The 144179-nt window shown below is 42.5% G+C and overlaps 1 protein-coding gene across 1 annotated transcript; it reads right to left on the reverse strand.

Annotated features, from left to right (window-relative positions):
• Window positions 1-1912: 1912 nt before the first annotated feature.
• On the reverse strand, window positions 1913-103985 carry LOC138351748 (golgin subfamily A member 6-like protein 22). Its single transcript, XM_069303776.1, has 4 exons — window positions 103889-103985; window positions 98128-98169; window positions 45224-46475; window positions 1913-1997 (listed from the first exon to the last, which is right to left on the reverse strand). Exons 1-4 carry the CDS (start codon window positions 103983-103985, stop codon window positions 1913-1915), a joined length of 1476 nt encoding a protein of 491 aa, XP_069159877.1.
• Window positions 103986-144179: the final 40194 nt, after the last annotated feature.

Consider the following 144179-nt stretch of genomic DNA (forward strand, 5'->3'; position numbering starts at 1 on the left):
CAATAATATGTAGTTCCAATATACAAGAAAGGGGATAGGCAGGCGGCACTGAACTACAGGCCAGTGTCCCTAACCTGCATACCATGCAAGCTGATGGAGAAGATTGTGCGAAGAAAGCTAGTGGAACATCTGGAGCGAAAGAAGTTTGTAACACAGCATCAACATAAGTTCAGGGATGGCAAGTCTGGCCTCATAGGGCTAATTGAATTCTACGACCAGGCAACGAAAATCAGGCAAGAAAGAGAGGGCTGGGCAGACTGCATATTTTTGGATTGTCAAAAAGCCTTTGATACAGTACCACATAAGAGGCTAGTGAGAAAGCTGGAGATGCAGGCTGGAGTGAAAGGGAACAACGAACGGCGTATGGCGTATGTAAGTAACAGAAGACAAAGAGTCACTGTGAGGGGTGAGGTCTCGGATTAACGTGACGTCACAAGTAGAGTCCCGTATGGGTCAGTCCTTGGACCAATACTGTTTCTGATATATGTAAATGATCTCCCAGAGGGTATAGAATCGTTTCTCTCAATGTTTGCTGATAATGCAAAAATTATCAGGAGGATTGAAACAGAGGATGATAGTAGGAGGCTACAGGACGACCTAGACAAACTGAATGAATGGTCCAACAAATGGCTGTTGAAGTTTAACCCGAATAAATGCAAAGTAATGAAACTAGGCGGTGGAAACAGGAGGCCAGACACAGGATACATAATAGTAGATGAAGTACTTAAAGAAACGGAAAGAGAAAAAGATCTAGGAATTGATATCACACCAAACCTGTCTCCTGAAGCCCACATCAAAAGAATTACGTCTGCGGCATATGCAAGGCTGGCTAACATTAGAACAGCCTACGTAAGACCAATCCTGGAGTATGCGGCCCCAGCATGGAGCCCGCACCTTGTCAAGCACAAGACGAAGCTGGAAAAATTTCAGAGGTATGCCACTCACTCACACACACACACATCAGGAGAGGGGCCTGATAGCTGAGTGGACAGCGCTCTGTACTCGTAATCCTAGGGTCCGTAATCCTTCGATCCCTGGTGATGGCAGAAATAAAATGGTAATTATCTTTCACCCTGATGCGCCTGTTATCCAGCAGTACATAGGTACCTGGGAGTTAGATAGCTGTTACAGGCTGCTTCCTGGGGGTATGTGTGTGTGTGCTGGGAAAAAAATAGTTGGTAGTTATTAACAGTTGATTGATTTAGAGTTGAGAGGCAGACCGAAAGAGCAGAGCACATCCCCCACAAACACAACTAGGTGAATACATTCACAAAAAACCCACACACATATTTGATGTTAAAAAGACGTCTTAATATAAATAGTTACAGAGTCACCTTTCTGAGACCAAATAAAAACGTCAAATAACGTTTTATGTTTGCTGGGATGATATTGATTGTTGGCCTAGCACGACCTTGACGGATGACCAGGTACGACCTCAATGATTGAACTGGCACAAACATGATGACTGACCTGGCATGACACTGATTGTTGGCCTAGCACGACCTTGATGGATGACCTGGATGGATGACTTGGCATGACCTGCATTGTATACCTGGCATGACCTGAACTGTCGACCTGGCTCGACCTTTACTGTCGACCTGGCACAACCTGTACTGTCGACCTGACACGGCCTGTACTGTCGACCTGACACGGCCTGTACTGTCGACCTGACACGGCCTGTACTGTCGACCTGGCACAACCTGTACTGTCAACCTGACACGGCCTGTACTGTCAACCTGACGCGGCCTGTACTGTCGACCTAACATGACCTGGATTGTCGACCAGCATGGTTGATCTCACTAAACTTGGATGGTTGACCTGGCCCGACCTGGATAGTTAACCTGGCACAACCTGGATAATTAACTTGGCACGACCTGGATGGTTAACCTGGTATTGTTTGGATGATATACTATTACCTGTCAGGTTTGATGAAGTAGACGCCATCCAGCCTCTCTCCCTGGCGGTACAGGTCAGCACAGTCCTTGGGCGTTGTCACCCTGCCAATATTAGACCATTGTAATGTTTCCTTCAATTGATGGTCATTGTTTCAACTGTAGAAAAAATTGGCTCTAGTTATTTCATATTCAAATTAGAACAAAAATGTATATATATATATATATATATATATATATATATATATATATATATATATATATATATATATATATATATATATATATATATATATATATATATATATATATATATATATATATAAATATGGAAGGGAGTACCACCTCTAGCTGGAAGAATGGGGACCCATAGCCTCGGAGGAAACCACGCATAACGCATTAGAGGGAATGTTTCGATCCCCTCCAATACAGTTTCTGTGTGCTTTTCTCCTACCACCCCCTTCCTTTTTTATTTTTTGTGCTTTATTATGCATTTGATGGATGACTGGATGTCATCTGGATATATATATATATATATATATATATATATATATATATATATATATATATATATATATATATATATATATATATATATATATATATATATATATATATATATATATATATATATATATATATATATATATATATATATATATATATATAATATATATATATATATATATATATATATATATATATATATATATATATATATATATATATATATATATATATATATATATATATATATATATATATATATATATATATATATATATATATATATATATATATATATATATATATATATATATATATATATATATATATATATATATATATATATATATATATATATATATATATATATATATATATATATATATATATATATATATATATATATATATATATATATATATATATATATATATATATATATATATATATATATATATATATATATATATATATATATATATATATATATATATATATATATATATATATATATATATATATATATATATATATATATATATATATATATATATATATATATATATATATATATATATATATATATATATATATATATATATATATATATATATATATATATATATATATATATATATATATATATATATATATATATATATATATATATATATATATATATATATATATATATATATATATATATATATATATATATATATATATATATGGTTCCAAGGGGTTGTCATAGCCAGGGGGTGGTAATGGGGGACGAGCTCCCATGACCTATAAAATGCTCCTATACGGCATGCGTCTCAAATAGCCTCTGACAACCAAGTCCAACTCCTGGTCCTGCACGGGTGGCTTAGTCTAAGTCCGGCGGAACTGCTTTTACCGACAGGAGAAGGGGCGAGGGCGTGCCTCTGGCGCCTTAAAACCAGCTGCTCCGTGTAGATGGGACTCGATAGCCTGGGAAGGCAGCCCATCTAGGGGAAAGGAAAACCCTGATTTTAAACCTCCGCTGCCTTGCGGCCATACCCTTGTTTTTGGGAAGGCTTCAGGAGTCAACCTCGAGGAAAAATCCGGAGTTGGAGCCCCTAAGGCAGTTCGTTGTTGACGTCGACCTCGTTCTGGCAGCTCCTGCGACGTTGCTGGAACCATGCGTATTGGCATTTGCCTCTCTATATGATAATTTCAGCAACGTGGAGAGGGGGGACCTGCTGCATGGGTAACAGCTTCTCCTCCATATCTACCTACCCAGGCTTTGCGCCCTGGAGAGGACACTCCAGCTTCGCCTCACAGCGTCGAACCAACACGGGAAGCGACAGTCTACCGGTTTTAAGTCTTCTGCTCGATTGGCGAAGAGTGTGACGCCAGGGGTTGCTTCCGACGGTGGGAGGGGTCATCGCGCCCCACTGGGCAGCTACCGCCCGCCTCAAGCTGGGCAAACCCCAGCCAATAAGGTGTTGCCTCGCCACGGTCCGTTAACCTCACTGGGTGCGTGGGGTTCAGGGTGAAAACTGACATGCGGCCCGACAACTTTGCACCAAGCAATACCAAACCAAAGAAGAAAATATCAACTGCCCTAAAGCTGGGCACATGGAACGTCAGGACACTGACACCAGGTTTCTCTGACGACCTGCAAGAAATCAATGACGCCCGAAAAACAGCAATCATCGATAGGGAGCTGAGCAAGCTGCAGATGGATATTGTTGCTCTCCAAGAGACCAGGCTCCCGGGATCAGGATCTGTGAGAGAGAGGATCTTCTCTTTCTTCTGGCAAGGAAAACCTCCAGATGAGACCAGAGAACATTGTGTGGGATTGCCGTCAGGAATGCACTGTTGGGACACATTATGCCACCGATGGGGGAAACCGAACGAATTCTGTCTCTGCAACTGTACTCCCAAACAGGACCAGTCAATGTAATTAGTGCATATGCACGAACCCTGACTTCTCCAGCAGAGGCAAAGGAAAAATTCTACGATGACCTCAACAGAGTCATAGCGAGAATCCCTGTAAAGGAGCCACTGTTCATTCTCGGCGACTTCAACGCCAGAGTGGGTGCCGAGCACAACATTTGGCCCACTTGCCTGGGTCAATTCGGCATAGAAAGGATGAATGAGAACGGTCAACGTCTGCTAGAACTCTGCTGCCTTCATGGTCTTTGTGTCACCAACACGTTCTTCGGCACAAAGCCTCAACACCGAGTATCTTGGAGACACCCCAGATCAAAGCACTGGCACCAGCTTGACCTGATTCTTACCAGGCGTGCAAGTCTACCCAGCGTCAAGATTACGCGTAGCTACCAGAGTGCTGTCTGTGACACCGACCACTCCCTGGTATGTAGCAGGGTCAAGATGCAACCAAAGAAGATTCATCACTCGAAAAAGGCGGGCAGACCTCGCATCGACACCACCAAGACCCGCAACCAGGACAAGGTGGAAGATTTTGCACACGTGCTCGAGGAAGCTCTCCCTGGCCCAGCTGGGGTCACTGCCTGTAAAAGATGGGAGCACTTCAGAGACGCTGTGTTCAACGCTGCCATTTCCACCTTTGGCAAGAAGACCAGCAGGTCGGCAGACTGGTTCGAGGCTCACTCGGAAGAGATGACACCTGTAATCGAAGAGAAGAGAAACGCCTTGGCAGCCTACAAAGCCTGCCCAAGTCAGCGCAACTTACAGATCCTTCGGGCCGTCCGCTGCAAAGTGCAGCAGAGCGCCAGGCGATGTGCCAACAACTATTGGCTCCAGCTCTGCTCCCAGATACAGACTGTAGCGGATACAGGCAATGTAAGGGGAATGTATGACGGCATCAAGCAGGCCCTCGGCCAAATCCAGAGGAAAGCGCCATTGAGTGTCTGCCTGTGTTAATGGAGCTCAACAGTGAACCGACCCTGGAAGAACTCAGCGATGCCCTAGACTCCCTTGCTTCTGGTAAAGCTCCTGGCAAAGATGGCATTCCTGCTGAGACCTTGAAGTGCTGCAGAGGTAGCCTGCTCATGGAGCTGCACGAAATTCTCTGCCTCTGCTGGGAAGAAGGAGAGGTGCCACAGGACATGAGGGATGCCATAATCGTCACACTGTATAAGAATAAAGGTGACAGGGGCGACTGCAACAACTACCGTGAAATCTCCCTCCTCAGTATTGTCGGAAAGCTGTTTGCTCGAGTCGCATTGAAGAGGCTCCAAGTACTTGCAGAGAGAGTTTATCCAGAATCACAATGTGGATTCAGAGCTGGCAGGTCCACCATCGACATGGTCTTTTCCCTCAGACAACTGCAGGAGAAATGCAGGGAACAGAAGCAGCCACTCTTTGTAGCCTTCATAGATCTGACGAAGGCCTTCGACCTCGTCAGCAGGGATGGCCTGTTCAAGATCCTCCCCAAGATCGGATGCCCACCCAGGCTCCTCAGCATCATCAGATCTTTCCATGAGAACATGAGGGGCACCGTGGTCTTTGATGGCCTAACATCAGGCGCCTTTGACATCCGAAGTGGAGTAAAGCAGGGCTGCGTACTGGCTCCAACCCTATTCGGGATTTTCTTCGCAGTTATGCTGCGGCACGCCTTCGGACCTGTCACGGAAGGCATTTACCTCCGGACCAGGTCGGATGGAAAGCTCTTTAACCTCGCCAGGCTGAGAGCCAAGACAAAGGTTCGGCTGAGGTGTCTGCGCGACTTCCTCTTTGCCGACGACGCAGCAGTCACTGCCCACTCAGCTGAAGACCTCTAACGGCTCATAACCCGCTTCAGTGAGGCCTCTCAGGCTTTCGGACTCACCATCAGTCTGAAGAAAACACAAGTCATGGGATAAGGAGTGGACTCCCCACCTGACATCGGGATCTCTGATTCCAAACTGGAAGTTGTTCACGACTTCGTGTACCTGGGCTCCACAATCTCTGACTCCCTCTCTCTTGATACGGAGCTAAACAAACGCATCGGTAAGGCATCTACTACCATGTCCAAACTGACAAAGAGAGTGTGGGCCAACAATAGGCTAACTGAGTATACTAAGATTCAGGTTTACAGATCCTGTGTCCTGAGCACTCTCCTTTATGGCAGTGAGTCTTGGACACTCCGCGCCCGTCAGGAAAGACAGCTGAATGCCTACCACATGTGCTGCCTTCGACACATCTTGGACATCACCTGGCAGGACAAGGTGACAAACAACAACGTCTTGGGGAGAGCAAGAATCACCAGCATGTACACAATGCTGAAACAGAGACGAATGCGCTGGCTCGTGCACGTTGTGCGAATGGGCGACGGCAGGATCCCCAAGGATCTCCTGTATGGAGAGCTGAGGCAGGGAAAGCGTCCAGTAGGCAAGCCCCAGCTACGGTACAAAGACGTATGCAAAAGGGACCTGAAAGCCATGGACGTCGATCTTGCTATATGGGAGACACTGGCTGCAGACCGTTCAGCCTGGAGGCAGTCTGTTCAACGAGGTCTCTCCAAGTTCGAGGAGTCACTTGCCAAGGAATCGGAGGCAAAGAGACAGAGAAGGAAAGCCGGTAACCAGGAAGACAGACCAGAATCGGACTTCGTTTGTGCTCGGTGTGGGATGGACTGCCACTCTCGGATTGGCCTCATCAGTCACACCAGACGCTGCACCAGGATTGACAACTAGGGCGCAACTCCATAGTCTCCCGAGACTGAAGGATGCCTACTACTATATATATATGATCATTTTATGATCAGATAAATATGAAAGGAGGTGAACGTTTCGGCTTGTTAAAGCGGGCTAAAGGCTTTAACATCGTCCCATCGTCCTCCTAACCATTCCCCACTCCACCGTCCCCTCCCCCTCCCCCACCATCTCCCACTCTCCCGTCCTCTTGTCCTCCCTACCATTCCCCCCTCCCCGTCCCCTTATCCTTTCCACCATCCCTCGCTCCCCTGTCCACTTGTCCTCCCCCACCATTCCCCACTCCCATCCAATCGTCCTCCCCTACCATTCCCCACTCCAATCCCCTCATCTTCCCTACCATTCCCCACTCCCTCGTCGAGGCACTCTCAAATGATCTGATGTTCCCATCAGAAAATTGGGAACATCAAATGATCTGATGTTCCCATCACTAAAATATAGCAAAAACACTTAAAAAACGAAAAGAAAAACAATGAAAAAATTCAAAACAAACTATTCTCAGGAAATTAACAGTACGGTAAACAACACAGCTCAATTCCAATTCAATGTCACTCACTATAATTAAATCAAAATGAAAATGATTCGAAATCTATACAAATTCCATTTATCAATGAAATGTGAAACAGTGAAATAGAATTGTAACATATTTATTATAGCAGTGTGTTGCTCCTACGTGCAACAGATGGCGCTGTTTTTAAAACAAAACATGCTTTTACCTGTCACAGGTGTGGCATCTATACGTATAGATGCCACATTTTGTACTCACAAAATGAACGGTATGGTAAACAACACAGCTCAATTCCAACACAATGTCACACAAAATAATTTAATCAAAATGAAAATAAATTGAAATCTATGAAAATTCAATTTGTCAATGGAATCAGAAACATTGAAATGGAATTGTAACATATTTAGTATAGCGGGTGTTGCTCTTACGTGCAACAGATGGCGCTGTGTCTTAAAATAAGAAAGTTTTTACCTGTCAAAGATGTGGCATCTCTACTTATACATACGAAATGAACGGTATGGTAAGCAACACAGCTTAATTCCAACAAAATGTCAAACAAAATAATTAAATCAAAATGAAAAAAAAATCGAAATCTATGAAAATTCAATTTGTTAAAGCAATCAGAAACCTTGAAATGGAATCGTAACATAGTTTGCATAGCAAGTGTTGCTATTACATGCAACAGATGGTGCTGTTTTTTTAAAGCATGTTTTACCTGTTACAGGTGTGACATCTAGATAGAATGTATATAAAATCATGCATGCATTCGAATAGAACGTTGTGTCAAAATTTCAAAGCAAACGGTGAAGAACTTTCGGAGATTACAGTGCGTGTTGCTCTTACGTCCAACAGATGGCGCAATTTAAAAAAAACAAAACATGTATATTCCTGTCACAGATGAGGCATGTATAGAGTAGGTATAGAAAAACATTGGCCTATTCGAATGCAACGTTGTGTCAAATTTTCAAAGTAATCGGTAAAGAGGTTTCGAAGATTTCCCACATATGAAAAATACACGAAAAAACTGTTTAAAAAAAAACATGTTTTTTCTCCGTCACAGACTTGACATCTATATAGTATGTATATAAAAACCTGGCCAGATGCAAATGGAACAATGTGTGAAAATTTCAAAGCAATCGGTGATGAACTTTCGAAGATTATCGATTTTGAACAAACGAACATTTCCATTTATATATATATATATATATATATATATATATATATATATATATATATATATATATATATATATATATATATATATATATATATATATATATATATATATATATATATATATATTTATATATATATATATATATATATATATATATATATATATATATATATATATGTCGTACCTAGTAGCCAGAACTCACTTCTCAGCCTACTATTCAAGGCCCGATTTGCCTAATAAGCCAAGTTTTCCTGAATTAATATATTTACTATAATTTTTCTCCTATGAAATGATAAAGCAACCCTTTTCTCTATGTATGAGGTCAATTTTTTTTTTTTGGAGTTAAAATTAACGTAGATATATGACCGAACCTAACCAACCCTACCTAACCTAACCTAACCTATATTTATAGGTAAGGTTAGGTTAGGTAGCCAAAAAAAGCTAGGTTAGGTTAGGTTAGGTAGGTTAGGTAGACGAAAAAACATTAATTCATGAAAACTTGGCTTATTAGGCAAATCGGGCCTTGAATAGTAGGCTGAGAAGTGCGTTCTGGCTATTAGGTACGACATATATATATATATATATATATATATATATATATATATATATATATATATATATTTATATATATATATATATATATATATATATATATATATATATATATATATATACATATATACATATATACATATATACATATATACATATATATATATATATATATATATATATATATATATATATATATATATATATATATATATATATATATATATATATATATATATATATATATATATGGCTGTGGTAAGGCTGTGGTAAGGACAACTGGCTGTGGTAAGGCTTCTCTTAATAATGTCATTGACCTCGCCGTGTTTTGCATGCCATCCTCCTGTCCTTTGGCAGAGAAGGCCATGCCGTTCGTATCTGTCGGCCTCTGCCTCGCCGCAAATACACCTGTATTCGGTGTGGATTGGGGCAGAGAGCCACGGCAATTCGGAGGGCCTGCGGTGAGAGACGGGTGCCGGTTGCTGACATTGGGGGTTGCTGAAAGGAAATCACCTGCATGGGGAGCTGCTACAGCTCTAAGTCGGGCAGTGTCATGTGGTGTTGTCGCAGCTTTTAGCAAAGTCGCAGCTTCTTGGTGGGCAATGGGGCGATCCCAGCTGGATTGCTTATGGGCTTCAGAAGGCGGTGGTTTGGGTGCTGGTCCTGCGAGAGAGAACCATTTGGTTGTGCAGTCTGTATAGCTGGGATCATGTACCCCTGCCTGTTGAACTAGGTGCTCAGGTAGGATTTCCTTCACCAAGTTGTCAGACCCCACTGAAGAGGACAAGAACGCTGGTACAGCAATTTGTGTTGCTGTGCGCACGCCAAGGCCCCCCGAGTCTGACAGGAAGGGAGGCCTGTTTCCACTGTAAGTCGCTGAGGGAAAGATTGAGGGCTTTTTCTAGTGTTGATTTCAGCAAGCTGTCGTACTCTTCTAATTTAATATTGTTGAAAGATAGCGAACATCTTAGAAAGTAGGTCAGCCTGGGGAGGGACAAGCATCTGGTGATGAGGTAAAGTGCATCATGAGCATCGATGTCTTCAATCCTCTCGTTCATCCTCTTCAGGTCAGTGATCTTCTTACCAAGGACCCCGTCGATGGCATTCCTTCCAAGAGGAGCACCTAGGAGTGTACTGTCCTCAGGGTTGGTTGTATGAATGTCAGGCAGAACAACCTTAATTTGCTCTATTATGTGCTGGTTGGTGGAGGTTATTTCGCAATTGGAAGGGTTCAGGGTGAGGCCAAGGTTTGCTCCTTGCCTCCTGAATTATTCTTATGTCGTCCAAGAGTGAGGCTGGGGAGCTGGCTAGAGTACCATCATCCAAAAACCAAATGTTGAGCTCACTGGACAGGTTATCGGTGACTTCCTTGATAACTAGAGAGAAAAGAAAAGGAACAAGGGGGTCACCCTGTTAGACACCTTCTTGTGATTCAATTTCATGTTCCCCAAAAAGCAGAGTTAGATTCTTGCTGTAGCAGGAGTTTACAAACGGGTAGAGGGAAGGAAAAAGGCGATGAACTGCACTGAGTACTGCATCCCTTCTAACCAGATTGAAAGCATTTTTGAAGTCCAGCTTTATCAGGGCTTTTTCATTCGTAATGTTGGCAATGTAGGCTCTAGCTGCATGAGCTGCTGCCTCACACCGTTGGGGAATGCCAAACCCAAGCTGTTTTGGCTTCAGCATGTCTGCTGCTGCCTGACTAATTGCTCTAGCAGCAGCCTTAGCCACGAGACGCCGGAGTGAATTACCCATAGCTATCGGTCAGATTCCTCCATCTTTTTTCCTCTGGTTGCTTTGATGGCTTCTAGTAGATTCTTAGTCGAAATGAAGGTGTTGGAGGTGTTTTCCCTGACTGCTGAATATATATATATATAATATGAATATATATATATATGTATATATATATATATATATATATATATATATATATACATATATATATATATATATATATATATATATATATATATATATATATATATATATATATATATATATATATATATATATATATATATATGTCGTACCTAATAGCCAGAACGCACTTCTCGGCCTACTATGCAAGGCCCGATTTGCCTAATAAGCCAAGTTTTTAAGCTAATAAGCACTTCGAATTCGTAGACCTGAGGTTCCGGGTTTGATCCCAGGTTTAGACAGTAACAAACGGGCAATTTCTTTCACCCTGATGCTTCTGTTCACCTAGCAGTAAATAGGTACCTGGGAGTTAGATAGCTCCTACGGGCTGCTTCCTGGGGGTGCGTAACAAAAAGGAGGCCTGGGTTGCAGGGACGCTGAACCCTGAAATCAACTCATGATAACAACACCATAATAATAACCACCTACACACACACTATACCCATCAACACAAACTCACACCATACTCATCATATTCATCACACCATATCAATCATCACCTACACACACACCATACCCATCACCACCTACACACACGATACCCATCACCCCTACTCAAATCCTTCCGGGTCTCCACCATACCTTCCCATACTATCCTGTAAATGTATGCATCTTTACATCATACACTTCACCACCTACACACACACACACCATCCCGGGTCTCTACCATACCCTCCTGTCAATATCAGCATCAACACCATACCCATAACTACTTACACACACACCATAGCTATCACCACCTACACACATCATATCCACCACCAACTACACACACCATATCCATCACCATACCTACCACCACCTACACACACCATACCAACCACCACCTACACACCATATCCATCACCACCTACACACACCACACTAATCACCACCTACATACAACATACCCATCACCACCTACACACACCATTCCACATCACCTACACACACAATACCGATCACAACCTACACACATCATACCCACCACCACCTACACACACCATATCCATCAGCACATACACACACCATATCCATCACCATACCCACCACCACCTACACACACCATATCCACCAACACCTACACACACCATACCCACCAACACCTACACACACCATATCCATCACCACCTACACACATTATACCAATCACCACCAACACACAACATACCCATCACCACCTACACACAACATACCCATCACCACCTACACACACCATACCACATCACCAACTACACACAACCTTGCGGGTCACCACCATACCCTCTTGTAAATTTATGAATCTTCACACCATACCCATCACCACCTAAACACAATACACACAGTTGTTCAATAAACCCCAAAACTATATGTTTAACACATTTCTAACCCCGTCCATGGAGGACAGAAGAACATGTATATATGCTGATTAGCATTATAAATGTATATCTACGTCTGTGGTAGAAAAAAAAACTAAATACACCCTAAATATATCCACCAACACTCACCATACCAATCACCACCTAAACTCACCATACCTAGCACTGCCTACACACGCACCATACTCATTACCACCTACACACACCATACCCTCCTGTCAATGTAAGCATCTTCACATCTTACTCATCACAACTTTCACTCACCATACCAATCGCCACCTACACACACAATACACATCACCACCTACACACAGCATAACCATCACCACTTACACACACCATACCCATCATCATCTAAACATTCCATAATCATCACAACTTACACACACAATACCCATCACCACCTTCTCACACTATAGCCCATCTCCATCTACACACACCGTACCCATCACTACTAACATACGCCATATCCATCAGCACCATCAATCACCATACTAATCACCACCTACACACACCATTCCTATCACCACCTATACCCACCATAACCATCACCACCTACACACACCATACCCATCACCTCCAACATACACCACAACCATCACCACCTATACACACCACACTTATCAGCACCAATACACACACTATACCCATCACCACCTACACACACACTATACCCATCACCACCTACACACACACACACCATACTTATCAGCACCTATACACTCCATACCCATCACCAACTACACACACCATACCCATGACCACCTACACACCATACCTACAACCACCTACACACAAAAAACATATCACGACCTACACACACCATACGCATCACACCAACACACATAATACCTCACTACCTACACACACTATACGAACACCAACTGCACACATAATACTCATCACCACCTACACACACCATACACATCACCACCTACACACACAATACCCATCAGAACCTACACACACTATACCCTTCACCACCTACACACACCATACCCATCACCACCTACACATACCATAGCTATAACCACATACACACACTACACCCATCACCACCTAAACACACCATCCCGGGTCTTCACCCACACCCCTCACATACCCTCCTGTCAATGTAAACATCTTCAGACAATATCCATCACCACCTACCCACTTCATACCCATCACCAACTACACACACACCATACCCATCACTACCAACATACACTATACCCATCATATCCATTACATCATATCTAACACCACGTACACACACACACCGTACCCATCAACACCAAATCACACCATACCAGTCATATCCATCACACGATATCCATCAGCACGTACACACACCATACTCATCACCACCTACACTCACAATACCCACCACCACCTACACACACCATATCCATCATCACTTACACACATTATACCTATCACCACCTATATTCACCATACCTATTACCACCTACACACACACAACACACATCATCACTTAAACACCATATCCATCACCACCTAAATACACCATACATATCTCCACCTACACACACTATACCACTAACAACCAACACACACCATACCCATCACCACCTACACACACCATACCCATCACCACCTACACACACCATACCCATCACCACCTACACACACCATACCCATCATATCCATAACACCATATCGATCACCACAATATCCATCACCACCTACACGTACCATACCAATTTCTACCTACGCACAATATACCTATCACCACCTACACACACCATACCCATTACCACCTACACACACCATACCAATCATATCCATCACACCATATCGATCACCACAATATCCATCACCACCTACACACCCCATACCCATCACCACCTACATACACTATACCAATCATATCCATCACACCATATCGATCTCCACAATATCCATCACCACCTACACACATAATATCCATCTCCACTTAAATGGAATGCACTAAGCAGTGATGTGGTTGAGTCTGACTCCATACACAGTTTCATATGTAGATATGACAGAGCCCAGTAGGCTCAGGAATCTGCACATCACTTGATTGACAGTTGAGAGGCTGTCAACTGTCAACCAAAGAGACAAAGCTTAACCCCCGCAAGCACAATTAGATGAGTACAATTAGGCGAGTACACCATACCCATCACTACGTACCCACATCATACTTATCATCACCTTCACACACCATACCCATAACAACCGTCATGCACCATACCCATCACCACCTACGCTCACCATACCCATCACCACCTAATCACGCACAATACCCATCACCACCAACACACACGATACCCATCACCACCTACACATACCCTCCCAGGGTCTACACTATATCCTCCCATACTCTCCTGAAAATGTATGAATCTTCAAATCATACCCATCACCACCTACACACACACACACGTTATCCATCACAACCTGCGCACACCATACCCATCACCATCTACACACATCATTCACATCACCACCTACATGCACCATATCCATCATCAAATAAACACACATACATATCAACACCTACACACACTATACCCAAAACAATCTACACACACCAAACACATCACCATCTACGCACACCATACCCATCACCATCTACACACCATTGTCATCACCACCCACATGCACCATATCCATCACCACCCAAACATACTATACATATCACCACCTACACACACACCAATCCCAAAACAATCGACACACACCATACCCATCACCACCTACGCACACCATACCCATCTCCACCTACACACACCATCCCCATCACCACCACCACACGCCATACCCATCACCACCTACACTCCCCAAATTCATCACCACCTACACACACACCATACTCATCACCACCTAGACACAATATACCTATCACTACCTACACACACTATATCTATCATCACCTACACACACCTTACCCATCACCACCTACACACACCATACCCATCACCACCTACATACACCCTCCCTGGTGTCCACCATACCCTCCCATACTCTCCTATAAATGTATGTATCTTTACACTATACCAATCAACACCAACACACCATACCCATCACCACCTACACACACCCTCCCGGATCTCCACCACACCCTCCCATACCCTCCTGTCAATGTCAGCATCTTCACACCATACCCATAACTACTTACACACACACACAATAGCTATCACCGCCTACACACACCGTACCCATCGCCACCTACACACACCATACGCGTCACCACCTACACACTTCATACCACATCGCCTACACACACGATACCCACCACCACCTACACACATCATAGCTATCACCACCTACCCACACTATACCCATCACCACCTACACACACACCATATCCATCACAACCTACACTCACCATACCCACCACCACCTACACACACCATATCCATCATCACCTACACACACCATATTCATCACCACCTACACACACCATACCTACCACCACCTACACACACCATACCCATCACCACCTTCACACACCATACCCATCACAACCTACACGCAACATACCCATCACCAACTACACACACCACACGAGCGACGGTAGGAGAGACACGCGATTAGCGAGGTCCGCGGAAATTCGTTAATTTCTCGGGACATTGAAGGATTATTGAGGCTAGATCATAGTATTTGGCCTCTCGCAGTGTGTAGCTTGCAGGGTGCTACATAGCATAGTCATATCGCTAGCGATAGTGCAAAAAAACCAAAGTGTAACTAGTGAAATCACCGGTGCATACAGTGTGGAGGACCGAGTAGTGACCTGACCTGACCTGACCTGACGGCCAGGTAGGACGGCCCGCCGTGGAACTGTGACTGTGTTTGTTGGGTGGTGACTGTGACTCCAGAGATTTGTGTAGAAAAGAATCGACATCGTCAATCTACTAGCACTTAGAGAATCACCAAGTGGAAAGGCGACGACGGAGCACCATCGTCAACCATACATCATCATTACTCATCTAGTTGTGTGAGCTGGAAACAGTCTGGTATATACCCCCTCTCTGGTCAAGTAATCAGGTGTACAGTGTGAGGTAAAATATTATCAAATTCTTGTTCAGGATAGTATATATATTTAAAATCTCAGCGTGGCTCATTCTGGGTAGAAGTTACCGCTTCCGTGAACTAGTGACACACGCACGCGCACGCACGCACGCACACACACGCACGCACGCACGCACGCACGCACTCAAGCCCACGTACGTATGCACGCACACACACACGCACACACAGGCTAGAAGGGATTAACACCTTTCAGGGAAAGGAGATAAAACCTCTCATAATCCACCCCCCTCTCTTACCTGCTGTAAGCTGAACACCTCACCTCCTAGTAACCCCATCCCAAGCGCACACACGTTCTCTCTCTCTCTCTCTCTCTCTCTCTCTCTCTCTCTCTCTCTCTCTCTCTCTCTCTCTCTCTCTCTCTCTCTCTCTCTCTCTCTCTCTCTCTCTCTCTCTCTCTCTCTCTCTCTCTCTCTCTCTTGCTCTCTCTCTCTCTTGCTCTCTCTCTCTCTTGCTCTCTTTCTCTCTTGCTCTCTCTCTCTCTCTTGCTCTCTCTCTCTCTCTTGCTCTCTCTCTCTCTCTTGCTCTCTCTCTCTCTCTTGACAAGGGACAAAATTGCAGGAGGCCGCAACAAGGACAAGGAAAGCAGCCAGGGAGATCAAACAAAGGAATTGCTAACCCAAGTTCTGGAGGAATTCAGGAGGGAGATGAATGAAATGACGATTACAATTAACAATCTGCAAAGTGAGCTAGCATCAGCAAGGGAGGAGATCAAATCTCTCACAGAGAAAAATAAAAAGACCGAGCATCAGATTATCATCCAAAGGGAAGGTGGGAATGTTACATTGGAAGGAAATGCCTCTGTACCTGATACATTTGCGGATATACTGAAAAAGAGCTCAGAAGCAATGGACACAGTGAGGGAGGTAGCGATGCAAGCAGCTACGTCACAGGAAGCAGCAAGGTGCACCACTCAACTGCTGGAGAGGAAAAGATCAGTGGTAGTTGTAGGCATCAAAGAACAGGAAGGATCCAACAGGCAAGAATGGAATGGCAAGGATAGAGAAGCAGTACATGGGCTACTGAAGGGGTTACAGATGGAAGGGGCTGTACATAACATATAGAAGGTTTTCAGGTTGGGCTGGTACAACAAGGACAGAAACCAACTTGTAAAGGTGGTGTTTACAAACGAAACCACAAAGGAGGACATTCTCGAAAGGAAGAGAATCACCCCCCTCTGCATAGAAACCCTTCCTTTCCCTCACCCTACCTGCCCCCACCCAACCCTCCCTCCCACCCCACCCCATTCTGACCCTGACACCCCTTCCCCATTCCCATCATGTCCCCCCTCCCACCTTTTTCCCCCAGTCCCCCCTTCCCCTTCATCCCAGACCCTCCCTATCCCTCCTCCCCACTCACTGCGTATCCTCCATGTCCCCCCTACCTCCTTAACCCACACCCTACCTGTCCCCCCTTCCCTTCAACCCCCACCCCCCACCCTAAAATCCTCTGAGACCCTGCAAACCACCTCACAGATCCTCTCACCCACGGAACAGCTTCCCACACCAGCAGAATGCTTGCCAAGAATGGGACATGAAAATGAACAGAAGAAAGTGAGCTTCAAGGCGATGTACACTAACATAGACGGGATTTCAAATAAAACAAGTGAACTTGGAGAATGGGCACTAGAAGAAAACCCAGACATAATAGCACTCACAGAAACAAAGTTAACGAAAATCATAACAAACGCAGTGTTTCCACAGGGCTACTATGTAGTGAGGAAAGAGAGAGAAGGGAGAGGAGGAGGTGGGGTAGCTCTGCTACTAAGAGAAGGTTGGAGTTTCGAAGAGATGGTAATTCAGAACTGTGAAGGTTTCAGTGACTACATTTCAGGCACCATAGCAACTGGAGGACAGAAAATTATAATAGTAGTCATATATAACCCCCCACCAAATGACAGAAGACCCAGACAGGAATATGATAGAAACAACTTGGCCACCATCAATATAATAGAGAGAGCAGCTTCTGTGGCTAGCAGGAACGGATCCAGACTTCTAATAATGGAAGACTTCAACCATGGGAAGATAGATTGGGGGAACAGAGACCCACATGGAGGCCCAGACACATGGAGAGCTAAGCTGCTGGATGTGGCAACAAGAAACCTTCTAAGTCAACACGTCAAGGGACCGACAAGAATGAGACGAGGGGATGAACCAGCCTTGCTTGATCTGATATTTACCCTAAATGAGTCGGATATAAGGGAAGTTAAGTTGGAAGCCCCCTTGGGAATGAGTGATCACAGTGTATTGAGCTTTGAGTACCTGGTTGAGCTAGGAATTATCACCCCCAAAAAAGAACTGGGAACCAAAGGGCTGGCATACCGAAAGGGAAACTATGAGGAAAGGAATATATTCCTATGGGATATGCATTGGGACACAGAACTCGGAACCAAGTCCGTACAAGACATGATGGACTATGTCACCCAAAAATGTCAGGAGGCTGTAAGCAGGTTTGTCCCAGCCCGACAGGAAAAAACAGAGAAGCAAAGGAAGAATCCGTGGTTTAATAAGGAATGTATGAAAGCAAAGGAGCAAAACAAAAGGGCATGGAGGAACTTCCGTAATAACAGAACACCAGAAAGTAGAGAGAGATACCAGAGAACCAGGAACGAGTATGTCAGTGTGAGAAGAGCAGCTGAGAAAAGGTATGAAAATGATATAGCTAATAAAGCCAAGACCGAACCCAAGCTACTACACAGTCACATAAGGAGGAAGACAACAGTGAAGGAACAGGTGATGAAACTTAGGGTGGGCGAGGACAGGTACACAGAGAATGACAAAGAGGTGTGTGAAGAACTCAACAAAAGGTTCCAGGAGGTCTTTACAATAGAACTGGGAAATGTCGCGGCGCTAGAAGAGGTGGCAGCAAACCAGGTGACCTTGGATAGGTTCGAAATTACAAGAGATGAGGTCAAGAAGCACCTATTGGAGCTGGATGTGAGAAAAGCTGTTGGGCCAGATGGAATCTCGCCATGGGTATTGAAAGAGTGTGCAGGAGCACTTTGCCTACCACTCTCCATAGTGTATAGTAGGTCACTGGAAACGGGGGACCTACCAGAAATATGGAAGACTGCCAATGTAGTACCAATATACAAAAAGGGTGACAGACAAGAGGCACTGAACTACAGGCCAGTGTCCTTAACTTGTATTCCATGCAAGGTGATGGAGAAGATTGTGAGAAAAAACCTAGTAACACATCTGGAGAGAAGAGACTTCGTGACAACTCATCAACATGGGTTCAGGGAGGGTAAATCTTGCCTTACAGGATTGATAGAATTCTATGATCAGGTGACAAACATTAAACAAGAAAGAGAAGGGTGGGCGGACTGCATTTTTTTGGACTGTCGGAAAGCCTTTGACACAGTACCCCATAAAAGGTTGATGCATAAGCTAGAGAAACAGGCAGGAGTAACTGGTAGGGCGCTCCAGTGGATAAGGGAGTACCTAAACAATAGGAAGCAGAGAGTTACAGTGAGGGATGAGACCTCAGACTGGCGTGAAGTCACCAGTGGAGTCCCACAGGGCTCTGTACTTGGACTCTGCAGCTTTCAAGCTGCAGGAATGGTCGAACAAATGGCTGTTAGAGTTTAATCCAAGCAAATGTAATGTAATGAAGATAGGGGTAGGAAGCAGGAGACCAGATACAAGGTATCACTTGGGAGATGAAATCTCCCAAGTTACACTACATTACAGTCTCCGTGGTGTAGTGGTAAGACACTCGCCTGGCGTTCCGCGAGCGCTATGTCATGGGTTCGTATCCTGGCCGGGGAGGATTTACTGGGCGCAATTCCTTAACTGTAGCCTCTGTTTAACGCAACGGTAAAATGTGTACTTGGATGAAAAAACGATTCTTCGCGGCCGGGGATCGTATTCCAGGGACCATAGGATTAAGGACTTGCCCGAAACGCTACGCGTACTAGTGGCTGTACAAGAATGTAACAACTCTTGTATATATCTCAAAAAAAAAAAAAAAAAAAAAAAAAAATACTTCAAGAGTCCGAGAGAGAGAAAGACCTGGGGGTTGATATCACGCCAGACCTGTCCCCTGATGCTCACATCAAGAGGATAACAGCAGCAGCATATGCCAGGTTGGCTAACATAAGAACGGCCTTTAGAAACTTGTGTAAGGAATCTTTCAGAACATTATATACCACATATGTCAGACCAATCCTGGAGTATGCGGCACCAGCATGGAGTCCATATCTAGTCAAGCATAAGACTAAAATGGAAAAGGTTCAAAGGTTTGCCACCAGACTAGTACCCGAGCTGAAAGGTATGAGCTACGAGGAGAGACAACGGGAATTAAACCTCACTTCGTTGGAAGACAGAAGAGTTAGGGGGGACATGATCACCACATGCAAGATCCTCAAGGGAATTGACAGGGTTGATAAAGACAGGCTGTTTAACACAAGGGGCACACGCACTAGGGGCCACAGGTGGAAACTGAGTGCCCAAATGAGCCACAGAGATATTAGAAAGAACTTTTTTAGTGTCAGAGTGGTTGACAAATGGAATGCATTAGGAAGTGATGTGGTGGAGGCTGACTCCATACACAGTTTCAAGTGTAGATATGATAGAGCCCAATAGGCTCAGGAACCTGTACATCTGTTGATTGACAGTTGAGAGGCGGGACCAAAGAGCCAGAGCTCAACCCCCGCAAGCACAACTAGGTGAGTACAACTAGGTGAGTACACCATACCCCATCACCAACTACACACACCCTCGCGGGTCACCATCAAACCCTCCCATACCCTCTTGTAAATTTATGAATCTTCACAACATACTCATCACCACCTACACACAATACACACAGTTGTTCAATAAACCCCTGAACTATATGTTTAACACGTTTCTAACCCTGTCCAAGTACGACAGAAGAAAATGTACATATGCTGATTAGCATTGTAAATGTATGGCCACGTATGTGGTAGAAAAAAAAAACTAAACTCACCATAAATATCTCCAACAACACTCACCAAACCCATCACCACCTAAACTCACCATACCTAGCACTGCCTACACACGCACCATACCTATTACCTGCCTGACTGATGATGATGACTGCCGAACATCAACACTCCAACACTTTACCGTCACATTTCATGGGGGCCTGTCCAAGGAGCTTCACTCAGGTACTAGTACCAGAACGTAAATTTGTGGTAAGCGTACTTGGCTTTGGTACAGTTGCTTTTCACTATTTGCAATATTCAATTTTATTTTCATATTATGGTGCTGTGTGTATTGTGCATTCCGAGAGTAGCATATGGTGAAGGTGAGACAACTTTGGATTACGTGGTGACTGTAGGCCTCAGTCATTCTCTTAATTGGTCATCTCTCCCTCCGTGTTATTTACTCGTGTTTACCATCTTTTGTCCCTAGGATATTTCTCATATTTTCGGCAGATCAGCATATTGGTACCCTGGTACTTTGGTCTGTCTCCGGGTCAAGAGCACCTAATCTTCTGCAATCCGACTGTAGGAGGATAAAGAGGGCCATAGTTCCTCTAGCACGAACTTTTTTTGCTGAATTGGGACCTCAGCAGCAGTTCTCGTCACCAGTTGACACCTCGCACCCCTACATGTCGGTCAGAGATGATGATATTTACTTAGGTAGGGAATTAGCTTTCTTTTTTCAGAGCACAAAAGTTCGCTAATTCTGTAAGTATCATATTTCATTCCAGTGGGAAAAACTTGCTTATGTCCTATAGAGACTCGGCAAGGTATGCCTACATTCTTGGACTACCTAATTCACTTTTGAGGCAATTAAATGTTTCATTTGTTTAAGAAACTCAGTTTCGCTTACTTAGTAGGATTTTCTTGCCCTTATCCTCTTACATTGAGTACCGGGTACAAGATTTCCTGCGATCTTGATTTATTAATCATTTACCATCTTGAAATTAACATTAATTGTTAACGATTCCACAGGATAGGTACCAGTTGCCACGTTGTCCTGTTTCTGACGTTCACCATATCACAACAGTATATTTGTTGTGCATTTATTTGCTAATTTCACCATGTTTCGTCTCCAAGCTTTCCGTGCAGATCCAGCAGGTGAAATAGGGAACTTAAGTCGTGCCAAGATGATTGAATTACAAACTCTTGTACATGAGTATCAACTAGATGTTCCGCATGGAGCCAACAAAAGTGAACTGCATAACCTGTTACTGGATTATCTCTTAGAGGAAGGTAAAATTGACTCTGAAACTCACGAAACTTACTCTATGGCAGATAAACCTGATTTGGCAACTATGAAACTCAAACTAGAACTTGCCAAGATCGAGCGAGAGCAACAAAGGGAAGCAGCTGCAATACGAAACGAAGAAAAGGAACGAGAAGCGACCCTGGCAAAAGAAGCCCTACAACTAAAAGAACGAGAAGCTGCCTTGAGGAAAGAAGAATAAGAACGTGAGATTGCAATACTCCGTGAGCGTGAGCGAGTACAGCTTGAAGCAAAACAACGCCACCTGGAGATGCAACGCGAGCATGACAAACAGCAACCTGCTATAGTTATAGCATGTCGTCAACAAGAACTCGCGTTGGAAACTACACACCTCACTCAATGCCAGCAAGCTACCGCCAGTCTTCCAGTAAGTTTCAATATCTCCCATGCAAGTAAGTTAATGCCACCATTCGTAGAGACAGAGGTCGACGTATTTTTCACCACCTTTGAGACCCTTGCTAATCAACTTAGCTGGCCTGCCGACCAATGGGCTACCCTTCTCAGAGTACATCTCACAGGTAGAGCTGCAGTTACTCTCAGTACTTTGGCGTCTGTGAATGACTACCAGACCCTGAAGCAAGCAGTGTTGGACGCCTACCTTCTCTCCACCGAAAGCTACCGACGAAAATTCCGTGACCACCTAAAGGCAAGTACCACCACCTTTCTAGAATTTGCTAATACCAAAGGGAGATATTTTATGAAATGGCTGGAAGCAGCACATGTCTCTACCTTTGCAGAACTCATCAACTTCATGCTAGTTGAAGAATTCTTGAGGCGTGTGCCTCCTCCTGTTCGTTTATATTTAGCAAATAAAGAGGAGACCGACTACCTAAAATGTGCTAAGTCGGCTGACACGTACAGCCTCATCCACCGGCTGACACCAGAACCATCTTCCAGTAAGAAGTCTTGGTACAGTTACGAGAAAGTGAGTACCGATCAAGCTAGCTAGCAATTGTACTGTAAGTATTGTAGACTCTATGGACATACCATAGATAAATGTGGTAAGTCTCAATTTCAAAGGTAATACTGAATCCACTAAACCCAAACAGACTTCTCCTATGTCCGGTAAGCCTGTGATGAATGTTGGTGTTCATGTTAATGATCTTTCTCTCTTCAGTAAACACCTGTATCCTGGAACTGTCTCTACCAACGGTTCAGATCCGGAGGGACGTTTCAAACTGAAGATCTTGAGGGACACAGCGGCTCTTCAATCAATCATTTTGAAATCAGCTGTGCCCAATATCACCTACACCGGGGAAACCGTCTTCATCACTGACCTCACTGCTACCACTCCTTATCCACTCGCCAGAGTTCACCTGGATTGTCCCTTCGTGACCGGTGAAGTCCAAGTCGCCATCAGGGAAAAGCCTTTTCCCATGCCTGGAGTGCAACTTCTCCTGGGCAACGACTTGGCAGAAGATCTGCAACCGACCAACCTGATCATCATGGACAAACCCCAGGTGTGTACCTCCGTAATGGGTAATCCCATCTTTGAGTATGTTCCAGCAAAGGTTCAAGAGAGTGATGAAGTTTCTCCTCCGGTTTTGGTGACCACCCATGCACAAGCTGCACGACCACAGCCAGCTGACTCTACTGCTACCACTGTCCCTCAAGACCCTCAGAAACTACCCCCGAATCTTACCACGTTGGAGTTCTGCAGCTATTGAAAGCCCAGGAGAGGATGAAGACTCATTACGACCAGAACAGCAAAGTAAGGAAATTTAAACCGGGAGAATTCGTGTTGGCCTATTTCCCTATCCCAGGTTTTCCCTTGCAAAACAGGTTTTTCAGGACCTTACCGCATCAAGGAGTGCAGAAACAACCACAACTACGTTCTAGAGACTCCAGATAGGCGGCGGAAGACCCAGTTGTGCCACGCCAACCTCCTGAAGCTATATAATGGTACTACTCCCACTGTGTTAGTAGCATATTCTACCTTTAAAAGTCCATACATCCACAGTGAGACCTTCCCTGCTTCTCCTCCCGAAAACACTGACACTGAGTCAGCGCTTTCCAATTAGGAAATCCTAACTGATCTTCATAACTATTTTCAGGACAATAATAGTGCACCTCTCATCAAAATCTTCAAGGAACATCAGGAGTTGTTCCGAGATGATCCACAAGAGTGTAATGTAACTCATCACGACATCCAACTGCTCCCTGACACCCGGCCGATTCGTCAACCATTCTACCGAATCAGCCCTAGCAAGAAGGAAGTCATGCGTGCTAAGGTACAGTACCTCCTGGATCATGGACTGGCCACCCCTTTTGAGTCCCCCTGGACCTCACCCTGTATCTTGGTGCCAAAACCCCAAGGTAAGGTTAGATTGTGTACCGACTATCGGAAATTGAATAATGTGACTGTCAAGGATGAATACCCCCTTACCTAGGATAGATGACATCCTTGACGCCAATGGTAATGCCCGGTACATGTCCCAAGTGGACTTGCTCAAGGGGTATTACCAAGTGTGTTTAACAGAGCGAGCCAAAGAAATATCTGCCTTTATCACTCCTTTTGGACTTTTCAGGTATGAACGCCTTCCCTTTGGATTATGTAATGCCCCGGCCACCTTTCAGAGAGCTGTCAACCGCGTCATCCAGGGCTTGGATAACACCTACGCCTATTTGGATGATATCGTTGAAGAATCCAACACCTGGAGCGAACATCTGCTCCAGCTGCAACGATTGTTCGCCAAGCTCCTGACAGCCGGCCTCACTAACAACCTGGGCAAGTCCACCTTTGCCAAAGGTAAAGTGCGTTATCTGGGTCATGTAATAGGGAGTGGCAGCCTAGCTCCGTTAAACATACACACTCAAGCCATGTTGGATATTTCCAACATCGAATACAGCATTGTTGTATTCTCATTACTTATTACTAACCATACTTAATATTGTAGTAAGTAAAATTAACAACTCGTAGAATTCTCCTGTACTAATAATTCATCTGTGCATTAGGCTAGAATTCTCACGTCACTTGACGCCAGTATTGCGTCAGATTTCTTTACAGTAAAACACATTATATTCAATTTGTGTGAGAATTAAATACGATTCTCCATAATTAAAGCATTCTGTATGACAACTGATTGCAGACGGATTGTTCTCTAACTAAAAGCCGAATAGAGCGTTAGAATCATAGCGTCTACCTCGCAGTAGTGTTAACGTCATCAATGAATGCCATGGGGAGACATTAATTCCTCTCCCTTATATATTTACTATTCTTAAATAGTTAAATAATAATATTTCGTTCCTCTAAATAATAAACCCGTCCAGTCTTTAGAGTTTCAAGCGCGAATGCGAGAAATATTAATGTTCATGCCAATAATTTGTGTCATGAACGTCGACTCGGCGTGGGTTGGGGGACGCCATCCTCAGTCGGTGCGTGGACACGTGCAGAGCTGAAAGGAAGCAAACTTGCGTTCACCGTACTCATAAGAATACGCCATTGTCCAGCAAATAGGACAAGTGTGTCCATCCACAGATGAAAGCCGCCACTGTGAGGCGTGAACGACCTTGCAAATAATAAATAAGGGACCCCTAGACTTGGTTCCTGACGACACGTGATCAGCCAGCTTGAAACGCATCAATCCAGGATAGGTTCACCGGAGCCTGGGATGCGAAATTACGGCAATCTTAATACTTATACAGTGCCCACAGCTAAGTACCTTTTATTTGATGCATCATTTACAAGTTTAATAATAGCGGGGTGATTGCGCGTCACGCGGCGAGATAACACCTAATAACAGGTGATTATAATTTCATCTGTAGATATCAATAATCTTGAATATGAATTGAGTAGTTAAATCAATTGCTACTGGTAGTTATTTATCTTGCAGCTCGAGAGACGAATTCCTCACGCTGTCTTCTCCATGTTAACCGTGCCATTCGTCAGTGTACCAGACTTGGAGATTAAGAGGACTTCCAGGGTTATCTAAAGGAACCTACTACCAGCTAAGGCTTATTTCTTTTTCCCATATTCTAGCAATTTGATACATTCAGAATGTTTCAACATAATGTGTGATTTACTGTAATTCATTGCTATGTTCATATTCATTTTCTTCTTTGTATGAATAATATTATATTCAGCATTATTTATAGGATTAGATTATTATTAATTGAATTAGTGAACGAACCACACTGATTCCTGGACGTACTTACCTCCAGTAATAACCCCCCAATGTAGGTGTTTGAGGTTTGTTTCTTTAATAATACAGCCCATTAATTATTCTTATGATCATACTTTCTAGTTATATCCATAGTCACTAGTTTTCTCTAGAATTTTATCTAATGATCTGAAATTCTCAGTTTCCCTCTTTCCTTTTAAAAGCGGGTGGTCCTTCGCAATTTAATTTACTATTTTAATTATTAATTAATCAGAATCAAACCCAAATATCCCACATTATGGTCCTTATCGAACCGGATAGGCATTAAATTTATAATTAAAATATTAACCATTAATAACTAATCCTTGTGTGAGAGAAGCTAGACTATTTAATTAATTGTGTCAACTAACAGTGTAACACAACAGTTAGCCTAGATCACACTAACAGCTACCTTATACGTAGCTTTAGTGGGCCATAGCCAATGTCCCACAACACTTAGACCTACACTTCATACAGAAGTAGAATCTTTAGGTCACCAAGATCAACAGCTCATAACCTTATATTAATCACTAACACCAATTAAGTGTTAACCATTTAGGCTATACCAATGTTTCAATATATGGCTGTCAGCAGACCGTCCATTATAGCCTGAATCCATGTTAAAGTTACTGATTCACTCAAGTCAGTGGATCATTAACATTTAGGGATCCAGTATACTAATATAAATTACTGATCTCATACTAGTTAATCATTACTAACCCTGATAATATTTTATTCCACCATTAGGAGTACATTCAGGAGTTAGATAATATTTACGGCAGTAGAATACTTGCCAAACACAATTAATTCCTTTGTGTTCATTTAATTTCTTATACACATAATTACACAAGTGTATATTATATAAAATACAAAAAAACCAAAAACACAGCACAATTATTTGCACATTACTGCACTATAATATAATCTTTGCCAACCTTAGGTAGGTAGCAATTTAGGCTGTGATTGTGTTTGTGGGGACCGACCTGTGAGATTTATATTTATTTAATTTATATGAATTTATATTTACGTTAATTTAAATACTTCGATAGCAATTTGTATAATGATAAGTGGACTGTATTTCTGCAATAATCTCTTAATCTCACAAATCGATCCTCTACACATTAGGGGGGGTTTATTAGTTTATATATATGCAGCCAATCAAACTACAGTAATAGCTACATACATTGATGAGGTTCCTTATCTTATAGTACAGCAGGTTAGTCCACCAGGTATAACTAGGGTGTAGACACCAAATTATCCTCTTTGAGGTAGCTTCCATATCACCCAGTAACTGGTGCACAAAATCTTGCATCCTCGTCTTGACCTGTCAAAAGTGCGCTAGCTGTGAAGCCAGATACCTATATATGACAAGTATATCAGAGAAAACAGTACATGGAACATGAAGACCTGGCTTAATTACCTTTAGTTTGAGGCGATTTCGCGATCTAACCGGGTCACCCTATATCCTGACATTAATGGCCATAAATGAATGATAAACGGGTTTCGGATAGACACTTAACTTGATTGTAGACATCGTGTTGGAGATGGTACCTTTGGTTTCCATAACACTACGTCCAAGTAAATTAACAGGAGCCGAATTTGCTCCCGTGTGAGCCTCTGGTCTCAATATAAATGGCTGCATCTAACACTCCATTCTATTGACGTCACTGGCCGACATTGTCCAGAATGATAGGAGCCGAACTCGCTCCACACGTCTCGGAGGTGACACAACAATGGCTGCCCTCCTTCCCCACTCACTGACGCCTGGCCTACTTTGTCCACATGTCAGAAAGTGATAGAAGGGTCACATTTACTCTACTTTAATATTGATAATTAAGTTAATTTATATAAGATGTTTTATGATGGTAAAGTCCAAAGACTTATGTATTTAAGAATAATTCCCAGCAGAATAGCTGGTGAATTATAATAGTATGTGGTGATGATATCCCGTTTTCTATAGACGGTAATTCCACTACAAGTTACGTTTTCTATGGGTAACTTGTTTATACAACACAGCTCTTATCTGTCTGTATGATATATTAAATGCTGTTGGATTTTCCGACATAATTCCCCAGGGGGCTGCTCACGGGTCGAAGTCCTAATTAGAACAGACGAACACCGATACTCCTCCCTCGAATTATTAGATTAATTTGATGTTAGTAGTTAGTAATCACACATTTGTGCGTCTGTTCGTACAGGACGGATGTCCCGTACTAGAGTTGCAGGGGTTAGAAGTCTAATGCGATTTCATTTCCCTGTCAACTCTTGAAAGGCTAATATTCAAGCCTTATTACATATTATTTTACCCAGAAGACTGGATGTGATCAAGTACTACAGTCAAGTATGATTCAGGGACTGCAGTGAGATCAGTGACATTAGATATAACTTGAAGTTTGTTCAGGTAACTGGTCACTGATATATAAACACTGAGGCCCATGGAATACATCTTGATTAAATAATAAATGTATCAAATCAGTCATCAGATTTATTGGGGTTTAATTTAGTTAATTGATTCAGAAGATTGAATAGCTCATCATTAAAGTAAAGTATGGTTCTGAGACTGCAGTGGGTTCAGTGACATTGGTCGCAGTGACTTGTAGCTGTTTTAGGCTACTGTTCACTGATTTGCCACTGAGGCCTCATGAACTCATCTCCAGCTTTAAATGATGATACTAACATCAACCTCTGTTACTATAGTCAGCTGTAATCTCCTTAGTATAATGCTACTGGAGAAATATAATCAGCTGACAAATTTAGATTTCTACTGGTATTGTTTATCTGCAGGCATAGGTCTCCTCAGGCTTGATACTGGGCCTGAGATTAATTTACCTCCTGCAGAGTTTAACATGGTTATGCCCTGATATTTAGTAGGGCTACCGATGAATTGATGGTAGTAGTCTGTCCCCACAAGGACAGCCATTTGGCATTTGATTTGCTCAAATTTACCTGCAGCTGCTTGATAATAGCTTTCCAGGTCAGCATAATCAACTTGAGATTGTTGTGACAAATCTTCACATTTCTTGATCTGTCTTGTTAAGTGGCCTTTAAGACCTGCAAGGGTTCTTTTCATTCTCCCTGCATTATCCATACTGGCTAGTTGGTGAAGCCTTGTGGGACTTGTACTTGGGCTGCTCATAATACTGAACAAACACTAATGGTAGCCTAGGGTAAATTCTGCACTCACTAGGCAATAATCCTACCTCTACTAGAGGTTAGCACTTAAAATTAATACACATTATATATATACAATCATACACACTAATGATTTGAGTGATAAACCAGTGTCACTGGAAGTACCTTTAGGTTAGCTCTTCTATATCACCCTAGGATGGTAGAGACACTAATTAATCACTCAAAGGTGTAATGATCATAAGTAAATTATTATATATACAACTCAACTCGAGTTGATAAAAATTACACCCAAAATAGGGTCTGGACCATTCATTAATGGTGCTAGGTTATTCAATATAGTACAACTGACTATGGTAATAATGGGACTAGGATGAACGATAATAGTTCAACTAGTCATATCCTACCCTGTTGTGGGTTGGCAATTAGTAAATATTATATTGAGAACACTAGTGCAATTTATATTAAATGATTCTCTATTTTGGAGAAATAATATACACAATTATTGATAATAGCCTCTTAATTAGCCTCTATGAAACTTCTAATATTATCTAGAAGTATTAAATATTATTAGTGACCTCGCGAAATAAAGTCCACAAAATTCGTAGATAATCTCTCGCGAAATGTAACACCACGAAATCCGTGAACAATCTCGCGAAGACACAGTCACTAATTTGGCTGGGTTCTATATTAGCGCTGTCATTTCACGAAATAACACGCCACCAAATATATGTGGGTGTGCATGAAACCGCTGACGAAGCTGAACTGGGCTGAGGGAGGCTCCTGAGCTCCCTCGAGGCTAGGCTGCCGTCTTTGACTGGCTGGCCTTTGTTTAAATCACACTGCACTAGTATATTTAATGAATAGACTGGTTAACTGGTTCATCCGGTACTAAGATGACCAAATGTGGGTTCAAAGGATCAAATAATCCGTCATCCGGTTCGAAGATGACCAAATAATGTGGGAACCGACCTGTGAGATTTATATTTATTTAATTTATATGAATTTATATTTACGTTAATTTATATACTTCGATAGCAATTTGTATAATGATAAGTGGACTGTATTTCTGCAATAATCTCTTAATCTCACAAATCGATCCTCTACACATTAGGGGGGGTTTATTAGTTTATATATATGCAGCCAATCAAACTACAGTAATAGCTACATACATTGATGAGGTTCCTTATCTTATAGTACAGCAGGTTAGTCCACCAGGTATAACTAGGGTGTAGACACCAAATTATCCTCTTTGAGGTAGCTTCCATATCACCCAGTAACTGGTGCACAAAATCTTGCATCCTCGTCTTGACCTGTCAAAAGTGCGCTAGCTGTGAAGCCAGATACCTATATATGACAAGTATATCAGAGAAAACAGTACATGGAACATGAAGACCTGGCTTAATTACCTTTAGTTTGAGGCGATTTCGCGATCTAACCGGGTCACCCTATATCCTGACATTAATGGCCATAAATGAATGATAAACGGGTTTCGGATAGACACTTAACTTGATTGTAGACATCGTGTTGGAGATGGTACCTTTGGTTTCCATAACACTACGTCCAAGTAAATTAACAGGAGCCGAATTTGCTCCCGTGTGAGCCTCTGGTCTCAATATAAATGGCTGCATCTAACACTCCATTCTATTGACGTCACTGGCCGACATTGTCCAGAATGATAGGAGCCGAACTCGCTCCACACGTCTCGGAGGTGACACAACAATGGCTGCCCTCCTTCCCCACTCACTGACGCCTGGCCTACTTTGTCCACATGTCAGAAAGTGATAGAAGGGTCACATTTACTCTACTTTAATATTGATAATTAAGTTAATTTATATAAGATGTTTTATGATGGTAAAGTCCAAAGACTTATGTATTTAAGAATAATTCCCAGCAGAATAGCTGGTGAATTATAATAGTATGTGGTGATGATATCCCGTTTTCTATAGACGGTAATTCCACTACAAGTTACGTTTTCTATGGGTAACTTGTTTATACAACACAGCTCTTATCTGTCTGTATGATATATTAAATGCTGTTGGATTTTCCGACAGTGTTGAATCTGGCACAAGCACAGACTAAATATAGTTGTAGTTTCTCAAGTAGAAATTCTCACGACTAGGCTTGAGCTAGTTAGTGACACATATATTATTCTTTTGTGATGACCCTATCAAGGGTGGGATTAACCATTTATTGTGTAATTATTTTATTGCATATTTTATGTATGTCTTTGAGTGTTACTGTAAGTCCACTACCCATCCGAGGCTGATTTAGAAGAGCTAAGCTGAGGAACACCTGTAGTGAGACCAAGGTACCACTCAAATCTTAGTTGCTTATTATTAGGTAGGTAGCTAACCTCTAAATGAGGTAAATTACAACCAGCCTCAAGAATATCAGGCTGTCAATACTTATACCTGCTCTACATCAAGGAGCAGACTATAGCTATACCACTAGCTACATAAGCCCTATCAGGCTGTCAATACTTATATCTGCTCTGCATCAAGGAGCAGACTATAGCTATACCACTAGCTACATAAGCCCTATCAGGCTCAATTTACCGCAAGAATGAATCCTTTAGAAAGGAACGCAAGATTCTTGACAGCTCTTCAATGTCCTTTAGGAAAACTGCTTATGAAATGTCATTTCTGTGTCGAAACTGACCCAGGTGACGTCTATAGACTAGCAAGTTCCATACGGATCGCCAGCCAAAAATATGACTATATCAAGACTGTAATCGAGACCCACAGGAATTTACTCCAAGCCGGTCATACTGTCTCAGACCACTCAAGTCTAACAGAATCTGATCTCGATAACTATGAACATTCTGTTCAAACCAGTTTAGACCGATATAAGGAGGTGCTTGCGAAGCAAGATATTCCCGAGTGGGTGGATCAGATCATTAATAGACCTGTATCCAAGTTAACACTCAGCTCAGATGAAATACTTGAGCTAAATCAAGACGAGGAGAATCCTCTAATCAATACTGATCACTATACAGGATCAACAACTGAAGATCAACCTTCATTTTCTAACCTCTCATCTAATACAGCTTCATGTGATGATTTGTTTACAGAGTCTGATCAAATTTCAGACCACACTTCTCAATGTTCCTTGGATTCTATAAGTTCGATACATAATGCTACTGAATTAACTAGCTTATCACCAGAACCCAGAGAAACAAGTGAAGCTGCAGATGAAACAAGTGAAGCTGCAATGATCAGTGAATCTGAACCAGAAAGTGATAAAGCTAATGCTGCAGTAGCAGTCGAAGCTGTAATCAAAGCTGAGGCTAAACAAGAAGCCTTAAGCAACACAAGTAATGGTCACAATTGCTCCCAACAGCCTTCTAAAGTAAGTGCTGACAATGAGAAGACTATTATAAACCTTGTGCACCAATTATTAAATTTATCTTCACCAGAGCAATCAGGTGACTCTTTACAAGCCTTTAGTTTTCAGCTTGAGTCACTGATAAATTCTTTCAGTAAAGAGGTGGATCACCCAACTACTGAGTGGATGACTAAAATTATCATCCAAAGAAAATTGTCTGGTGACACACTCAATAAACTATATGTATGCCAGAATGGTAATACCCTGTCAATGCAGGATATATTTACAGGTTTGCGTAATATGAGCAATCATACAGCAGACCAAGCAATTAATGCTAAATCTGAATGCACCAAAACTGTACCTACATCAGTTTCCTTGCCTGAAACTCCTAAAGTGACACTGTCACTAGGTAACAAAGGTGCTAATATTCAATGTAACAACAATCAGTCAAATACTGATTCATCAGTGAGGCCTAAGAGTCCCACAGATGCTCCTAAGAGACCTAATAGTCCAAAGAGCACTCCCAAGAGCCTGTTAATGGTTCCCCAGAGTACACCCAGTACTCACAAGAGAATAAATAACAAGCAAATGCAAGCAGCAAAACCATCTCAACCTGCAAATACTGTTTTACCTAAATCGGTAACCCCTAAACGATCTGTAGGATGGGGAATGTGCTTGTTTTGCAATCAAAAACATTCTCTGTACAAATGTACTAATTATCCTAATAGAGACACAAGAGTCAGACGACTCAAACAGTTACACAAATGTACTAGGTGTCTCAAACCACATAATGTTAACAGCTGTGACACCCCACTGAACACCTGCAACAGGTGTAGAAGGGGCAAGCATCATGCTGCACTGTGCAAATTAGTTAGTACTAATTATGTCAATCCTAGAATAGGACGTAGAGAATCTACACCAGTACAGTGCTGCAAGGTGCGAGATGTGTACAGCGTAACTTCACAAGCATCTCAAGTGGATGCTGCTTTGCCTACTGCCCAACTTCAAGTGAAGAACAGTGGAGCCAAGATCACCATACGTGGACTATTTGATCAAGGTTCCCAGAGAACTTTCATTACTCAAAGGGCAGCAGAGGCACTTAATTTACAACCAATCAGACAGGTAAAATTAAACTTGTCAGGGTTCATGATAAATCGAGGAACCCATGAATACTCCGTAGTTCAACCGCTTGTACGACTAGGTAGTCAAGCCAAGGCTGTCCAAGCCATTGTTGTAGATCAAATACCTTTAGACTTAAATATTAAGGGTCTGGGGTACACAGCCCACTTCCTGCAGGAACGTGAAATTAATTTGGCTGACAACAAATTAATGTCTGACCGCCTTAACAATGTAGATGTACTAGTAGGAGCCGACTACTATTACCAGTTCATAACTGGACATGTTAAACGATTGGGAATGAATATGCTCCAATCTGCAGGAGGCTACTTACTTACTGGTAAAGTTCTGAATGTGAACAAGCCTAAACCTGCCAATAATAATAAATTAGTCAGCAGTAAGTCAATTCTCCAACAACAAGCTAAAGGGAGAAACACAGCTGAATAATAAACTCAGATTGTATGTAGTACAATTGATACTCGCCGAGATGTTTCATAACTCTCAGTGAAAATCAATGGTCCGTACTCAAACAAGTACAAGTCACAGCGACCAACCCATTGAATTCACTGCAGACCTAGAATTATTCTCGACAAGTAGTAGTTGACCACACTCAGTCTTCCTAGTTAAATTGTAATGTTAGGCTAGAGAATCTAGTACTCCCTAGGAATTAATAATGTTAGGCTAGAGAATCTAGCACTTAATGCCACTGGCATTTCCTGAATTTAGTAATAACATTCACTAGGACCACTGGTCCACTATACTTGCGCTTAAAGGTTTGCCAAGAAAACCTTCTTAATACCATGTTTTCTGCACTAAGAGTTAGTGATAAATACTTGCATTAATTGTTTGAGTTGTTTTTTCTTTCGTTTCTGCTTATTTAGTGTAGGAGCGCAACACGAACAAACTTGCAAACTTACTAACATGTAAGTGAATTTCCAGAGAACTAATATGTTTAATGCATTATCGTTAAACATTAGCATTGTTAATTAACATGCTTCATGAGCTTAACATAGCTCACCTTAGAATTAACGTAATAATATGAGTGCTCGTTCACCATGCGCACGAGCTTAATATTGCTCGCCATGATAACTGAATGACAAAACTCCACCTCGTTAATTCGAGTTCACTGAACTCAACCTGTTAACGGTTAACGAGCTCCATGTAGCTCACCCTGTTAGCACCAGCTAACGAGCTCAATGCAGCTCACCCTGTCAACACTGTTGACGAGTTCCATGTAACTCACCCTGTTAACTGTTAACGAGCTCCATGCAGCTCACCCTGTTAGCACCAGCTAACGAGCTCCATGTAGCTCACCCTGTTAGCACCAGCTAACGAGCTCAATGTAGCTCACCCTGTCAACACTGTTGACGAGTTCCATGTAACTCACCCTGTTAACTGTTAACGAGCTCCATGCAGCTCACCCTGTTAGCACCAGCTAACGAGCTCACTATAGCTCACCCTGTCAACACTGTTGACGAGTTCACTGCAACTCACCCTGTTAGCACCAGCTAACGAGCTCAATGTAGCTCACCCTGTCAACACTGTTGACGAGTTCCATGTAACTCACCCTGTTAACGAGCTCCATGCAGCTCACCCTGTTAGCACCAGCTAACGAGCTCACTGTAGCTCACCCTGTCAACACTATTGACGAGTTCACTGCAACTCACCCTGTTAGCACCAGCTAACGAGCTCCATGCAGCTCACCCTGTTAGCACTAGCTAACGAGTTCACTGCAACTCACCCTGTTAGCACCAGCTAACGAGCTCCATGCAGCTCACCCTGTTAGCACTAGCTAACGAGTTCACTGTAGCTCACCCTGTCAGCACTGCTGACGAGCTCAATGTAGCTCACCATGTTCAAGAGTTTAATATAACTCGACCTGTTAATGAGCTCAATACTGCTCACCATGTTAATTCGAGTACATTTTTGCTTACAATTAGCTTAGTCACTTACTTAGGTAGGTTTAGGGACTTTAGTAGTGTCAACTGAGTACTAGCCTAATCAGTACTCACCATTAATTACAGTTGACTATACTTATAGAGACTGATCTAATAAACTCAAATTCATGTAAAGGTGATTTCATACTAACCAGTTTACAGTGTCAAGCCTATGAGCTACCATTTAATTAGCTCATAAGTCAGAATGACTAGGCTACTAATCTCACTGTCGACTCAGAATTTTCCTTGATTTTAATGAATAAACTTTTCAGTTCTCTACCTTTCTATTTTAGCTAGTTAGCAAATTAGTTGTACCATCAGTCAGCATGACTACTGCACGGCAGTGCACATTAAATTCAACTTCCTCATTTGAATTTGGGGTGATCATGATGCTGCGTGATGTTATTGTCTAGTAACCAAATAGTTACAAGTCACAGCGACCCTAGACAGTGACCTTACTGTAGTGTCATAGTTTCCTTGATCTTAAATGACTAATAATACTTTACTGTATAATTATACAATAGTGTTATCAGTTCTTAGGAACTTATTCTGAGTTTACCTATGATTCAGCAGCTACGTAATACACCATTACATGTCACTGCGACCCTAGTTGTTGAGTTTATTGTGAGCTTTAGAGTGTTCCTGATTACCGATAACTTAATCATTTAATGTTTCAATATTTCATGCATGTTTCCAATAAGGGAAACTACAAGCCTATTACAACTCTGAACAAGAGTAATTTCTTTTACATCCCACTGAGAAAACTGTGATGATGCTACGATGTGATATCACGTAACGAAACATTACACGTCACTATGACCCAAGATATCGCATCACCGTAGATTCTGTTAGTTAAATTGGGAGAGTTGAATTCTATAAATATTGTGTAGGCTACAAACAACATGTTTCAGTTGACATGTAAATAGCAAGACTCAAGTTCTTGTAAGTCCTTGATAAATCCGGGACGTTCGTTATGTGTGTACTAACATACTAACCTACTAACATACTAATGTATTAATCTTAATATCACTTCGGGATAGGTCAGTACAACACAGTACACTGCGACCCTGGGAATCCCCCCCCGGAGTTATGTTGGATATTTCCAACATCGAATACAGCATTGTTGTATTCTCATTACTTATTACTAACCATACTTAATATTGTAGTAAGTAAAATTAACAACTCGTAGAATTCTCCTGTACTAATAATTCATCTGTGCATTAGGCTAGAATTCTCACGTCACCTGACGCCAGTATTGCGTCAGATTTCTTTACAGTAAAACACATTATATTCAATTTGTGTGAGAATTAAATACGATTCTCCATAATTAAAGCATTCTGTATGACAACTGATTGCAGACGGATTGTTCTCTAACTAAAAGCCGAATAGAGCGTTAGAATCATAGCGTCTACCTCGCAGTAGTGTTAACGTCATCAATGAATGCCATGGGGAGACATTAATTCCTCTCCCTTATATATTTACTATTCTTAAATAGTTAAATAATAATATTTCGTTCCTCTAAATAATAAACCCGTCCAGTCTTTAGAGTTTCAAGCGCGAATGCGAGAAATATTAATGTTCATGCCAATAATTTGTGTCATGAACGTCGACTCGGCGTGGGTTGGGGGACGCCATCCTCAGTCGGTGCGTGGACACGTGCAGAGCTGAAAGGAAGCAAACTTGCGTTCACCGTACTCATAAGAATACGCCATTGTCCAGCAAATAGGACAAGTGTGTCCATCCACAGATGAAAGCCGCCACTGTGAGGCGTGAACGACCTTGCAAATAATATCTTCAACTAGTGCTGGTGTTAAATAAGGGACCCCTAGACTTGGTTCCTGACGACACGTGATCAGCCAGCTTGAAACGCATCAATCCAGGATAGGTTCACCGGAGCCTGGGATGCGAAATTACGGCAATCTTAATACTTATACAGTGCCCACAGCTAAGTACCTTTTATTTGATGCATCATTTACAGGTTTAATAATAGCGGGTGATTGCGCGTCACGCGGCGAGATAACACCTAATAACAGGTGATTATAATTTCATCTGTAGATATCAATAATCTTGAAGATGAATTGAGTAGTTAAATCAATTGCTACTGGTAGTTATTTATCTTGCAGCTCGAGAGACGAATTCCTCACGCTGTCTTCTCCATGTTAACCGTGCCATTCGTCAGTGTACCAGACTTGGAGATTAAGAGGACTTCCAGGGTTATCTAAAGGAACCTACTACCAGCTAAGGCTTATTTCTTTTTCCCATATTCTAGCAATTTGATACATTCAGAATGTTTCAACATAATGTGTGATTTACTGTAATTCATTGCTATGTTCATATTCATTTTCTTCTTTGTATGAATAATATTATATTCAGCATTATTTATAGGATTAGATTATTATTAATTGAATTAGTGAACGAACCACACTGATTCCTGGACGTACTTACCTCCAGTAATAACCCCCCAATGTAGGTGTTTGAGGTTTGTTTCTTTAATAATACAGCCCATTAATTATTCTTATGATCATACTTTCTAGTTATATCCATAGTCACTGGTTTTCTCTAGAATTTTATCTAATGATCTGAAATTCTCAGTTTCCCTCTTTCCTTTTAAAAGCGGGTGGTCCTTCGCAATTTAATTTACTATTTTAATTATTAATTAATCAGAATCAAACCCAAATATCCCACAAGCCATCAAGCATTACCCACAGCCTACCACCAGGAAGCAGCTCCTGCGCTTCCTTGGTCTTGCCTCCTACTACCGTAGGTTTGTGAAGAATTTTAGTACGGTAGCAACACCATTAATCACTTTACCCAGTCCCAAGCAACGATATAATTGGACCATTCAGCAAACCGTTGCTTTCGAACAACTCAAATTCCTGCTCTGTTCTAATCCTATTCTCGCCTCGCCAGATATCACCAAGCCTTTCATCCTCCATGTTAACGCCAGTGGTACCGGCATAGGGGGTGTCCTGATGCAGCAACGAGGCGAGGAGGTTCTACCTGTTAGCTACTACAGCTACAAGTTGAAACCCTACCAGAAGAATTACAGCACTATCGAGAAGGAGCTACTCTCCATCGTCCTGAATCTACAGCACTTTGCTCCATACCTACAAGGTGCTCGGTCTACCACCATCTACTCAGACCACAATCCTCTCCACTTCTTGCATCAAGCCCAATTCAATAATCAACGTCTTCTACGATGGGCTTTATATCTACAAGATTTCAACCTGGAGATCTTCTACATCAAAGGTTCTGACAACATCATAGCCGACGCCCTCTCCAGAGTCTACGAGGTAGAGGCAGCTCCACCTATCACTCTACCACATGAAGACGTAACTTCTTCTGGAACCGCAGGCTTCGGGGGAGAGTTGTGACGATAATCTCTTTCAAGAGAGATTGAGCCTGCTCTTCCCTATATCAGTCACGTCATTCTACAAGTACAAGATGCTACATTCAAGATACGTCCCCACAGTAGCACAAAACGTTTTGACCAGGAAGCAAAGCATACCTTGCACCACCCGTCACGCCGGCTCACCGCCCGTCGTCAACGAGCTAACTACCCATTCTCCGCCTGCCTGCTCCTGATTGGCTGGTGTATCGCCGACAGCACACCTGCACCTGCACTCACGCCCTCTACCTGAGTCGACGTCTGGGCCAGCTCAAGCCGTCCTCCTCAGAATATTCCTGTGCTCTTAGAAGTTGACATCTCTCTCTGGTATACTAAGCCCTGTCTGTCGTATACTAAGGGAGGTAGCAGCTATAGCCAATATTCTCAGCACCTGATTATTATTGCATTGCACATTATTTTATTGTAGAGTAATTTTTCATATCTAGTAATTATTCATGTTGTTTTGTTTGTTGACTTGTTTTGAATTTTACGTAAGCCAAGGGATTATCTTTGTTCATATCTTGTTTTCTAGAGTAATTAAAATTTCATTGTTTATATTTTGTGTTTTGCGTGTCTTCCCATTACCTTACCACAGACAAACAGGCAAGCAGTCTCTTTTTTTTTTGTAAGTGTGACCAGGCATTGACACCTGCCATTGGAGGACTGCCGAACATCAACGCTCCAACACTTTACCGTCACACCACCAACACACACCATACCCATCACCACCTACACATACCCTCCCCGGGTCTCCACTATACCCTCCCATACCCTCCTGTAAATGTATGAACCTTCACATCATACCAATCACCACCTCTACACACACACACGATATCCATCAGCATGTACACACACAATACACATCACCACCTACATTCACCATACCCACCACCACCTACACAAACCATATCCATCACCAATTACACACACCATACCTATCACTCCTACACACACACCATAACCACTACCACCTACACACACCATATCCATCACCACCTACACACATCATATCCATCTCCAACTACACACACACCATACCCACCACCACCTACACACACACCATACCCAACACCACCTACACACACACCATACCCACCACCACCTACACACACCATATCTATCACCACCTACACACACACCATACCCACCACCACCTACACACACCATACCCACCACCACCTACACACACCATACCCACCACCACCTACACACACCATACCCACCACCACCTACATACACCATATCCATCACCAACAACACACATCATATCGATCACCACCTACACACATACTATACCCACCACCACCTACACAAACTATATCCACCACCACTTACACACACCATATCCATCACCACCTACACACTACATACCCATCACCACGTACACACACCATAACCATCACCACCTAAACACACCCTCCCGGGTCTTCACCATACCTTCACATACCCTCCTGTCAATGTAAGCATCTTCACACCATATCCATCACCACCTACTCACTTCATACTCATCTGAAACTACACACACACCATAACCATCACCACCAACACACGCTATACCCATCATATCCATTACATCATATCAAACCCCCACCTACACACACACACACCATACCCATCAACACTAAATTAAACCACACCCCATCATGTCCTTCACACGATATCCATCAGCACGTACACACCATACACATCACCACCTACACTCACCATACCCACCACCACCTACACAAACCATATTAATCACCACTTACACACACCATACTTGTCACCACCTACACTCACCATACCCATCACCACCGACATACACTATCCCGGGTCTCCACCATACCCTCCCTTTCCTTCCTGTCAATGTAAGTATCGTCACACCATACCCATCACCACCCACACAAACCATACCCATCGCTACCCTAACACACCATCCCGAGACACCACCAAACCCTCCCATACCCTCTTGTAAATTTATGAATCTTCACATCATTGCCATTACCATTTACACGCGCCATACACATCACCACTTAAAAACCATATCCATCACCACCTAAATACACCATATGTATCTCCACCTACACACACTGTACCCTAAACAACCTACACAAACCATTCCCATCACAACTTACACCCACTATACCCATCACTAACAAAAACTCACCATACCCATCACCACCTAAACTCACCATACCCGTTACTGCTTATTCATGCACCATACCCATTACCACCTACACACACCATACCCATCACAACCTACATACACCCTACCCGGTCACCACCATACTCTCCCATACCCTGCAGTAAATTTATGAATCTTCACATCATATCCATTACCACCTACACATACCATACCCATCATATCCATCACACCATATCGATCACCATAATATCCATCACCACCTACACACATAATATCCATCTCCACAACCTAGGCATACTCCTACATGGAATGCACTAAGCAGTGATGTGGTAGAGTCTGACTCCATACACAGTTTCAAATGTTGATATGACAGAGCCCAGTAGGCTCAGGAATCTGCACATCACATGATTGACAGTTGAGAGGCGGGACCAAAGAGACAAAGCTCAACCCCCGAGAGCACAGTTAGGTAAGTACAATTAGGTGAGTACACCATACCCATTACTACTTCCCCACACCATACATATCATCACCTACACAAACCATACCCATAACAACCTTCACACACCATACCCATCCCCACCTACGCTCACCATTCCCATCACCACCAACATTCACATACCCATCACCACCTACACATGCACCATACCCATCACCACCAACACTCACCATACCCGTCACCACCTAATCACGTACCATACCCATTACCACCAACACACACCATACCCATCACCACCTACACATACATACCCTTCCAGGGTCTCCACTATACCCTCCCATACCCTCCTGTAAATTTATGAACCTTCACATCATACCCATCACCACCTACACACACACACGTTATCCATCACAACCTAGGCATACCATACCCATCACCATCTACACACACCATTCACATCACCTCCTACATGCACCATATCCTTCACCAAATAAACACACCATACATATACACACCTACACATACACAATACCCAAAACAATCTACACACACCATACATATCACCACCTAAGCACACCATACCTATCACCAACATCACACACATTTCTCATCACCACCTACACACACCATTCCCAAAACAATCTACACACGCCATACCCATTACCACCTACGCACACTATACCCCTCTCCACCTACGTACACTATATCTATCACCACCTACACACACCATACCCATCACCACCTACACACACCATACCCATCACCACCTACACACACCATACCCATCACCACCTACATACACCCTCCCGAGTCTCCCCATACCCTCCCATTCCCTCCTATCAAAGTAAGCATCTTCACACCATACTCATCACCTCCTTCACTCACCATACCAATCACTACCTACACACACTCAATACCCATCACCACCGACACACACCACACTCATCACCACCTACACACACGATACCCATCATCACCTACATACACTTTACCCATCACCGTCTACACACACCACACAAATCGCCACTTACGCACACCATATCTATCATCACATACATACACCATACCAGATCACCAAATACACACATAATACCCATCACCACCTACACACACCATACTATCACCATCTACACACATAATACCCATCACCACCTACACACACCATACTCATCACCACTTACAAACACCATACCCATCCCCACCTACACACACCATACCCATCATCACCTACACACACACACGTTACCCATTACCACCTACACACAATCATCATACCCATCAGAACCTACACACACCATACCCATCACCACCTACACACACCATACTCATCACCACCTACACACAGCCTCCCGGGTCACCATCATATCCTCCGGTCATTGAAAGCATCTTCACACTATACCTATCACCACCTACACACACCATACCCATCACCAGCTACACACAGTACCCATCACCACCAACACACACAATACATAGTGGCTGACCCTAACCTCCCTTTTCAAGGGTAACATAGGGGCTGACCCCAACCACCCCCTTCAAGGGTAACATAGTGGGAGACCCTAACCATCCCCATTAAAGGGTAGCATAGGGGCCGACCCCAAACAACCCCCCTTCAACGGTAACATAGTAGCTGACTCCCCCCCCCCTTCAACGGTAGCATAGGGGCCGACCCCAACTACCCCCCTTCAACGGTAATATAGTGGCTGACACCAACCACCCCCTTTAAACGGTAGCATAGGGGCCGACTCCAACCAACCAACCGCCTCCCCCTTGAAGGGAAGCATAGGGGCCGAAGCCCCCCCCCCCCCTTCAACGGTAACATAGTGGCCGACCCCAACTACCCCCCTTCGAGGGTAGCATAGGGGCCGACCCTAATCAGCCCCCTTCAAGTGTAACATAGGGGCCGACACCAACCACCCCCTTGAAGGGTAACATACGGGCCGAACCCAATCAACCCTCTTCAAGGGTAGCATAGGGGCCGACCCCAACCTCCCCCATGAAGGGTAGCATAAGGGCCGATCCCAACCACCCCCTTCAAGGGTATCAAAGGGGCCGACCCCAACCACCCCCTTCAAGGGTAGCATAGGGACCGACCCCAACCACCCCCCTTGAAGGGTAGCATAGGGGCCGACCCCAACCACCCCCCTTGAAGGGTAGCATAGGGGCCGACCCTAACCATCCCCCTTTAAGGGTAACAAAGGGGCCGACCCCAACCACCCCGTTCAAGGGTAACAAAGAGGCCGACCCCAACCACCCCCTTCAAGGGTAACATAGTCCTGTTCGACCCGTTCCACTGTGTCTCTGTACATCTCTATGTCTCTGTACGTCTCTCTGTCTCTGTACGTCTCTCTGTCTCTGTACATCTCTCTGTCTCTGTACGTCTCTCTGTCTCTGTACATCTCTGTCTCTGTACGTCTCTCTGTCTCTGTACATCTCTCTGTCTCTGTACGTCTCTCTGTCTCTGTACATCTCTCTGTCTCTGTACGTCTCTCGTTCTCTATACATCTCTCACTCTTTGTACGTCTCTCTGTCTCTGTACATCTCTCTGTCTCGATACATCTCTCTGTCTCTGTACATCTCTCTGTCTCTGTACATCTCTCTGTCTCTGTACGTCTCTGTCTCAATCAATTTCTCATTTTGCATTTATCATTCGGTGTGTCTATCATGGTCTGCTTTCCATACACACATTCATACACACATTCATTCACACATTCATAAACATTCATACATATTCATACACACCTCACTCCCTCTTACTCCCTCAGAAGTAAGGCAAAATAAGCAGGAAGGAGAGTGAAGGTCAGAAGTGAAGTAGCACTGTTTACCTTGTGTACAGCTCACTGACATTCCTCTTGCACTTCTCGTGTTCCTCTTCCATCAAGCGTTTCTCTTCTGTTAATTTATTCTTTTCCTCTTGAATACTTCTGAGTTGCTGTGCCTGTCTGTCTTTATCACTCTGTAGAGCCGTGTTTCCTTCCCGTAACTTACTGGCCTCTTCTTCACTGACGGAGAGTTGCTCTTCAACAAGTCGTTTCTCCTCTTCAGTCTTCCTGATTGTTTCTTCCTTTTCTTCATTTAGAGCAGCGTTTGCTGTTTGAAGGACCCTGACCTGTTCTTCCAGGAGTGAGAGTTGCTCTTGAATAAGTCCTTTCTCTCTTGCTGTGTTATTATTCATCTCTTGCAGCTGTTGTGTCTCTCGCTCTAGCTCAGCGATCCTCGTCAACGCCGTCTTGACCCTCTCCTGGGCTTGGGTCTCCGCAAGCTCCAGCTGTTGGTTCCTCGACTTGACCAGCCTCGAGTCCTCCTCCACTTGTCGGAACTCTTGCTTGACCAGCCTCGAGTCCTCCTCCACTTGTCGGATCTCCTGCTTGACCAGCCTCGAGTCCTCCTCCACTTGACGGATCTGGGACTTTAATTGAATGTTTTCTTCCTGAGCAAGGCGCACTTCGTTCTTAGTCTTCATGTTATCCTCCTTGGCCAGCCTCGAGTCCTCCTCCACTTTACGGATCTCCTCCTTGACCAGCCTCGAGTCCTCCTCTACTTGACGGATCTCCTCCTTGACCAGCTTCGAGTCCTCCTCTACTTGACGGATCTGGGACTTTAATTGAATGTTTTCTTCCTGAGCAAGGCGCACTTCGTTCTTAATCCTCATGTTATCCTCCTTGACCAGCCTCGAGTCCTCCTCCACTTTACGGATCTCCTCCTTGACCAGCCTCGAGTCCTCCTCCACTTTACGGATCTCCTCCTTGACCAGCCTCGAGTCCTCCTCCACTTTACGGATCTCCTCCTTGACCAGCCTCGAGTCTTCCTCCACTTTACGGATCTCCTCCTTGACCAGCCTCGAGTCCTCCTCCACTTGACGAATCTGGGACTTTAATATAACAATCTCCTCCTGAGCAAGCTGCCCTTCGTTCTTAGTCTTCATGTTGTCCTCCTCGAGCAAATGATTCGCAGTATTTAGGCGAATGTTTTCCTCCTTCAGCTTGAGGTTGTCAGCTTGGTGAGCCTTGTTGACACACTCCAGCTGGTCCAGAGTGTCCAGGAGGCGGCGGGTGGCGTTCTCCCTCTCCTTCACACCTGCCAACACATCAAATATTAAATATAGACTACTATATATATTACCACCACCCACAACTACTACTACTAGTATATATCAGATATATACTGCTGACCCTGAAATGCACTCCAGTCCCTGAAATACAGTCAAGGACCTGAAGTACACTCCAGGAGCAGAAGTACATGCCAGGCCCTGACGTTCACTTAAGATCCAGAAGTATAATCAATACCCTGAAGTACACTTCAGACCATGAAGTAGACTTCAGGCTCTGAAATACACTCCAGGACCAAAAGTACTCTCCTGTCTTTAAACTACACTCAAGACCCCTGAAATACATTAAAGTCCCTGAAGGACACTCCAGTATCTGAAGTGTACTACAGACCTTCAACTACATTTTAGACCCTGAAGTACACTGCAGACCCTGAAGCACATTTCAAACACTGAAGTTCAATTCAGGATTTGATGTACACTCCAAAACTGAATTCCACTCCAGATCTTGAAGAACACTCATGATCCTGAAAAAACCCTCCAGACCCTAAAGTTCACTACAGACCCTGAAGTTAACTCAAGGACCTGAGGTCCACTCTAGACATTGAAATACTCTCCAAGACATGAATTGCACTCATGACCACGAAGAACACTCCAGACACTGAAGTACACTCAAAGACGTGAAGTGTACCATGACCACATCAGACCCTAAAGTACACTCCAGACCTTGAAGTACATTCAAGAATGAAAAATACACTTCAGACCCTGATGTATGAAGAACCTGAGGTGCACTTCTGACTCTTATACACACTGCAGGGCCTGAGGTATACTTTAGACCTTGAAGTACTAATCAGGACTTGAAGCACACTTCATGCCCTGAAGTACACTATCTTGAGGTTATCTTGAGATGATTTCGGGGCTTTTAGTGTCCCCGCGGCCCGGTCCTCGACCCGGCCTCCACCCCCAGGACGCAGCCCGTGACAGCTGACTAACACCCAGGTACCTATTTTACTGCTAGGTAACAGGGGCATAGGGTGAAAGAAACTCTGTCCATTGTTTCTCGCCGGCGCCCGGGATCGAACCCGGGACCACAGGATCACAAGTCCAGCGTGCTGTCCGCTCGGCCGACCGGCTCCCTATAGGACATAAAGTAAACTATAGGCCATGAAGAAGGCTATAGGCACTGAAGTACAATCCAGAAAGTGAAGTACACTCCGGGCCCTGAGGTACAGTCCAGGTCCTACAGAACACCCCAATCCCAAAAGACATTACAGACCATGAAGTACTTTCCAGACCCTGAAAAACACTCGAGACCCTGAAATACACATAATGATGAGAAGTACACTTCAGACCCTGAAGTACATTTCAGGCCCTGATATATATTCAAGACTCTAAAGTAAACGACAAGCCCTGAAGTACACTCCAGGACGAAATGTACACTCCAGGCATTGCAATACACTCCAGATCCTGAGGTACACTACCCAGCAAATACTTTATGTTGCCAGAATGTGCCTGGGAATTTTTTGAGAGATGTGGCAAAGTTAGTTTTTAAGTAATCAATACATTTTTGTGTCCAGTCATAAATTGTTTGTCATAATTTACTACACAACGTTGGGTAAAAAAAAAATTGAGGCCTCGTGGCAACCTTAATTACTGCATAAAAGTAGTTTCTATTGTTTATGATATATAAATATTGGAACTATAAATATACAAAATATTAGTTGAAATAAAACAGGAGCATAATAAAGGCGAGTTCACCTTTGTATTTATTTCTTAGATTGCAATGTTGGTAGATGGTTGTGGTTGGTGGCAGTGTTGGTAGATGGTAGTGTTTGGTGGCAGTGTTGGTAGATGGTTGTGGTTGGTGGCAGTGTTGGTAGATGGTAGTGTTTGGTGGCAGTGTTGGTAGATGGTTGTGGTTGGCGGTAGTGTTGGTAGATGATACCTGGTTGATGGGGTTCTGGGAGTTCTTCTACTCCCCAAGCCCGGCCCATGGCCAGGCTTGACTTGTGAGAGTTTGGTCCACTAGGCTGTTGCTTGGAGCGGCCCGCAGGCCCACATACCCACCACAGCCCGGTTGGTCCGGCACTCCTTGGAGGAATAAATCTAGTTTCCTCTTGAAGATGTCCACGGTTGTTCCGGCAATATTTCTTATGCTTGCTGGAAGGACGTTGAACAACCGCGGACCTCTGATATTTATACAGTGTTCTCTGATTGTGCCTATAGCACCTCTGCTCTTCCCTGGTTCTATTCTGCTTTTTATTCCATATCGTTCACGCCAGTACGTGGTTATTTTACTGTGTAGATTTGGTACTTGGCCCTCCAGTATCTTCCAGGTGTATATTATTTGATATCTCTCTCGTCTTCTTTCTAGTGAGTACAACTGGAGGGCTTTGAGACGATCCCAATAATTTAGGTGCTTTATTGAGTCTATGCGTGTCGTATATGTTCTCTGTATTCCCTCTATTTCAGCAATCTCTCCTGCTCTGAAGGGGGAAGTGAGTACTGAGCAGTACTCATGACGGGACAACACAAGTGATTTGAAGAGTACAACCATTGTGATTGGATCCCTGGATTTGAAAGTTCTCGTAATCCATTCTTTCATTTTTCTGGCTGTCGCAATATTTGCTTGGTTATGCTCCTTAAACGTTAGGTCGTCAGACATTATTATTCCCAAATCCTTTACATGCTGTTTTCCTACTATGGGTACATTTGATTGTGTTTTGTACTCTGTATTATGTTTAAGGTTCTCATATTTACCGTACCTGAGTACTTGGAATTTATCACTGTTAAACATCATGTTATTTTCTGATGCCCAGTCGAAAACTTTATTAATATCAGCTTGAAGTTTTTCAATGTCTTCAGCCGAGATAATTTTCATACTGATTTTTGTGTCATCTGCAAAGGATGATACGAAGCTGTTACTTGTATTTTTGTCTATATCTGATATGAGAATAAGGAAAAGCAGCGGTGCAAGGACTGTACCCTGAGGTACAGAGCTTTTAACTGCACTTGGACTAGATTTTATATGGTTGACCGATACTCGCAGAGTCCTGTTTGACAGAAAACTGAGTATCCAGCGTCCTACTTTACCGCTTATTCCTATTAACTTCATTTTGTGTCCTATCACGCCATGGTCACATTTATCGAAAGCCTTTGCGAAGTCCGTGTATATCACATCAGCATTTTGTTTTTCTTCTAATGCCTCAGTGACTTTGTCGTAGTGCTCAAGTAGCTGTGAGAGGCACGATCTTCCCGCTCAAAATCCATGTTGGCCTGGGTTGTGAAGGTCATTGGTCTCCATGAAATTGGTGACCTGACTCCTAATCACTCTCTCAAATACTTTTATGATGTGCGATGTTAGTGCAACTGGTCTATAATTCTTTGCCAATGCTTTGCTCCTTCCCTTGTGTAGAGGGGCTATGTCTGATACTTTAAATGCATCTGGTATCTCCCCCGTGTCGAAGCTCGTCCTCCACACTATACTGAGTGCCTGTGCTACCGGCACTTTGCATTTCTTTATAAATATTGAATTCCATGAGTTTGGACCTGAGGCCGTGTGCATGGGCATGTTTTCCATTTCTCTTTCAAAATTTAGTGCGCTCGTTTTGATATCAGTTATATTTACAGGGGTTTGAATATCCCGCATAAAGAAATTGTCTGGATCTTCCACTTTCATGTTGTTTATTGGAGTGCTAAACGTGTCCTCATACTGCTTTTTTAGGATTTCACTAATTTCTTTGTCATCTTCCGTGAATGAACCTTCACTTGAACGAATAGGTCCAATACTGCCAGTGGTTTTTGCTTTTGCATATGTGAAGAAATATTTTGGATTTTTTATTATTTCCTGAATTGCTTTCTGTTCTAACTGCCTTTCTTCAGTTTCATATGAGTGTTTCAATTTCCGCTCGATTTCTTCAATCTCCCTATTTAAATTATTCCTTCTTTGACGGGAAATTCGTGTCTGCATAAGCAGTTCCGTTATTTTTTCCTGCGTTTATAGTGTCGTCTGCGTTCTCTTTCTACGATGGATCTCTTTCTCGCTTTCCTCAAAGGAACATGTTTCAGACAGACTTGATACGCTTCCGAAGTCAGTTTTTCTATTCCTTCTGTAGAAATTATATTACTTAGAACAGTTTCCCATGGAATGTTTGCAAGTTCCCTGTTTATTATCTCCCAGTCTATCCTTTTACTATTAAAATTGAATTTACTGAATAGCCCCTCTCGCTTTATCAACGTTTTAGGTCTATTCTGATTATTGATGGTCGTTTGCACTTCAATGAGCTTGTGATCTGAGTATGTGGTATCTGATACCGTAATGTCTCTGATAATGTCTTCATTGTTCGTAAAGACCAGATCTAGAATATTTTCATTTCTCGTTGGCTCCGATATCTGCTGATTGAGTGAAAATTTGTCACAGAATCTAAGTAGTTTTCTAATCTGTGGTTGGTTAGGTCCTGATAGATTTCCTGGTATAATATTATTGTTTGCTATTTTCCACCTGAGACTAGGCAAGTTGAAGTCACCTAGGAAAATAATATCAGGTATCGGGTTCTCCAAATTATCAAGGCTATTCTCTATTTTGTTTATCTGTTCTGTGAATTCCTCAGCCGTTGCATCTGGCGGTTTGTATATTAGAATAATCACTAAATTTATTTTCTCTATTTTTAATCCCAGTACCTCTACCACCTCATTTGTAACGTTTAGGAGCTCCGAGCATACAAGGTCTTCCCTAATATACAGACCCACTCCTCCATGTGACCTAATTTTCCTATCACACCTGTATAGGTTATATCCTGGAATCTAGATCTCACTGTCCAACAATTCCCCTGCATGGGTTTCTGTGAAAGCTCCAAATAATGCATTTGACTCCGTGAGGAGGCCATTTCTAAACTGTACTTTGTTGTTTGTTCGTGTTTTCAGTCCTTGTATGTTGGCAAAGATGAATGAAGTTACTCTATTTGTGATAGTTTGAATGGGAGACTTTCTCGGCAAGCCCATTATGCGTGGACATAATGAGTTTGTTCTGACCAGTACTGATTGTTGTAGGGCAGTTGCCTGTCGTAGTTGTAGTTCCCTTTCGGTGTGTAATTGTATCTGTAATTCTGGAATGCAAGTGGATCTGGCATCCAGTTCCATACACTCTCCATGCTCCTCCTTTTGAATTCTCTTTCGGTCTGGTATAACAAATTCATAGAGTTTCCTCCAAATTCATTACTCTGCTTGCCACTCTTTATGTAGCGTTCCGTGCCTTTCACGTGAAAGTGTGAAAGACGTGAAAGTGTGAAAGATGGTTGTGGTTGAGGCAGTGTTGGTAGATGGTTGTGGTTGGTGGCAGTGTTGGTAGATGGTAGTGTTTGGTGGCAGTGTTGGTAGATGGTTGTGGTTGGTGGTAGTGTTGGTAGATGGTTGTGGTTGGTGGCAGTGTTGGTAGATGGTTGTGGTTAGTGGTTGTGTTGGTAGACGGTTGTGGTCGAGGCAGTGTTGGTAGATGGTAGTGTATGGTTGCAGTGTTGGTAGATGGTTGTGGTTGGTGGCAGTGTTGGTAGATGGTGGTGGTTGGTGGCAGTATTGGAAGATTCCAGGAAACAATTTTAGGTTGCCACAACGTTCCAGGAAAGTGTTTGAAAGCAGCAGCAACATTTGTTTTCACATTTTAGATATGTTATTGTGTAGAATCGTAAATAGGTTTCCACAACGTACTGCACAACGTTGGTTAAACAAAATTTGAGACCTTGTTGCAACCTTAGATCAATTTAAATAAAAATGGAAATGTTCGATTGTTCCAAATCGCTAATCTCCGAAAGTTCTCCGCCGATTGCTTTGATATTTTGACACAATGTTCCATTCGCCTCCAAGCGGGTTTTTATATACATACTGTATACATGTAATGTCTGTTACGGGAAAAAAACATGATTTATTTGAAAAACTGTGTTTTTTCATGTAAGGGAAATCTTTGAAACCTCTTTACCAATTGCTTTGAAATTTTGACACATTGTTCCATTCGAATATGCGCGTGTTTTTTATACATCTACAATATAGATGCCACACCTGTGACAGGTAAAAACGTTTTATTTAAACAGTGCCATGTGTTGCACATAATAGCAACACACGCTATACTAAATATGTTACGATTCCATTTTAATGTTTCCGATTGCATTGATGAATTTATTTTCATAGATTTCGATTTATTTTCATTTTGAGTGACATTGCGTTGGAATTGAGCTGTGTTGTTTACCATACCGTTCATTTCATGAATATAAGTATAGATGCCACACCTGTGACAGGTAAAAACTTATTTTTTTGAAAAACAGTGCCATCTGTTGCACGTAAGAGCAACACACGCTATACTAAATATATTATGATTCCATTTCAATGTTTCAGATAACACTGATTAATTTAATTTTCATAGATTTCGATTTATTGTCATTTTGATTTAATTATTTTGGGTGACATTGCGTTGTAATTGAGCCATCCTGTTCATTTGGTGAGTATAGTTTATTTTGTTATTTTTTTAAATTTTCATTTCGTTTTTTAACTGTTTTTCTTACATTTCAGTGATAGGAACATCAGATCATTTGATGTTCTCAATTTTCTGATAGGAACATCAGATCATGTGGGAATGCACCGGACGAGGAAGTGGGGAATTGTGGGGAGGATGAGGGGACGGGAGTGGGGGATGGTGAGGAGGACGAGGGGGCGGGGGAGGGAATAATGGTGGGGAGGACAAGGGGGCGGGGGAAGTTGGGGATATTTTTTTTTTTTTTTTTTTTTTTTTTTTGAGATATATACAAGAGTTGTTACATTCTTGTACAGCCACTAGTACGCGTAGCGTTTCGGGCAAGTCCTTAATCCTATGGTCCCTGGAATACGATCCCCTGCCGCGAAGAATCGTTTTTTCATCCAAGTACACATTTTACTGTTGCGTTAAACAGAGGCTACAGTTAAGGAATTGCGCCCAGTAAATCCTCCCCGGCCAGGATACGAACCCATGACATAGCGCTCGCGGAACGCCAGGCAAGTGTCTTACCACTACACCACGGAGACTGCTGGGACAAGGGGATGGGTGAATGGAGAATGGTGTGTAGGACAAGGGGACAGGGAAGTGGGGGATAGTGGGGAGGTCGAGGGGACAGGGAGGGGGGAATGATAGGGAGGACGAGGGGCTCTGAAGAGTGGGAAATGGTTAAGAGGACGATGGGACGGTGGAGGGGGGAATGGTGGGGTGGACTGGGAGACAGGAGAAGGTTGCTGTGGCTCAGTAACGCACATGCGTTGCTGAGCCACAGCAACGCGTGGCGGGGTACAGATAGTATTGAAAAAAAATAGTTTTCTTGACTGATGTTATATATAAAAATAAAGAAATAACAAAAATATATATTCTACATTCAGTAAAAAAAAAACAGGAGCATAATAAAGGTGGTTTCAACAATTTGTATTCATTATTTTTAACTAATGGAGAATCCATTGTGGTGTTGTTGGTTGTTCTTGGTGGGTTGTGGTTGGAGGCAGTGGTGGTTGGTTGCTGTGGTTGGTGGTGATGGTCGTAGTTGGTGGTAGTGATTGATGGTGTTTGTGGTTGTGTTGTGCATGGTAGTGTGATGCAGTTGTTATGGTATACTGGTGGTGTGGTGGTGGTAGTATGATGGCATTGTGCAGTAATTTCACGGTGGTAGATGTGGTGGGGTACAAGTTGAGGCGGTGATGGAAGTGTGTTAAGGTAGTATTGTGTGGCGATGTGGTAATGGTGATGGAAGTGTGGTGGGGTTGTGTGGTAATTGTGGTGTGGTGGTGTGGCATGGTAATGATGGTATGGTAGTGGTAGTGTGGTAATATGGTGTGGTGGTGTAGTGAGGTAGTGAGGTGGGGTAGTGTGGTGTTGTGGTGTGGTGGCATGGTGTGGTAGTGTGGTGTGTTAGTGTCGTGTAGTAATGTGCTGTGGTAGTGTGGTAATATGGTGCGGTAGTGGGGTGTAGTAGTGTAGTGAGGTAGTGTTGTGAGGCAGTGTGATGTTGTAGTGTGGTGTGGTTGTGTGTTTGTGTGATAATATGGTGTTATGAAGTAGTGTGGTGGGGTGGTGTGGTAATCGTGGTGTGTGGTGTGGTGTAGTGTGGAGTGTGTGGTGTTGGTGTAATGTGGTAGTGGTGGTGTATACTCATCTAGTTGTATTCACCTAGTTGTGCTTGCGGGGGTTGAGTTCTCTTTCGGCCCGCCTCTCAACTGTCAATGAATAAATTTTTACTAACTACTATTTTTTCACGCAAACGTAAACACACACACACACACACACACACACACACACACACACACACACACACACACACACACACACACACACACACACACACACACACAAACACACACACACACACACACACATGACATCGCAAGCAAGGCAAAGACTCAGCCTAAATTGTTGCATAGCCACATTAGGAGAAAAACAACAGTAAAGGAACAGGTTATGAGATTAAGGATAGGGGCGGAAGGATTCACTACAAATGACAAGGAAGTGTGTGAGGAATTGAATAAGAAATTCCAGGAGGTCTTCACCTTAGAGCAAGGAGAAATTCCAGAGGTAAGTGAGGGAATAGCTAACCAGGAACCACTGGAAGAGTTTGAGATTACCAGTGGGGAAGTAAGGAAGTGTTTACTAGAGTTGGACGTGACGAAGGCTATAGGCCCAGATGGAATCTCCCCTTGGGTTCTAAAGGAAGGAGCAAGAGAACTGAGCCTACCACTCTCCATAGTGTATAACAAATCACTGGCAACAGGGGAACTGCCAGATATTTGGAAAGCAGCTAACGTAGTACCGATATACAAGAAAGGGGATAGACAGGAGGCACTGAACTACAGGCCAGTGTCCCTAACCTGCATACCATGCAAGCTGATGGAGAAGATTGTGCGAAAAAAACTAGTGGAGCATCTGGAGCGAAGGAACTTTGTAACACAGCATCAACATGGGTTCAGGGATGGCAGGTCCTGCCTCACAGGGTTACTTGAATTCTACGACCAGGCAACAAAAATAAGGCAAGAAAGAGAAGGGTGGGCAGACTGCATATTTTTGGATTGTCAGAAAGCCTTTGATACAGTGCCACACAAGAGGCTAGTGCGAAAGTTGGAGATGCAGGCTGGAGTGAGAGGGAAGGTACTCCGGTGGATAGAGGAGTACCTAAGCAACAGGAGACAACGAGTCTGTGTGAGGGGTGAGGTCTCAGATTGGCGAGACGTCACAAGTGGAGTCCCGCAGGGACTCCTTGGACCTATACTGTTTCTGGTATATGTAAATGATCTCCCAGAGGGTATAGATTCGTTCCTCTCAATGTTTGCCGACGATGCAAAAATTATGAGGAGGATTGAAACAGAGGATGATAGTAGGAGGCTACAAGATGACCTGGATAGACTGAGTGAATGGTCCAACAAATGGCTGTTGAAGTTCAACCCGAGTAAATGCAAAGTAATGAAACTAGGCAGTGGAAACAGGAGGCCAGGCACAGGATACAGAATAGGAGATGAAGTACTTAATGAAACAGACAGAGAGAAAGATCTAGGAGTTGATATCACACCAAACCTGTCTCCTGAAGCCCACATAAAGAGAATAACGTCTGCGGCATATGCGAGGCTGGCTAACATCAGAACGGCGTTCAGGAACCTGTGTAAGGAATCATTCAGAATCTTGTACACCACATATGTAAGACCAATCCTGGAGTATGCGGCCCCAGCATGGAGCCCGTACCTTGTCAAGCACAAGACGAAGCTGGAAAAAGTCCAAAGGTATGCTACTAGACTAGTCCCAGAACTAAGAGGCATGAGTTATGAGGAAAGGCTGCGGGAAATGCACCTTACGACACTGGAAGACAGAAGAGTAAGGGGAGACATGATCACAACCTACAAAATCCTCAGGGGAATCGACCGGGTAAACAAGGATGAACTATTCAACACTGGTGGGACGCGAACAAGGGGACACAGGTGGAAGTTGAGTACCCAAATGAGCCACAGAGACGTTAGAAAGAACTTTTTCAGTGTCAGAGTAGTTAGTAAATGGAATGCATTAGGAAGTGATGTGGTGGAGGCTGACTCCATACACAGTTTCAAATGTAGATATGATAGAGCCCAATAGGCTCAGGAATCTGTACACCAGTTGATTGACGGTTAAGAGGCGGGACCAAAGAGCCAGAGCTCAACCCCCGCAAGCACAATTAGGTGAGTACAATTAGGTGAGTACACACACACTGACACACACACACACACACACACATCCTATCTTGTTTCTGATATATGTAAATGATCTCCCAGAGGGTATCGATTCATTTCTCTCAATGTTTGCAGACGATGCTAAAATTATGAGAAGGATTAAAACAGAAGAGGACTGTTTGAGGCTTCAAGAAGACCTAGACAAACTGAAGGAATGGTCGAACAAATGGTTGTTAGAGTTTAACCCAACCAAATGTAATGTAATGAAGATAGGTGTAGGGAGCAGGAAGCCAGATACAAGGTATCATCTGGGAGAGGAAATTCTTCAGGAGTCAGAGAAGGAAAAAGACTTGGGGGTTGATATCACGCCAGACCTGTCTCCTGCAGCACATATCAAGCGGATAACATCAGCGGCATATGCCAGGCTGGCCAACATACGAACGGCATTCTGAAAGTTGTGTAAAGAATCATTCAGAACTTTGTATACCACATATGTCAGGCCAATCCTGGAGTATGCAGCCCCAGCATGGAGTCCATATCTAGTCAAGCATAAGACTAAACTGGAAAAGGTTCAAAGGTTTGCCACCAGACTAGTACCCGAGCTGAGAGGTATGAGCTACGAGGAGAGTCTACGGGAATTAAACTTCACTTCGCTGGAAGACAGAAGAGTTAGGGGGGACATGATCACCACATTCAAGATTCAGAAGGGAATTGATAGGGTAGATAAAGACAGTCTATTTAACACAAGGGGAACACGTACAAGGGGACACAGGTGGAAACTGAGTGCCCAAATGAGCCACAGAGATATTAGAAAGAACTTTTTTAGTGTCAGAGTGGTGGACAAATGGAATGCATTAGGAAGAGATGTGGTGGAGGCTGACTCCATACACAGTTTCAAGTGTAGATATGATAGAGCCCAATAGGCTCAGGAATCTGTACACCTGTTGATTGACGGTTGAGAGGCGGGACCAAAGAGCCAGAGCTCAACCCCCGCAAACACAACTGGTGAGTAACTAGGTGAACTAGGTGACTACACACACACACACACACACACAAGAAGACCTAGACAAGCTGAAGGAATGGTCGAACAAATGGTTGTTAGAGTTTAACCCAACCAAATGTAATGTAATGAAGATAGGTGTAGGGAGCAGGAGGCCAGATACAAGGTATCATCTGGGAGAGGAAATTCTTCAGGAGTCAGAGAAGGAAAAAGACTTGGGGGTTGATATCACGCCAGACCTGTCTCCTGCAGCACATATCAAGCGGATAACATCAGCGGCATATGCCAGGCTAGCCAACATACGAACGGCATTCAGAAACTTGTGTAAAGAATCATTCAGAACTTTGTATACCACATATGTCAGGCCAATCCTGGAGTATGCAGCCCCAGCATGGAGTCCACATCTAGTCAAGGATAAGACTAAACTGGAAAAGGTTCAAAGGTTTGCCACCAGACTAGTACCCGAGCTGAGAGGTATGAGCTACGAGGAGAGACTACGGGAATTAAACCTCACTTTGCTGGAAGACAGAAGAGTTAGGGGGGACATGATCACCACATTCAAGATTCTGAAGGGGATTGATAGGGTATATAAAGACAGTCTATTTAACACAAGGGGAACACGCACAAGGGGACACAGGTGGAAACTGAGTGCCCAAATGAGCCACAGAGATATTAGAAAGAACTTTTTTAGTGTCAGAGTGGTTGACAAATGGAATGCATTAGGAAGTGATGTGGTGGAGGTTAGGTTAGGTTAGGTTAGGTTACCACCTCCATACACAGTTTCAAGTGTAGATATGACAGAGCCCGATAGGCTCAGGAATCTGTACACCACCACATCACTTCCTATTGCATTCCATTTGTCAACCACTCTGACACTAAAAAAGTTCTTTCAAATATCTCTGTGGTTCACTTGGGCACTGAATTTCCACCTGTGTCCCCTAGTGTGTGTGCCCCTTGTGTTAAATAGCATGTCCTTATCTACCCTATCAATTCCTTTGAGAATATTGTATGTGGTGATCATGTCCCCCCCTAACTTTTCTGTTTTCCATCGACAAGAGGTTTAACTACCATAGTCTCTCCTCGTAGCTCATACCTCTCAGCTCGGGTACTAGTCTGGTGGCAAATCTTTGAACCTTTTCCAGTTTAGTCTTATGCTTGACTACATATGGACTCCATGCTGGACCTGCATACTCTAGAATTGGTCTGACATATGTGGAATACAAAGTTCTGACTGATTCATTACACAAGTTTCTAAATGCCGTTCTTATGTTGGCCAACCTGGCATGTGCCGCTGATGTTATACTCTTGATATGGGCTTCAGGGGACAGGTCTGGAGTGTTATCAATCCCCAAGTCTTTCTCTCTCTCTGACTCTTGAAGAATTTCATCTCCCAAGTGAGACCTTGTAACTGGTCTCCTGCTCCCTACACCTATCTTCATTACATTACATTTAGTTGGGTTAAACTCTAACAACCACTTGTTCACCCATGCCTTCAGTTTGTCTAGGTCTTCTTGAAGCCTCAAGCAGTCCTCCTCTGACTTAATCCTTCTCATAATTTTAATATCGTCAGCAAATATTGAGAGGAATAAGTCTATACCCTCTGGGAGATCATTTACGTATATCAGAAACAGGAAAGGACTGAGTACAGAGCCCTGTGGGACTCCACTGGTGAATTCACGCCAATCTGAGGTCTCACCCCTCACTGTAACTTTCTGCTTCCTATTGCTTAGGTACTCCCTTATGCACTGGATCACCTTACCAGTCATCCTACCTTTATCTCCAGCTTATACACCAGCCTCTTATGGGGTACTGTCTAAGGCTTTCCGATAGTCCAAGAAAATATAGTCCACCCAACCTTCTCTTTCTTGCTTAATCTTTGTCACCTGGTTGTAAAACTCTATTAAGCCTGTAAGGCAAGATTTATCCTCCTTGAACTCATGTGGGCAATTTGTCTCGAAGTCCCTTCTCTCCAGATGTTTTACTAGGTTTTTTCCCGCGATCTTCTCCATCACCTTGCATGGTATAGAAGTCAAGGACACTGGCCTGTAGTTCAGTGCCTCTTGTCTGTCACCCTTTTTGTATATTGGGATCACATTAGCCATCTTCCATATATCTGATAGGTCTCCCGTGACTTACTATACACTATGAAGAGTGGCAAGCAGAGTGCGTCTGCACACTCTTTCAATACCCATGGTGAAATACCGTTGGGACCAACGGCGTTTCTCACATCCAGATCCAACAGGTGTCTCTTGACCTCATCTCTCAAAATTTCGAACCCTTCCAAGGCCACCTGGTTTACTGCCACCTCTTCTAGCACAGTGACCTCACCTTGTTCTATTGTGAAGACCTCCTGGAACCTCTTGTTGAGTTCTTCACGCACCTCTTTGTCATTATCTGTATACCTGTCATCGCCTGTTCTAAGTTTCATTACCTGTTCTTTCACTCTTGTTTTCCTCCTGATGTGACTATGGAGTAGCTATGGTTCGGTCTTGGCTTTGCTTGCTATATCATTTTCGTAATTTTTCTATGCTTCTCTTCTCACACTAACATACTCATACCTGGTTCTCTGGTATCTCTCTCTGCTTTTTGGTGTTCTGTTATTTCGGAAGTTCCTCCACGCCCTTTTGTTCAGTTATTTGCTTGCTTCCATACATACCCTGTTAAACCATGGATTCTTCTTTTGCTTCTCGTATTTTTCTTTTTGGGCCCGGATGAACCTGTTTACTGCCTCCTGAAACTTTTGGGTGACATAGTCCATCATGTCTTGTACAGACATAGCTCTGAGGTCTGTGTCCCATGGTATATTCCTTAGGAAACGTCTCATCTCCACATAATTTCCCTTTCGGTATGCCAGCCTTTTGTTTCCTAGTCCTTTTCGGGGAGAGATAAATCCTAGCTCTACCAGGTACTCAAAGATCAATACTCAGTGATCACTCATTCCCAAGGGTGCTTCCAACCTAACTTTCCTTATATCTCACTCATTAAGGGAAAATATTAGATCAAGCATGACTGGTTCATCTTCCCCTCGCATTCTTATTGGTCCCTTCATGTGATGGCTTAGAAAGCTTCTTGTTGCCATCATCCAACAGCTTAGCTCCCTATGTATCTGGTCCGCCTTGTGGGTCTCTGTTCTCCCAATCTATGTTCTATGTATCATGGTTCAAGTCTCCCATGATAAGTAGTCCAGTTCCTTTCCTGCTAGCGACAGAAGCTGCTCTCTCTATTTATGTTAATGGTGGCCATGTTGTTTCTATCATATACCTGTCTGGGTCTTCTGTCATTTGGTGGTGGGTTATATATGACTACGAATATAATTTTTTTGTCCTACAGTTGCTATGGTGCCTGTTTTGTAGTCACTGAAACCTTCACAGCCCTGCATAACCATCTCTTCAAACCCCAGTCTTTTCTTACCATCAAAGCTACACCACCGCATCCTCTTCCTTCTCTCTCTTTCCTCACAACACAGTAGTCCTGTGGGAACACTGCATTTGTTATGGTTTTCGTTAGCTTTGCTTCTGTGAGTGCTATTACGTCTGGGTTCTCTTCAAGTACCCATTCTCCAAGTTCAGTTGCTTTATTTGAATTCCATCTATGTTAGTGTACATTGCCTTGAGGCTCACTTTCTTCTGTCTCTTCTGATATCGCCTCCTTGGTGAGCGTTCTGCTGATGGGGAAGCTGTTCCATGGGTGTGAGGACTTGTGAGGTGGATAACAGTGTCTCAGAGGATACTGGGGTGAGGGGTGGGGGGGGGGGGGTCATGTGAAGTGGGTCAGGGAGGGTATGGGATGAAGGGGGAGGTGGAGGGAGGACAGGAAGGAAAAGGAGGAGGGGGACATGGTGGGAGGAGGGTAGGTGTTGCAGGGTCAGAATGGGATGTGGGGGGTGGGAGATTTGGCTGAGCATTTGATTGGGGGCAGGGAGGGTTTGGGGTTGGGGGGGTTTCTATGCAGAGGAGGGTGGTGGAGTTGCCCTCCCTTCTGGGGTTACTAGGTTGCTGGTTGTGGGTTCTCCCCTCACCTCTGGGGATGTTGTGTTAGGAGCTGTGATTTACTGGTTTTCTCCTCTCGCCCTGTGTTTTCTACCTTGCTTCTGCTGCCTATGTGATTGTGGTGTAATGTGGTAGTGGTGGTGTGGAGTAGTGTGATAGTGGTGTGTGGTATAGTGTGGAAGTGTGTGTTGGTGGTGGTTTCGTGTGGAAATGGTGGTGGAGTATTGTTGTATTGTGTGGTGGTGTATTGTGATAGAGGTAGTGTGTGGTGTTAGTGTGGTAAGGTGTGGTGGTGGCGGTGTGGTGAAGTGTGTTAATGGTGTGTGGTAGTGTGTGTTGATGCTGTAGGTGGAGGTGATGGTGGTAGTGGTTCTGAAGATGCTGGTGGTGGTAGTGGAGGTGCTGTTGGTGGTAGTGGAAGTGCTGGTGGAGGTGGTAGTGGAGATGCTGCTGGTGGTTGTGGAAGTGCAGGTTGTGGTAGTGGAGGTGCTGATTGTGGTGGTCGAGAAGGTGCTTGTGGTGGTTGTGAAGGTGCTAGTGATTGTACTGGAGGTGCTGGTGGTGGTAATAATGAAGGTGCAGGCGGTGATGGTGGTAGTGGAGGTGCTGGTGGCAGTGGAGGTGCTGGTGGCAGTGGAGGTGCTGTTGTTGGTGGTGCTGGTAGTGAAGGTGGTGGTAGTGGAGTTGATTGCTGTAGTAGTGTAATGGTAGTGGAGGCGGTGGTAGTGGAGTTGATTGCGGTAGTAGTGTAATGGTAGTGGAGGTGGTGGTGTTAGTGGTAGTGGAGGTGCTGTTTGTGGTGGTGGTAGTGGAGGTGTTGGTGGTAGTGGAGGAAGGTGTCGTGACGGACGAAGGTTGTTGATAAATCTGCTGGTTGGTGGTACTGGTGGTTGATGATAATTGGGGGTTGATGGTTATTGTGATTGAAGATTGTGGTGGTTGATGGAAGTGGAGCTTGATGGAATTGTTGGTTGAGGGAAGTCGTTGTTGACGGAAGTGGTGGTTGACGAAAGCAGTTGATGATGGAAGTGGTGGTTCATTTTAAGTGGTTGAATATGGTAGTCGGGGCTGATAGTAGTGATGGTTGGTGGTGGTGGTAGTAGATGGTTTAGGTTGGTGGTAGTGGTTGTAGATGGTCATAGTGGTTGATGATTGTGGTAGTTAATGATTATAGTGGTTGATGATTGTGGTGGTTAATGATTATGGTGGTTGATGATTGTGGTGGTTAATGATTATGGTGGTTGATGACTGTGGTGGTTAATGATTATAGTGGTTGCTAAAAGTGCTGGTAAATAGTAATGGTAGTTGATGGATGTGGTAGTTGAAGGCTGTGGTGGTTGATGGCTGTGGTGGATGATGGCTGTGGTGGATGATGGTTGTGGTGGTTGATGGTTGTGGTGGTTGATGGTTTTGGTTGCTGATAGTGATGGATGGTGGTAGTGATGGTTGATAGTTATGGAGGTTGACCATAGTGGTGGTTGACGGTTATGGAGGTTGACCATAGTGGTGGTTGATGGTTATTGTGTTTGATAATTGGTGGTTGATGACTGTGATGGTTGGTGGAACTGGTGGTTGAAGGAAGTGGTTGGTGTCATTTGTGGTCAATGATTGTGGTTAGTGGTAGTGGTTGTAATGATTGTTGTTGGTGGTTGTGGTTAGTGTCATTTGTGGTTGATAGTTGTGATTGGAGGTAGTGGTAGTTATAGTTGGTGGTTATGTTTGATGGTAGTGGTAATTGATGTTGATGTGGTTGGTGGTAATGGTTGTTGATGCGAATGATAGCTGTGGTTTGTGGCAGTGATGTTGGTGGCAATAGTGGTTAATGGTAGTACTTGATGGTAGTGATTGTTGGTGTTGATAGTTGATGGTTGTGACGTGATAGTGACGGTATAGTGGTGGTCTGGTGATGTGGTGTGGTCTGGTGGTCTGGTGATGTGGTGAGGTCTGGTGGTCTGGTGATGTGGTGTGGTCTGGTGATCTGGTGATGTGGTGTGGTCTGGTAGTCTGGTGATGTGGTGTGGTCTGGTGATGTGGTGAGGTCTGGTGGTCTGGTGATGTGGTGTGGTCTGGTGATGTGGTGAGGTCTGGTGGTCTGGTGATGTGGTGTGGTCTGGTGGTCTGGTGATGTGGTGAGGTCTGGTGGTCTGGTGATGTGGTGTGGTCTGGTGGTCTGGTGATGTGGTGTGATCTGGTGGTCTGGTGATGTGATGTGGTGTGGTCTGGTAGTCTGGTGATATAATGTGGTCTGGTGATGTGGTGTGGTCTGGTGGTCTGGTGATGTGGTGAGGTCTGGTGGTCTGGTGATGTGGTGTGGTCTGGTGATGTGGTGTGGTCTGGTGATCTGGTGGTCTGGTGATGTGGTGTGGTCTGGTAGTCTGGTGATGTGGTGTGGTCTGGTGGTCTGGTGATGTGGTGTGGTCTGGTGGTCTGGTGATGTGGTGTGGTCTGGTAGTCTGGTGATATGGTCTGGTGATATAATGTGGTCTGGTGATGTGGTGTGGTCTGGTGATGTGGTGTGGTCTGATGGTCTGGTGATGTGGTGTGGTCTGGTGGTCTGGTGATGTGGTGTGGTCTGTTGGTCTGGTGATGTGGTCTGGTAGTCTGGTGATGTGGTGTGGTCTGGTGGCCTGGTGATTTGGTGTGGTCTGGTGATGTGGTCTGGTGATTTGGTGTGGTCTGGTGGTCTGGTGATGTGGCCTGGTGGTCTGGTGGTAATATGGTGCAGTGGTGTGGTAGTGTAGTGGGGTCGTTGCATTAATTACAGTGTGGTAATTGTGGTAGTAGCTGGGTAGTAGTTGTGGAAGTGTGTTGAGGTAGTATCGTGCGGTGATGTGGTAGTGGTGGTGCTGTTGGTGGTAGTTGAGATGCTGGTGGTGGTAGTGGAGGTGGTGTTAGTGGAGGTAGTGTTAGTGGAGGGGCTAGTGGTGGTAGTGGAGGTGCTAGTGGTGGTAGTGGAGGTGCTAGGGGTGGTAGTGGAGGTGCTAGTGGTGGTAGTGGAGGTGCTAGTGGTGGTAGTCTAGGTGCTAGTGGTGGTAGTGGAGGTGCTAGTGGTGGTAGTGGAGGTGCTAGTGGTGGTAGTGGAGGTGCTAGGGGTGGTAGTGGAGGTGGTGGTAGTGGACGTGCTGGTGGTAGTGGATGAAGGTATGGTGATAGAGGAAGGTGTCGTGATGGACGAAGTTTGTTGATGATTTTGGTGGTTAATTGTTATAGTGGTTGATGATTGTGGTGGTTGATGATTTTGGTGGTTCATGAAAGTGGTGGTTGACTGAATTGGTGGTTGATGGAAGTGCTGGCGGATCGAAGCAGTGGTTGATGGAAGTGGTGGTTGATGGAAGTGGTAGTTGATGGTAGTAGTGGTTGTTCGTTTTAGTGGTTGATGGTTGTGGTGTTTGAAGAAGGTGGTGGTTGATGGATGTGGTGGTTGACGGCTGTGGTCGTTGATGGCTGTGGTGGATGATGGTTGTGGTTGCTGGTAGTGGTAGTGGTGGTTGATGGTTATGATGGTTGATGATTGTGGTGGTTGATGATTGTGATGGTTGGTGGCAGCGGTAGTTGATAGTTGAGGTTAGTGGCAGTGGTATGGTGTGTTTGGTGGCAGTGGTGGTTAATGGTTGTGGTTGGTGGCAGTGGTGGTTGCTGGTAGTGGTTGGTGGCATTTGTGGTTGATAACTGTGTCTGGTGTTAGTGGTGGTTATGGTTTGTGGTTGATGGTTGTGGTTTGTGGTAGTGATGGTTATTGTTGGTGGTAGTGGTGATTGATGTCGATGCGCTTGCTGGTAGTGGTGATTTATGTTGTGGTGGTTGGTGGTAGTTGTTGTTGATGGCAATGGTTGTGGTTGGTGACAGTGGTGTTAGTGTCAGTAGTAGTTGATGGAGGTGATTGTTGGTGTAGATATTTGATGGTTGTGGTGTGGTAGTGATGGTATAGTAGTGGGCTGGTGGTGTTGTGTGGTAGTGTGGTGTGGTAATATGGTGAAGTGGTGTGGTAGTGTGGTGGGGTCGTGAAATAATTACAGTATGGTAGTTGTGTGATAGTAGTGGGGGGTACTAGTTGTGGTGGTGGTGGAAGTGTGTTGAGGTAGTATCGTGTGGTGATGTGGTATTGGTGGTGGGGTAGTGTGGTTGGTTAGTGTGGTGGGGTAGTGTTGTGGGGAGGCGTGGTGTGGTGGCATAGTGTGGTAGAGTTGTGTGGAAGTGTGGTGTGATATTTTGCCCCTATTGTGTGGTAATATGGTGTGGTGTGGTGTGGTGTAATAGTATCGTGTAGTAATGTTTTGTGGTAGTGTGGTATGGTGTGTGTGGTCGTGTTGTGTGGTAGTGTGGTGAACCGGTGGGGTGATGTAGTGTAGTGAGGTAGTGGTTGTTTGCGGTGGTGATGTGGTAGTATGAGGTAGTGGTAAGGTGTGGTGTGGCTTGGTAGTGTGTACTCACCTATTTGTACTCACCTATTTGTGCTTGAGGGGGTTGAGCTTTGGTTCTTTGGTCCCGACTCTCAACTGTCAATCAACTGGTGTACAGATTCCTGAGCCTACTGGGCTCTATCATATCTACATTTGAAACTGTGTATGGAGGTGGTAACCTAACCTAACCTAACCTAACCTCCACCACATCACAGCCTAATGCTTTCCACCTGTTAACTACTCTGACACTGAAAAAGTTCCTTTTAACATCCCTGTGGCTCATGTGGGTACTCAGTTTCCACCTGTGTCTCCTTGTTCGCATACCACCAGTGTTGAATAGTTTATCCTTGTTTATCCGGTCGATTCCTCTGAGGATTTTGTAGGTTGCGATCAAGTCTTCCCTTACTCTTCTGTCTTCCAGTGTCGTAAGGTGCATTTCCCGCAGTCTTTCCTCGTAACTCATGCGTCTTAGTTCTGGGACTAGTCTAGTGGCACACCTGTGTGGTTATGTGGTAGTGCATGTGGTGGTGTGGTGTAGTAGTGTGTGTGGTAGTGTATGGTAGTGTGTGTGGTGGTGTGGTGTGGTAGTGTGTGTCGTAGTGTGTGTGTGGTAGTGTGTGTGTGTGTGTCGTAGTGTGTGTGTGGTAGTGTGTGTGTGTGTGTCCCTCTACCATCACTAACTCTACCACAAACAACACTACCACCACCCCCTCTACTATCACTCCCTGTACCATCCTTTCGTCTATCACCACCCACACTACCACCACTCCCTCTACCACCACTCTCTATACCACCACCCACACTACCACTATTCCCTCTACCACCACTCCTTCTACCACCTCTTCCTCTATCACCACTGCTTCTACCACCAGTCCCTCTACCACCACCCCGCACTACCACCACCCCACACTACCACTAGTCCCTTTACCACCACCCACACTACCACCATTTCCTCTACCACCACTCCGTCTACCACCACCACTCCTCGTCCACCTCTCCCTCTATCACAATTCCCTCTACTGTAACAGTTCAGCTGTTTAGTTGAAGATAATATATCTTGTAGTGATTGTATGATAATGTATACTGGGGGACAATCTAGGGTGGGAGGCAGAGTGTATTTCTGACCTAATTCTTGCAAAAGTCCGGACTATGGGGATTAGAGCTTATTTGTGGAAGCAAGGGTGCCACATGTATTTTATATTGCCTGGGACTGTTCATTCACTGACTGCACTTGCATAATAAAGATTTGAGCCCTCCTTGTATGTTATGTAAAAGAGATAATAAAATGTTTTTTTTTTTAATTTAGATAGGGGCTCTACCATTTTGCTAAGGAACTACGGCAGAGCGGTTTGACTTTTGATCGAGCAACACTGATCTAAGCCAGGTCACCAGTGATAAAGCCTCCCACCCCATCCTCTCCTCTCCTCTCCCCCCCTTCTACTCCGAGACTCCATCTTAGTTAATATGCTATGTGAAAGAGTATTACTTAGTTTTGAGAGTATTGTATATCTGAGTCTTCCTCCAAGGTAATCATTAAGAAAGGAGTTTCACCTTAGAAGTTTCACCAGTCTCCGTGGTGTAGTGGTAAGACACTCGCCTGGCATTCCGCGAGCGCTTTGTCATGGGGTCGTATCCTGGCCGGGGAGGATTTACTGGGCTCAAATCCTTAACTGTAGCCTCTGTTTAACTCAACAGTAAAATTGGTACTTGGTTGTAAAAACGATTCTTCGCGGGAGTCGTATTCCAGGGACCTTAGGATTAAGGACTTGCCCAAAACGCTACGTGTACTAGTGGCTGTGCAAGAATGTAACGACTTTTGTATATATCCTAAAAAAAAATCTTTCTAAAGGGATGAGGATGCTGGGAAAAGGGCAGATGAGTCATTTAGGATATGGGAACTAGTTTCTCCTGGTACAGACGCTTGAGGCGTCCATGGTAGCAAATTGCTATCAACCTTCTTGTGTATTATTCATTTAAATTAGAGATATTTATGTTAATATTCAATACTGTATTTAATAATTGCTCTGGTTCTAGTACCTAAGTAATTACCATCATCTATATAAATAAAAATTTAAATGTTCGTTCGTTCAAAATCTCTAATCTCTGAAAATTCTTCCCCAATTTCTTTGAAATTTTGTTCCATTCGCATCCGAGAGAGATTTTATATACATACTATATAGACGTCACATCTGAGACGGGAAAAAACAAGTTTTTTTTGTTTTTAGAAACTGTTTTTCGTGAGAGGGAAATCTTCGAAACCTCTTCCCCGATTGGTTTTAAATTTTGACACAACGTTTGATTCGAATATGCGTGTGTTTTTATATATCTACAATATAAATGCCACACCTGTGACAGGTAAAAATATTTATTTTTTTGTTTAAAACAGCGCCATCTGTTGCACGGAATAGCAACACATGCTATAATAAATATGTTACGATTCTATTTCAGTGTTACAATTGCATTGATAAATTGAATTTTCATAGATTTCGATTTATTTTCATTTTGATTTAGTTACTTTGTGTGATTTTGCGTTGGAATTGTGCTGTGTTATTTACCATACTGTTCATTTCATGAGTATAGTTTATTTTTTATTTTTTTTTATTTTTTTTTTTATTTTTTCATTTCGTTATTCTACTTATTTTTCAGTGATAGGAACATCAGATTATTTGATGTTCGCATTTCTCTGATGGGAACATCAGATCATTTGGGAATGCACCAGATGAGTGAGTGGGGAATGATGGGAAAGACAAGGGGACAGGATTAGGGAATGGTGGGGAGGTGGAGGGGATGAGAGTGGGGAATAGTGGGAAGGATCAGGGGACGTTGGTGGGGGAAATCGTGGGGAGGAGGAAGGGATAGGGGAGTGGGGGATGTTTAGGACGAGGGGACGGGGGAGTGGAGAATGGTGGGAAGGACAAAGGGACAGTCGAGTGTGGGATGGTGGGGAGGACGAGGAGACAGGGGAGGGGGGGGGAATGGTGGGGAGGACAAGGGGACATGGACGTTAGGTATTGTGGGGAGGACGAGGGGTCAGGGGGAGTTTGGGAGGACGAGGGGATGGGGATGTGAAGGATGAAGGGACAGGGGAGATGGTGGGAAAGATGAGGGGATGGGGGAGTGGGGTATGGTTGGGAGAACGAGGGGATGGGAGAGAGGGAACGTTGGGGAGGACAGAAAGACAGGTGAAGGTTGCTGTGGCTCAGCAACATACATACATTGCTGAGCCAAAGCAACGCATGGCCGGTTACAGCTTGTCTATATAAATTAAAATGTAAATGCTCGTTTGTTCAAAATCGCTAATCTCCGAAAGTTCTTCGCCGATTGCTTTGAAATTTTCACACAACGTTCCATTCGCATCCGAGAGAGTTTTTATATAAATACTATATAGATGTTACGTCTGAGACGGGATAAAACATGTTTTTGTTAAACTTGCGTTTTTCATGTGTTTTTCGAGTGAGGGAAATCTTCGAAACCTCTTTACCAATTGCTTTGAAATTTGGATACAATGTTGCATTCGAATAGGCGAGTGTTTTATGTACCTATTATATACATGTCTCACCTGTGACAGGAAATGACATGGTTTCTTAATAAACAGCGCCATCTGTTGGACGTAAGAGCAACACGCGCTATAATCTCCGAAAGTTCTTCACCGATTACTTTCAAATTTTGCCACAAAATTTGAAAGTATGAATATGCCTGTGTTTTTATACACCTACTATATAGATGCCACACCTGTGACATGTAAAAACATGCTTTTTTGAAAAACATTTTGACATCTTTTGCACGTAAAAGCAATGCACGCTATACTATATACAATGTTTCCAGTTGCATTAGTAAATTGAATTTTCATAAATTTGAATTTATTTTCATTTTGATTTAATTATTTTGTTTGACATTGCGTTGGAATTGAGCGGTGTTGTTTACCATACCATTCATTTCGTATGTATAAGAATAGATGCCACACCTGTGACAGGTAAAAACTCTCATTTTTTAAGAAACAGTGCCATTTGTTGCACGTAAGAGCATCACACACCATACTAAAATGTTACAATTCCAGTTCAATGATTCCGATTGCATTGATAATTTGAATTTTCATAGTTTTCAATTTATTTTCATTTTGTTTTAATTATTTTGTGTGACATTGCATTTTAATTGAACTGTGTTGTTTACCGTACCATTCATTTCATGAGCATTAGTATAGATGCCACAACTGTGACAGGTAAAAACATGCTTTTTTGATATATGACCGAACCTAACCAACCCTACCTAACCTATCCTAACCTATCTTTATAGGTTAAGTTAGGTTAGATAGCCGAAAAAGTTAGGTTAGGTTAGGTTAGGTAGGTTAGGTAGACGAAAAACAATTAATTCATGAAAACTTGGCTTATTAGGAAAATCGGGCCTTGCATAGTAGGCTGACAAGTGCATTCTGGCTACTAGGTACGACATATATATATATATATATATATATATATATATATATATATATATATATATATATATATATATATATATATATATATGTCGTACCTAGTAGCCAGAACGCACTTCTCAGCCTACTATGCAAGGCCCAATTTGCCTAATAAGCCAAGTTTTCCTGAATTAATATATTTTCTCTAATTTTTTTCTTATGAAATGATAAAGCTACCCATTTCCATATGTATGAGGTCAATTTTATTTTATTGGAGTTAAAATTAACGTAGATATATGACCGAACCTAACCAACCCTACCTAACCTAACCTAACCTATCTCTATAGGTTAGGTTGGGTTAGGTAGCCGAAAAAGTTAGGTTAGGTTAGGTTAGGTAGGTTAGGTAGTCGAAAAATAATTAATTCATGAAAACTTGGCTTATTAGGCAAATCGGGCCGTGCATAGTAGGCTGAGAATTGCGTTCTGGCTACTAGGTACGATATATATATATATATATATATATATATATATATATATATATATATATATATATATATATATATATATATATATATATATGTATATATATATATATATATATATATATATATATATATATATATATATATATATATATATATATATATATATATGTCGTACTTAGTAGCCAGAACGCACTTCTCAGCCTACTATGCAAGGCCCGATTTGCCTATTAAGCAGAGTTTTCATGAATTAATGTTTTTTCGACTACCTAACCTACCTAACCTAACCTAACCTAACGTTTTCGGCTACCTAACCTAACCTAACCTATAAAGATAGGTTAGGTTAGGTTAGGTAGGGTTGGTTAGGTTCGGTCATATATCTACGTTAATTTTAACTCCAATAAAATAAAATTGACCTCATACATAATGAAATGGGTAGCTTTATCATTTCATAAGAAAAAAATTAGAGAAAATATATTAATTCATGAAAACTTGGCTTATTAGGCAAATCGGGCCATGCATAGTAGGCTGAGAAGTGCGTTCTGGCTACTAGGTACGACATATATATATATGTCGTACCTAATAGCCAGAACGCACTTCTCAGCCTACTATTCAAGGCCCGATTTGCCTAATAAGCCAAGTTTTCATGAATTAATGTTTTTTCGTCTACCTAACCTACCTAACCTAACCTAACCTAGCTTTTTTTGGCTACCTAACCTAACCTTACCTATAAATATAGGTTAGGTTAGGTTAGGTAGGGTTGGTTAGGTTCGGTCATATATCTACGTTAATTTTAACTCCAATAAAAAAAAATTGACCTCATACATAGAGAAAAGGGTTGCTTTATCATTTCATAAGAAAAAAATTATAGTAAATATATTAATTCAGGAAAACTTGGCTTATTAGGCAAATCGGGCCTTGAATAGTAGGCTGAGAAGTGAGTTCTGGCTACTAGGTACGACATATATATATATATATATATATATATATATATATATATATATATATATATATATATATATATATATATATATATATATATATATATGCAAACAAGCCTGAATGGTCCCCAGGACTATATACAACTGAAAACTCACACCCCAGAAGTGACTCGAACCCATACTCCCACAACTGGTATGTACAGGGACGCCTTAATCACGCAATCACGCCTTAATCATGAGTTTTCAGTTGTATATAGTCCTGGGGACCATTCAGGCTTGTTTGCATTTGTGTTCCTCACGTGTGCCCCAAAGAATGAGGTGATTTGATAAAATGCTATGCCCAAGATTACCATCCGAGTGCCGGCGGGGAAGTGGTTCATATAGCCTCGGCTATCACTTCCTTATGTCCGGTCGTGATGGTCAAGCGGATTAAGGCGTCCCTGTACATACCAGTTGTGGGAGTATGGGTTCGAGTCACTTCTGGGGTGTGAGTTTTCAGTTGTATATAGTCCTGGGGACCATTCAGGCTTGTTTGCATTTGTGTTCCTCACGTGTGCCCCAAAGAATGAGGTGATTTGATAAAATGCTATGCCCAAGATTACCATCCGAGTGCCGGCGGGGAAGTGGTTCATATAGCCTCGGCTATCACTTCCTTATGTCCGGTCGTGATGGTCAAGCGGATTAAGGCGTCCCTGTACATACCAGTTGTGGGAGTATGGGTTCGAGTCACTTCTGGGGTGTGAGTTTTCAGTTATATATATATATATATATATATATATATATATATATATATATATATATATATATATATATATGTCGTACCTAATAGCCAGAACGCACTTCTCAGCCTACTATGCAAAGCCCGATTTGCCTAATAAGCCAAGTTTTCATGAATTAATATATTTTCTCTAATTTTTTGCTTATGAAATGATAAAGCTACCCATTTCATTATGTATGAGGTCAATTTTTTTTTATTGGAGTTAAAATTGACGTAGATATATGACCGAACCTAACCAACCCTACCTAACCTAACCTAACCTATCTCTATAGGTTAGGTTAGGTTAGGTAGCCGAAAAAGTTAGGTTAGGTTAGGTTAGGTAGGTTAGGTAGTCGAAAAACAATTAATTCATGAAAACTTGGCTTATTAGGCAAATTGGGCCTTGCATAGTAGGCTCAGAAGTGCGTTCTGGCTATTAGGTACGACATATATATATATATATATATATATATATATATATATATATATATATATATATATATATATATATATATATATATATATATATATGTCGTACCTAGTAGCCAGAACTCACTTCTCAGCCTACTATGCAAGGCCCGATTTGCCTAATAAGCCAAGTTTTCATGAATTAATTGTTTTTCGGCTACCGAACCTACCTAACCTAACCTAACCTAACTTTTTCGGCTACATAACCCAACCTAACTTATAGAGATAGGTTAGGTTAGGTTAGGTAGGGTTGGTTAGGTTCGGTCATATATCTACGTTAATTTTAACTCCAATGAAAAAAAATTGAACTCATACATAAAGAAATGGGTAGCTTTATCATTTCATAAGAAAAAATTTAGAGAAAATATATTAATTCAGGAAAACTTGGCTTATTAGGCAAATCGGGCCATGCATAGTAGGCTGAGAAGTGAGTTCTGGCTACTAGGTACGACATATATATATATATATATATATATATATATATATATATATATATATATATATATATATATATATATATATATATATATATATATATATATATATATATATATATATATATGTCGTACCTAGTAGCCAGAACTCACTTCTGAGCCTACTATGCAAGGCCCGATTTGCCTAATAAGCCAAGTTTTCATGAATTAATTGCTTTTCGACTACCTAACCTACCTAACCTAACCTAACCTAACTTTTTCGGCTACCTAACCCAACCTAACCTATAAAGATAGGTTAGGTTAGGTTAGGTAGGGTTGGTTAGGTTCAGTCATATATCTACGTTAATTTTAACTCCAATAAAAAAAAATTGACCTCTTACATAAAGAAATGGGTTGCTTTATCATTTCATAAGAAAAAAATTAGAGAAAATATATTAATTCATGAAAACTTGGCTTATTAGGCAAATCGGGCCTTGCATTGTAGGCTGAAAAGTGAGTTCTGGCTACTAGGTACGACATATATATATATATATATATATATATATATATATATATTTACTCCATTAAAGTGCGTAGCCAGAACGCACTTCTCAGCCTACTATGCCAGGCCCAATTTGCCTAATAAGCCAAGTTTTCCGGAATTAATATATTTTCTCTAATTTTTTTCTTACGAAATGATAAAGCTACCCATTTCATTATGTATGAGGTCAATTTTTTTTTTATTGGAGTTAAAATTAACGTAGATTTATGACCGAACCTAACCAACCCTACCTAACCTAACCTAACCTATCTTTATAGGTTAGGTTAGGTTAGGTAGCCGAAAAAGTTAGGTTAGGTTAGGTTAGGTGGGTTAGGTAGTCGAAAAACAATTAATTCATGAAAACTTGGCTTATTAGGCAAATCGGGCCTTGCATAGTAGGCTGAGAAGCCGTTGTTGACTAGGATGAACTCTGGACTAGTTGAACTCTGTAGGGTAAGGCAGGTCCTAGTCAACAACGGCTTCTCCAATGGTTTCGTGGAATACATCATAAGAAGGAAAGTGAAACGCCATGCAAAATCTGAAGAGACAACTAACACAACACCTATACCCCCTATTAGACTATTTAATAAGGTATTAATTTTATCAACACAAGACAGAACACGAAACAATGGATATTGAATAGAAGTGATTTTAGAAAGCCTATTGGTCCATATTTCTTGATGCTTCTATTGGAGCGGAGTCTTGAGGTGGGTAGAATATAATTGTGCATTAATTGGCTGTTGATTGCTGGTGTTGACTTCTTGATGTGTAATGCCTCGCAAACGTCAAGCCGCCTGCTATCGCTGTATCTATCGATGATTTCTGTGTTGTTTACTAGGATTTCTCTGGCGATGGTTTGGTTGTGGGAAGAGATTATATGTTCCTTAATGGAGCCCTGTTGCTTATGCATCGTTAAACGCCTAGAAAGAGATGTTGTTGTCTTGCCTATATACTGGGTTTTTTGGAGCTTACAGTCCCCAAGTGGGCATTTGAAGGCATAGACGACGTTGGTCTCTTTTAAAGCGTTCTGTTTTGTGTCTGGAGAGTTTCTCATGAGTAGGCTGGCCGTTTTTCTGGTTTTATAGTAAATCGTCAGTTGTATCTTCTGATTTTTGTCTGTAGGGATAACGTTTCTACTGACAATATCTTTCAGGACCCTTTCCTCCATTTTATGGGCTGTGGAAAAGAAGTTCCTGTAAAATAGTCTAATAGGGGGTATAGGTGTTGTGTTAGTTGTCTCTTCAGATTTTGCATGGCGTTTCACTTTCCTTCTTATGATGTCTTCCACGAAACCATTGGAGAAGCCGTTGTTGACTAGAACCTGCCTTACCCTACAGAGTTCTTCGTCGACTTGCTTCCATTCTGAGCTGTGGCTGAGAGCACGGTCGACATATGCGTTAACAACACTCTTCTTGTACCTATAAGGCCCGATTTGCCTAATAAGCCAAGTTTTCATGAATTAATATATTTTCTCAAATTTGTTTCTTATGATATGATAAAGCTACCCATTTCATTATGTATGAGGTCAGTTTTTGTTTATTGGAGTTAAAATTAACGCAGATATATGACCGAACCTAACCAACCCTACCGAACCTAACCTAACCTATCTTTATAGGTTAAGTTAGGTTAGGTAGCCGAAAAAGTTAGGTTAGGTAGTCGAAAACAATTAATTCATGAAAACATGGCTTATTAGGCAAATCGGGCCTTGCATAGTAGGCTGAGAAGTGCGTTCTGGCTACTAGGTACGACATATATATATATATATATGTCGTATATATATATATATGTCGTACATAGTAGCCAGAACGCACTTCTCAGCCTACTATGCAAGGCCCGATTTGCCTAATAAGCCAAGTTTTCATGAATTAATTGTTTTTCGGCTACCGAACCTACCTAACCTAACCTAACCTAACTTTTTCGGCTACATAACCCAACCTAACTTATAGAGATAGGTTAGGTTAGGTTAGGTAGGGTTGGTTAGGTTCGGTCATATATCTACGTTAATTTTAACTCCAATGAAAAAAAATTGAACTCATACATAAAGAAATGGGTAGCTTTATCATTTCATAAGAAAAAATTTTGAGAAAATATATTAATTCAGGAAAACTTGGCTTATTAGGCAAATCGGGCCATGCATAGTAGGCTGAGAAGTGAGTTCTGGCTACTAGGTACGACATATATATATATATATATATATATATATATATATATATATATATATATATATATATATATATATTTACTCCATTAAAAAAAAATTGACCTCATACATAATGAAATGGGTAGCTTTATCATTTCGTAAGAAAAAATTAGAGAAAATATATTAATTCAGGAAAACTTGGCTTATTAGGCAAATTGGGCCTTGTATATTAGGGTGAAAAGTGCGCTATGGCTACTAGGTACGACATATATATATTAATATATATATATTTGTCGTACCTAGTAGCCAGAACGCACTTCTCAGCCTACTATGCCAGGCCCAACTTGCCTAATAAGCCAAGTTTTCACGAATTAATATATTTTCTCAATTTTTTTTCTTATGAAATGATAAAGCTACCCATTTCATTATGTATGAGGTAAATTTTTTTTATTGGAGTTAAAATTAACGTAGATATATGACCGAACCTAACCAACCCTACCTAACCTAACCTAACCTATCTTTATAGGTTAGGTTAGGTTAGGTAGCTGAAAAATATAGGTTCGGTTAGGTTAGGTAGGTTAGGTAGTCGAAAAACAATTAATTCATGAAAACTTGACTTATTAGGCAAATCGGGCCTTGCATAGTAGACTGAGAAGTGCGTTCTGGCTACTAGGTACGACATATATATATATATATATATATATATATATATTAATATATATATATATGTCGTACCTAGTAGCCAGAACTCACTTCTCAGCCTACTATTCAAGGCCCGATTTGCCTATTAAGCCAAGTTTTCCTGAATTAATATATTTAATATAATTTTTTTCTTATGAAATGATAAAGCAACCCTTTTCTCTATGTATGAGGTCAGTTTTTTTTTATTGGAGTTAAAATTAACGTAGATATATGACCGAACCTAACCAACCCTACCTAACCTAACCTAACCTATATTTATAGGTAAGGTTAGGTTAGGTAGCCAAAAAAAGCTAGGTTAGGTTAGGTTAGGTAGGTTAGGTAGACGAAAAAACATTAATTCATGAAAACTTGGCTTATTAGGCAAATCGGGCCTTGAATAGTAGGCTGAGAAGTGCGTTCTGGCTATTAGGTACGACATATGTATATATATATATATATATATATATATATATATATATATGTCGTACCTAGTAGCCAGAACGCACTTCTCAGCCTACTATGCAAGGCCCGATTTGCCTAATAAGCCAAATTTTCATGATTTAATTATTTTTCGACTACCTAACCTACCTAACCTAACCTAACCTAACTTTTTCGGCTACCAAACCTAATCTAATCTATAAAGATAGGTTAGGTTAGGTTAGGTAGGGTTGGTTAGGTTCGGTCATATATCTTTGTTAATTTTAACTCCAATAAAAAAACATTGATCTCATACATAATGAAATGGGTAGCTTTATCATTTCATAAGAAAAAAACTTGAGAAAATATATTAATTCAGGGAAACTTGGCTTATTAGGCAAATCGGGCCTTGCATAGTAGGCTGAGAAGTGCGTTCTGGCTACTAGGTACGACATATATATATATATATATATATTAATATATATATATATATATATATATATATATATATATATATATATATATATATATATATATATATATATATATATATATATATATATACATATGTCGTACCTAGTAGCCAGAACGCACTTCTCAGCCTACTATGCCAGGCCCAATTTGCCTAATAAGCCAAGTTTTCCGGAATTAATATATTTTCTCTAATTTTTTTCTTACGAAATGATAAAGCTACCCATTTCATTATGTATGAGGTCAATTTTTTTTTATTGGAGTTAAAATTAACGTAGATTTATGACCGAACCTAACCAACCCTGCCTAACCTAACCTAACCTATCTTTATAGGTTAGGTTAGGTTAGGTAGCCGAAAAAGTTAGGTTAGGTTAGGTTAGGTGGGTTAGGTAGTCGAAAAACAATTAATTCATGAAAACTTGGCTTATTAGGCAAATCGGGCCTTGCATAGTAGGCTGAGAAGCCGTTGTTGACTAGGATGAACTCTGGACTAGTTGAACTCTGTAGGGTAAGGCAGGTCCTAGTCAACAACGGCTTCTCCAATGGTTTCGTGGAATACATCATAAGAAGGAAAGTGAAACGCCATGCAAAATCTGAAGAGACAACTAACACAACACCTATACCCCCTATTAGACTATTTAATAAGGTATTAATTTTATCAACACAAGACAGAACACGAAACAATGGATATTGAATAGAAGTGATTGCAGAAAGCCTATTGGTCCATATTTCTTGATGCTTCTATATTGGAGCGGAGTCTTGAGGTGGGTAGAATATAGTTGTGCATTAATTGGCTGTTGATTGCTGGTGTTGACTTCTTGATGTGTAATGCCTCGCAAACGTCAAGCCGCCTGCTATCGCTGTATCTATCGATGATTTCTGTGTTGTTTACTAGGATTTCTCTGGCGATGGTTTGGTTGTGGGAAGAGATTATATGTTCCTTAATGGAGCCCTGTTGCTTATGCATCGTTAAACGCCTAGAAAGAGATGTTGTTGTCTTGCCTATATACTCGGTTTTTTGGAGCTTACAGTCCCCAAGTGGGCATTTGAAGGCATAGACGACGTTGGTCTCTTTTAAAGCGTTCTGTTTTGTGTCTGGAGAGTTTCTCATGAGTAGGCTGGCCGTTTTTCTGGTTTTATAATAAATCGTCAGTTGTATCTTCTGATTTTTGTCTGTAGGGATAACGTTTCTACTGACAATATCTTTCAGGACCCTTTCCTCCGTTTTATGGGCTGTGGAAAAGAAGTTCCTGTAAAATAGTCTAATAGGGGGTATAGGTGTTGTGTTAGTTGTCTCTTCAGATTTTGCATGGCGTTTCACTTTCCTTCTTATGATGTCTTCCACGAAACCATTGGAGAAGCCGTTGTTGACTAGGACCTGCCTTACCCTACAGAGTTCTTCGTCGACTTGCTTCCATTCTGAGCTGTAGCTGAGAGCACGGTCGACATATGCGTTAACAACACTCTTCTTGTACCTATAAGGCCCGATTTGCCTAATAAGCCAAGTTTTCATGAATTAATATATTTTCTCAAATTTGTTTCTTATGATATGATAAAGCTACCCATTTCATTATGTATGAGGTCAGTTTTTGTTTATTGGAGTTAAAATTAACGCAGATATATGACCGAACCTAACCAACCCTACCGAACCTAACCTAACCTATCTTTATAGGTTAAGTTAGGTTAGGTAGCCGAAAAAGTTAGGTTAGGTAGTCGAAAACAATTAATTCATGAAAACATGGCTTATTAGGCAAATCGGGCCTTGCATAGTAGGCTGAGAAGTGCGTTCTGGCTACTAGGTACGACATATATATATATATATGTCGTACATAGTAGCCAGAACGCACTTCTCAGCCTACTATGCAAGGCCCGATTTGCCTAATAAGCCTAGTTTTTATGAATTAATGTTTTTTTGACTACCTAACCTACCTAACCTAACCTAACCTAACGTTTTCGGTTACCTAACCTAACCTAACCTATAAAGATAGGTTAGGTTAGGTTAGGTAGGGTTGGTTAGGTTTGGTCATATATCTACGTTAATTTTAACTCCAATAAAAAAAATTAACCTCATACATAATGAAATGGGTAGTTTTATCATTACATAAGAAAACAATTAGAGAAAATATATTAATTCAGTAAAACTTGGCTTATTAGGCAAATCGGGCCATGCATAGTAGGCTGAGAAGTGCGTTCTGGCTACTAGGTACGACATATATATATATATATATATATATATATATATATATATATATATATATATATATATATATATATGTCATACCTAGAAGCCAGAACGCACTTCTCAGCCTACTATGCAAGGCCCGATTTGCCTAATAAGCCAAGTTTTCCTGAATTATTATATTTACTTTAATTTTTTTCTAATGAAATGATAAAGCTACCCATTTCATTATATATGAGGTCAATTTTTTTTTATTGGAGTTAAAATTAACGTAGATATATGACCGAACCTAACCAACCCTACCTAACCTAACCTAACCTATCTTTATAGGTTAGGTTAGGTTAGGTATCCGAAAAAGTCAGGTTAGGTTAGGTTAGGTAGGTTAGGTAGTCGAAAAACAATTATTTCATGAAAACTTGGCTTATTAGGCAAATCGGGCCATGAATAGTAGGCTGAGAAGTGCATTCTGGCTACTAGGTACGACATATATATATATATATATATATATATATATATATATATATATATATATATATATATATATATATATATATATATATATATATATATATGTCGTACCTAATAGCCAGAACGCACTTCTGAGCCTACTACGCAAGGCCCGATTTGCCTAATAAGCCAAGTTTTCATGAAATAATTGTTTTTCGACTGCCTAACCTACCTAACCTAACCTAACCTAGCTTTTTCGGCTACCTAACCTAACCTAACCTATAAAGAAAGGTTAGGTTAGGTTAGGTAGGGTTGGTTAGGTTCGGTCATATATCTACGTTAATTTTAACTCCAATAAAAAAAAATGACCTCATACATAATGAAATGGGTAGCTTTATCATTTCGTCAGAAAAAAATTAGAGAGAATATATTAATTCAGGAAAACTTGGCTTATTAGGCAAATTGGGCCTTGCATAGTAGGCTGAAAAGTGCGTTCTGGCTACTAGGTGCGACATATATATATATATATATATATATATATATATATATATATATATATATATATATATATATATATATATATATGTCGTACCTAGTAGCCAGAACTCACTTCTCAGCCTACTATTCAAGGCCCGATTTGCCTAATAAGCCAAGTTTTCCTGAATTAATATATTTACTATAATTTTTTTCTTATGAAATGATAAAGCAACCCTTTTCTCTATGTATGAGGTCAATTTTTTTTTATTGGAGTTAAAATTAACGTAGATATATGACCGAACCTAACCAACCCTACCTAACCTAACCTAACCTATATTTATAGGTAAGGTTAGGTTAGGTAGCCAAAAAAAGCTAGGTTAGGTTAGGTTAGGTAAGTTAGGTAGCCGAAAAAACATTAATTCATGAAAATTTGGCTTATTAGGCAAATCGGGCCTTGAATAGTAGGCTGAGAAGTGCGTTCTGGCTATTAGGTACGACATATATATATATATATATATATATATATATATATATGTCGTACCTAGTAGCCAGAACGCACTTCTCAGCCTACTATGCAAGGCCCGATTTGCCTAATAAGCCAAGTTTTCATGAACTAATTGTTTTTCGACTACCTAACCTACCTAACCTAACCTAACCTAACTTTTTCGGCTACCTAACCTAACCTAACCAATAAAGATAGGTTAGGTTAGGTTAGTACCTATCTCAACCTAACATAAACTAATATAACTAAGTCACTAACACATGTTTTTAACATATTATTATAATTATATTTTAAATAAACTAATCTGAAACAATTTATTGACAATCAGGAAAATCACTCGGCCTAATTGGCAAATCGAGCCTTGCATAGTAGGCCGAGAAGTGCGTTCTGGCTAATAGGTACGACATATATATATATATATATATATATATATATGTATATATATATATATATATATGTATATATATATATATATATATATATATATATATATATATATATATATATATATATATATATATATATATATATATATATATGTCGTACCTAGTAGCCAGAACGCACTTCTCAGCCTACTATGCAAGGCCCGATTTGCCTAAAAAGCCAAGTTTTCATGAATTAATTGTTTTTCATCAACCTAACCTACCTAACCTAACCTAACCTAACTTTTTTGGCTACCTAACCTAACCTAACCTATAAAGATAGGTTAGGTTAGGTTAGGTAGGGTTGGTTAGGTTCGGTCATATATCTACGTTAATTTTAACTCCAATAAAAAAATTGACCTCATACATAATGAAATGGGTAGCTTTATCATTTCATAAGAAAAAAATTAGAGAAAATATATTAATTCAGGAAAACTTGGCTTATTAGGCAAATCGGGCCTTGCATAGTAGGCCAAAAAGTGCGTTCTGGCTACTAGGTACGACATATATATATATATATATATATATATATATATATATATATATATATATATATATATATATATATATATATATGTCGTACCTAATAGCCAGAACGCACTTCTCAGCCTACTATTCAAGGCCCGATTTGCCTAATAAGCCAAGTTTTCATGAATTAATGTTTTTTCGTCTACCTAACCTACCTAACCTAACCTAACCTAGCTTTTTTTGGCTACCTAACCTAACCTTACCTATAAATATAGGTTAGGTTAGGTTAGGTAGGGTTGGTTAGGTTCGGTCATATATCTACGTTAATTTTAACTCCAATAAAAAAAAATTGACCTCATACATAGAGAAAAGGGTTGCTTTATCATTTCATAAGAAAAAAATTATAGTAAATATATTAATTCAGGAAAACTTGGCTTATTAGGCAAATCGGGCCTTGAATAGTAGGCTGAGAAGTGAGTTCTGGCTACTAGGTACGACATATATATATATATATATATATATATATATATATATATATATATATATATATATATATATATATATATATATATATATGTCGTACCTAATAGCCAGAACGCACTTCTAAGCCTACTATTCAAGGCCCGATTTGCCTAATAAGCCAAGTTTTCATGAATTAATGTTTTTTCGTCTACCTAACCTACCTAACCTAACCTAACCTAGCTTTTTTTGGCTACCTAACCTAACCTTACCTATAAATACAGGTTAGGTGTGGTTAGGTAGGGTTGGTTAGGTTCGGTCATATATCTAAGTTAATTTTAACTCCAATAAAAAAAAATTGACCTCATACATAGAGAAAAGGGTTGCTTTATCATTTCATAAGAAAAAAATTATAGTAAATATATTAATTCAGGAAAACTTGGCTTATTAGGCAAATCGGGCCTTGAATAGTAGGCTGAGAAGTGAGTTCTGGCTACTAGGTACGACATATATATATATATATATATATATATATATATATATATATATATATATATATATATATATATGTCGTACCTAGTAGCCAGAACTCACTTTTCAGCCTACTATGCAAGGCCCGATTTGCCTAATAAGCCTAGTTTTCATGAATTAATTGTTTTTCGACTACCTAACCTACCTAACCTAACCTAACCTAACTTTTTCGGCTACCTAACCTAACCTAACCTATAAAGATAGGTTAGGTTAGGTTAGGTAGGGTTGGTTAGGTTCGGTCATATATCTACGTTAATTTTAACTTAAATAAAAAAAAATGACCTCATACATAATGAAATGGGTAGCTTTATCATTTCATAAGAAAAAAATTAGAGAAAATCTATTAATTCAGGAAAACTTGGTTTATTAGGCAAATCAGGCCTTGCATAGTAGGCTGAGAAGTGAGTTCTGGCTACTAGGTACGACATATATATATATATATATATATATATATATATATGTCGTACCTAGTAGCCAGAACGCACCACTATGCCTACTATGCAAGGCCCAATTTGCCTAATAAGCCAAGTTTTCATGAATTAATTGTTTTTCGACTACCTAACCTACCTAACCTAACCTAACCTAACTTTTTTTGGCTACCTAACCTAACCTAACCTATAAAGATAGGTTAGGTTAGGTTAGGTAGGGTTGGTTAGGTTCGGTCATATATCTACATTAATTTTAACTCTAATAAAAAAAATTTTACCTCATACATAATGAAATGGGTAGCTTTATCATTTCATAGGAAAAAAATTAGAGAAAATATATTAATTCAGGAAAACTTGGCTTATTAGGCAAATCGGGCCTTGCGTAGTAGGCTGAAAAGTGCGTTCTGGCTACTAGGTACGACATATATATATATATATATATATATATATATATATATATATATATATATATATATATATATATATGTCGTACCTAGTAGCCAGAACTCACTTTTTGGCCTACTATTCAAGGCCCGATTTGCCTAATAAGCCAAGTTTTCCTGAATTAATATATTTTTTCTATTTTTTTTCTTATGAAATGATAAAGCTACCCATTTCATTATGTATGAGGTCAATTTTTTTTTATTGGAGTTAAAATTAACGTAGATATATGACCGAACCTAACCAACCCTACCTAACCTAACCTAACCTATCTTTATAGGTTAGGTTTGGTTAGGTAGCCGAAAAAGTTAGGTTAGGTTAGGTTAGGTAGGTTAGGTAGTCGAAAAACAATTAATTCATGAAAACTTGGCTTATTAGGCAAATCGGGCCTTGCATAGTAGGCTGAGAAGTGCGTTCTGGCTACTAGGTACGACATATATATATATATATATATATATATATATATATATATATATATATATATATATATATATATATATATATATATATATATATATATATATATATATATATATATATATATATATATATATATGTCGTACCTAGTAGCCAGAACCCACTTCTCAGCCTACTATTCAAGGCCCGATTTGCCTAATAAACCAAGTTTTCCTGAATTATTATATTTACTATAATTTTTTTCTTATGAAATGATAAAGCAACCCTTTTCTCTATGTATGAGGTCATTTTTTTTAATTGGAGTTAAAATTAACGTAGATATATGACCGAACCTAACCAACCCTACCTAACCTAACCTAACCTATATTTATAGGTAAGGTTAGGTTAGGTAGCCAAAAAAAGCTAGGTTAGGTTAGGTTAGGTAGGTTAGGTAGACGAAAAAACATTAATTCAGGAAAACTTGGCTTATTAGGCAAATCGGGCCTTGAATAGTAGGCTGAGAAGTGCGTTCTGGCTATTAGGTACGACATATATATATATATATATATATATATATATATATATATATATATATATATATATATATATATATATATATATATATATATATATATATATATATGTCGTACCTAGTAGCCAGAACTCACTTCTCAGCCTACTATGCAAGCCCCGATTTGCCTAATAAGCCAAGTTTTCTTGAATTATTCTATTTTCTAAATTTTTTTTCTTATGAAATGATAAAGCTACCCATTTCATTATGTATGAGGTCAAATTTTTTTTATTGGAGTTAAAAATAACGTAGATATATAACCGAACCTAACCATCCCTACCTAACCTACCCTAACCTATCTTTATAGGTTAGGTTAGGTTAGGGAGCTGAAAAAGGTAAGTTAGGTTAGGTTAGGTTGGTTAGATAGTCGAAAAACATTTAATTCATGAAAACTTGGCTTATTAGGCAAATCGGGCCTTGCATAGTAGGCGGAGAAGTGCGTTCTGGCTATTAGGTACGACATATATATATATATATATATATATATATATATATATATATATATATATATATATATATATATATATATATATATATATATATATATATATATATATATAACTGAAAACTCACACCCCAGAAGTGACTCGAACCCATACTCCCAGGAGCAACGCAACTGGTATGTACAAGACGCCTTAATCCACTTGACCATCACGACCGGACAAAATGAGGTGATAGCCGAGGCTATTTGAACCACCCCATCGCCGGCACTCGGATAGTAATCTTGGGCATAGCATTTTACCAAATCACCTCATTCTTTGGGGCACACGTGAGGAACACAAATGCAAACAAGCCTGAATTTACTAGGATTCATTTACTAGGATGTTGTTTACTAGGATTTCTCTGGCGAGACAACTAACACAACACCTATACCCCCTATTAGACTATTTTACAGGAACTTCTTTTCCACAGCTCATAAAACGGAGGAAAGGGTCCTGAAAGTTATTGTTAATAGAAACGTTATCCCTACAGACAAAAATCAGAGGATACAACTGACGATTTACTATAAAACCAGAAAAACGGCCAGCCTACTCATGAGAAACTCTCCAGACACAAAACAGAACGCTTTAAAAGAGACTAACGTCGTCTATGCCTTCAAATGCCCACTTGGGGACTGTAAGCTCCAAAAAACCCAGTATATAGGCAAGACAACAACATCTCTTTCTAGGCGTTTAACGATGCATAAGCAACAGGGCTCCATTAAGGAACATATAATCTCTTCCCATAACCAAACCATCGCCAGAGAAATCCTAGTAAACAACACAGAAATCATCGATAGATACAGCGATAGCAGGCGGCTTGACGTTTGCGAGGCACTACACATCAAGAAGTCAACACCAGCAATCAACAGCCAATTATTGCACAACTATATTCTACCCACCTCAAGACTCCGCTCCAATATAGAAGCATCAAGAAATATGGACCAATAGGCTTTCTACAAACACTTCTATTCAATACCCATTGTTTCTGTTCTGTCTTGTGTTGATACTTTTAATACCCTATTAATATCCCCTCTTGTTCTGTCTTGTGTTAATGCCACATCACCCCTCCCACCTCACTCAAATGTAGATATAAAATCAGAGATACGTAAGTTCTAATCAGTTGTGTATTTGTGAAGTCTTTGAAAATGTAATAAGTTTTACGAAACGCGCCCGTGTCGCATCAGACTAGAAATAAAAATGAATTTTGGAGAAGTGATTTTTTATTTACCTCCAACAGTGAAGCGTAATGTACGAAAGATTGAGAAAATTCGTGTTAGAATTATTAATCTTACTTTTTCGGTCATATTTAATAATATATGTCTACAGGAAAGACTGCTACCAAAATATACTAATATATATATATATATATATATATATATATATATATATATATATATATATATATATATATATATATATATATATATATATACATATATATATATACATACATATATATATATATATATATATATATATATATATATATATATATATATATATATATATATATATATATATATATATATGTGTGTGTATATATATATGTATATGTCGTACCTAGTAGCCAGAACGCACTTCTCTGCCTATTTTGCAAGGCCCGATTTGCTTAATAAGCCAAGTTTTCATGAATTAATTGTTTTTCGACTACCTAACCTACCTAACCTAACCTAACCTAACTTTTTCAGCTACCTAATCTAACCTAACCTATAAAGATAGGTTAGGTTAGGTTAGGTAGGGTTGGTTAGGTTCGGTCATATATCTAAGTTAATTTTAACTCCAATAAAATAAAATTGACCTCATACATTATGAAATGGGTAGCTTTATCATTTCATAAGAAAAGAATTAGAGAAAATATAATAATAAAGGAAAACTTGGCTTATTAGGCAAATCAGGCCTTGCATAGTAGGCAGAGAAGTGCGTTCTGGCTACTAGGTACGACATATATATATATATATATATATATATATATATATATATATATATATATATATATATATATATATATATATATATATATATATATATATACATATATATATATGTCGTACCTAGTAGCCAGAACGCACTTCTCAGTCTACTATGCAAGGCCCGATTTGCCTAATAAGCCAAGTTTTCCTGAATTAATATATTATCTCAATTTTTTTTCTTATGAAATGATAAAGCTACCCATTTCATTATGTATGAGGTCAATTTTTTGTTATTGTTGTTAAAATTAACGTAGATATATGACCGAACCTTACCAACCCTACCTAACCTAACCTAACCTATCTTTTTAGATTAGGTTAGGTTAGGTAGCTGAAAAAGTTAGGTTAGGTTAGGTTAGGTAGGTTAGGTAGTCGAAAAACAATTAATTCATGAAAACTTGGCTTATTAGGCAAATCGGGCCTTGCATAGTAGGCTGAGAAGTGCGTTCTGGCTACTAGGTACGACATATATATATATATATATATATATATATATATATATATATATATATATATATATATATATATATATATATATATATATATATATATATATATATATTATATATATATATTTTTATACTATAGCTGTACCCGCCACGCGTTGCTGTGGTTCAGTCTGGATATATGGGAATGAAAGAAAAGGGAAGGTGCACATTTATAATATGTCTCATTTCACAGTGCTTGTGGGTATACAATGTTTTTTGCAGTTCTATTGTCTGTAGAGATATAGAGATTGTCTGGTTTGCCGACTCTAGAACATGCAACATTTAATTGTCTATGTGTGAAGCAATCCGTGTCTAGATATAAACTGCATAATTCTAAAGATTGACCCTGAGCTTTGTTGATGGTGATTGCAAACGCCATTCGAATTGGAAATTTCAATCTCATAAATTGAATTGGCATATCCATTGGAATCACAGGAATGTGAGGAATGAGGACATCTTCACATTTGAAAGGTCCTGTCAAGATTGTTACTTCTACAACGACGCGGTTTAATTTTGTTTACCGTTGGCACGTGGCATTGCAAAGTTTTGACTAGTTGATATTTTGCAACATGATAATTGGCAAGCCGATTTTCAATTGCAGTAACCGGCATGTTTCCGTTCACAATTTCCAGCAATTGATGTGAGAATATCTCAGCTGGCGAATCGTTTTGCAGCTGGAAACGCATATTTGTAGTTAATTTAAATGTCTTTATGTGGCGCCACAAAGTAGAGTATTTCAGGCAAGCATTTATTTTGTCCACTGGTGTCGATCGAGGAATTACAGATAATGTTTGCCTGAGAACTCCTGCAAGCAATATTACTGCGTTCCCAAATGGTCTGATGTTTACAGGCCAATCATGCAATTATCGATCAAGAACCTCGCGCGATTTTTTGTGGGCCATTGTGCATTCATCCCAAACAATAAGTTTGCATTTCTGCAATACTTTTCCTATGAAGGATGCTTTGGAAATGTTGCACGTGGGAGTTTCAATGAATTGCATGTTCAATGCCAATTTCAAAGCTGAAGTAGCAGTTCTTCCACATGGTAGCAATGTTGCAGCAATTGTGGACGATGCAAGAGCTAAGGTTATGCCATTTTAGGATCGAAATGCTGCAAGAATCAATCTAATTAAGAAGGTTTTACCAGTTCCTCCTGGCGCATCAAAGAAGATTTCTCCAAGCCCGTTATTGACAGTTTGAATTATTTGATTGCAAATGCCTTTTCGCTCAAGCGTTAGATTAGGAATATTTGATTGTACATACGGCAACAGATCACCTGCGATGTAATTTTGTTCACGACCCAATTCTACATTGAAGAAGCCGCAGCAGATCGATTCGGTGATGGCATTTCCAACTGATTGAGTGCTTTGTTCGCGATTTCTAAGCACAAATCTTCAATCATTATCAACGCTTCGCTGTAGATTTTGGTGTGAAATCCATGTTCATATTTGAATTTTCCTTGCGTATTCGACGGACAATATCTTCCGCGATGTGCAATTTATATTTCTCCCATGACTCTGTTGGAGATGAAGGAGAGCAGGCGGTCAATATGATTACAAACAACACACGAATTTGATTTGGATGTGACGTGTTGGACGCATATTAAGACATACATCCCAGTGTCAGTAATTTTCCAATAAATTCAGACCTTGACATGCACTACAGGAAGTAGCATCTGTTACGCCGTTGACAAATCTCAATTGCTGGAAAGACGTTGGACCGGACACATTTACCAACAGCATGCGAAGAAAGAAGCATTCATCTTGATTGGGAAGCACTGTGCACAGTCTGCCTATCGTAGTTTATTTAAATATGCCAGTTTGTCCGTCGACTCGCTCTCCTCGTTTGCGTCGTTCAAATGATTTTCTATTGGCATTCCATGTGTAATATGTAGGAACTTCAGAATACAGCAGTGATTTTGCAAACGCCTCATTTTGACATAAGGTGAAGAAAGCAGTTAACGTTGCAGCCGGTGGATTCATGGTTGTTTGTTGCACATTTGCAGCTGTGAAATAAACGTTTTGTCCATTTTCTTGTTTCAAAACAAAAACAAAAAAATACTAAAGAAATATTTTAATTCAAACGCAGATCAACCAACACAGCTCAATTTCACCACCAATTGCACTGAAAAATATGAAGAACAGTTTAAAAAACGAAATGAATTTTTTTTTAAATAGAATCAAATAAACTATACTCACGAAATGAACAGTATGGTAAACAATACAGCTCAATTCCAATGCAATGTCACACAAAATATTTATATCAAAATGAAAAAAACAATCAAAATCTATGAAAATTCAATTTATCAATGCAATCGGAAACATTGAAATGAAATCATAGCATATTTTATTTAGTGCGTATTCCTCTTGTGTGCAACAGATGGCACTGTTAAAAAAAAAAAAACATTTTTTTACCTGTCACAGGTGTGGCATCTAAATAGTAGGTATATAAAACCACACACATATTCGAATGGAATGTTGTGTAAAAATTTCAAAGCAATCTGTGAAAACTTTTGGAGAGCTTTGAAAACTTTTGGAGATTGCAGCGTGTGTTGCTCTTACTACCTACATATGGCACTGTTTAAAAAAAAACTGTTTTTTTCTTGTTACAGGTGTGGCATTTATATTGTAGGTATATAAAAACATGCACCTATTCGAATGCACCGTTATATCAAATTTTCAAAGCAATCAGTAAAGAGGTTTCGAAGATTTCCCTCACATGAAAACACAGTTTATCAGAAAAAGCATGTTTTTTCTCATCACAGAAGTGACATCTATATAGTATGTATATAAAAACCTGCTCGGATGCGAATGGAACATTGTGTGAAAATTTCAAAGCAATCGGTGAAAAACTTTCGGGGATTAGCGATTTTGAACAAATAAACATTTCTATTTTTATTTATATAGATTGACATATATAGGATGTCAGTCCCTTTCTATTACAGATCTGAATTTAGAAAATACGATTATACCCTAATTTATATTACAATATACTATATTGTAATATAAATACTATATATACTAAATACTAATACTATATATATATTTCTATTACAGATCTGAATTTAGAAAATACGATTATACCCTAATTTATATTACAATAATTTATATTACAATATAAATTAGGAACAAGGTATTAAAAACGTTTGTTCGAAAAGTTTTAAAGTAAGTAATTCAAAGATTATTAAAAGGTTCCTTGAAACGTTTCCAACTCACATTCTAAGGTCTTTTTAAAAATTCTCATAATACGTTTTTTAAAAGTAATTACAAACGAGCCAAAAAAAATGAAATGTCGTTTTTAGCATGTTTTTAAACGTGAAAATGTTTGCTAGGCATGCTCGTCCATCCATAATGAATATTGGTACTATATACAACCATCCATAGCGACTATAGGTACTTTGCTTGTCCATCCATAGTGACTAGAGATACTATGTACGTCCATCAACATTGACTATAGATATTATGTACGTCCTTCCATATTGACTCTAGGTACTATGTTTGTTCATGAATAGTGAATATAGGTACTATGCTCGTCCATCCTTAGTGACTATAGGTACTTTGCTTGTCCATCCATAGTGACTAGAGATACTATGTACGTCCATCAACATTGACTATAGATATTATGTACGTCCTTCCATAGTGACTCTAGGTATTATGTTTGTTCATGAATAGTGAATATAGGTACTATGCTCGTCCATCAATACTGACTATAAGTACTGTATCTGTCCATCCATAGAAACTATAGATACTATATACGTCCATCCATATTGACTATAGGTACTATATACTTCCATCCATAGTAACTATAGATACTATATACGTCCATCCATAGTGATTATAGGTACTAAGGTCATCCACCCATAGTGATTATAGGTACTATGCTCGTCAATCCATAGTGAATGTAGTTACTTGGTATGTCCATCAATATTGACTATAGGTTCTACGCTTATCCATCTAGAGTGACAACAGTTACTATGCTTGTCCAGCCATAGTGACTATAGGTACTGTGCATGTCCATCCATAGTTATCTTGAGATGATTCTTGAGGTTATCTTGAGATGATTTCGGGGCTTTTTAGTATCCCCGCGGCCCGGTCCTCGACCAGGTCTCCACCCCCAGGAAGAAGCCCGTGACAGCTGACTAACACCCAGGTACCTATTTTACTGCTAGGTAACAGGGGCATAGGGTGAAAGAAACTCTGCCCATTATTTCTCGCCGGCGCCTGGGATCGAACCCAGGACCACAGGATCACAAGTCAAGCGTGCTGTCCGCTCGGCCGACCGGCTCCCACTATAGGTACTATATACATCAATCCATAGTGACTATAGATACTCTATTCGTCCATTAATAATGATTATAGGTACTATACACGACATTCAACAGTGGTCAAAGATATTATGCTCATCCATCCATAGTGAATAAAGGTACTATGCTCGTCCATCCATAGTGACTATAGGTACTATACTCGTCCATCAATAATGATAAGGATTGTGATGTTGTGTACCTTGACTTTAGCAAAGCTTTTGATACAGTGCCACATGAAAGACTAATTAAAAAAATAGAAGCTCTTGGTATTGGGGGTGCAATATTAACTTGGGTTAGGGCATGGCTATTCCAAAGGAAACAGAGAGTTAGTATAAATGGGGTTAAGTCAGAGTGGGATAATGTTGTTAGTGGAGTACCTCATGGCTCTGTCCTGGGACCTCTGTTGTTTATAATATATATAAATGATTTAGATTCAGGTTTGAGTAGCAACATTTGCAAATTTGCCGATGATACGAAAATCGGTAGGGAAATTAATTCGGAGGAGGACTCACTATCACTTCAAGTTGATCTAGATAGTGTTTTGAAATGGTCAAAGGGTTGGCAAATGCAGTTTAATGCTGATAAATGTAAAGTTCTGAGGCTAGGTAATGATGATAGAGTTACAAGATACGAGCTAGATGGTGTTGATATTGCGAAGTCAGATTGCGAAAGGGATCTGGGAGTTATGATTAGTAAGAATTTAAAACAAAAGGATCAATGCATGAATGTTCGTAATAAGGCGAATAGGACACTGGGATTTATTAATCGAAGCGTTAGTAACAAGACTCCCGGTGTGGTTCTTAAGCTATATCTTGCTCTGGTTAGGCCCCATTTAGATTATGCAGTTCAGTTTTGGTCGCCGTATTATAGAATGGATATAAATTCACTTGAACGTGTCCAACGGAGGATGACTAAGTTAATTCCCCAAATTAGAAATCTTTCATATGAAGAAAGATTAACAAAGCTTAAGTTGCATTCACTGGAAAGGCAAAGAGTTAGGGGTGACATGATAGAGGTTTACAAGTGGATGAATGGACATAACAGGGGGGATATTAATAGGGTATTAAAAATATCAACACAAGACAGAACACGAAACAATGGGTATAAATTGGATAAGTTTAGATTTAGGAAAAACTTGGGTAAATACTGGTTCAGTAACAGGGTTGTTGATTTGTGGAACCAATTGCCGCGTAACGTGGTGGAGGTGGGGTCCCTCCATTGTTTCAAGCGCGGGTTGGACAAGTATATGAGTGGGATAGGGTGGTTATAGTTAGGAGCTGCATCGTATGGACCAATAGGCCTTCTGCAGTTACCTTTGTTCTTATGTTCTTATGTTCTTACTATAGGAACTATGCTCGTCCATCCATAATGACCATAGGTACTAGGATCGTCCATCCATAGTGACTATAGGTACTATATACGTCCATCAATAGTGATTATAGGTACTATATAAGACCATCCATAGTGACTATTGGTACCATGCTCGTCCACTAATAGTGACTATAGGTACTATGCTCGTCCATCCACAGTGACTATAGGTACTCTGATCGTCCATCCATAGTAACAATAGGTTCTATGCTCATCCATTCATAGTGACTGTAGGTACTATGTTCGTCCATCCAAAATAACTATAGGTACTATACTCGTCCATCCATAGTAACTATAGATATTATGTACGTCAATCCATAGTGACTATAGGTACTATGCTCATCCATCCATAGTGACTGTAGGTACTATGCTCATCCATCTATAGTGAATATAGGGACTATGCCCGTCAATCTATAGTGACTATAGTTAGTATATACGTGCATCAATAGAGAATATAGGTATTATGCTCGTCCATCTAGAGTGACTATAGGCACTATGCTCGTACATATATAGTGACTATAGGTACACTTCACGTTCATCCATTGCGACAATATTCACTTTATATGTCCATCCATAGTGACTATAGGTTCTTTGCTCGTCCATCCATAGTGATTATAGGTTCTATGCCCGTCAATCTATAGTGACTATAGTTACTATATACGTGAATCAATAGAGAATATAGGTATTATGCTCGTCCATCTAGAGTGACAATAGGTATTATGATCGTCCACCTATAGTGACTATAGGTACTATGCACGTCCATCTATAGAGACTATAGGTTCTATGCTCATCCATCAATAGTGACTATATGTACTATGCCCGTCTATGCATAGTGACTATAGGTACTAAATATGTCCACTCATAGTGACTATAGGTACTATATATGTCCATCCATAGTGACTATAAGGACTTTGCTCGCCCATCCATAGCAACTATCGGTACTGTATATGTCCATCCATAGTGACTATATGTACTATATATGTCCATCCACAGTGACTATAAGGCCTTTGCTCGTCCATCCATAGTGACTAGATATTTTGCTCGTCCATCCATAGTGACTATAGATACTATGCTCGTCCATCCATAGTGATTATATATATTATGTACGTCCTTCCATAGTGACTATTGGTACTATGCTTGTTCATGCATAGTGAATATAGGTACTATGTGCTGGAAATTTTCCAACACTAATACACCGTTTCTTGTATTAGAATACATCATTATTATATTAACCATAGTATTTACTAACTCTACTATTATGTAGAACTAATTCAATTAATGTTTCTATTGCGACGCAATATTTGCCAAATTCTTCCCACGGTCTCAATGACGCCGGGAGGTAGCTACAGGCTAAAACATTAATCTCTCCACATTTAGTTGCATCTAAAAAAAAGTTTAGTTAATTACGTTCCATTACTAAGGATAATCATATATTAAGTTGATTATTTACGTAACATATTATTACATACTTAATTCGTTCATTTAGGTGTATTAACAACTATAGTAGAAAATATTGCAAAGTAAAGCAATTTATATGATATTTCTTCATGCAGACGTAATAAGCTGACCTGAATTATGCAAAATATGTTGCATGTTAATGCATTATTTAGTGACATAAGCACTTGTCACCAGTCCTTTCCTTCCGAATTAATTGCAAGTAAAAATAAAGTACTTTAAGCTCGAGAATACTTTGAGCAGGCTGCGCATGCGTAGCACAGCCTGGGAGGAAGGAGAGCGACGTGCTTGCTGCCCGACCCCGACGAGTGACGCCATATTAGCAGCGTGCGAGAGAGACAACGCAGTAGTAAAGCATTTGCTTAGTTTAATTATTCGTTCTTACAATCACAAGAGCGTTTCAACGTTAAATTGACAATCAATAGCCGTGTCCTGGAATCAGAGTGATAACAAATCCGAAGTCAATGTCCTTCACACAGCAGCTGAAGACGAAGGATTGCGTGTTTCTCGCCATAAACGGACACGCGGCTCGGCAACTATAATTTTTTTCTTTTTGTTATACTGTGTACACATTTAACATTTAGACTAGTTGTCGTTAGGCCACTCAATTAAAACAAAACCCCAGTACGTCTCTTTAACAATATTCTTAATTTATATAGGAATCAATATTGCATTAATACCTGTAAATAAATTCTACACTGATTGCTATATTCAGTAGGAATATTTCCTTTAATTAGGATGTATTATTAATAGTCAAGTAGAAAGCTTCTCTAGTCTGTTGCCTTGCAGCAACCGGGTCCGCGTCAAGCGAGATACTAGGCTGTCCCACCTTCAGGCAACAATTTTGTCAGACGCAATACGTCGTCAGGAGTGTGGCAGTTAACTTCACATCTCTCGCAATTCACAGCTAAGCTGTATAAATTAATGTAGATACTATTAACGTAGACATTTTAATGATCTCCCATTGAGATCCATGTTACTAACCACTGGTAGTAATACTTGTCTATCGAAGTATCTTGAGGTCAATTCGATTCTAATTATTATTGCCCAACTTGCAATTACTTATTTGATTTACTTCAGTGAACGAACCACACTGAAATGATGTCAGGAATACAATAGTCTTTTGACATATAACCCCCCATTTTGGGTGAGAACATTTGATTCATAAATTACAGTCCCTTTAATATTCAAGATAATAATTATCAATAATATCCATAGGACACTAGTTCATGGATTTAATAGTAAACCACATGCTCTACCCAGTTTCCACTTTTCCTTTAAAAAGTGGTGGTCCTTCGCCGCTATCGAAATCTAGCATTCAATTTAAATGAATTATATGAGTCAAGTTTTCCCACACTATGTTTGTTAATGCATAGTGAACATAGGTACTATGCTCGTCCATCAATAATGACTATAGGTACTATGCTCGTCCATCTATCGTGACTATAGGTACTATGCTCGTCCATCCATAATGACTATAGGTACTATGCTCGTCCATCTATAGTGACTATAGGTACTATGCTCGTCTATCCATAGTGACTATAGGTACTATGCACGTCCATCCATTGTAACTATAAGCACTATTCTTGTACATCTATAGAGACTATAGATACACTGCGCGTTCATCCATTGGTACCATATTTACTATATATGTCCATCCATAGTGACTATAGGTTCTTTGCTCGTCCATCCATAGTGATTATAGGTACTATGTCCGTCAACCCATAGTGACTATCGTAACTATATTCGTGCATCAATAGAGACTATAGGTACTATGCTCGTCCATCTACAGTGACAGTAGGTATTATGCTTGTTCATATATTGTGAATATAGGTATTATGCTCGTTCATTCATAGGTACTATGCATGTCGTTCCACAGTGACTATAGGAACTATGTACGTCTATCCATAGTGACTATAAGTACCATATACGTCCATCAATAGTGACTATAGGTACTATGCATGTCCTTCCATAGTGACTATAGGTACTATGCTCGTCCATCCGTAGTGACTATAGGTACTATGCTCGTCCATCCATAGTAACTATAAGTACTATGCTTGTCCATCCATTGTGTCTATAGTTACTTTGCTCGTCCATCTATAGTGATTATAGTTACTATATATGTTCATCCATATTGAATATAATTGCTGTATATGTCCATTAATAGTGACTATGGATACTATGCTCGTCCATGCATAGTAATTATAGGGACTATGCTCGTCCATCCATAGTGACTATATGTACTATACGCGCCCATCTATAGTGATTATAGGTATTATGCTCGTCAATCCATAATGACTATAGGAACTATGCTCGTTCATCAATAGTGATTATAGTTACTATATATGTCCATCCATAGTGATTATAAGTACTATGCTCGTCCATCCATAGTGACTATAAGTACTATGCTTGTCCGTCTATAGTGACTTTTGGTACTATGCACGTCCATGCATAGTGACTATAGGAACTATGGTCGTTCATCCATTGTTATTATAGTTACTATATGTGTCCGTCCATAGTGACCAAAATACTATGCTTGTCCATCTATAGTGACTATAGGTACTATACTCGTCCATTCATAGTAACTATAGGTACTATACTCGTCCATCCATTGTAAGTATAGGTAATTTTCCCGTCCATCATTAGTGGTTATAGATACTATTTTCGTCAATCCATAGTCGCTATAGGTACTATCGTCTGTGGATGACAGGCAGTGCTTGATGCTGAAGGTGAAAAGACTGAATAGTTCATTTCCAAGATTCTTTAACAAATTGGCGACATAATGGCGCCAGGAACAAGAGAATAGTATTTTAACAAAATTATTGTTGTAAACTTTAGTGTAGAACAAAAGTGTTCAACAGGTACACAAAAGGTACAGAGTGCACTTTTCTGTAGTCTGTGGCTAAAATCTTGAGTGAAGTCAAACAGACATGAATCGAGTGAGGAAACTGACAGACAAAGCAACATCGACAAGTCTACTCTATAAATGACTCCTTACCTTCAGTCATGTTGGCTATCACCATCAGCATACTTCTCACACCTGTAAACAGTTGCCACCATTAAGATCGTATCCTTACATGTGTTTCTATGATGTGTTCAAAACTAGAGATTACATTGTGTACTGGTGCCTTATGGTGTGTACTAGTGCCTTATGGCACCAGTACACACCATAAGTCAGGTGTGTCAGGTCAGTGTTTGACCTGCCATAAGCCATAAGTCAGGTGTGTTTGAGTCAGTCAGGTGCAGTCACAGTGAGAGGTTGTGTTAGCTGGAGCTCCGATTCTAATAACATTATTATTGCAATAATGGAAGGATTAGTGAAGGATTTGGTAAGTCTGGTTGGAGCTCTGAGAGCAGAGAGGGATTCCCTGCGGGAGGAGGTACGACGGCTGAGACTTCGGGAGGAAACGAACGAGGAGGCCAGTGTTGACGGGACCTCATTAAGGAGGACTGACGGGACCAGTATTAAGAAGTCCTCGTCTTGGCAAGTTGTGAAAGACAGGGGTCTTAAGAAGACCTTGGCAAAACCGACAACTAATAGCCTACACCTAAGGACTTTTAACGCATTTGACGTATTAGAGGACGAGTGTTGTGTTGAACCTGTTGTTCAACGAGGTGGCAAAGACAAAGTCACGAGGAGCATTGAAGCGCAGGTCCCTCAAACTGCTCGAAAGGAAAAGGGAGAATCGAAGCGAATTTTGGTTGTGGGAGATTCCCAGGTGAGGTATTTAGACAGAACGTTTTGTGCCAGAGACAGGGGGAACAGATTAAGGATTTGCTATCCGGGAGCTGGAATTGGTGATATTGTTGGAAACATGAATGATATTATGACAGGAAATGGGAACAAACCCATTATTTGTATTAGTGCAGGGGGTAATGATGTTGGACGAGTTAGGAGTGAGGAACTAATACAGAGATTCAGGACAGCCATTGAATTAGTTAGGAGCAAGGGAGGAATCCCGATCATATGTGGCATTCTTCCAAGAAAGGGAGTGGGAAATGAATGGATGTCGAGGGCAATTGGTGTCAATTGCCGGCTGGAAAGATATTGCAAATCAAATACAATATCTTTCATAGACAACTGGGAACACTTCTATGGAAGAAATGAAATGTATGCTCGTGATGGGGTGCATCTATCGAGAGCTGGGGTTGTTGCTGTTGCGAACTCGTTGGAAGAAGTGGTTAGAGGTGTTTGTTTGGGTTTAAACTGTTAGTAGATAGAGGTATGGGAATTGATTTGGAGGCAGGAGATAATAAAAGTATGTGTTTGTGGGAGAAAGGAATTGGCAAAATGATCAGGGAAAGAGAAGGGCCTCAAAATAACAATTCACATAGGGTATATTACACTAACAGTAGAAGTCTAAGAAATAAAATTAACGAATTAAATGCTCTTGTCTGCACAGAAAAAATAGATATTATTGAACTTACCGAAACGTGGATGAATGTAGAAAATAGAGAACTATTAGCTGAATATCAAATAAATGGATTTAAACAATTTCACACAGATAGATATATTAGACGAGGAGGGGGAGTAGCCATATAGGTTAGGGACAATTTGAAATGTAGTCTCAAAGAGGGAATCAAAACTGAGCCACACACAGAAACGATTTGTTTAAACTAATAGTGCATTTATCAGCATTAAACTATCAGTTTAATGCTGATAAATGTAAAGTTCTGAGGTTAGGTAATGATGATAGGGTTACAAGATACGAGCTAGATGGTGGTGAGATTGCGAAGTCGAATTGCGAAAGGGATCTGGGAGTTATGATTAGTAAGAATTTAAAACAAAAGGATCAATGCATAAATGTTCGTAATAAGGCAAATCGGACACTTGGATTTATTAATCGTAGCGTTAGTAACAAGACACCTGGTGTGGTTCTCAAGCTATATCTTGCTCTAGTTAGGCCTCATTTAGATTATGCAGTTCAGTTTTGGTCGCCATATTATAGAATGGATATAAATTCACTTGAACGTGTCCAGCGTAGGATGACTAAGTTAATTCACCAAATTAGAAATCTTTCATATGAAGAAAGATTAACAAAGCTTAAGCTGCATTCACTGGAAAGGCGAAGAGTTAGGGGTGACATGACAGAGGTTTACAAGTGGGTGAATGGACATAACAATGGGGATATTAATAGGGTATTAAAAATATCAACACACGACAGAACACGAAACAATGGGTATAAATTGGATAAGTTTAGATTTAGGAAAGACTTGGGTAAATACTGGTTCAGTAACAGAGTTGTTGATTTGTGGAACCAATTGCCGCGTAACATTGTGGAGGTGGGGTCCCTCGATTGTTTCAAGCATGGGTTGGACAAGTATATGAGTGGGATTGGGTGGTTATAAATAGGAGCTGCCTCGTATGGGCCAATAGGCCTTCTGCAGTTGCCTTTGTTCTTATGTTCTTATGGTGTGTACTGGTGCCTTATGTTGTGTTCTGGTACCTTATGGAGTGTACTGGTGCCTTATGGTGTGTACTGATGCATTATGGTGTGTACTGGTGCCTTATGGTGTGTACTTGTGCCTTATGGTGTGTCCTGGTGCCTTATACTGTCTACTGGTGCCATATAGTGTGTACTGGTGCCTTATAGTGTGATCTGGTGCCTTATGGTGTGTACTGGTGCCTTATGGTGTGTACTGGTGCCTTATGGTGTGTACTGGTGCCTTATGGTGTGTACTGGTGCCTTATGGTGTGTACTGGTGCCTTATGGTGTGTACTGGTGCCTTATGGTGTGTACTGGTGCATTATAGTGTGTACTGGTGCTTTATCGTGTGTATTGGTGCCTTATGGTGTGAACTGGTGCCTTATGGTGTGTACTGGTGCATTATTGTGTGTATTGGTGCCTTATGGTGTGTACTGGTGCCTTATGTTGTGTACTGGTGCGTTATGGTGTGTACTGGTACCTTATGGTGTATACTGGAGCCTTATGGTGTGTACTGGTGCCTTATGGTGTGTTCTGGTGCCTTTTGGTGTGTACTGGTGCCTTATGGTGTGTACTGGTGCCTTATGGTTTGTACTGGTGCATTATAGCGTGTACTGGTGCTTTATCGTGTGTATTGGTGCCGTATGGTGTGAACTGGTGCCTTATGGTGTGTACTGGTGCATTATTGTGTGTATTGGTGCCTTATGGTGTGTACTGGTGCCTTATGGTGTGTACTGGTACCTTATGGTGTATACTGGAGCCTTATGGTGTGTACTGGTGCCTTATGGTGTGTACTGGTCCCTTATACTGTGTACTGTTGCTTTAAGGTGTGTACTGGTGCCTTATGGTGTGTACTGGTGCCTTATACTGTGTACTGTTGCTTTAAGGTGTGTACTGGTACCTAATTGTGTGTACTTTTTTTCAGTGATATTCCTGCGCGGGCCCTAAGCCTCTGGCTGGCCCACTAAGTGTTGCTAGTTTCTGTTTTACTTGGGCTGAGTATGAAAATTTATGACTCTTATGGTCGCTTCAGTAAGATTTTGCCATATGTGTTTAACAACTTCTTCTGCTCTGTTGAATCTAAGTTGAAATCTTAATGGGTTTGTAACTGTGCACTGTGTTAGATAATGTTCCAGTGGTCTGTCGGCCATTTCTCCACAGTGCTGACATTGATGTGTACTGGTACCTTATGGTGTGTACTGGTGCCTTATGGTGTGTACTGGTGCCTTATGGTGTGTTCTGGTGTCTTTTGGTGCGTACTGGTGCCCTATGGTGTGTACTGGTACCTTATGGTGTGTACTGGTATCTTTTGGTGTGTGCTGGTGCCTTATGGTGTGTACTGGTGCCTTATGGTGTGTACTGGTGCCTTATGGTGTGTACTGGTGCCTTATGGTGTGTACTGGTGCTTTATGGTGTGTATTGGTGCATTATGGTGTGCACTGGTGCATTATGGTGCGTACTGGTGCCTAATGGTGTGTATTGGTGCCTAATGGTGTGTACTGGTGCCTTTTACTGTGTACTGGTGCATTATGGTGTGTACTGGTGCATTGTAGTGTGTACTGGTGCTTTTTACTGTGTACTGGTGCATTATGGTGTGTTCTGGTGCCTTATGGTGTGTACTGGTTGTTTTACGGTGTTTAACGGTGCCTTAATATGTGTACCGGTGACATATGGTGTGTACCGGTGCCTTATGGTGTGTACTGGTGCCTTATGGTGTGTACTGGTGCCGTATGGAGTGTACTGGTGCCTTATGGTGTGTACTGGTGCCTTATGGTGTGTACTGGTGCCTTACGGTGTGTACTGGTGCATTATGGTGTGTACTGGTGCATTACGGTGTGTACTGGTGCCTTATGGTGTGTACTTGTGCCTTATGGTGTGTACTGGTGTATTATGGTGAGTACTCTTACCTTATTGTGTGTACTGGTGCCTTATGGTGTGTACTGGTGCCTTATGGTGTGTACTCTTACCTTATTGTGTGTACTGGTGCCTTATGGTGTGTACTGGTGCATTATGGCGTGTACTGGTGCCTTATAGTGTGTACTGGTACCTTATGGTGTGTGTTTTGGTTCCTTATGGTGTGTACTGGTGCCTTATGGCGTGTACTGGTGCCTTATAGTGTGTACTGGTACCTTATGGTGTGTACTGGTGCATTATGGTGTGTACTGGTGTCTTATGGTGTGTACTGGTGTCTTATGGAGTGTACTTGTACCTTATTGTGTGTACTGGTGCCTTATGGTGTGTACTGTGCCTTATTGTGTGTACTCGTACCTTATGGTGTGTACCAGTGCCTTATGGTGTGTACTGGTCCCTTATGGTATGTACTGGTGCCTTATGGTGTGTACTGGTGCCTTATGGTGTGTACTGGTGCCTTATGGTGCGTACCGGTGCCTTATGGTGTGTACTGGTGCCTTATAGTGTGTACTGGTGTCTTATAGTGTGTACTGGTGCCTTATAGTGTGTACTTGTGCCTTATAGTGTGTACTGGTGCTGGTGCCTTATTGTGTATACTGGTACTTTATGGTGTGTACTGGTGCCTTATGGTGTGTACTGGTGCCTTATGGTGTGTACTGGTGCCTTATGGTGTGTACTGGTGCCTTATGGTGTGTACTGGTGCCTTATGGTGTGTACTGGTGCCTTATGGTGTGTACTGTGCCTTATAGTGTGTACTCGTACCTTATGGTGTGTACCGGTGCCTTATGGTGTGTACTGGTGCCTTATGGTGTGTACTGGTGCCTTATGGTGTGTACTGGTGCCTTATGGTGTGTACTGGTGCCTTATGGTGTGTACTGTGCCTTATAGTGTGTACTCGTACCTTATGGTGTGTACCGGTGCCTTATGGTGTGTACTGGTGCCTTATGGTGTGTACTGGTGCCTGATGGTGTGTACCGGTGCCTTATGGTGTGTATTGGTGCCTTATGGTGTGTATTGGTGCCTTATGGTGTGTACTGGTGCCTTATGGTGTGTACTGGTGCCTTATGGTGTGCACCGGTGCCTTATGGTGTGTACCGGTGCCTTATGGTGTGTATTGGTGCCTTATGGTGTGTACTGGTGCCTTATGGTGTGTACTGGTGCCTTATGGTGTGTACCGGTGCCTTATGGTGTGTACTGGTGCCTTATGGTGTGTACTGGTGCCTTATGGTGTGTACTGGTGCCTTATGGTGTGTACTGGTGCCTTATGATGTGTACTGGTGCCTTATGGTGTGTACTGGTGCCTTATGGTGTGTACTGGTGCCTTATCGTGATGTTTATATATATAAGCCGCAAATATTCAGTTTTCTAACTCATTAAATAAGTCACAAGGAACTGTGAACATAACTTTGCTCTTACTCTCACCTTCCTGGACGCCTCGCTGCTCCTCCTGCAGCTGGTGTATAGCAAACTGGTTAATTATGACGGCACCAGTCAGGTCCAACTCCTCTGTGTGGCCCATGGTGGCCTCCGGGAAGGCGGCCGACCAGCCCACCAGGACACAGAGGAGAGGCAGCAGACAGACAGACATGACTCTCTCCACCACACTCACACTACACACTAACCAACACCCTGCATGACTGCTGGCTGGCTGGCTGGTCACCACGCACTAAGTACACCCGCGCTCAACGCCCACACTGATAGGTAGTGGGGCGTTGAATATTGAACCACCAGGAAACTCTCCTTCAATATGGCCAGTTCTTACACATACTTTTACAAAGAGGAGAAGTCCAGTGAGAGTAATGAGCATAAAAGAATATGAAAGAATGTAGAGATTTGTTAATAAGAAGGTTAAGCTATAAGAGTTAAGAGAACTGCGCCTTACAACCAGGGAGGTTATAACTAACTGAGAGGATTTGATCATAACATCAAATACTGAGGCTAATGTACAAGGTTAACAGGGACAGCTTGTTTTTAATGAACGATTAATAGGGCATAAGTTGAGGTAGGAAACCCAAATTATTAGAGGAAAGATAAGGACATACTCCTACCCTGTATGTGTAGGCAACAAGTGGAATGAACCGAAAGAAAAAGTTGCAGAAGCCACCTCTCATCAAAAATTTTAAGACAAGATCCGACATAGAATGTGATCGTGAGAATAGTTAAACTGTAATGCAACAAGTACAACAAGGCCCGAGTAGGAGAGGTTTAAAGAGCTTCACCTCCTTAGCAACCCATCCAAAGACCAAGTCCATTCCATCCAGTGGCTGACCCATGAGACACATTCATCAGTTTTAAGATTTTGTTCATTTTAAACAGAAGTTTTCTCAAATATAAATTAATATATTATCAAATTGTGCATATTTAGGCAATGGTTGGGATAGGTTAGGTGTTTAGGATCTGTTGGCGCTTATTTGCATTTGTAGTAAGTAGGTAAATCATTTACAGCGTTGTGGTTCAAACAAAAGTCATCAGCGATGCACATGTTCTGGAAGTGTTCGGACGTCATCAGTCGTGAGTTGTCGGAAAAATCGACACCATTTACCAACTTTCAAATTGACACAGTAGAAATTTCCGGCAGTAGAAAACGGGGGATGTCATTACCACATCGCTATTAGATTCACCAGCTATGTTAATGGGAAATCTTCTTAATACCACAGTCTTTGGACTGTTAACATAATAAAAACATTTCATTTGAATCAACTTAATTATCAGTACTAAAATAGAGTAAATGTAAGCCTTCCATTCACTTCTTGACATCTGGACAAGATAGCCGAGGCATCAGTGGGAGGAGGGCGAGAGCAGTCACCATTAACATCATACCAATCCTGCTGGGGCAGATCTAGCCCCAATAATTTCCCTTGGACAACAGTGTTAAGGGAATAAAGTGCATTGTCAACACATGATCTACGTCTACTATAAGGGAAGTGTTCCGTCGAAACCCATTTATTATCTTTTATTCCTGATCAGTAATCTTAGGTAGCTATAGGGTGAACCGGTCAGAATGCAAAGCGAGAACAAACAACAAGGTGAGAGATATTCACGTCTCTTTATTTAAATTGCCTATATATCTTCTGATATAGCTGTCATATTAGGATTACTGCCATTATAGTGTGTGCCCTTTGACAGGTGTAATTGAAGAGGAACAAGAATTACTGGTTATCAAGTACTGCAGTACATGAGTTGGTGGCCAGCCTCACACACAAAGTGTATCGACTAGCTTCTTCATCCGTGTTCATATCTGGTTGCCTAGGACAAAATCAGCCATACAAGATAAGGTCTCCCCGTTTAATTACTAATATATGTTGTCTAATACTGTAATGAATGTCTACCAATCAATAATTTTTATTACTAGACGAGGTATATAAATAATAAACCCCTCAGAATGTGTAAGGAAAGCGATTTGTGGGAATTTATATATCATACAGTCCATTTTAACCATCATACAGTTTACTATCGAAATATATAAACATAAAAATAAATTCCTATATAAAATACAATAAAATTTAGTATATATGGCTAAATAAAGCCCACAGGTCAGTTTCCCCACATTAGTCGTGTGTAAACCGTTTATCATTCATAAACAGGGGGTTTGGTTGGTGCATGGATTGGTCTTTAGCCTTCGTTTACGAGGACGCGCTGCCCTTGGTCACTGATAGGTAAGTGCCACCCCCACCCTCACTACCCCACCACCACCTTCCCTACACACACCACCACCATCCACCCCACCCTCACTTAACCATCCACTACCCTGCACCTATGCTCTATAAAATACAATATAACATCTCCCAATACCTTCCACCTACACACCACCAACCACCATCCCCCACAACTCTCCACCTTGACACTGCCGCCAGGCCCTGGGCTGAGAGGATGTGCGTGCCTCCTCTTCCCATCTAGGGGTTAAGTTCCTCGTACCCAACCCTTGTGTTTGATAGCCAGGTTGTATCGAGACAATACTATTGTGCTGCTGAGTGTTCTGACACTATAGCATAAGTCACTAGTAAAAGAGGAACCCTAGAGTGAACTAATATCCTGGGAGCACACTCAGGCATAGGCGCAGGAGGCCTGGAGAGAGGCTAGCTGGCCTCCACCGCTCCATACCAGGGGAAGCCTACCAAACGTTAGTGTTTGATGCATTGCTGGTGCTAATAACACAGCATTACTTGCACAGGGTACTTGGGGCTCACTGTAAGACACTCTAGCAAGAAGAGATATATCTAAAGGCATCACCAGCTTCAGGCAACAACTACAGCAATGAGAGTGGTGGGATTGTAACCTGACCCCCCACGGGCCCACTGTCCCAACAATCTTTCCCACCCCCTCCCTAACAGAAGGGTGACACAGCCACCAACATTAAATGATGCCAGCTTTGCACAGAGCACCTGTACATTCATAGTTATAAGACTTATCTTCCTCACTATCTCCAACTCTTCTCACTTCGCCATTTCAACAAGTAAAGTGGAACGGTCCAGTGGCCCATGCGGTTACCTGCAAAATATACGGGGACACTTGATTTGGGCATTTGTTCACCCTTGTAGCAAGGTTAGGCTTTCTTAGGGAACCTTCTGTCTACAAATAGGACATAGGAGAATTAGTCACTGAGGGCTAACCTCTGCCAGTCCCAACCAACCAAGTGCTTAGTGGACGGAGTGCTTAGCCCTCAGCTAAGGAGAGCTTATTCTTAGGAAGAGAAAGAAAGAGGAAAGCAAGAAAACAGAAAAAATGAACTAGTACTGAGACAATGAGAGATTCCCGGGTAAAAATCCGCCCCTTGTGGTGGGGGGGACAAGCTATGATAAACAGAATGAACTAGCCAATCTCCTGTTCTCTCTCAAGGTACGATTTTCTAAACTAGTAACCACACAGGACTCCTCATTCATAGCACTATGTTACCAGGATGAAGATGTTGACACAGTCCTCAAGGGAGAAAATATACGTAAATTGACGGATAAACATTTTCTGGTCATTATTCCCCCAGAGCTGCAGGCCAGGAAGACAATAGTCCTGAAGAGACTTGATGCAGCACCTACTAACCATACCCCTGAAAATATAAAATGTGACATAGAAGAAAGGAATGATTGGGCCAAGGTAGAAGAAGTAATTCTCATGCCAAGATTGTTTACAGTGATGAAAATATGATTCGAAGAAACCTCCATGGCTGGAAGCCCTCAGCCAAGGTATCCATTGCCACTAGTACGACCTGAGCACGGACAACTACAACCTTGAGCAGGAAGGCTATAACATAACCCCTTGTTGGACATGCTATAAATACGACCATACAGCCGCAGATTGCCAACAAACGGTCAAAGTATTTTCAGAATGCGCCGAGCAGGGACACATATTCAGAGATTGCACAAATAAATCAAACCCCAAATGTCTCAATTGTGGGGGTCCCCACCGCATGCTGGCATCAATCTGTCCCACTAGAAAGAACATCCTAAAACAAAAAAGGGCCGGAGCCGCAGCAAAATAGACAGCAACAGCTAATAATACCTATGCAGGTATAACTACCACCAATGCTTGGTCAAATAAGGTATCACATAATCCAGCAAACACTACCCCACACAATCCAGCAAACACGACCTCACAGGTAATTGGGGACCTACCAACAAAGATCCTGAGCAGTATGATCTTTGCTCACTTAGAAAACTTAGCTAGTCCAGGGTCTTTTGGATCCGTAATTAAAGAAACGTACAGGAGGAATGGTCTCCAAGAAATGGTATTCCCAGACAATCCTTCCACCCTTAACATCATAAAAGCCCTGGTGGCCAGCAATATAATCAGCATTCCCACATCTGAGACTAACTCCCAACAAGTGTCAGGACCCACGAATGCAGAGACCCTCGATGAGTCAGAAGGGGAAGTTGAACTAACACCAGTCGCACCATCCACCACTAATGACCCCCAAGGAGGGCCTACAAACATACAAGCACCACAGGAGACACAACTATTAGCGAATTCCGATGAGGTAACTGAGGCAGATCACAGACACACAGTGGGCATCAATGCTTACCACACACATACAGACAATGCTGCAAACTCAGACACAGTCACCCAGGACTCAGCAGAGATCCCAAACAATACCGAATTCTTCTCAAGAAACGAAACCCACACGGTTAACTACAAGATCCTCAAAGAACGTATACGAACTCAGCACGTAAAATTCCAACACAATATCCCTAATGCTAATACGAAATACGTCTACAATTATATAATGTCGCATGCTTTCAACCAAACCCCCATAACCATTCAACAGATAAGCAGCAGTCTGTTTAACACAATGCACAACCTTGTTGTTTGTTATCGCTACTTCCTGGGAGGTCTGAACGCCAAATACAGAACACTGGGACACGGATGGAACAACCAGGCAGGAGATGCCATCCACAATATGATAAGGAACGGCAATCTAACCCACCTGGGCCCAGACTTCCCAACTTATGTCAGACAAGGACACAGTGGTAAACCAGACATAATACTGTCAAACAACCACCACTTCTTAAACACCCGCATAGAAAGGGGCCCAGAGAGCACAAGCGACCCCCTACCAATAATAATGAAGCTATCGGCTAACCCCATTCAGAAACCCTCACCACCACGACTTCAATACACAAAAAACTGACTGGGAAGCGTTCAAAAGCAGTGCACAGGAAATCAGTGTCACAGACTTTAATGGAAAGGAAACATCATGCATAAATACAGAGCTAAATACGTGTATTAGCACCATAGAAAAATGCATGAACGATCATATCCCCGTAGCTCACCACATAATGCTCCCACACCCCCAAGCCACTGAGACACTTAGGACACTGCAAACCAGATATAACAATCCTCTACAACTCATAACGCACAACGGGTGGACGGACGAGCACAAAAGACTACAAAGAGAGTTACAAGACGAGCTTTAAGATCTATACAAAATAGAATACACCAAAAAATGGGATGACCTAATAAGCAAAATTTAAGCCGACTACAGAAACCCAGGAAAGTTCTGGAAGAAAGTGATGGAAAACACAGGTGAAGGAACACCCTGAATCATAGACGCCTCAGGAAATAAACTCTATGAGGAAAGTGAACAAGAACAGGAATTCAGGAAGTTCTGTGAAAAAAATATTCAGGATAAACCCGGAAACAAATTTAAACTTTTGCCCCATTATTGAAAGGGAAATTACAACTCAAGTCGTTAACTGAGCTGAAGCACTACTCCCGACGCAAACAATAGACCTTAACAACATCTGCAATGACTGCCACCTTATGAAACACATAACCATTGCAAAGGTCCATAAAACAATTATGGGTTCCAAGAACACGGCGCCGGGCAACAGCAAGATAAATAAGATGGTATTATCCAACCTACCAGTGATTGCACTCCATCAATACACTTGTATAGTAAATACAGCTCTTGCATCTGAACTATTCCCCACATACTTCAAGAATGCCACAATAGGATTAATGCCCAAGCCAGGTAAACCCCCAACCCAAACTGAAAATTACAGGCCAATTTCACTCCTCGAAGTACAAGGCAAAATATTTGAAAAAATAATCAGTCAGAGACTTGTGAAGTACATGGAAGAGGAGGAGAAGTATTACACCAGGCAGGAAGGGTTTAGGAACCGCAGAGGGCCCAATACAGCAATAGCCCTGATCTACGAGCATATAGCCAATGCAGTGTCGAAAAAAGATCAGTGTAATATAGTGCTTAGAAACGTTTCGAAAGCCTTCGAAAAAGTATGGCACACAGGCCTAAAATATAAGATATATGAGCTAGGATTCCCTGTGAGATTTACAGCTACTCTCTGCAGCTTTATAGACAACAGAACTGCTAGGCTCAATATCGGTAGCTACTTGCGTGACTGAATAATAGAACTGAAAAGTGGAGTACCACAAGGAAGCTGCCTCTCCCCCACTCTATTCAACATATTTGCAGGTGACCTACCCCAACCCCAACATGGAGAATACATCACGTACGCTGACGATATCACCCAAATAATATGCCAACCGGGTCCTTACCTTGAGGTGCTTCCGGGGCTTACCGTCCCCGCGGCCCTGTCGTCGACCAGGCCTCCTGGTTGCTGGACTGATCAACCAGGCTGTTGGACGCGGCTGCTCGCAGCCTAACGTATGAGTCACAGCCTGGTTGATCAGGTATCCTTTGGAGGTGCTTATCCAGTTCTCTCTTGAACACTGTGAGGGGTTTGCCAGTTATGTCCCTTATGTGTAGCGGAAGTGTGTTGAACAGTCTCGGGCCTCTGATGTTGATAGAGTTCTCTCTCAGAGTACCTGTTGCACCTCTGCTTTTCAACGGGGGTATTCTGCACATCCTGCCATGTTTTCTGGTCTCATGTGATGTGGTCTCATTTCTGTGTGCAGGTTTGAGACCAGCCCCTCTAATATTTTCCACGTGTAAATTATTATGTATCTCTCCCACCTGTGCTCAAGGGAGTACAGATTTAGGCTCTTTAGTCAGTCCCAATAGTTTAGATGTTTTACTGAGTGGATTCTAGCAGTAAAGGATCTCTGCACACTCTCCAGGTCAGCAATTTCTCCAGCTTTGAAAGGGGCTGTCATTGTGCAGCAGTACTCCACTCTAGAGAGCACAAGCGTTTTGAAAAGTATCATCATCGGTTTAGCATCTCTAGTGTGAAAAGTTCTTGTTATCCAACCTGTCATTTTTCTTGCAATTGTGACGGCTACTTTATTGTGTTCTTTAAAGGTAAGGTCTTCCGACATGAGTACACCCATATCCTTTACATTGCCTTTTCGTTCTATGTTATGATTTGCCTGAGTTTTGTACGTGGTTTCCGTTTTTATATTTTCATTTTTTTCCATAGCGCATGAGCTGGAACTTATGTTCGTTAAACACCATATTATTTTCTGTAGCCCATAGAAAGACCTGATCTACATCTGATTGGAGGTTTGCCGTGTCCTCTATGTTGCCTACTCTCATGAAGATCCTAGTGTCATCTGCAAAGGATGATACAGTGCTATAGGTTATGTTCTTGTCTATGTCCGATAAGAGGATGAGAAAAAGTACTGGAGCAAGCACAGTACCCTGGGGGACAGAGCTCTTCACGGTTGATGGGCTGGATTTTATTTATTCTGTTAGTCAGTAAATTGTAGATCCATCTGCCTATTTTTCCGGTAATTCCTTTTGAACGCATTTTATGTGCAATAACACCATGGTCACATTTATCAAAAGCTTTTGCGAAATCTGTGTAAATTACATCCGCGTTTTGTTTGTCTTCCATATCATCTAATGCCATATCATAGTGGTCCAGCAACTGGGACAGGCAAGAGCGCACTGTTCTGAAACCATGTTGTCCGGGGTTATGGAGATGCTGTGATTCCATGTATTTTGTGATCTTACTTCTTAGCACTCTCTCAAAAATTTTTATGATGTGCGATGTTAGTGCTATCGGTCTGTAATTTTTTGCCTCTGCCATATTTCCTCTTTTATGAAGTGGTGCTATCTCTGCTGTTTTTAGTATATTAGGGATAACGCCAGTATCTAGGCTTTGTCTCCACAGAATGTGGAGGGCCTGCGATAGTGGTTATTTACAGTTCTTGATGAATATGGAGTTCCAAGAATCCGGGCCTGGTGCAGAGTGCATAGGCATACTGTTTATGGCTTCTTCAAAATCCAGTGGGGATAGGGTGACGTCTGATATATGATTTGATGTTGGTATCATATCCATGAAAAATTAATTTGAGTTATCAATCTTTAGTGCGTTTAATGGCTCGCTGAAAACAGTCATACTGTTTCCTCAGTAGCTCGCTCATTTCTTTGTTGTCATCGGTGAAAGTTCCATCCCCCTTTCGCAGGGGCCCGATACTAGATGTGGTTTTTGATCTTGATTTTGCATAGGAGAAAAAATATTTCGGATTTTTCTCTAATTCACTGATGGGCTTTTGCTCTCTTTGCCTCTCCTGGGTTTTGTATGATTCTTGTAGCTTGAGTTCAATTGTTTCTATTTCTCTACCTAACCTTCTTCGCCGTTCTTGAGATAGGGTGCGACTCTCAAGTTGCTCTGCGATTCGTTTTCTTCGCCTATATAGGGAACGACGTTCCCGTTCCAATCTGCATCTCGTCCTCTTTTTTTTCTTAGGGGTATGCGGTTTGAACATATTTCTAGTGCTACTGAGCTTATTTTTTCCAAGCACTGGTTCAGGTTTGCACTTTCTAGCTGATCTTCCCAGTTTATTTCTGTGAAGTCCTGGTTTATTTGCTCTCAGTTTATCTGTTTATTATTGAAGTTGAATTTGCTGAAATCTTCTCCACCTAGAATCTGGACTGGTTTTGATGGTCTATTCCCCATGGTTGTCATAACTTCAATTAAGTTGTGATCTGAGTAACAGGTATTTGTAATCATTATGTTCCTGATCAATTCATCATTATTAGTGAAAATGAGGTCCAACGTGTTCTCCTTCCTAGTTGGTTCTACTATTTGCTTGTTTAAGGCAAACCTGTCACACATTCGTAGCAGGTCATTTGCATGTGCCTGTTCATTTAGGCTACTTCCTGGTATTCTTTCTGATATTACTGTATTAGCCAGGTGCTTCCATTTCAGGTGTCGTAGGTTGAAGTCCCCAAGCAGGATGATGTTCGGAGCTGGATTTGTGAGGTTTTCCAAGCAGTGTTCTATTTTCATTAGTTGGTCTTTAAACTGCTGAGGGTTTGCCTCCGGTGACTTATATGCAAGGACAATAACTACATTTAGGATCTCTATTTTGATTATCAGCACTTCCACCATATCATTTGAGGTGTTTAGCAGCTCAGTACAGATGAGTGTGTCTTTGACGTAGAGGCTGACCCCACCCTGAAGCCGGTGTTTCCTCTCACATCTGAAAAGATTGTACTCTGAGATCCATATTTCACCATTATGGTAGTCCTTTGTGTAGGTTTCTGTTAGGGCTGCAAACACGGCATTTGCCTCATGAAGGAGACCATCTATAAAGTGAACTTTGTTGGATTTGCGTGTTTTAATACCCTGGATGTTGGCAAATATAAATGATGTTATCGTGTTAGTGGAAGTGCTGGATGCCTTACTTGGTGTAAATATCTAAGGCTCTGGTAAGAAGGCCACTGTGTTTGCGTCCTCTCCAGCATTTGACCGAGTTGGTGGTAGAGTCTGGTCATTTTCAGCCATTCTTCTCCTCCTCCTCTTGCTACAAAATTATCCCAGTCGATGGAGTAGTGGCTGTTTTCATAGTGGCGGTCTGTCGGTTTTATTTGCTTGGTACCTCTTATATGAAAAGCTGGACATTCAGCATTGAAGCACTCTTTCCTGTCCAAAGAGTTCTTGCAAGCTTCTGGGTGAAAGAATTCGCAGCTTTTGGTACATTTACCTGTATTGAGGAGGTTTCTGCACGTTCTAGGGTGATCGTACATGCATGTTCCATTTGTTCTTCCCGATATCCCATGTTTACAGGTTGCCCATTTGTAATACCAACTGATTTTAGGGTCTTGTTATGTTTGTGTCCCTTTGCCAGGGACTACACTCTGCTGCGGCGTCCCCGACACTGTACTCTGCTCTGGGGCCTGCGACACCGCGCTCTGCTCCGGTGCCATTGACACCGTGCTCTGCTCAGGCACCCCCGACTCCCTGCTCTGCTCAGGCGTCCCCGACTTCTCGCTCTGCTCAGGCGCCCCCGACTCCCCACTCTTCTCAGGCGTCTCCGACTCCCCGCTCTGCTCAGGCGTCTCCAACTCCCTGCTCTGCTCAGGCGTCTCCGACTCCCTGCTCTGCTCAGGCGCCCCGAACTCCCTGCTCTGCTCAGGCGTCCCCGACTCCCCGCTCTGCTCAGGCTCCCCCGACTCCCCACTCTGCTCAGGCGTCTCCGTCTCCCCGCTCTGCTCAGGCGTCCCCGACTCCCCGCTCTGCTCAGGCGTCCCCGACTCCCCGCTCTGCTCAGGCGTCCCCGACTCCCTGCTCTGCTCCGGCGCCGCTGCCACCGAGCTGTGTGCTGCATCTGGTTGTACTTTGGTGTCATGTACAGTTTGTTTGAAGACATTAGAAATTGCTATACAGGCATTTATTAGTGATTCTCTGTTTTCGGCGGGAGTTTTATCCGGGATTTCCATCATCTTCAAAAAAGTTACATCATCCTTTTTGCAGAGCTAGTACACAGAGTGGTCACTGGGACCATTTCTCCTTGAATTATTAGTCATGTTGGCACATTTTTTGTGTATGGCTGCTGAACAGAGTTGGCAGTGAAAGCTCTGTTGGTATTCTACCTTCATGTTGCATTCTATGCACGTTCTTATCAAAGCCATTTTTGTTGAACACTTCTGTTCAGTGGTGGTGATCTTACAAGGTCTTACAAGGTGGGGTGTTGACCGTTGGGGGTTGATTGTGGATGTTGACCGTGGGTGTTTACCAACTTGAGATAGGCCTGGAGGAGGCTGTATGAACTGGCAGTGTTGTTACCACGTGTCACACTCTTAATTTGTTCTGTTCACTTGTTAGATTACATTACTTGCATTTTCCCACTAGTTATCTTACAGTAGAGGCGTCTAGTTTCTGTGTCTGGGCACTAGTTACCTGAGTACGTTACACTATTTGAAAGAATACACACACAGTGGGTACTGAGGTGGGCCTACATTTAAATGGCCCTTGTTTACATACACACAACGGACTTATTTTGTGTATAAATTGTTAACTTGATATTAAGATATGTTATCTTATTTTTTTTATAATAGACACACGTTTTGCATAGAGATCTTAGCACTATGTGCACTGATTTCTTGATGTTTCAATAGCGAGGGATGTGATTTAATGAGGACTTGGCAACTATCGCCTAAGGCCTCCTGGCACCACGAGGGCAGGCCTTGACTACACACGAATTTCACTTATTTTTCATTGAACACAAACGGTCGGATGGTAATCACTATGATATATTATTTAATATGTTGAGACACACTTTAAAAGTTATCTGACTGTGTTTAGTTCCTGTATCACTGAAATATCCCTAGATATATATTGTTTTCCGCGGAGCTCGCATAGCGTGGCCCTTCCCCTCTCACACCCAGAACTGAACGGGTCCATCAAAGCCACTACTAGCCGACAAGACCAAGGCAGCAATTAAATCCATAAACATCTTTGAGAAACAATGGAAAATCAGCACAAACAAACAAAAGTTCCAGATAATACACATTGCAAAATGAAACCCTGACCCCATTATCCTTGACAGCTGCCCGATCCAATAAAATAATAATAATAATAATAATAATAATAATAATAATAATAATAATAATAATAATAATAATATTAATAATAAAAATAATAATAATAATAATAATAATAATAATAATAATAATAATAATAATAATGATGATAATAATAATAATAATAAAAATAATAATAATTTATTTAGGAAAAGTACATACATAGTTGCAGAGTTACAGTACAAACATTATGTTAGAATTAAAGATAGAGGTAGTACATACAATACCTAAAGCCACTAGTACGCATAGCGTTTCGGGCAATATGCGTAGGTAGGCAGAATACTGGGACCCTTGATCAATAAAACAGGGATAAAAATTCACATAAAGGACCGATTAAACAAAGCTAAAGCAGCCTTTGGGAAACTGAGGAGATTCCGAAGCCTCAGCACGAACATTCAGATGCACCTATATAGTGCTCTAGTTCGGCCGCATCTTGAGCATCCCCCAGTACCACTGCACACCTTAAAGAAAATTTACTTGCAAAAACTAAAAGCAGCTCAAACTAAGGCACTAAGGAGAACAGCAAAACACCGTCCACCATATGACCAGACAATCCAGGAACTCCATGAACTCCTGAACATACAACCACTAAATATCAGACTACATCACCAACCCATCAGGGTGTGTAACACCATCGAAATGTTAGAGGACCCAATGTTAGAAAGATTACTCCAAGATGAGACGCCGCTCCCACAGCTGGTGACCCTAGAGCCTCAATTCACTAGATGAAAACCCCGCCCCACAGTACATAATTCCCAGGTGAAATACTGACCAGAAACCCCCCAATAATTGGAAACAATTTAGTATATATGTATGTGTATATGGATACATGTGTGTGTACATATGTGAATATATATGCATGTATAAATAAATCAATATTAATAAAAAACAGAAATAAAGAGCCTTAAACAGAACAACATGTTTGGAAGCATCAGGGTGTGTATATATAAATGCTACACAGTATTCATCAATAGACGTTCGTATATGTTGAAATACATGTGAAGAACCTCACACTCACAGCTCCCTGACAAGAGAGAAAGCTTAGCTTAGCTGCCAACACCCAGACATCGTGTCAGCAAGGCGGACAGCCCGCCTGCTTTCTTAACTCTCACTGTATTTCCCACTTCTAAACTTTGCTTCACCTATGCCTCTCCACCCTATTTACTCCAAAAAAAAAAAATCCCACCCGCACGCCACCAACCACCATCCCCCACCACCCTCCACCTTCACACCACCAACCACCATCACCCACTATACTCCATCTTCACATCACCATCACCCCCCACCTTCACACCACCAACCACTATCCCCCACCTTCATACCAATAACCCCCATTACCCTCCATCTTCACACCACCAACCACCATCCCCCATTATCCTCCATCTTCACACCACCAACCACTATCCCCCACCTTCACACCACCAACCCCCATTACCCTCCATCTTCACACCACCAACCACCATCCCCCATTATCCTCCATCTTCACACCACCACCTTCACACCACCAACCACCATCACCCACTACCCTTCACCTACACACCACCAACAACCATCCCCCACTACCCTCCATCCTCACACCACCAACCACCATCACCCCTCCCCCACTTTCACACCAACCACCATCCCCCACTACCCTCCATCTTCACACCACCAACCACTATCACACCCCCCCCCCCCCCACCTTCATTCCACCAACAACCAGCTTAGCTTCTAGTTTAGTCTTCTCTTTTTCTACTTATTTTTTTCTCTGCAGTTCTAATTTCAACTTCTCTAGTTGGAACTGACTCGCCTCAGTTGCATCTGCAATTCAAGCTGGAACCATTCCAAGCATCTGTTCCGGCTGCTTCTGCTACTGTGGCTACTCTTACTACTACTGTTTGACACCTGTCACCTCACTCCATCTTGCCCATCATCTTCCACTCCCCTCTCAGCTCCATTTTGAGCCCCTTGCTTTACCACTTCACTCTTGACTCTCAAATCCTTAAGGATCCAATCTTTCATCAGTGCTTCCTTGGATGATTTTATCCTAATGCCACATCTCCCTGCAATGTGTCTCATCTGTTCCTTTGTACATCCCTCCAAGGCCTCAGGTTTCCCTAAATCAACAAACATTTGCACATTATGCATCTTGTCCTTTGAGTTGTCTAAAAGAGAGAGAAATAACTCGACCTGCAGTTACACGAGCTTATAACAGTTACCTGCTCTCAGACTCAGGCTGTGGGTAAGGCACTCGTTTCAGACACAAGCTCTGTGTGTGTGTGTGTGTGTGTGTGTGTGTGTGTGTGTGTGTGTGTGTGTGTGTGTGTGTGTGTGTGTGTGTGAGACAGTTCTGGTGTAGTCTGCTGCCCGTTCCTCTTTAGCCACCCTCTGTGCCTCAGTCACCTCGCCATCTGGGGTACTCTGTTGCCTGCTCTGATTCAGCCACCCGCTGTGCCTCAGTCACTTCGCCATTTGGGCTAGGCTGCTGCCTGCTTCTTTTCAGCAACCCATTGTGTCTGTTGGAAATTTCCAACACATAATCACTCACAATTAGTACTTCAAGAAGAATTCTTGTACTAACAATTATATTTTCAAATACCACTAACCAGTAGTGCAATAATATTAACTCATTTGTTACTGTGTAATAACCGCGCCAAATCTTTCCTACTGTTTATGGCGAAGTTGCGTCAGCCAGCTAGCCACAGAGAATAAATTTCCACATATCAGTGGATCAAATAGAGTTCAGTTCTTTACCTACCTTTATTAAGGATAAACATTTACTAATAAGTTTACTTTAATTAGTATATTACCGTTTACTGGAATTCATTTACCCAGCTAGACTAGCTGTTCCAGTGAATAATAATATAATGTAAAACAATTTCCACTCTAACTCTTTTTCGTTTATTTAACGAAGTCTAAGTTAATTGACTTGCACCACGAGAAAATATATGGCCGCATAACACATTTATTTATGACGTAAATATTCGTAATACTCTCTTCCTTCCATATTTACCATTAAATAAATAATATAATTTATGCTCGGGGATCCTACTGGGAGCTACTGCGCATGCGCCACCTCGAGGAGGAAGGTGGAGAGAGACGGCAGCCATTTTCCTGGCGACAAGCAGTGTCTGGACCTTGCGTATTTTACCAGCCCGTATTTGTGTCACCTAACATGAGCGGATGTCAGGGTGCTGGAGCGACTCCATCATTAATCAGACACTCGGCCTGGTGAACATTATACCGATAAGTCCTACTAATAGTTGGTAGTTTGTGATCACAAGGTAATTAATTTGTAGGATGTTCGTTGTCAGGCGACATGGACTCTAAATATCAACAAGTGAGTCCCACGCTCGATCGCCTCCACAGTTTCATTTTGAAATAGATGTAAATCAACATTGGTTTAGGCAATTCTTACATTTTACCTATATATCAGCTTGTTCCATAGTGACAAGAAGAGAAGAAAGCCTTTACCCCCAAGGCGTGTTCTAGGACAGACTGTTTCGACAAGTTCTCTTGACGTGACTGCCCTAACGCTTACATCTATTTCTACAACACAGCTAAGCTGCTGTTTATTTTCTAAATTAGTAAATCACTAACATTTATTTAATTACTGATCTTCAATATAAGATCATATGTTTACTAACCATTTATTATTATTTGTCATGTAATTATTTCTGATATTCTTGATATCTTAATGGCTAACATTTCATGCGAATTTGTATCTATTTTATTGTGCAAGTAACGCATTAGTTTCTTTGTACCAATTTAACCCCCCAAAGGATGTGGTGCGATGTGGTTCAATATTTTAATTTCAATCTACAGTTCACTTAATGCTATTGAATTACATGATTAATTATTGAGAGATCCATATGCACTATTTTTAGGATTTATTTCTAATATTATTTATTCATTTTATTTCCCTTTTAATTATTGGGTGGTCCTTCGCAGCTATCGAAATTAATTATCATTATAATTAATATTCTGAGCCAGATTTACCCACAGTTCCTCAGTCACCTCGCCATCTGTTTGCGCGACTAGGCTTTTTACATGTAATTTAACACCAACAACAAAATATCAACGCTTTCACCTTGCAATGTGTCAGGCATACTACATAAATCCATCTATCTCTGAAGCATATATTGTTGCCCTCACAACCCTTTATATGTCACCCGCAAGATCAGCTACTCTCGCTACACAACAAGTCTCTTCTATGGTGATTGATCTTCCTGGGAATCACTACAGGGACAGTGGGTCCGCAAATTAAGTATATCCTCTTGCAGCTTCTTCTATATCGCTGCTACCTCAACTAATGACGGATAATGGCCACCATGTACCACTGCTACATCAACTCTGGACGCACCATGACCATCATACATGAACCTGTAATTCCATTACCACAAAATAATAAACTATATCCTTTTATCGAAATACAAATAACATTCATTAAATAAAATTATCCTCGCAATTCTATATTCCGTGCACCGGTCTGTACTGTGGGGGTACTCCCCCACATGTGGGGGCCTCGTAGCCTGGTGGATAGAGCGCAGGACTCGTAATTCTGTGGCGCGGGTTCGATTCCCGCACGAGGCAGAAACAAATGGGCAAAGTTTCTTTCACCCTAAGTGCCCCTGTTACCTAGCAGAAAATAGGTACCTGGGAGTTAGTCAGCTGTCACGGGCTGCTTCCTGGGGTGTGTGTGTGTGTGGTGTGGGGGAAAAAAAAGAAAAGAATAAAAAAAAAAGTAGTTAATAAACAGTTGATTGACAGTTGAGAGGCGGGCCGAAAGAGCAAAGCTCAACCCCCGCAAAAACACAACTAGTAAACACATGGACGAGTCCACACCAAAAATCTTGATCCGCCAGGGGGCTCTCCCCCTCAGTCAGCCCCTGACCCTGGCCACACTACCTGGGGAGCACACCATAAAATTTTGCCCTGTTTATATACAGCCTACATTCGCAGCCAACTAGACTATTGTTGGTAGGCATTTGCACCGGCTGCTCCTACAGAGCAGCCACAGAGCCTTGAGGTCATATAAAACAATGCTCTGCGACTTACATGTGGCGTAATGCTTTCCACTCCTTTCTTTGGACTTCACGTGGTAACAGGCTTCACAAGCTTAGCCATCAGACGGGACATAATGTGTGCCAACTATCTGTCACTCTGTACCACTGCTCACCAGACACACCCATACAGATAAAAAATTAACCCAACAATTAACCCACATAACCCCACTTCCCCACCAATCACAACCGATCCTCACACGGGCTACAGCTAACCTCAATATAGACCTCACTTTACTCCAAAACTCTGAAACTCAACTTACTGTGCCCCCCAATTCCACCTTGACTTTATACAACTCCTAATACATCAATACAACTCGAAGACAACATTCCAAAGTCTGCACCAAACTCAGCCATAGCCTCAGTCTTTGTCTCAAGATTGGAAAATTGGTACCCAAATACCACAGCGATTTATGCAGATGGATCTCGCATCCTCATGAACAACGCACCTTCGGTCACTAGTGCTGTATGGATACCGGAATACCATCTCCAGCAGGGATGGCAGTTACTAAACCAACTATCTATTTTCACTGCTGAATTATATGTCTTATACCAAGCTCTCCAAATAATCACATCATTACCAGTTGGGAGAGATACAATCTGTAGTGACTCCAGGAGTGCGATTCAAGCAATTACGTACTCTTCAACGACATGCAAAGAGTTTGTTTACCCATCCCTTTAACTTCTTCATGAACATCGATTGAACGGTTATGACATCTCTATCCATTGGATCCCAGCGCATTGTGGTATACTTCATAATAAACTTGTAGATCAACTGGCCAAATCGATGCACAACACACCTCACATTACCCGTCATCCATTTCCTCATATTGCACGAAAAGTAGCCTTCAAAAATACTATCACCCAAGATTTTTTAATGAAATGGAAAACGTCATGCTCAGCTTTGTACTATGGGTCCATCAAAAAGAAAACGGAAACTTGGAAACATGTCAGTTATAAAAAGCAGAGAAACTGATGTAACGATGACCAGATTAAGGCTTGGACACACCAAACTGGCAGCACTCAGCTCTAAGTACAGATCAAACACCAACGAACTCTGCATCCACTGTCAGGGGCCTCAGACAATCGAACACTATCTCCTTCACTTTTCTGACATCATAGTGCCAGATTAAACTTCAAACAAGTATTTACTGCACTTAAAATACCCTTTACCATCGAGCATATATTAGGAGGAGGTGACCTCTCGTTACAGGAAAAATATAAAATAGGCATAACACTGGCTAAATATCTCCAGTCGACTAACAAATTAAGCTACATTTGACCCGTGCCACATTTATACCTGGCGCCACCAACAGCTAAACACACAAAGCAACTGCCTCGTCGCAGTACAACACACAAACACTTTTGAAACTCTTATCATTCTCAACATAAACACGGGTCCCAACATTTGTATGGTGCAGTCATTGCCCTCCCAAAGCTTCCTCACACTTCACTCAGTGAAATTTAATACAAATTCTTCTACATAAGTCACAAATAACTATTTTCCTCTGGAGAGACGACCTGCGTCCTTCTTTTCAGACTTCCTCACAAGTGACGTCTTAAGACCATTGCACGCAACATGCTCCAGCGATGACGTCATTTTTGCACACGAGTCGCCGCATACAGTCGACCTCTGACCTCCAAGTGACTTATCCAAGTGCTCCTCGGGGACGTATCTCCTCCTTAGTCACATTTAATGATGGTTGCTTGCACCATTTAACTTCCCTGACTCCTCACTATGGTCAGGTGGGGAATAACTCTCAGTGTGGGGCAGACCTTCATCATGGGGTTCATAACACCCACCATCTTCACACCCACCAACCACCATCCCCTATTACCCTCCACCTTAACACCCCTAACTACCATCCCCCATTATCCTCCACCTTTACACCACCCTCCACCTTCACTCAACCAACCACTATCCACAACTACTCTTCACCTTCACACAATCAACAACCACCCCCTACCACCCTCCACCTTCACACCACCAACCACCATCCCCAACTACTCTCCACCTTCATACCACCAACCACCATCCCCCACTACCCTCCACCTTCACAACTCTAACCACAACCCTCCACTTGACACAACCAACCACCACCCCTTACTACCCTCCAACTTCACACCACCAACCACCATCCCCAACTACCCTCCTCCTTCACACAATCAACCACCACCCTCTACTGCCCTCCACCATCACTCCACCAACCACCACGCTCCACGACCCTCCACTTTCACACCACCAACTACCCACCCCCCATCATCCACCACTATCTCTCCACCAACTACCACCCCACCAACCACCACTCTCCACTAACTACTTCCTCACCATTTACCACTCACTCTCCACCAACTACCACCCCACCAACCACTACTCTCTCTCCACCAACTACCACCCCACCAACCACCACTCTCTCTCCACTAACTACCACCCCAAAATCCACCACTCACTCACCACCAACTACCAAGGTAAAATCTTACTGAAGCGACCATACGAGTCATAAATACTCATACTCCGCCCAAGTAAAGCAGAAACAAGCAACACTTAGTGGGCCAGCCAGAGGCTTAGGGCCCGCGCAGGAATATCTCAGCAAAAAAAAAAAAACTACCACCCTACCAACCACCATTTTCTCTCCACTAACTACCCCCCCCCCCACCATCCACCACTCTCTCTCCACCCACTACTCCTCCACCATCCACCTCTCTCTCTCCTCCAACTATCAAGCAAACCATTCACTATTCTCTTTCCATCAACTACTACCCCACCATCCACCACTCTCTCACTACCAACTACCACTCCACCATCCACCACTCTCTCACTACCAACTATCCCTCCGCCATCCACCACTCTCCCTCCACCAAATACCCCCCCCCCCACCATCCACCACTCTCTCTCCAACCCGTCCTCTTAAAAATAACGTCACTTTTCGCTGGTATGCGCGCTATGGCCAAATTTGGACGTAATTTGAAATGAAATCGACTCACAAAAGTGATGTACTGTTCCGTTTTCTGTTTGAGTCGTCCGGCTTACTCGGCCAGCTTAGAACAGGGTTCTTTCCATTAACGTTTTTCATACCATTTTGAAACTTTATGAGAATTTCCTACCCACCTAACCTATCAGAGGACCCTTAACTTACTGTTGTTGAAAAAAAATCCCAAATTTATATTCATTTTTTTTTATATTTTCAAATTACGTCCATATTCGGCCATACAGGCAAACGGCCAAAAGCGACGTTCTTTTTAAGAGGACAGGTTGCGTCAGGAGCCGAGCTCCCTCAGTTACCTGCCAGCGCTCAGAGGGGACGGACGTCGCTCCGTGTTCCTCCCTCTCCACTCTCTTATTTCAGGACTTCTGCCTCACCAAAACATGTCTAACTTATTAATAAACATTGCTACTGTCGCTGGGCACACGACCAACTACAAGCAATCACTATGAACTGGCGTATATCGTGCTTACCACAGATTGTCTGGTCGAGGGCACTCCTCCCTCTGACGAAGCTTGGTCAGGGCGCTTCCACGGCCCACAATAATGTCTCTGGGCGGTTTAATACTCTCCTCTTCGACCAGGACTTGAGACCACAACGTTCCCAGCTCAGTTCCACAGCTGGCACGTCTACACACTTCTCTTCTACCTTCTACCTTTTTCTTCTTCTATTGTACATACCAGTTGCGTTGCTTCTGGGAGTATGGGTTCGAGTCACTTCTGGGGTGTGAGTTTTCAGTTGCATATTGTCCTGGGGACCATTCAGGCTTGTTCGCATTTGTGTTCCTCACGTGTGCCCCAAAGAATGAGGTGATTTGGTAAAATGCTATGCCCAAGATTACTATCCAAGTGCCGGCAGTGGGGTGGTTCAAATAGCTTAGGCTATCACCTCATTTTGTCCGGTCGTGATGGTCAAGTGGATTAAGGCGTCTTGTACATACCAGTTGCGTTGCTTCTGGGAGTATGGGTTCGAGTCACTTCTGGGGTGTGAGTTTTCAGTTGCATATTGTCCTGGGGACCATTCAGGCTTGTTCGCATTTGTGTTCCTCACGTGTGCCCCAAAGAATGAGGTGATTTGGTAAAATGCTATGCCCAAGATTACTATCCAAGTGCCGGCGGTGGGGTGGTTCAAATAGCTTAGGCTATCACCTCATTTTGTCCGGTCGTGATGGTCAAGTGGATTAAGGCGTCTTGTACATACCAGTTGCGTTGCTTCTGGGAGTATGGGTTCGAGTCACTTCTGGGGTGTGAGTTTTCAGTTGCATATTGTCCTGGGGACCATTCAGGCTTGTTCGCATTTGTGTTCCTCACGTGTGCCCCAAAGAATGAGGTGATTTGGTAAAATGCTATGCCCAAGATTACTATCCAAGTGCCGGCGGTGGGGTGGTTCAAATAGCTTAGGCTATCACCTCATTTTGTCCGGTCGTGATGGTCAAGTGGATTAAGGCGTCTTGTACATACCAGTTGCGTTGCTTCTGGGAGTATGGGTTCGAGTCACTTCTGGGGTGTGAGTTTTCAGTTGCATATTGTCCTGGGGACCATTCAGGCTTGTTCGCATTTGTGTTCCTCACGTGTGCCCCAAAGAATGAGGTGATTTGGTAAAATGCTATGCCCAAGATTACTATCCAAGTGCCGGCGGTGGGGTGGTTCAAATAGCTTAGGCTATCACCTCATTTTGTCCGGTCGTGATGGTCAAGTGGATTAAGGCGTCTTGTACATACCAGTTGCGTTGCTTCTGGGAGTATGGGTTCGAGTCACTTCTGGGGTGTGAGTTTTCAGTTGCATATTGTCCTGGGGACCATTCAGGCTTGTTCGCATTTGTGTTCCTCACGTGTGCCCCAAAGAATGAGGTGATTTGGTAAAATGCTATGCCCAAGATTACTATCCAAGTGCCGGCGGTGGGGTGGTTCAAATAGCTTAGGCTATCACCTCATTTTGTCCGGTCGTGATGGTCAAGTGGATTAAGGCGTCTTGTACATACCAGTTGCGTTGCTTCTGGGAGTATGGGTTCGAGTCACTTCTGGGGTGTGAGTTTTCAGTTGCATATTGTCCTGGGGACCATTCAGGCTTGTTCGCATATATATATATATATATATATATATATATATATATATATATATATATATATATATATATATATATATATATATATATATATATATTATATATATATATGTGTGTATCTATAAATGTGTACAAAGAAAATCAGCATGTGAATGCAATAACATATATCAGTATAAATGTTCCTTGATACGCAACAATGATCAATCGATCACTCTATCAGTCCTAGAACACATACATCTGTAGGTAATCCAGCCTACGACTGTAACTCTAAACTTCAATAGAAAACACTCCTTGACATATGAATGCAAACAGTTACTCACCTCTCACTGCGTCTTGCACGCTAATAACAACCAAACACTATCAACTCCCTACAAGTAATCCGCCAGAACTTCCCTTCCACCTCTGGAAGTTCACTACACTGATATCTTCAGGTTCTTCTGGGTTTAACTACCAGGATCCGCTGCAGCTCCTCCAGGCTGCTACCATGAAGTTTTCCTTGAGCAACTATGGTGCTCTACTACTTCTGCTAGGTTCCTCCACAGCTCTCTTGGCTGCTACACCATGAAGTTTCCTCGGGCAACTTTGGTGCTTCACCACCTCTACAGAAGCACGTGACACTCCTCTTCACTGCTTCTCCTCACAGCTCGAGGTCCTCGCCTCCACTGCCTTGGAGTCTCATCAATTACTTCATCTATGCTGGCTTCGAAGTTCTCAGCAACTTCTTCCCCAAAGACAAACCTGCAACCCATCGACACTCCAATAAAATGTTTCCCCTTTAACATATAAACAAAAATAGTCACACAATATGTTTGCCTCAAACCTCTATCTGTCCTCTACATACAGTGAGAGTGGACTCCCCCGTTTCAGGCGGGTCCATACTCTACCTCGCCCGGCGGCGGTCCTCACTCGCTGGGAGGGTCTTCCACCGTCAGGAGCCGAGCTCCCTCAGTTACCTGCCAGCGTTCAGAGGGGACGGACGTCGCTCCGTGTTCCTCCCTCTCCACTCTCTTATTTCAGGCCTTCTGCCTCACCAAAACATGTCTAACTTATCAATAAACATTGCTACTGTCGCTGGGCACACGACCAACTACAAGCAATCACTATGAACTGGCGTATATCGTGCTTACCACAGATTGTCTGGTCGAGGGCGCTCCTTCCTCTGACGAAGCTTGGTCAGGGCGCTTCCACGGCCCACAATAATGTCTCTGGGCGGTTTAATACTCTCCTCTTCGACCAGGACTTGAGACCACAACGTTCCCAGCTCAGTTCCACAGCTGGCACGTCTACACACTTCTCTTCTCTTGGAGATATATCACTAGGGGTTCCCTTCTGACGGGAGCTCAACGGAGCGCGGCTTTCCCCTGCGATGTCTGCCACTCAAGTGAGGTCAAAACCCCTCCAGAAGCGAGCCTCACGCCTCCAGCAAAATGTCCACATCTCCTAACCAGTCATTTATCTGTTTTCTTCTACACTGCCCATAATCTTAAATTGTTCATCATATCCAACCAGTTATTTTACATATGGGTTATCACCTCAATATTTGCTAGACCTTCTAATCAGGTCAGGCTTGCTGAATAACTCTCAAGGGGGAGACTCGTTTCTCCTACAGGATGAGATCATAACAGAGAGAGTGGTGAATGGTGGTGGGGGGGGGGTAGTTAGTAGAAAGAGAGTGGTGGGGGGGGGGGTGTTGGTGGGGTAGTTGGATAAGAGAGAGAGTGGAGGATGGTTGGGTGGTAGTTGGTGGAGAGAGAGTGGATGATGGTGGGGTGGTAGTTGGTGGAGAGAGAGTGGTGGATGGTGGGGTGGTAGTTGGTGGCGAGAGAATGGTGGATTGTGGGTGGTAGTTGGTGGAGAGAGAGTGGTTGATGGTGTGGTGGTAGTTGGTGGCGAGAGAGTGGTGGATGGTGGGGGGGGGGGGGTAGCTAAGTGAGAGAGAGAGAGAGAGTGGTGGAGGGGCGTAGTTAATGGAGAGTGAATGATGGATAGTAGGTGGGAAGTTGGCGGAAAGAGACTGGTGGTATGTGGGGTGGTAGTTAGTGGAAAGAGAGTGGAGGGAAAGTTGGTGAGGAGAGAGTGGTGGATGGTGAGGGGGGGTAGTAGGTAGGGAGAGAGTTTGGTAGATGGTGGGAAGAGAGTGTGGTGGATGGTGGGGGTAGTAGTTGGTGGAGAGAGAGTGGTGGATAGTAGGGTGGTAGTTTGTGGAGAGGAAGTGGTGGTTGGTGGGGGGGGGTAGTTAATGGAGCGAGAATGGTGGAGGGTGAGTGGGGTAGTTGGTGGAGAGAGTGGTGGATTGTGGAGTGTATTTGGTGGAGAGAGAGTGGTGGATGGTGGTATGGTTAATTTGTAGAGAAAGGGTGGTGAATGTTGGGGGGGGGGTAGTTGGTGGAGAGAAAGTGGAGGATGGTGGTCGGGGTGTAGTTGGTAGAGAGAGTGGTGGATGGTGGTGGGGTAGTTGTTGGAGAAAAAGTGGTTGATGGTGGGGTGGTAGTTGGATGGAGAGAGAGTGGTGGATGGTGAGGTGGTAGTAGGTGGAGAGAGTGGTGTATGGTGGGGTGGTAGTTGGTTTTGAGCGAGTGATGGATGGTGGGCGGGGTAGTTGGTGGAGAGAGAGTGGTGGATGATGGGGTGGGGGGGAGGTAGTTAGTTGAGAGAGAGTGGGGGATGTTTGGGGGGTAGTTGGTTGAGAGTGTTTGATGGTGGGGTGGTAGTTGGAGGATACAGTGGTGGTTTGCAGTGGGTAGTTGGTGGAGAGAAAGTGGTGGATGGTGGTGCGGCTTGGGGAGTAGAAGAACTCCCAGAACCCCATCAACCAGGTATCAACCAGGAGGAGAAAGAGTTGTGGATGGTGGGTGGGGGGGGGGGGTAGTTTGTGGGGAGAGAGTGTGGTGGATGATGGGGGTGGCAGTTGGTGAATAGTGGGGGGGGTAGTTGGTTGAGAGAGAGTGGTGGATAGTGGCAGAGGGGTGGGAGGGTAGTTGGTGGAGAGAGTGGTTGATGATGAGGGATAGTTGGTGGAGAGAGAGTAGTGGATAGCGGGGTGGTATTTTCTGTTTTTCTTTTATTACATGCAAGCATGCAAGTGAAATACAATAAATTACAATAAAACAACATAGGAAACATAACAAAACAAAAACGGCCAGAAGGACCGATAGCACAGTACAACAAGAAACAAAACTGGAGAAACGCAAGAGACACACAGTAAACATCAAGACAAGAACATAAAACAAAATAGAAAACAATATAAAGACATTCAAATCAAGCAAAATATTATAAGAAAACAAAACATAGTAACATTAAACAAATCAAACAGAAGCACCGGCCGGAAGGACTGACTACAAAGCACATCATGAAGAACAACACGAAACAGAAGACAAGAAAATCATAACATACAACAAGCCAGATATAATAATAAAAAACAATACAACATGTAAGGCATAAATAACACACACAGGGAATAGTAACAACACAAAACAAATACATGATCAAGAACATGCACACCAAACTACCGACCTCACCACAAACAAAGGGAGAGGCACGAGCACATAATATAATAGGGCAAACAAACAGCCAGAGGGCCACACAGCATTACATACAGCAAAGAAACCGGAAATCAGTGGACATACTTGCCCGGGAATTGTACATTGAAAACTTCCCAGAGCAACCACTGCCTAGGGTCTAGACCATCCACCGGGGACGCCATAACATCCGGAACCCTGGCAACAAAAACCTTCAAACAGGGGACCTATATGGTAGTACTGACAAGGCGAGTAGTCGCTACTCGTCTCCACATGCAGGGAAACTGCCCACCATGAACGTTCTCCGGGTCGTCAAACAACAGTAATTCGGCAATCTCTGTCCAGTGACCTGGCAGCATCACAGACGCTGGCAACACATCCCCCAGGTCCTCAACGTGCACCCTGACAGGAGCGTACCTGACATAGGGCACCACAACAGGGGCACCTGTGGCAACGGGCGCACCACCAGACGACAGCAGGGAACCTGGACGGCGACGTCCTCGGGCGACGCAGGGTGGTGGGGGGAGGGCCCAGCAGCTAACGGGATGCGCACCTCCTCATCCCTGGAGTCCTCGTCCAGAAGGAGTGGCGGGAAATCCTCTTCCTAGAACAAGTTGACAGGAGCAGCTGGGGCCTCAGAGCACCCGGCAGCCTGATGCCCCAAGAGGCCACACCAGAAACAGGTACGGGGCTGCCGGGCATAATACACCCGGACATTGTATCCCATAAGCCGGACAGAAGATGGTATATCCGACTGCAGGTGCATTCCCAAGGTACGGATGTTCGTCCAGCTTCCAGCATTCCTCCCCGAGGAGAGTGTGTTCACCCGGACGCTTACAACAGCACCAAACCTCACAAAGTAACGCCGGAGGAGGTCCTCAGGAAACTCCAGGAGCTCCCCATGAACACTGACATAAGTCAGGGCACCATTACAGTCTGAAATTGCAACAGAGCCGGCATCACCCGACAACGGCAACGTACGCCCCTCGTAACGACGGAGGAAGTCCCGGTACTACTCCTCCCTCATGAACTTGTGAAAAGCTCCCGGTGGGCTGTTACAAGCTCCACACCGTAGATAGCCTCCACCAGGATACGAAGCATGTCACACATAACCACCTCGATTTCCTGATATCCAGCCCGACTATTGAACTCTAGGCCCACGGAGTTCACACGCACAACAGGGGGAAGATGGCCACCCATGTCAAACTCGTCACATCAACTCGCAGCCAGGCAGCAACAACTGAGAGGGCAGAGACGCCCACACCACCTGGCGACCAAAACGTCAAACAAACCCAACAACCAGGGAGGGTCGGCAAGACGTCCTCACTCCACGGCTGCCAGAGCACAACCAGTGGGGTGGTAGTTGGTTGAGAGAGGGTGATGGATGTGGGGAGGGGGGTAGTTTGTGGAGAGAGAGTGGTGGATGATGGTGGGGGGTAGTTGGTAGAGAGAGAGAGGTGGGTGATGGGGGTAGTTAGTGGAAAGCGAGTTGGGGATGTTGGTGGGGGGGGTAGCTGGATGAGAGAGGATGGTGGGGGTGGTAGTTGGTGGAGACTGATTGATGGTTGGGTGGTAGTTGGAGGAGAGAGAGTGGTGAATGGTGATGGGGTGGTAGTTGGTGGAGAGAGAGAGTGGTGGATGGTAGGGGGGATGTAGTTGGTGGAGAATGAGTAGTGGATGGTGGGGTTGTAGTTGGCAGAGAGATAGTAGTGGTTGATGGGGGGGGATTGTTGGTGGAAAGAAAGGGGGGGATGGTGGGGTGGTAGTTGGTGGAGATATAGTGGTGGTTGGTGGTGTGGTAGTTGGTGGAGAAAGAGTGGTGGATGGTGGGGGTGGTAGTTGGTGGAGAGGGAGTGGTGGATAGTGGGAGGCGTTGGTGGAGAGAGAGTGGTGAATGGTGGGTGGGTAGTTGGTGGGTAGAAAGTAGTTAATGGTGGGAGGGGGGGGTGTTAATGGAGAGAGAGTGGTAGATTGTTGAGGGGGGGGGGGTAATTGGTGGGGAGAGAGTGTGGTGGATGGGAGTTGGTGGAGAGACAGCGGTGGATGGTGGCGGGGGGGGGGGGAGTTTCTGGAGAGAGAGTGGTGGAGGATGGGGGGGGTAGTTGGTGGAGAGAAAGTGGTTGATGGTGGGGTAGTTGTTGGAGAGAGTGGTGGATGGTGGTGGGGGGTAGTTGATGGAGATAGAGTGGTGGATAGTGGGGTGGTAGTTGGTGGAGAGAGTGGTGGATGGTGTGGGTGGAACCTGGTGGAGAAAGAGTGGTTGTTGGTGGAGTGGTAGTTGCAAGAGAGAGAGTGGAGGATGGTGGTGGGGGGGTAATTGGAGGAGAGTGGTGGATGGAAGGGTGGTAGTTGGCGGAGAGAGAATGGTGGATTGTGGGGGTAGTTGGTTGAGAAAGAGAGATATGGATGGTGGTGGGGGGTAGTTGGTCGAGAGAGAGTAGTGGATGGTGGGATGGTAGATGGTGGAGAGAGTTAGAGTGGTGAATGGTGGGGTGGTAGTTGGTGGAGAGAGTGGTGGATGATGAGGGTGTAGTTGGTGGAGAGAGAGTTGTGGATGATGAGGGTGTAGTTGGTGGAGAGAGAGTTGTGGATGATGAGGGTCTAGTTGGTGGAGAGAGAGTGATGAATGGTGAGGCGGTAGTTGGTGGAGAGAGAGTTGTGGATGGTGGGGGAGGGTAGTTGGGGGAGAGAGAGTGGTGGATTGTGGGGTGGTAGATGGTGGAGAGAGAATGAGGAATGGTGAGGTGGCAGTTGGTGGAGAGTGGTGGTTGGTGGGGTGGTAGTTGGTAGGGAGATAGTTGTGGATGGTGGGGGTGCGTAGTTGGTGGAGAGAGATTGATGGACGGTGGAGGGGGGGATAACTGTAGGCGAGAGAATGGGGGGATGGTGGATGGTGGGATGGGTAGTTGGAGAGAGGGTGGTGAATGGGGGGGCCATACCAGCGAAAAGTGACGTTATTTTTAAGAGGACGGGTTGCCTGACGGTGGAAGACCCTCCCAGCGAGTGAGGACCGCCGCCGGGCGAGGTGGAGTATGGACCCGCCTGAAACGGGGGAGTCCACTCTCACTGTATGTAGAGGACAGATAGAGGTTTGAGGCAAACATATTGTGTGACTATTTTTGTTTATGTGTTAAAGGGGAAACATTTTATTGGAGTGTCGATGGGTTGCAGGTTTGTCTTTGGGGAAGAAGTTGCTGAGAACTTCGAAGCCAGCATAGATGAAGTAATTGATGAGACTCTAAGGCAGTGGAGGCGAGGACCTCGAGCTGTGAGGAGAAGCAGTGAAGAGGAGTGTCACGTGCTTCTGTAGAGGTGGTGAAGCACCATAGTTGCCCGAGGAAACTTCATGGTGTAGCAGCCAAGAGAGCTGTGGAGGAACCTAGCAGAAGTAGTAGAGCACCATAGTTGCTCAAGGAAAACTTCATGGTAGCAGCCTGGAGGAGCTGCAGAGGATCCTGGTAGTTAAACCCAGAAGAACCTGAAGATATCAGGGTAGTGACTTCCAGAGGTGGAAGGGAAGTTCTGGTGGATTACTTGTAGGGAGTTGATAGTGTTTGGTTGTCATTAGCGTGCAAAACGCAGTGAGAGGTGAGTGACTGTTTGCATTCATATGTCAAGGAGTGTTTTCTACTGAAGTTTAGAGTTACAGTCGTAGGCTGGATTACCTACAGATGTATGTGTTCTAGGACTGATAGAGTGATCGATTGATCATTGTTGCGTATCAAGGAACATTTATACTGATATATGTTATTGCATTCACATGCTGATTTTCTTTGTACACATTTATAGATACATATATATATATATATATATATATATATATATATATATATATATATATATATATATATATATATATATATATATATATATATATTATATATATATATATATATATATATATATATAATATATATATATATATATATATATATATATATATATATATATATATATATATTGTGACGATAATCTCCTTCAAGAGATTGAGCCTGCTCTTCCCTCCAAAATTACGTCTTCACAATTATATAAAAAGACTATGGAAGAAATGTCCAACAACGACAACACCACCAGCAAGGCTTGCCAGGGTGAGCAGAAACGTATACAGCCAGCCACCTGTTCGAACTCCAACCACCAAACTACCCGTTGATCGCTACGACTCCGCTGATTGGTCGCCGGTCTGGCTGCACCTGCACTCGCCCCCCAATACTACCTGATGTCTGGGGTCGCCCCAACATCAGTCCTCAGAATGTTCCGTGCTTTCGTAGCCAGCACTCCTCCCAGCTAGACGTTAGCGTGTACTGAGAGAGGTGGTGGCTTTAAGCCAATATTCCAGCACCTCCCACTTACCTTTTGTGTTGCACTTCTTGTTATTTTGCCTTAACGTAACTTTTCATTGTGTCATTTAAGTATTCTTATTATTTTGATTGATTGATTTTATTATAAGAATTTGTTTGTGCATTATTTTCATGTTTTGATTTATTTAACGTAATTAAAATTTCATTGTTAAAGTTTTACTTGTGTTTTGTGTGTCTTCTCCTTACCTTACCACAGACGAAGTTCCAGTTTTTCTATTTTTTTTTATAACTATGTGACGAGGCCATACCCCTAGCCTTAAACAGCCGAACACCAACGCGTTACCGTCACAAGTTATATGGGGGCCTGTCCTAGGAGCTTCACTCAGGTACTGGTGCCAAGTGGTAATTTATGGTAAGCGTATTTAACTCTGTTAACGTAGCTTTACTATTTTTCATTCAATTTCATTTTTTATAAGGTGCGGTGTATTGTGCATTACGAGAGTAACATATAGTGAAGGTGAGACAACTTTGGATTACGTGGTGACTGTAGGCCTCAGTCATACTCTTAATTGGTCATCTCTCCCTCCTTGTTATTACTCGTATTTACCATCTATGTCCCTTGAATATTTCTCATTCTGACAGATCATCATATTGGTACCCTGGTACTGTGGTCTGCCCCGGGTCAAGAGTACCCAATCTTCTGCAATCTGACTGTAGGAGGACAAAGAGGGCCATAGTTCCTCTAGCTCGAACTTTAGTTGCTGAATTGGGACCTCAGCAGCAGTTCTCGTCACCAGTTGACACCTCGCACCCCTACACGTCAGTCAGAGATGATGATACATACAACGGTAGGGAATTAGCTTATTTTTTCAGAGCACAAAAGTTCGCTAATTCTGTAAGTATCATATTAAATTCAGTGGGAAAAACTTGCTTTATGTCCTATAGAGACTTGGCAAGGTATGCCTACATCCTTGGACTACCAATTTTACTTTTGAAGCATTTAACTGTTTCATTTGTTTTCGAAACTTTGTTTCATTTGTTAGTAGGATTTTCTTGCCCTTATTCTCTTACATGAGTACCGGGTACAAGATTTCCTGCGCCCTTGCTTTAATTTAACCGTTTAATATCTTTCACTTAACGTTAATTGTTAAAGATCACACAGGATAGGTACCAGTTGCCACGTTGTCCTGTTTCTGACATTTCATTATTGAACATTCGTGTACCTTTATTTGCTAATTTCACCATGTTTCGTCTCCAAACTTTCCGTGCAAATCCAGCAGGTGAAATAGGGACTTTGAGTCGTGCCAAGAGGACTGAACTACAAACTCTTGCACATGAGTATCAACTAGAAGTTCCTTATCAAGCCAACAAAAATGACCTACACAACCTGTTGCTGGATTACTATTTAGAGCAAGGTAAGATAGACTCTGAAACTCATGAAACTTACTATATTGCAGATAAAACTGACTTGGCAACGATGAAACTTAAACTAGAGCTGGCTAAGATTGAACGTGAGCAGCAAAGGGAAGCCCGTGAGCAGCAAAGGGAAGCCCTTGAACAGCAAAGGGAAGCAGCTGCTTTGAGGAGAGAGGAACAAGAACGAGAAATCACCCTCAGAGAACGTGAAGCTGCCTTGAGGAGAGAAGAACACGAACGTGGACTCGCCCTCCAGGAACGTGAGGTTGCACTACTCCAGGAGCGGGAACGAGTACAGCTTGAAACCAAACGACGCGAGTTGGAAATACAACGCGAACATGACAAGCAACAAGCGACTCTGGCTCTTGAGTGTCGTCAACGGGAATACACGTTGGAAACTTCACACCTCGCTCAACGCCAGCAAGCTACTGCCAATCTTCCCGTCAGTTTTAATATATCACATGCAAGTAAGTTAATGCCATCCTTTGTAGAAGCAGAAGTTGATGTGTTCTTTACCACCTTTGAAACCCTTGCTAATCAACTCAGTTGGCCTGTCGACCAATGGGCCACACTTCTCAGAGTCCATCTTACAGGTAGAGCTGCAGTCACACTCAGTACTTTGGCGTCTGAGAATGACTACTACACTCTGAAACAAGCAGTGTTGGACGCCTACCTCCTCTCTACTGAAAGTTATAGAAGGAAATTCCGTGACCACCTGAAGGCAAGTACCACTACCTTCCTCGAGTTTGCTAACACGAAACGGAGGTATTTCATGAAATGGCTGGAAGCAGCACATGTCTCTACTTTTACAGAACTCGTCAACCTGATGCTTGTTGAAGAATTCTTGAGACGTGTGCCGCCTCCTGTCCGCCTCTACTTAGCAGATAAAGAAGAAACCGACTACCTGAAGTGTGCTAAGTCGGCTGACACTTACAGCCTCATCCACCGGCTGACACCTGAACCATCCTCCAGTAAGAAGTCGTGGTACAGTTACGAGAAGGTGAGCCCCGATCAAGCTGGTTCACAACTGTACTGCAAGTATTGTAGACTCTATGGACATACCATAGACAAGTGTGGTAAGTCTCAATACAAGGGAACCACTGACCAACAACGACCCAAACCAACTCCTCCTAAGTCCGGTAAGCCTGTGATGAATGTTGGTGTTGATGTTAATGATCTTTCTCTTTTCAGTAACCACCTGTATACTGGAACTGTCTCTGCCAACGGTTCAAATCCGGAGGGACGTTTCAAATTGAAGATCTTGAGGGACACAGCGGCTCTACAATCGATCATCTTGAAGTCGGCTGTGCCCAACATAGTCTACACCGGGGAAACAGTCTTCATCACTGACCTCACTGCTACCACTCCATACCCTCTCGCCAGAGTCCACCTGGATTGTCCCTACGTGAACGGGGAAGTCCAAGTCGCCGTCAGGGAAAAGCCTTTTCCCATGCCTGGAGTGCAACTTCTCCTAGGCAACGACTTGGCCGAAGACCTGCAACCGACCAACCTGATCGTCATGGACAAACCCCAGGTGTGTAACTCTGTGCCAATAAATCCTATTCTCGAGTATGTTCCAGCAGAGGTTCAAGAGAGTGATGAAGTTTCTCCTCCGGTTCTCGTGACCACCCGTGCACAAGCCGCACGTCCACAGCCAGCTGACTCTACTGCTACCGCTGTCCCTCAAGACCCTCAGAAACTACCCCCGCATCTGACCAAGTTGGAGTTCCGTAAGTTGCAGAGGGAAGATCTTACTTTAACACCATTGTTTTTCCAGGCTGAGACTCAACCCGACAGTATTCCTGGGTTCTTCCTAGAGAACGACTTGCTCTACCGCCGATATAGACCCAGTAAACTGAAGGAGGAGGACGATTGGGCCAACATCGAACAACTTGTGATTCCCACCAGCCTGCGGCCCACTATTCTACACCTGGCCCACGGAGCATTCTCCCACTACGGCTTCAACAAGACTTACCATGGGATTCGCCAAGACTACTACTGGCCAGGTATGGTAAATAACGTCAAACAGTACGTAAAACAGTGTCATACATGTCAGATGGCAGGCAAACCGAACGTCTCCATTCCCAGAGCACCACTGATTCCCATACAGGTGCCTGCGGAACCTTTCCACAGACTCATAATAGACTGTGTTGGTCCTTTACCTCGGACCAGTTCAGGTAACTCCTACATCCTAACCATCCTGTGTCCTACCACCAGATTTCCCATAGCAGTTCCAGTGAAGAACATCACGGCTGCTACGGTTATCAAACATCTATTGAAGATCTTCACTCAATACGGATTTCCCAGGGAGATTCAAAGTGATTGTGGCACCAACTTCACCAGTGATCTCTTCAAAAGGACACTGGAGGAGTTCAACATCAAACAGGTATTGTCCAGCCCCTATCATCCTGCTTCACAGGGTTCTCTTGAACGTAGTCATCAGACCATCAAAGCACTCTTGAAAAAGTTTTGTAGTGAAACCTCGAAGGATTGGGATAAGCAGATTGACCTTATAATGTGTATTTTCAGAAGTCTCCCCAATGAGTCCCTAGGAGTATCTCCTTATGAGATGCTCTACGGCCGTAAGTGCCGTACTCCCCTTAAGGCTTTCAAAGACTCTCTCAGAGATGCCACCTTCAGTGAGCATCAGAATGTGCCCCAGTTTCTTCAAAACCTTCAGCACATTCTAGAGAGAGTCCACCGCTTTGCTCATGATAATCTATTGAAAGCCCAGGTGAGAATGAAGACTCATTACGACCAGACCAGCAAAGTAAGAAAATTCAAGCCGGGAGACTTCGTCCTTGCTTATTTCCCTATCCCAGGTTCACCTTTACAAAACAGATTTTCAGGACCCTACTGCGTCAAAGAGTGCAGAAGCAACAACACATACGTCATAGAGACTCCAGATAGGCGGCGGAAGACCCAGCTGTGCCACGTCAACCTCCTGAAGCAATATAATGGTACTCCTCCCACTGTCTTGATTAATTGTTCTACCTTCACAGAACCCTACATCCACAGTGAGACCATCCCGGCTTCTTCTCCCGAAAGCACTGACAAGGAGTCGGCGCTTTCTAATTCCAAAATCCTTAATGATCTTCCCAAATGCTTTCAGGATAATACTCTTGCTCCTATGCCCTCTTCTAATTCCACTCTCACCTCGTCAGATAAGCCCTACATCCTCCATGTCGACGCCAATGGTACCGACGATGGTGGTGTCGTGATGCAGCAACGAGGCGAGAAGAATACACCTGTCAGCGACTACTGCTACAAGGAACGACGGAACAATTGGCAAGGAGCTACTCTTCCTCATCCTGAAGCTTCAGCACTTCACTCCACACCTGAAAAGTGCTCGGTCCACCATCAATACGGACCACACCACCCTACACCTCCTGCAGCACGCCCACTTCTCATCTCAACGTCTTCTACTATGGGCTTGCTAACTGCAGAAATTCAACCTGGAGACACGCTATACCAAGAGTCTGACAACACCATAGCCGATGCCCTCTCCAGAGTTTATGAAGTAGAAGCAACTCCATCCATTACTCCACCACATAACGACGTACTTCTTCCAGAACCGCAGGCTTCGGGGGAGAGTTGTGACGATAATCTCCTTCAAGAGATTGAGCCTGCTCTTCCCTCCAAAATTACGTCTTCACAATTATATAAAAAGACTATGGAAGAAATGTCCAACAACGACAACACCACCAGCAAGGCTTGCCAGGGTGAGCAGAAACGTATACAGCCAGCCACCTGTTCGAACTCCAACCACCAAACTACCCGTTGATCGCTACGACTCCGCTGATTGGTCGCCGGTCTGGCTGCACCTGCACTCGCCCCCCAATACTACCTGATGTCTGGGGTCGCCCCAACATCAGTCCTCAGAATGTTCCGTGCTTTCGTAGCCAGCACTCCTCCCAGCTAGACTCTAGCGTGTACTGAGAGAGGTGGTGGCTTTAAGCCAATATTCCAGCACCTCCCACTTAACTTTTGTTGCACTTCTTGTTATTTTGGCCTTAACGTAACTTTTCATTGTGTCATTTAAGTATTCTTATTATTTTGATTGATTGATTTTATTATAAGAATTTGTTTGTGCATTATTTTCATGTTTTGATTTATTTAACGTAATTAAAATTTCATTGTTAAAGTTTTACTTGTGTTTTGTGTGTCTTCTCCTTACCTTACCACAGACGAAGTTCCAGTTTTTCTATTTTTTTTTATAACTATGTGACGAGGCCATACCCCTAGCCTTAAACAGCCGAACACCAACGCGTTACCGTCACAATATATATATATATATATATATATATATATATATATATATATATATATATATATATATATATATATTCTCTTGCTGATGGTGCAACAGTGTATGTAGACTTGATCAACTTGAGGAGGTTGATAGTATCAGGTGGTGAACCAGGAGATAGGATACCACTTGATAAGCTGATGATAGAGTTCTGATTGTTTTGGAGTGCAACCTGATTGTAATAGTATAGAGTATAGGATTCATTATTATTATATGTGTGTATGTATTGTGTATGTGCTTTGTCCAGTAAATGTATTCCATTTTGCTGGTGTTTGCCCTTGTCCTAGTGAGGCTTCCCATGAAATAGTACAGAAGAAGAGAGAGAGAGAGAAAGAACCAAGAACCTCTGTTGTGGACAGGGTAAAAGGTAATACTAATAAGTCAAAAGGGGATTGAGGAGATCAGATCACCTAAGGAGAGAGTGGGGGAGTCACAGCGGCTCGTGTGGGTGTGTGCACGTGACAACAAGGCTGAGTGTTGGAGCCGCATCCCCTAAACGTGTGACGATGAGCCCCTCTCCAAGAGCCAGAAGCGCCTAGTGTGATCTCCTAGAGAGGTATAAGCACTCTACCGAGTTGTGGGTTGGGTTGTCCGTAGAGAAGGGTCAACGACGACAACACCACCAACACAAACTATAATACTCTCCACCAACTACCCCCAACACCCCCCCTCTCTCCGCCAACTTCCACCCCACCATCCACCATTCTTTCTCCACAAACTACTACCCCACCATCCACTACTCTCTCTCCACCAACTTCCACCTCACCATCCACCAACTACCACCCACAGTCGATTACTTACCACCAACTACCCCCTTGCAATCCATCACTCTTTCTCCACCAACTACCACACCCAACCAACAACCAATCTCTCTCTTTACTAACTACCCCCCATAATCCACCACTCTCTCTCCACTAACTACCACCACCCCATCCACCACTCTCTCTCCACCAACTACCTTCCCAATCCACCACTCTTTCCTTCAGCTACCACCCTACCATCCACCATTCTCCCTCTCTCCACCAAGTACTACCCCACCATCCACCACTCTCTCTCCACCAATTACCCCCCAACATCCACCATTCTCTCTCCGCTAACTACCACCCCACCATCACCACTCTCTCTCCTCCAACAACCCTCCCCCAACATACCACACACTCTCTCAACTAATTACCCTCCCCCCCACCATCCACCACTCTCTCTCCATCAACTACCCCACCCCCATCCACTACTCTCTTTAAACCAACTACTACCCCACCATCCACCACTCTCTCTCCACCAACTACCACCTCACCATCCACCACTCTCCACCAACAACCACCCCACCATCAACCACTTTTTCTCTACTGAGTCCAACCTGAGCTGTCGTGGAGTGAGGCCTTGTCGCCTGTCCTCTCCGGTAGTTTGGGGTGGTTGCCGTTTTTGCCGGAAGGGGGTGTGGGTGTCTCTACCCTCCCTGCTGTTCCTGGTGGTGTGGACGTGTCGCTTTTGCGATGGGCGGCCATCTTCCCCCTGTCGTGAGGGTAAACTCCTAGGTTTGGAGTTTACTGGCCGTGCGGGTTACCCTCTCGTGGATTTGGTCTTGAGTGACATGCTCAAGGTCCCGGTCATGGACGTCTACAGTGTCGAGCTGGTCACTGCTCGCAGTGTGGTCATCAACTTTGTGGGTGAGGCAGTGTACCATGACTTTCTCCGACGGTACGAGGGGCGTACTTTGCAGCTGCAGGACGGCAACAGGTCTGTGGCCATTTCGGACCGAAGTGGTGCGGTGACATATAAGAGTGTCCATGGCGCCCCCATGGAGTTTCCTGAGACCCTCCTCTGGCAATTCTTCCAGAGGTATGGCCCCGTCGTCAGTGTGCGGGTGAACTCGCTGTCTTCTGGGAAATATTCGGGTGTGAAGACCAACATTCGTACCCTCGGGATGCGACTGAGGTTGGACATTCCATCCTCTGTCTGGCTTTTAGGGTACTACGTGTGGGTGTTTTATGCCCGACAAACCCGCACTTGTTTCCGGTATGGCATGTTGGGGCATCAGGCTGCCGGGTGCACTGCTGATCCGGTTGCTCCCGTAAATTTGTTCCGTGAAGAGGATTTCCCGCCGCTCCCTCTGGAGGAGGACTCCGGGGGTGAGGAGGTGAACGTTCCATTAGCTGATGAGGCTCCCCCAGCGTCGCCCGACATTCCTCCAGTTGTCGCAGGCCCTCCTCCGGATGTTGCGGTGCCGTCGGATGTTTCTCCTGCTCCTGTCACTGTCCCTGCTGCTCCCGTGGGCCTTCCTGGTGATCCCTGTGAGGCGTCGTCATCTTCTTACTCGTCTTCGGCTGCTGCGCCTGGCCCTGCATCCTCCCCTCGGGTCCCGGCTGTGCTGGGTGCTGGGGTGGCTGCCGGCCTCCTGCTGTGTGTGGCCTGGTTCCCCCTGTAGTAGAGGCTGCTGCCGTTCTGCGTCGAGCGTCTGTTCGTCCGGCTGGTGGTGGCCGTGTTTCTGAGTCCGCTTCCGGCTCTGATGATCTCCGGCCGGTGCCCAAACGTTCCAGGCATTCGTCGTCTGCCTGGGCCGATGTTGGGGAATTCAATGACTGTGGGTCTATGGGTGTCGACGGTGTGGATCCGGATGCGTCGATGGCTCCATGGTTAGTGGAGGTGGAGGTATATGTGCCTGCTGGTGATGGTGACCGTGTCGCGGGTGTGCTTTCTGTTCCTTCTCCGCCGGGAGCCTCTACGCGGTGGGGTGTGGTGGCTTCCGTTGCCATGGATGGTGGGGATACTGGTGATGGGCGTGGCCTGGTGATGACCTTAAGGAAGGATGCGTGCCGATTGGGTTCCTTGCGGTCGTCCGGTAGTGGGTCTGTGGAAGTTGGTGACCCTAAAGTGGTACCCCTCTGTCCGGGTCCCTCCTATTGGGGTGTGCACTGGGGGTCTGGAGGACGTGTTGCTGGCGTCCGTGATGCCGCCGGGTCATTGGTCGCGGATTGCAGAGATAATTTGCAGAGAATTGCAGATATTAGAGGACCCGAGGGACTTTCATGATGGGGCGAGTCCCATGGTGTGGGTGCGTGTGGCGATCACTCACCTCAGGTGTGATACCGTCTGGGTCCCATGTTTACGGGTGTTTGTTGCCCAGGTGCCGGATGAAATGGCGTCCCCGGTGGATGATCCAGGCTCCTGGATGTGGTTGCTTTGGGAAGCGTTTAATATACGGTTCCCTCGGGACATGTTTCCGGGCAAGTATGTCCGCTGATTTCCTGTTTCTGTGCTTCCTTTTGTACTGTATGCCCTTCTGGCTGTTTGATTGCCCTCTTGTAGTTTATGCCCGTGCCTCTCCCTTTGTTTGGGACGAGGCAGGTGGTTTAGTGTGAGTGTTTTTATTCATGTGTTTGTTTTTGTGTTATTATTTTCCACTGTGTGTCCTATTTATGCTTTACGTGTTGTGCTTGTTTGTTGTCTGCTGTGCTTTTTTGTTGTATTTCATGTTGTTCATGCTGATGTACTTTGTTTGTTGGTCCTTCAGGCCGGTGATTTTGTTTTTGTTCTAAAATGTTATAATGTTTTGTAATGTTACTGGGAGCCGGTCGGCCGAGCGGACAGCACGCTGGACTTGTGATCCTGTGGTCCTGGGTTCGATCCCAGGCGCCGGCGAGAAATAATGGGCAGAGTTTCTTTCACCCTATGCCCCTGTTACCTAGCAGTAAAATAGGTACCTGGGTGTTAGTCAGCTGTCACGGGCTACTTCCGGGGGTTGGAGGCCTGGTCGAGGACCAGGCCGCGGGGACACTAAAAAGCCCCGAAATCATTTCAAGATAACCTCAAGATAACCTAACTATGTTTTATTGTTTTGCTTGCATTGTTTGCCTGTTTGTACTTGTTTTTTGTTTTGTGTCTTGATGTGTGTGTTTCATGTATACGTTGTTGCCTTCTCATGTTTTGTGTCTTGATGTGTGTGTTTCATGTATACGTTGTTGCCTTCTCATGTTTTGTGTCTTGATGTGTGTGTTTCATGTATACGTTGTTGCCTTCTCATGTTTTGTGTCTTGATGTGTGTGTTTCATGTATACGTTGTTGCCTTCTCATGTTTTGTGTCTTGATGTGTGTGTTTCATGTATACGTTGTTGCCTTCTCATGTTTTGTGTCTTGATGTGTGTGTTTCATGTATACGTTGTTGCCTTCTCATGTTTTGTGTCTTGATGTGTGTGTTTCATGTATACGTTGTTGCCTTCTCATGTTTTGATAATTGTTGTACTGGGCTGTTGGTCCTTCTGGCCGGCGGTTTCTTGTTTTGTTTTGTTATATTTCACTTGTTTTATTGTATTTCCCTGGCATGCTTGCATGTAAAAATAAAAAAAAATGAACAACTTTTTCTCCACCAACTACCAACCCTCCCTCCCCACCATCCTCCACTCTCTCCACCAACTACTCCCCCACCACCATTCACCACTCTTTCTCTACCAACTAACCCCACCACCATCCACCACTCTCTCTCCACCATCTACCCCCCACAATCCACCACTCTCTCCACCAACTACCACCCCACCATCCACCACTCTCTCTCCACTAACTACCACCCCCACCATCATCCACACTCTTCACCAACTACCACTCCACCATCCTCCACTACTCTCTCTCCACCAACTACTACCCCACCATCCCCCACTCTCTTTTCACCAACTACCACCCCACCATCCACCACACTCTCCACCAACTACCACCCCACCATCCCTCACACTCTCTCCACTAACTACCCCCCCCCCCCACCATCCTCCACTCTCCACCAACTAGCACCCCACCATCCACCACTCTTTCCACCAACTACCACCCGACCATCCACCACTCTTCCTCCACCAACTACCACCCCACCATCCAC

Source organism: Procambarus clarkii, chromosome 50 (genome assembly GCF_040958095.1).
Source record: "Procambarus clarkii isolate CNS0578487 chromosome 50, FALCON_Pclarkii_2.0, whole genome shotgun sequence".
NCBI lineage: Eukaryota > Metazoa > Arthropoda > Malacostraca > Decapoda > Cambaridae > Procambarus > Procambarus clarkii.

Bases quoted from the DNA above. Each gene is read 5' to 3' on its own strand.
- LOC138351748 (XM_069303776.1), bottom strand. From the start codon at position 103,985: ATGGGCCACACAGAGGAGTTGGACCTGACTGGTGCCGTCATAATTAAC. The intron at 98,170-103,888 runs GTGAGAGTAAGA...AACTGTTTACAG, and splicing joins GCAGCGAGGCGTCCAGGAAG to GTGTGAGAAGTATGCTGATG. The intron at 1,998-45,223 runs GTAAACAGTGCT...TAATATTGGCAG, and splicing joins GTCAGTGAGCTGTACACAAG to GGTGACAACGCCCAAGGACT.